This window comes from Emys orbicularis, chromosome 8, assembly GCF_028017835.1.
Source record: "Emys orbicularis isolate rEmyOrb1 chromosome 8, rEmyOrb1.hap1, whole genome shotgun sequence".
Lineage (NCBI taxonomy): Eukaryota > Metazoa > Chordata > Testudines > Emydidae > Emys > Emys orbicularis.
The window spans coordinates 63,318,857-63,463,035 of record NC_088690.1 but is presented as its reverse complement, the minus strand read 5'-3'; positions in this window follow the sequence as shown (position 1 = coordinate 63,463,035).

Sequence of the window (144,179 nt, the reverse complement as noted above, 5' to 3'; positions counted from 1 at the left end):
TAATCAGTTCCGATCAGAGGCCTGTTCTGACCCTTTCACAGCAGCCTCTTGACTTAACTCTCAGCCTGTGGTATGCACTTGGGGGCATATCAAGAAATATGTTGAAATATGACTTTTTCCCCCCCTCTGTAAAGCCCTCAGTCTGTCATCGGAGCAAGGAGAACTTAATACATGAACCATGGAGTCAGGCAATCTGGGTACTCTTCCCAGCTCTTTAAGCAATTTGCTGTGCGACCATGGACATCTCGCTCTGGGTCTCAGTTTCCCCATCTGTAAAAGAAAAGGGGGATAGTAATATTTACTGGAACTGGGCCAAAACCGGGGCAACATTTTTGTGTGTGAAAAATTTACCATTTACCATTTTTTCAGACAAAACTTGATGAAAGTTTTCCAACATCCAAATAAAGGTGCTTCCCCAAGTCTAGTCATACAGATGCAAGGGCTAGCAGAAATGTAAGCATGCAACAATCCTAGGGTACAAAGTCTTACAGGCTCATTACACAACCAATATTATCCCCAAGCCATGCCCCATTTCGCTTGAGGTTGCTGAATTCAACTCCCTTTATCGAGTCCACTTGGGAAGAACATTGTAGGTAAAACTATAAACAGGCCACAGTTAGGAACCTTGCAGTTAAGGAACCTCCACCCATGAGCTTCCTAATGTTAATGGGGAACCTTGTTTAAAAGGCGGATGCTGTACTGGGTGGTGGAGGGGAGAGGCAGGCCTATCAGACATGGAGGGGCTGAGAATTATAGTCATACCTCTCCTTTCCGATGATGTCATGGAGGGTATCTGTGACTTCCACTCACTCCAGAAGTCCCAAGAGTGCCGGGGTATATTTCATGCTTATTTATAAAACAGGAGGAGGTTTGAAGGCCTCTGCTGGAGAATGTCGCTCTTCTTCAGTTAGGAGGGGGAAACATCCTTCTGCCTTCAGCTGGGAAATAAGGTCCTCTGGGCCGTGTACAGCATTATTAGGAATAGATCAGCAGCGGGGTGGGTGGGGGACGATTTTGCTGTATGACTGGATGATCCCACTTGAGACCATAAAAGAACCCAGGAAAAGCCAAATCCTGTTGCTGTGAAAACAACATCATTCCAGGTTTGGGTTTTGGAGTCTCCCAGGTTATTCTCTCATCACATGGAACCAAGTGAGCACTCAGTTTGTCTTCCTTAAATTCTAATGAAGCAGAGACCATGTCAAAGCTCTGAACAAATCAGGATGCTTTTAAGTTGAACTTTTTGCTAAACATCAATCTGCTTCCTTGGAAAGCACCGACTTGCCTCATTGCACCTTGCACTCAGTTTGGAATTAGGGCCATGGCATTGAGCAGTTAGCTAGGAGAGGGAGAGCTGTCTAGTGGCTAAGCCAGTGGATGGGAAGTCGGGAAACCTGGGTTCTATTCTTAGGTCTACCATTGACTGACCTGTGACCTTGGACAGGTCATCTCCCCTCCTGATGCCTTTGCATCCCCTCCCTCTCATTGTCTAGTTAGATTTAAGCTCTTTGGGTCAGGGACAGTCTCTCACTGTGTACAGCTCCCAGTACAAGGAGACTGATGTCAGATGGGGCCTCGTAGGTGCAATATAAATAATGAAGACAGAGAGCTGACTTTCCCGGGGAAGCACAAATCTACTTGACTCCTTTACATTATAAAGTAACAGTTAATTTGGCATATTATTTCCAGCAAACGAGGGCAAGATAAAGATATTGGCTTTTTTCTAACCTCCACTGGCAAATTGATGATTCTTGAATTCCAACCCACCCCCATAAAATGAAGGCCCAGAGATCAATCTTTCCTCATCTGCTTTCCGGTTATTGCCTGGCAAGTAATTGTGAGGCGTTATCTAATCTGCCACTAACAGAAGCTGGTCTTTCCATTCAAGGCCAAGACTTGAAGCTGCCCCTAAAGGCAATCGCCAGCCTGCTTAGAGAGAGATCCTTCTAATCACTACCTCTAACTACACAAACAGGTAAATCACTGAGCCTAATGCCTACATAGAATGAGAAGAATCTGTGATTGTCAAACAGGGAGCTGCTGTTCTGAGGGGTGGCGTGACAGAAGACATTGAGGAGGCAGTTATGCATTCACTGCAGGAGGAAGAGGAGGCAGCAGAAGTAATTCTATGATAAACTCTATTAAAACATTGTCTGGTCTGAAATTAAACCAACTGCTCTTCCAAATCTTTGAGACTCTCTTCCTTTCTCAGACACTCAGATGCCTACCCAAAGCCTCATTTTTAAGCTTACAGACCTGATGGCCCATCTTCCTTACATTCTCAAGCCAAGAGGCACAATTACAAGCTGTCCAAGTCTTTCACCTGATCATGGAACACAGTTAAGAGCCAATCTACACTACAAAATGAAACCATGCTGTAATCAGGTCACCATACATCACTGTAGTTACAGGTTTCCTGGTTTGGTTGCCATGGTAATGTTGACAGGCTGAGCGTTACAGTGTCCAATTCTGAAGCTGGATGCTCAAGTTAGCAGGTGCCCATTTTAGATGCCTAAATGCGGAGTTGAGCTGCCAAAGGTAGAATTCCGTGCTCTTAAGCACCTCAGGCAAACCCTCAGCTGGTGAAAACCACTAAGTCTGGCCCATCAACTTTAACGACGCCACTGCAATTGACACCAGCTGTGGGTCTGGCCTATTGACTTCAGTGGTGCTACATCAGGTTACAGTAGCTGAGAATCTGTCCCTTCCATGTCAACTTCTTTCTCAGCCTTTGGTCCTGCCTGACAAAGTGTCTGACAGTGGCAGCTCCCACTGACAGAGATACCAACACCAGTTGCAATTATGGAGCTAGTGAAACAGAGACAGGTGTAGCTGGTATCACTTAATAGGGAAGGTCTCCTGGAACACACAGCTGGGGAATTATATCCTGCAATATATTTAATAGGTTTTAAAATCCATTTTATGGGGACACTTCTGAGTCCTGGTGCCAGAGGACAGGGAATCTCAGAAGCCTATTTTTGGAAGTTTCTAGATGCAAATGCGGTGGAACTAAAGTGCCAGTCTGGATCATAAAGTGCCTGATGTAACAGAAGACTATGAATGAAAAGGCATTGGAGGAAAAAATGCCTGCAACTTGTCTACATTACTGCTACCCGTGGTGAATTACACTACTGCGCTAAGTGTTTCAAAAGCAACCTATGACTTGTAGATGCCTCCATTTTGGGGCACCCAACTTGAGCCTCATTAGAGGCGCTAGATTTTCAGAAGGTGCTGAACACCTATCCTGTGAAAATCAGGTCCCTGGGAAGTGCCTCAAGTTAGGTAATGAGGATCCTGAGTGACTTTGGAAAATCTGGGCCATGATCTAGAGGAGCTCAGCTGTAGGAGAGATGTGAAGCCTTCCCAATTCATCTCAGCAGAGGGCTAACTCTGAAGATTGCCTCTGGAGGGCAGCTGAAATGTCAATGTGGTTGGAGATGGTGGGGGGAAGGCACAAGCCTCTCTCCTCCAAACCCAAGAGAGCAGGAAACCCATGAGAGACTCTTTAAGTGCCTCCTATGGATGCAGAATGCCTGTGATCTCCCTGCTCATCTGAGCAATTAACTGCACCCCATGATGTCAAGAAACCTTAGGACGCACACTTCAAGTAAGTCACTCCGTTGTGGAGCAGAGTAAAAAGAAAGGGTCCAGGCAGGTGACAGGAGCAGAGAAGGACTGAAGGGTGGGCCAGACCTCAAGGATAAAGGGAAAACAGACCAATGGAGGCAAAAGGAGACAAGTACTGGAGGGTGGAGATAGGTTCAAGGGGAGAGAATACCTGAAAGAAGTAGCAAAGGGCTAAAGGAGTTGTAGGAAGATAGAGAGACCTGAGGAGGGCAGAGGGGGAAATGAAGAACCGGGGTTTCCAAACCCTGCTTTCCTTGGGCACTATGGGTGGGATGTTCAAAAGCACTGAGTGCTGGCCTAACTCAGCTCCCACTGGAATCCAGGATCAAACTCCCATTGGCATCTGTGGGTGCAGGGCGAGGTCAATGCTGAGCACTTCTGAGCAGCCCAGCCTATAACCATGAACCTCATGTCCATTCTGAAAAGCCAACAGGCTGTGCAAACAGATTCTCCGCCTGCTTTCCTGCTCCCCAAACCAACTGGAGTTTTCATATTCAAAGGGACATTGTCACAAGGTCACTCACATCCAACTTAGCTCAGCACACACCGAGTCCAAAATTCCCCTCCCCTCTCCTACCTTGGGGTTCCTCTTTCAGATGCAAATATAAGCTGGACAAACAATCCATGGCCTCAGCTAGCTTCCTTCCCTGCAAGAGTAAACAACTGGACAGGCTGCTAGGGTTCTTCTGGATGGACCTCCTGTCCATCTAATACTCTCCTCTCTAGAGACTCTTCTTTTGCTCCTCATGAGACCCACCTGATCTAATTTACATGGTGAGCAAGCAGAATAGCTCTGCACATCCATGCAGAGAATAGTGAAGTGCTCTTGAATGTCAGAATCAGTGGAGAAGACCATAAAGATGTTTTGCTGCACACATGGGTACCAGATCGCACTCAAGTTCTTCCTTGTTCTTTCAAAGACGTTAGAAGTGACAAAGAAACCATATCTTCATCATTTCTTAGTGTGTAAGCTCTTTGGGGCGGAGACCATGTATTTGTATGTGTTTGTGTAGCACCGAGAACAATAAAGCACAATGGGGCTTCATGTTGATGGGGCCCTCCTACAGGCTACTGAAATATATGTACTAAGTAGTAATAATAATGAGCACCTTCCTCCAAATATTATTGGACCATGTAAGGTGGACATGGCTCTCTCTTCGTCTGTCAGGGAGGGAGACCACGCCCCCTTGCAGCAATGGTCCTAGAGCGACTCCGTTCAGGGGGAATTAGCCAACAGTTAATAGACCCTAGTCTTCAGTCCAGGCTGGGTATCAATTGGATCTGGTAGCCCCGACATTCAGCCAGAGCGCGGCAGCACACAGTTAATGGGTCTGGCCCGCAGTTGGGCAGGGTGGCAGCAAGTCTATAGCCCAGAGCCTTCAATCAGGATGGGGACATAATCAATTAATGGCTCTAGCTTGCAGTTAGGCTGCACAGTAGTAAATCTATCTGCCTAGGGCCCTCAATCAGGGCAGGGCAGCAATCAGGTAAGAGGACTCTGGCCTGCTGTCAGGCAGAGCAGCCCAGCAGTCTAGGGGGAGATTAGCTATCTGATGGGAGAACCAGCTAAACCATCTGGTGTCCTAGCTCAGGCGGGCACCAGACCAATACAGGTCACCTGGCTGAAAGGTGGGGAGGCTGCCACCCCTGACGGTGGGGTAGGAGGAGGAGGTAGGACGCAGGCCCACCCGCTCCACTGCATCCCAGCCCAGGGCCCTAACAGTGGCAGAGTGGTCCACCACTGGGTCAGGGGGGAAATCCGGCCGCAACACGCTGGCCGGCTTGCAGTCAGTAACACAGTTGAACCTTATTCAGCTTCCCTGGGCTCCTTCCTACACTCCCAGTCTGGGGGTAACTGGGTTCTGGGGTTGTCATTGGTCTCGCTGGGGTAAATAGCTAGAGGCAGCCCCAACAGTTCCTCAGTGTTTCTGGTGTCAGGCAGCTCTGGCAGTTCCTCCTGGTCTCTGGCACCATAGTGGCCTCAGTCAGCTCCAAGCTCCAGCAGTGGGGGAGAGACGTCCTGCTCCTCTGGCAGCTCTCCTCTGACTGACCAGGAAGGCCTGCCTTTTATAGTTCCGGTTCCTGTCCCGCCCCTCTGCTTCCGGCAGAGACCACGCCCCCTCACTACAGACTATCTTCACTGCTATGAACAAGGGAGTATCTGCAAAGACCATTTGCTTTTTTGTGCAAGAGGAAGGTGGTCATACTTTACAAAAGAAGGGGATATTAGTGAAAACGCCCTTAAGGAGTTTCAGGAAAGGGCTGGATGTTCTCAGATACCAGCAAAACAGAGTACTGCAAAAAGGACACAGAGATGGGAGCAAGCTTCTTGGAAGGCACTAAAGCTGGTCACAAATTTTTTATTGCAACGTTTTTTGGATGTAAAATGCAGTTTCCACAGAAACTTTCCACAGGACAATTTCAATCTTGCTGAAAAAAGCAACAAAGAGTCCTGTGGCACCTTATAGACTAACAGATGTATTGGAGCATAAGCTTTGGTGGGTGAATACCCACTTCGTCAGATGCATCTTGCTGAAGTTTTTCTATTTTCTGTCAGGAAAATCTAAACAAAACATCTTGGTTTGGGGTGAGTCATCCCAAATCGAAACATTTTGGTTTGTCAAACTGAATTAAGACATTTCAGTTCAGTTCAGTTTGACATTAATCTGTGTCCACCTGTGCTGCAGTGGTGCTTCCTGGGAGTTATAGTTCTGATGCTTCATGTCCCCATTTTCCTTTATGGGTGGGCTCCCTGGCTGGACTACTTCTCCCATGATGCACCACAGTTGCTCCTCTGGTTGAACAGCTGTGACATAACCATAATGCATTACGGGAGATGTAGTCCAGTCAGATAGCCCAGCCCCATATAGGAGAATGGTTGTATGAGGTACTGGTACTTCAACACTCATGAGGCATGCTGGCAGCTCAAGAAGACATAGATAAGGGTCAACCAAGCTGAAGTGAAATGTTTCAGAACTTTACATTCCATGAAAAATTTCATCCAATTTGGGATGAAAACTAATTTCCAAATCTGGGAATTTCCCACAGGAGGGAGTTTCCAGTTATTGACCATTTCTAGTGGACACTAAAGGAGGATCTGGTAGCTGAAGTCAGCTGAGTTAAATCAATCATAGTGAGACGTCATATTTTCTCTTGTACGATGCAGAGAATCATGTTGTAGTTACAAAGGTCACAAATCTCTCTTACAGCTTGACCTCAGCTCAGAATGGCAAAATTCTATGTGAGATTTGGCATGTGTTTGTTACAAGGAGATGGAGAATAATCTCAAAACTGCAGAGCACACAAGCAAAAGTATTCAAAATGAGCTGGTCAGGAAGTAACACACACTTAAGAAATGCACTAAAAATCTGAAGTTTGTGCATGTGATGAAACAACAAAGTGGAGATAAAGGAAGAACGACCCTTTGCTTAAGGAACCTGCACAGTAAGGTCGTCAAAGAGGACTTCCTCCAGTTTGCTTAGATCAATTATGTGAATGGCAGAGGGAAAGCATGGAAGATGTGGATGAAACTGCGAAATACAGAAGCAGAGCTCAGAGGACTTGTAGGTTTGGGCTTTCATGGAGTTAGTACAGCAAGTGGATGCTCTATTGCAGCGCTGGCTCTTATTCTCATTGCCAACACAATGTTACATTGTACATCCATTGTGCAAGTGACTTTCTAAACATGGTGGTCAGCTAACCTAATGAGGCTCTGCCTTTAAGATTTATTATCTACAGGAACATTTTCATTTCCATCTTCTCCAGGCCAATAAAAAGCACCATCATTTTCCTTTCCACTAACTGCATTGTCACCAGCATCAGTTTCAGAACTTTTCCCAGTCTATGTGTGTGCAGTAAAACTCAAGCTCTAAGATGGTTTCTTTGAGCAAGCTTAAATCATTAAGCAGCTCAGAGGAGCCAGAGGCTCTCTGCCATAACAAGGACCCTGTAAGAACTATTAAGTTTCTTGGTTCCCCTTTACTCTCATTCTCCATTCCTGCTGAACAACATACATTTTTACATGGTGGCTTTGCTGATGGGAGATCAGTCATTAATAAAGAAAGTTTACTTGAGTGCCCACGTAGTTGTACATCTGTGCACATCTGGGACCTGACAAGTTTGACACTAGCTGCATTTCCCCAAAAGAGGTGGCCAAAACAATTATAGGACAAAAACACTTGTGAAAAAATGTGGTCATCGAACTTGCAAAGTATTTCGGCTGGAATTTTTAGAGAAGCCCTTAAGGGAGTTAGATGCTCAATTCCTGTTCAATGGAGCACCTAACTCCTCTTTGGTTCCTTCAAAAATTGAGGTCAATAGAGCCATGTCATTTTACACCAGCTGAGAATCTGGCTCCATTGTGTCTAAATTAGGGATTCTTTACAAACCCAGAACTCAGACCAGGGATGCTGAGTAGTTTGCCAATCACATGACTTTTTGGAACTGGGACTGGACCCTAATTAGAAGCAAGCTGACTGCTTTATGAGTGAGTGAAAACCATGAAAAACTCGCATAGCAGAGCAGTTTCAGCAAAGTTTTGCACTGGCTTTTAGGATCTGTCCATGTTCAAAAGCAACAGACAGACAGAGCAAAACTAGAAAAGGGAAGTAAATCTCTGTGAACTGAAGCTGCTAAGTTTTGCATACTTACCCACCTGTCCAGGCACATGGTTATTTGTTAAGAAAGTCCTTGGCTGGGTGGGAAGATCACACACTATGAGGAGATTTTTCCCATCCAATGCCAAAAGTCTACATCAAAAACCTACAAACCTGGATCCTTAAAGCTAGGCTCCTAAATCCATATTTTTTAGCACCTAAATGGAAGCTTTTGGCCTGATTTTCCAAGGTGCTAAATACCTGCAGCTCCCATTAATTTCTATGTCAGGTGGGTTTCTCAGCACCTCTGGAAGTCTGGCTCCTATTTAGGTGCCTAAATAAGAGTTTTGGAGCCTGACTTTAGGGACCCAGGTTGGGAAATGTTTGCCCTAGAGAATAGCGTGATCTGTTACATAAGTGAGGGGAAGGAAGAAATGTACTGTCAGAAAACGTCATCTCTTAAAAGTGCAGAAATCCAACTGTGGGAGGATTTACGGGAGTTCAAATTTAGGGGACGCCAGGAATGACAGCTAAATAAACGCATAGATCATGCATCTTGAAAGCTGATGTCAAGATAATAAAAAATCAACTCGATTATAGGAGCAGACAGGTGGTGATTGGTGTAATCCCTACACATTGTGTCCTGGAGCCTTTGGCTGGCCTTGTCCACTGGAAACACCACCCAGCAGATGTTTTCCTGATTATAAATGTTGCATAATTTATAATCCACAGTCTCGCACTTAAACAATCATAGAGCTTTTTTTTTTTTTTTTTTTTTGAAGGGGGGAGGCAATTTCTTCCAACTCATCAATGTAACCATTTGCCGCCTAACCCTTTCCTGGGCATGGAAACTGGTGTGTTAAAACTACACGTTTTAAGGTGGGTGCTCCAGAGAAGAGCATGGCGGCTTGCGGGTCTGGTTTGTTACATGGAGAGTTCTGTGTCCGTACCCTGCTCAAATCACACCACTGAAAATTAATTAGGTAGATTGAGCAGCAAACACTTTAGCACTGGGAAAAGACCATCCGAGCCCAACTCTCTGACCCTACTATGACTGATCCCAGACTTAACAACCGCTCTATTCTTACCCCTTCTCCTTCTTCAGAAGCCCATCAAGACTCCTCATGCCAGGGGTCTGAATTCCCAGCCAAGGGTATGTGACCATTCTCTACTCCATTTATGCCTGTCAACAGGTAGCTGCCGCCTCAGCACCCCCTCATTGCCTGGGATGGCCCTGCAGCTCCCTGCCTCAGTTTCCCTCTCTCGCAGAGCTCCTCAAAATCTCCACCCCATCCGTATCATTTTAAAACATTCCCCTTCTAGAAGAGGGTCCACTTTATTTAATCCATACAAACATTAATGCTTCCCACCAGCTTCGCCCTGATGACCACTGATCCCACTGTTCAAACTGTTCTCTCTCCTAGAATCAGGAGTCCTCTGCCCGCCTTCCCAGAGCTGGGTTATATGCCAAATCTTTACTCCTTGCAGGAGCAACTCTTGCTTCTGGCAGCACTCACCTGCAATTGCTTCCGTCCTACTTGCCACGCCCAGCTCTACCTTGCTCTGCCAAGCTCCCACTTAAGCTCCTCACTGTAACTCAGGCCTCTCCCTCATATCCCTAGGCCTGGCCTGAGTTAGTTGCAAATCCTCATTCATTATTACTCATCCTCTCCACCTTGTCACAGATGGGGCTGAGGCCCATCTCCCCTTAAAGGACCCAGCCACGCTTTAACCTGAGCAAAGCAGGACAGAGAGAGACAGAGGTCCTGTATCCCAGCCAGACTTCTCCTGAAGTGCTCTTTAGATCAGCATGGCTGGCTAGTTGAAGCTGTGGCACTCCCTACCTGAGCAGCTTGTTAGGAGAACTTTCCACAATTATTAAAGTTTTCATCACTTACAGTATTTTTAACTGGTGCTTTGTGATCTAAAATGTCTCTATCCCTCTCTCTTTTTTTTTAATCACCCTGGAAAAATTTTAAATGGAACAATTTAATGAAATCATTGCTTAGTTGGGCACGAAGTATTTATTTCACTTAGGCAGTCAATAGATTGCAGCACAAAAAAGCACAGCTTTTGGTACTGGAGATGTAAATTTCAGGTTGGTTTAAGACTAACTGCTATGATGCTGTTAGGGAATATATTAACAATAATAACTAGCATTTCTGTAGTGCCTTTTATTCTCAAGAGTTCCAAAGCTCTTTGCAAACTGCAGGCTGGCAAAAGCACACTGAAATCACACCACCCACCACAGAAATACAGCCACCTCGGGTGGTAGGTGGCAGCTGCTTACACTGTGTTGGTGTGCTCTGTTAAGTTCCAGTTTGGATTTTTGAGAGCAAGAATCAAAGAGCTAAGTTCACAAAATGAAACTCCAAGGGGGAAATTTCCTACACGGTGGAGTGTAGATGGGCAGCACATATTTTTCACCAATACTGAACTTCACACGGATCTTCAAGGAACTAAAGTTCATGCTAGAAAAGATCTTGAAAATAAGATAAGGGTTAGATGACACCATATTTGAAACACTGTGCTTGGGCCCGTCATTGTTGCTAATACCAGTCGAGTTGAACATGTTAGCAATGGTACAGACAAGGGCTGTGCATGTGTAAATGAGACTGGCATGGTCTATTTGTCTCTAACGACTAGGCCACACACCAAGGTTTATGAGTCTGCTACTGGCTCCAAGTCTTTTAACTCAAGCAACACAGTCTCGTATGCTCAGGTCCAGAGGTCCCGGGTTTAGCCCCCTCAGACAACACAAATAGCCACGTTGTTAGCTCCGTATCACTAGGGAGACATAGAACAGTGGAGAAGGGGGAAAACAGAGGCGACGGGAGACATTCTGACCTGCGCTGATTTCCCAACCCAATACATATTTCCATTCTGCAGCTCATCCACATGTCAGGTGAGCACATTTTTACAAAGAAAAGCCCCATGGGAGGATTTTGATAGAGGAAGGCAGGAGGATGCCACCTTTTCATTGCCAACCTACTTCCTTTATGAAACAATTTCAACCTCATTTCAGTAAAGGATGAGTTGCGGGAAAATCCATTATAAATCCTCAGCCATCCAGTTCCTAAGGAGGTAGGTGGAGATTGAGAGAGATTCTCAAAAAAAGGCAACTGAAATAAAAACATACCACAGGATCCTTCTCACTGAGAACACCTCTAACCACAGTACAAAGCTTCAGTTATGAGCACACTTCAGAGGGTGGGATCTGGCTCTGTGACCTTCAGGCCTAGAAGTGATTCTTCCGTAACAACTGCCTCCAGGCTCATGCAGAGACTGTAACCCCAAAACCAAAAAGACTGGGAATAAGGCGGAAATTTTTAATGCTGAGGGTAATTAACCACTGGAGCAATTTACCAAGGGTTGTGGTGGAGTCGCCGTCACGGACAACTTTTAAATCAAGATGGGATGTTCCTCTAGAAGATCTTTGCCCTAGGGTATTTTGGGGCAGGTCTCTGGCCTGTGTTGTACAAGAGGCCAGACTAGATGATCACAATGGTCCCTTCTGGCCTTGGAATCTATTAAGTTACTTGGTGCTATGAACCTTCGCGCGCTGGTTAAAACATGAAAGGCTAGTTTTGTAAAAAAACACCGAATTTTATTTTAATTTCCCAAGGTAGGAAATGGTCCCAGCGTTCTTTTTTTTTTCCAAAAATTGTCACCATTTTTTTTTGTTCTGCATTTTATGAAAACATTATCAAAAATTTCCCAAACATTTCAACTGCATTTTCGATAAAAATCTCAAAACCAAGGCATGACACTTCCCCCCCTCAAAAAAAACTTTAAAATGTCAATAATTTTTTTCACGAAAAAAAATATTTTTTTAAAAAAGGCTTTTTTTTTTAAACAAAAACTCATTTTTTCTGAAAATCTTTGACCAGCTGTAGACAATTTATACCTGCTGAGGATCTGGCCCTGTGAATTATAGAGAGATAGGTCCAGGCTGAAATATTAAAATTTCATTTTTAAAAGGGTTTTATAAAGTGTAATAGGAATGGGAATGTTTTCATTATATTCTTACAAAATTTCAATGAAACCAGTTCTTTGGGCTGTAACCATGCCTTTGCAGTACTTCTTACAGTGTAGGAGAACTGGGAAGTAGTTTCATTGTCCAAACTAAGTGCTGAATGCAGGAAGGAGTAGGAGACATGATGACAAATAAGGCTAAGGTCTGAGGTAATGTGGCCTAGTGGTTAGAACACCAGACCAAGGTTTAGGAGCTCTGGGTTCTATTCCTGACACTGCTACTAGGTGACCTTGGACAGGTTACTTTCATCTCTCTGTGTCTCCATTTCCCACCAATACAATGGGGATAATGATACTGACTTCTTTTGTAAAGCACTTCAAGATCTATGGATGAAAAGTGAACTAGCATTTTTATTATTGGGCTGGGGAGCAATATTGCAAAAGGAGAACATGTATTGTTGATGGGAAAACTCAGAATGAAACAAAAAACTTTCTAGGTCTTCATATTCCTGAGAAGCACAGGTCAGTTGTCAAAACCCAGCACTTTTTTATTTGGCCGTGGCTGTCAAGATGGAATTAATCTTGCTGGGCCAGATGAAATTTGGATTTACCAGTGCTAGCCACTAATGAAAAACACATAATAGCAAGCATTGGAAAATCCCTGACACTCAGCACCTGAGGATAAATTTAAATAATTCTATGAATATAGATCAATAAAACTAATGTACTTATAGCCTTTGTGTGAAGTATTCATATTAGAATAAGAGTCATTTGTATCACAAAGCCTTGTATTAATTCTTAGTATCTATTGTTTTACATATTATTCAATTACTCTTGGTCTTCAACTCGAACATCATATACAATATTAAAATATCAGACATGAGAATCTGTATTAGAGATGCTAGAATTTTCATAACTGAGTATGGTTTGTGGGTGGATGTCGCTATCAAAGTCTACTTGAGTCCCCTTGGATAACAGATATTGAGCAGTCCAGAGTAGAGGCGCCACATATTTAGACTCCTAAATCAATGGGAGTTAGGCACCTAAATACCTTTGAGGATCTGGGCCTTAGTGCCTAAATATGGAATTAAGAGCCTCAATTTAGGCCTCCCATTTTTAAAAATCTCAGCCATAGAAACTAGAGATGAGAAAGTCCCATTGAGTTTGAAGATGGGCCTAAAGCAAAGCCACACCACCCAGCACCTTGAGCGTTGAGGAAGCCATGCATTCTCAAAGATGTGATATGGACTCATCTGTGATTAATTCATATCTCATTCATTCCCTTGGAGCCAATGTAGGATGGTTCCCTACAATATATTTTCCAATTCTTTGTGCAGTCTAGTTTTATTAAATATCATTAGTGTGGTGCTTTCATGGAGTCTCATCAGTAGATATGGGCAAATATTTTGCAAAGACTAATTAATTTGACAAATTTAGCCCTGCTCCACTACTTCTGACCTTCAAATTACTCTCAAACAAGTTTGTTCAGAAACATACAGTGAATCCTAAGTGCAAACAAATTTAAGCCTCTGGACTCTTCACTAATGGTGCTCTGTGATGGGTCACCTAAGTCACATGGTATTTTTCCTGCAGTTCTATGATTGGGTGTCCTAAATCTTAGAAGCAGGAGGAATACTTAAAGAGGAGTTCAAAGGGGATTTGCCTTCATGAGTCACATAGTCTCTTTTGAACGAAGGCTCACAACTTCCATATAAAAGAGGAAAATATTACTATATTTTACAGAGACTAAGTGACTCACACAGGCTGTCCATGGCAGAGATAGGTACTGAGTCCTGATCTCCTTGCTTTCTGTCCTGTGCTTTAACCACAAGCCTGTCTTTTGCTCTGAGTACAAATTATATTGTTCTTTTGGATAGTTCATTGGAGACTTGGACGAGAAATCGCTTACACCTAATACAAAAATTATACTACTAGACCAGTCACCAAGCCGGTCTAGAAACTGTCAGTCCCTGACTGCCGGGGTCTACATTTTCAAAAAGGAGTAGTGATTTTAGGTACCCCAATGTTTGGGTGCCCAACTTGAGACATCTCAAAAGGGACCTGATTCTCAGAGGGTAGGTGCTCAGCAATTTCTGAAATTCGAGGCCTGTTAAGGTTATTCAAGTTGGGAACCTAAAATCACTAGTCCCTTTTGAACATAGACCCAACTGGCCAAGACCAGAGTTATGTCTTTAGGGACCCAAGTGGATTTCCAAAATCTGTCCAGGGAGCAGTGGAGACCTGGAGTTTGGAAGGTTGGACAAGACTTTGGGGAAGCACCTTGGGAGGTACAAATCAGCATCATTACATTGGAGTCAATGGAGCTACACTGATTTACACCTGCTGAGGTTCTGACTCTGGGTCCTTCACCTACATAACGTTCTCAATGTCCTCCTCCACATTAGGGGAGGAGGAGCAAGCATACATCAAGGCTTTCAGCTCATGCTACTGGCTGCCTCAAGGGATGGTCTGATTTTTCCATTGAGCGATTACATAAAGGGTGTTTGAGGCCCTTTCGCTGTGGAGCAGCACTGACATGTGGCTGCTGCAAGACATGTGTTAATCTGACAGAGGAACTGAACCCGGGCCAAACCTGATGATGGATTTGGCCTGTTCAGGACCGTTCTGCTATTAGTCTATGGGCAAGAGGGAGCCTTTTGCTAGCGGAGTGATCCATGGTCTTTGGCATCACAGCCCTCACCCTATCCATATTCGCAGGAACACACATCTTTTCTTTTTTTACCTACTCAGTGTTTCAGGTCCAGACACGTGATCGCAGCAGCTGTAGCAGCACACCATGTATCAGGAGCAAAACCTCTCCTGTACCTGCAAAGAAGTCCTATATAGCTATCTCAAAAAGACAAATGAACACTAAAAAATAAAAATAGGAAACCCCACCGAGATCTAGTGAACAGAGAAAGCCATTGATAGAGCCCTGTGTTAGCCCATTAATAATAAGGTGCTGTGCTTGCATTTGGAGCTATTTCAAGTTGTTCCTTGTATATTAATCATGTGCATTTTATATAATAAAGCCCTGTCTCTATCCCCAATCTAGGACACCCTTATTCCCATATGGCAGGTTTAATGACTTAGCAAGGCAAACAAAGCTCTGCATTCTAAAGGAGGCTAGAGTTGGGTTCATACCAAAGTAAGGTCCTCGGGAGGCAATAAAACACTGAGGAGATGCTATCTAGTGGATTTGGAGCATTTCATTCCCTTGAAAGTCAAGTAGACAGCTGATTTAAAGTTTCCAGCTAGGTCATACAAAAGTCAGCAGCAGCTGCATCCAGCCGGGTTCAGAGTTTGAATATTTATGGTGTCAATCTGAAATCCAGATAACCACAAATAATCTAAACCCATTAACTCCCTCTCCATGAGAGAAAGCTCTCTGGACATTAATGCCCACATTGCTAGGGTTACCGTGGGATTGTATGCAGCCTTTCTTTTTTAAAGGTCATTCTGCACTGATGATGTGGCAAGCAGTTCCCGCCAGATCACACGGTCTTCCAGGAAAGCTGGCATTGGTACCGTGTGATTAGCAATGTTTGGAACCACTGAGATACTGAAACATTCAGGTCTCATCTCATCCACCAGGGGATAGCCTGATAAATTGCAGTCATCAATGGGCTGCATTGCAGCCACGCAGGGTAATAATAATGATTCTGCCCACTTATCAAAGCTGCCCACGGCCCTGCAGCAGAATTCACCCACTTTGGGTGTATGGGTGAAAAGCACTGCACCAATGTACAGGTCATCAACTGTGATGGAAGTTGGACACCTAAGTTAAATGCTTCCTCATTAAGAAACAGGTTTTGCTCATCTTTTCTTCGTTTATTCCAACATTCTATGGCCCAATTGGCTAGTGCCTTTGCCCTTGAGACCTGGCTTAGTTCACAAGTAGCAATGAAGCTGGTGGGTTTCAGATTTGTTTGTTCATAGTACAAAACTATGATGTCATTTGGCACCATGAGCTGCTCAAAGGAGACCCAGAACTGAAATACTGGTAGTGCAGGATGCTGCGGGCATGACTGAGTTGTATTGGGGATGTCCCTCTCCACTTCTCCAACAGCTTCCTGACAGATGTAGACAGGGAATCTAAAGACCTAATCCAGTACCTGCAACCTCCCACTAAAGGGTGCTTAGCACTTCTCCAGATCAGGCTTTTACAGACCATCTGTCTGCACTATGCCAGTGCTATTTGATCCAGATTCAGGAAAGCAGTTAAGCATGAGAAATTAGGGACCTTTTCCTAGGCTATCTGAGCCCAAATAAAGACAATCTTTCAATGTGATTATCAACCAGAGGAGCTCACTGCTGAGGGATGTTTTCCCTGTCCACATAGCTTGAAATTAGCAGTCGAACCATGGTTCACTGCTACATTTTGGGGACACCCTGGCCCTCATGAGTACACCTGTCTGAAATGAGGTAGGTCCACCTCTACAGAGATCTTTCAGCATACAAAATGCTCCAGTAGCTTAGAACAAGGGTGCCATTAATAGATATCTATAACATACCAGCCTTGAAACTCTCCACAGCTGATCCTTAAACAATGCCTCTGGCTCTTCCGCAGAAGCTCTCTGAGAAACTAGCTTGGAGACTTTAGGGCAAGTTGCATATTTAATGGCAGTTCCAAGTAGGAGGACCACCAATTTAACCAGCATCAAGACTGGACCCAGGGATCTCCAGAGCTAACAGCACAGGCCTCTACAGCTTGTGCTAAAGAGCCAGCCTCTCAAGCAGCAAGCTATAACAGACCCATATCCACCAATGGAACAACCCAAGGAAGACCAGCATGGGAATGGGTAAAGAAAGTATATGACAGCAATTGCCAAAAACCATCTGGCATCTAGGGAGTTGAGACCCTGAAATGGGAACACGAGCCAGACTAGCCACCCAGTAGCATATGCAAGCAGGGCAGCATTGCTCTGCGGCAGAAGGAGGGGGTACGTGGTGTTCCTATATTCATGCATTAGGGAGGCTATTCCTGGTCACTTCACCTTCAGCCCTACAATAGTGCAGTCATTTACAGAACAGGCACTGACTACATGTCAGGTCATCCATCATGAGAAACTAACCCAACAAGGCGTGAAGAGATGGGTGCAGAGAGACAGAAGCCTGTCAGTTACATTACATTGCGGAAAGCCCTTACACTGGAAAGCCTCCTGCTTGCAACATGTGGTGACCGGATCCTGCAAAGAGTGTGCAAGGTAGCAAGCAGTATGCCACAGCTAAAGGCCTGCAAATGTGTGCCACTATAATTATGCCTTTGGGGTGATTACGGCAAGACTGTGCTGTCAGGTACTGGAAAGGTTAATGTGGCAGGTCTCACTACACCTGGAAGTAGTATTGACTTTCTGTATTGCTCCCGGGTTAGCATTATGAAAGCCCCTGCTTCCTCCACAGCACAACATAAGCCAAGATTTGGAGCAAACAGTGACTTGATCCAAAGAGAAAAATCCTTGTTCAACTCTTAGCTGTCTATACGCCTCTGAATTCTGATCTCCAGCCAATAGAGGGCAGTGGTTGACACGCACAAGAACCAGTTCATGGCAACACTTTATCAGAGTAGCACAATAACGGCACTAAGGGACACAGTCTCTCAATAGTTAAGATTGAAATGACCTTCAGAGCATACAGCCGTTTTCCATATTACCTCTAACTGCATAGAAATTAAACAAACTGGAGTGAAATTTCACATACGGCATCTCAAAGGATAGCAGTAGGCATTCTTCAGTCTCGAGAGACCATGGGTGTGCACCCCTGAGAGGTAACAAATTTACTCAGTTGGTTTTATAGCAGCCATGGCTGTGGCTGAAGAGACCCACTCGAGAGAGACAATCTCTGCCGCATCTGTCACATTTAAAGATGATGTCTCGACCCTTTGGGCTCTGCCTTCTGTGAGCTCGTTTCTCCTCTGCTAGGCTGGGCGCCTTCCTCTAGAAACTCCAGAGACCTTTGTTAAGCTCTTGTTTCCAGAGGCTGCAGTCCTGAGTGTGATCTTCCCAGTTGCCCACATCCATGTCCATTTCTTTGAGGTCTCGCTTGCACACACCCTTGAAACACAATGTTGGGCGTCCTTTAGGTCTTTTTCCAGATGCCAATTCGCCATAGAGGATGCCTTTTGGGATGCGCCCATCATTCACTCTGCACACATGCCCATGCCAGTGGAGGGGTCGCTGTTTGAGGAGTGTTTGCAAAGGGTAGGACTCATTGAAAATGTGTGGCAGGTTACAACACACCAGATCCTGATCCCCTTTCTGCTGTGGAGGTCACTGGGTGCTATATGAGCAGTAAGGTGCTACCCAGTCTGAGCAGGGGGATCAAAATCTGGCCCAAGTGGTACTACTGGAGTATGGGATCAGAAAAATCAGCTAGCGTAAACTGGCCTCAGTGGGGCTCGGATGATTCATACAAGCTGAGGATTTTCCCAATGGGGTTTTCAAAGATGCCCCTTTTTCTGAGATTTTCTTCTTTTTTACTTATTTATTGGCTCCTTAAATCTCAGAAACAGAATATCCTTCAGTCCAGTTTGAAACAAATCAACAGACTCACTCTCTACTGCTTGAGAACTCCCAGTGCTTATTAGTAAGTTTTAGTGGGTTATTGCAGAAATTAAGGCAATAATTACAGCTGACTTCATGTATATACAGAAATCTGTCCAATTATAAAGTCAACTTCCAGACATTATAAATATTGACATTTAATAAAACGAATGATTAAAATAATGAAATAGAGTTTTCCCACTGGCTTCAATGGGAGCATGATCAACCCCATATTGCACAATTATATGCTCATTTCCTTGTACCCTGGTCCCCAAATCTTTAAGGAGCTGAATAGGATCAGTCCCTAATCCCTAGCTCTCAGTGCCCTGGCAGCTCAGACAGTTTAGAGGCATAACAGGAAAGCTACTCATAGCTAAGTGAGCAAAGCACTCAAGGGTTTAAAATTTTAAGCTCTTGAAATTTAACCATAAGTGGCTCAGTCATATGCTTCTTTCATTGTACTGCACCAAAATTTGGTTGACTCTGAAGGTGGATTTCCTAGATTTCAGACATTTAAAAATCAAGTGTCTATGGTCTCCTGGCTAGAGCACTGGCTTAGGACTCTAAGGAACCAAAAGACTAGGTTAAATTCCAGTCACAGGCTTCCTGTGTGACCTTGCACACATGGCTTAATCTATACTGTTCCCCATCTGTAAAATGGGCTTAACACATCCCTCAATTCCAAGGGTGTTGGAAGAATAAAATCCATTATTGAGTCTGAGGTGCTCAGATGCTGCAGGGAGGAGAGCCATATAAATACCTAGATTGGCTGCAATGGATCTTGCCAAGCTAAAAGTTTTCTAGGTGAACTATTAGAAAACGTTACTTAAGAAGGTCCGGAATGAACAATAGAGGGAGTCAGGGAGATTCCCATTGCTGTATAATTACTGATCATTTGTTATCCCCCCAGCTGACTTACACTGCCCATTCAAAATACACTTCAATAGAATTGTTCCACTGAAATATGGCGCCAATTTTTCTGCTGGTATAAATTGGTGCACCTGCATGGAAAGCAATGGCACTCTACCAATTTGTAGTCACTTGGAATTTGGCCCATTTCTTGGAATAGATACCAGTGAATATTGAAGCTGACTGAATAATTACATTTGTTTTGGTTTGGTTTCATTTGGTTTAGTGGCCCACCCAAAACAAAATTCCTTTTGGATTGACTCAAAACAGATTTATTTATTTTTTGGTTTCTCGCAACAACAAAAACAAAAAATACTACACACACAACTTGGTTTCAGATTCAATTAAATATTTAGTTGATCCAAAATGTAACTTTCTGTATCATTTTGGGTAGGTTTTATCCTTTATAAAAAACATTTTAAAGTAAATCTAGCTACATTTTGAAACAAAAAGTCAAAATATTTCATTTCAAAAATTACTAAATGAAACATTTAAACTTTGAAAAAAACCATTTTTTTAAAGATGAAACTTTTTGCTGAATTCAACCCAAATTCACAAATAGTTTTGGTCAATTCAAAACTCCCCCCCCCCTTTTTTTTTTTTTGACAATGAGCATTTGAGAGAAAATTTCACTCAGCTATATTGAATATCTACGTTTATAAAATGCATAACATAGATTTCAAAACAATGGGGTCTAATAATGCCTGTATGTGCTTTACAAGGACATATTGATGGAAGAGATGATTAGTGTATGGCCAGAAGTGAAATGATTGATATGCTGTTTGGTATTATGAAATGTGCAGGTTGCATGATGTTTCAGGTGCATGAGATAAAGTATGAGAATTGTACGTTTGAACATGTAATGATCTTGTGTAGTAAATAATGCACACATTGGTGAGCAGTAAATCATTCTAGCTAATGCACGATTGTTAAATTATGTTGAAAATGGATTCGTTTGAGGAAATGTGTTCTTGTATTTTAATAGCAGTTTGCAGTGTTGATATGAGTGTATATTTTGACAGATTTGAGGGGCAAAGTTAAGGTTGAGTGGGTGGTATAAGTCATTTGGGGTGATAATGAATGATCAGTAATTATATGGCAATCGGGAATTGGCTGGATACCTTAATTATGCGATTCCAGATTTTCTAATATTACAGGGTGTTTTTTTTAAAAAGGTGTAAAGTTTTTGTAAAGAAAGTCTAATTATTTTGGGGCAGGAGTTGTCAGCCGGATTCCTCTGAAACATACTTTCAATTATGAATTTTTTTATTTTATTTTATTTTATTTTTTGCAGGGGGAGATGGGAGAATTAGTTCTTAGACTCCAATGCTTTCTGTGTTAGCAACATTTAAAATAGGAATCACCTCCCCCCCACCCCCACCCCGCAACCCTGATAGCATCACAGTAAAAACAAAACCAACTAGGCTTTGTGCTTATCATTAACCAAGTGCCTTGGGTTAAAAGCAGAGTTAAGCAAATGCAGGAAAACAGTGCAGACAAACATTTGGCCTGAGCTTCCAACAGCTGCTTGGTCTGACCATGTCCATAGCGCTTTGTTGTTTGTTTTTCCTGAACATTAGCATGGACTGGTTTGTGTTGGTATCAATGTTTCAGGAATGGCTGTATTTTGATGAATACCCATTGTACCTCATGGGCAAAATAGGGGTTAAAAGCAACCCTAAGGAGGCTGTGCCGGAGGCAGCCAATTAGAAAGGGACTGAGAGGAGTAGCCAATCATGGCCAGCAGGCTCATATAAGAAGGGCTGCAGGGCAGAGAAGAGTTCAGTAGCTGACTGGAGTTCCAGGGGAGAAGACCAGGCTCCTAGCAGGAGGAAGGCGCGCCAGCACCTGGGATAGAGCAATGCTGCAAGCAGGGACTGGGGGAGCTAGAGAAAGCTTCTGATTGGCTGCTAGGGACTGAGGTAAGGGCAGAAGAGGGTGCTGGAACTGCATGGGAAGCTGCCCTGGGACAATGGACTGCAGTTACCACTGAGGGAAGTGGTTGGACAGAGATTGCAGGTCTCCCGGAAGGGGGAAACGCAGAGTGTGGCACAGCCAGAGGGTAGTGTCACTGAAGAGGACGCTGCAGTCCTGGGAGTGGCACGGGTCCTGGAACAAAAGTGATGGTGGCGAGGCAGTGCCAGAGGAGGGTGCACAGAGCTAATCCCCAGGACAGCCAGCAGGAGGCGCCGCAGTGGTGAGTCGCACCCCGTCGCACCCATATTCATGTGTCATGTGCATTTGCTAGTCTTCCCTGTGGATAAAATTTCAGTCATCCAGTCAGGGAGAAGAAACAATATCATGTGACTTAGGTGATCAATCATGAGCCCTGAATAGAGAGAGGGGATGGATCTCGGGGTTAGGCAACGGACTGGGATTCAGGCAATCTGGGGTCAGGTTCTGGCTCTGCCATTGATGCCCGGTATGACCTTGGATGACTCATGTCATTTCTCTGGACCTCAACTCTTCACCTATAAAATAAAGCTTCCAACCCTTGTTCTGTTTAGATTCTAAGCTCTTCAGGGACTTATAATGTGTTTACAGGGCCCAGAACAATGGGACACCATTTTACAGTCGGGGCCTTTAGATGCTATAATAATAGATGATGATGAATAGCAAAGAGCCAAAGTGAATGGTCTGCAAACAGCCCATCAGTGGAATAGGATCCTCGAACAGCAGCAAATACATGCGTACAAATCAAAATAACTCACCAAAAGGCCTAAATTCATTAGAGAAATTATTTGCAATAAATAACGTAACAAGCCAAGTGTTAATTAGAAGATGGATGTGATATCTTGGTAGATTGTGAAGTCTCTACCTAGTGGGCAAAAGCACCTAGCAGGGAAGAGGAAATGAGATGTGACATTTTTTTTATTCTATCTAGATAAAGAGCCAGGGCACAGACTGCCAAGAGACATTGAGATCAACATGCATATCTAGAAAACAGCCAGCTTCACTATTGGTTACATTCGTCCAGCCGCAGATACTCTAGTGCTGTTGTCCTGCCCCCACCGATTCACAGCCCAACCCCGGGGAACGACTCTAGAAGTAGGAGCTGATGAAAGAGAAAGAGGGTGTTGCAGGTCAGGTTTGAGATTCACTGGCAAAGCTGCACGTAGGAGCACAGACTGAATTAGCGAGGGAGTGGTGTAGGTGAGGACTGGGGGCCCCTACAGCATCTGAGTAGAGACCCAGGACTGGAATGAAAGGTTAGGATTAAGGTACATTTGCAAAGCTGGGGGCAGAGAGGGATCTTGCAGAATTCTTGTCTGCATTGATCAAGGCTCAAACTATCACTATCAATCACCAGCCTTCAGAAGCCCTAAATTCACTAGTCAAGTTTTAAAAATCCACTACCATCTAATGACTAAATATATTCATTATCGTCAAATTCTACTCTCAGTCGCCCCGCAGTAAGTCTAGAGAACTCCGCTGACTTCAGTGCATAATTCCCTTTCTGATAGAGTAGCTAAGAACAGAATTCAGGCATGTTTCTTATTAGGCATTTTCCCCTGCTTTGCATTGCATCCCATTATTGTAATTGTCCAGCAAACAAAGTAAATCAGTTTTCCCCCAAAGTTAACACAATGAATGCACTTGCAGTACAGATGTAAGCACAGCTGCAGCTTATCCAGCATACATGTGTGGGTGCCAGGGGAGGGGGCGCAGATCTTGGCAGTGCCAGCATTCGGAAGTAACGAACAAAACCACACATAACCATTGTGCAGTAATCACTGTCCTTGGAGGCTTTAGCACAATAGACAGCATGGCTGCCTATAAAGACATGATAATAGGAGGGATGGTGCTTGTGCAGCTGGAATGACAATGGAATGGAATGCTGCACAGACAACTGGCAGATCTGGTGCCAACGTCTCTTTCCAAGGTGGAGCTAGATAGAATGAAAGCCTCTGTTTCCATCCAGGCCCACATGAAAACAGACCCTTTATCTTCATCTCTAGCATCAAGGGTAACAAATCAGAGAACCTCAATTTTTTCTTTACCGATTGGCCTGGTTGAAGGAAAACTGGCTCCCCATGAGAAGCCAATTGAGTAAATCACTCCTGTGGCAAGACTCTGGATTGAGTGTGACACCACTTGGGAGGTTCTGTTCAACAGTGGGGAAAGCAGGAGCCACCAGGGGCCAGGTAGGTAGGTAGATAGGGAAATTGCTTCCTCTCTCTGCCTCACTTTCCCCAAGTCTGCACAGAGAGTCAGTGGCAGGATCAGTGCTCACAGACTTGTGATGCCTATTAAGAGCTGCCATTTGCAGTAAACAACAGCAGCAGCTTTGATTGGTCCAGAAAAAAAAATCTGGGAACAGGAACTACCCATGAGCATCACCTACAGGCAAAGTTGTCTACTAATTAACTAACTACATGCATAGAGAATTCTCTTGGGTAGAGAACTCCCATTAACTCCCTTTCCAGTGCAGAAAATGTAAGCAGAGGATAAGGAGTGAAGACTTGAATGGATGAGAGGTCTATTTAAAAAAAAAAAAAAAAAAAAAAGACAGGCTGAAAATGTCAAAATGTTACAGACCTGATTCTCCTCTTGCATATGCTGGTATAACTCCTCCCGATATGTACAGCTGTAGCTGAAAAGAGAAGCAGGCCCTACATGTTTTATTTAGGGGACATAATAGCTATAGTTATCACCTATATGGGGGGTCAGATTGTGGTGGTCCTCTCCCAACCTCCACTTACTACCCATGTTCCACCCACTTGTGAAGCCAAACTGAGAAGCTGTTCACAGCAGAGAAGGAGGGTCCAGTGTCTGGGACGTGGAATCCTGAGCAAAATTCCCTGTTGCAAAAGTCTCCCTGTATGATCACTGTATAATCACCTGTCTCCCTGTATGTTGCAACAGTCTCCCTATATGATCACTTAATCTCTGTGCTCCAGTTTCCCATCTGTAAAATAATTCCCTGTCTCACAGGGGTGAGGATAAATTCATTAAAGCATGGGAGGTGATGGGGTGTCATTAAAGTGTCTGGGCAGTTGATCATACAGATCTCTACACCATGATTGTCCCATTTCTGTGCATTGACCACAAAATTGTTAACAGTATAGACACTTGGCATTGTCATAATTAGGCTTACTAGGTAACTCCCTCTTGATATGAATGGGGGCAGCTCACAGCTCCCTCGGGGCTACTGTTGCATACTCAGGGGGATACCACGGCATCGGTTACATTCAAAAGGTTTCCTTTGCAATCATAAAGGCTAGCAACAATATTTCTGATTCTAAATGGAAGTTTAGATTCTGGAGCATAGAATGGCAGCCAAGGAAAAGTAACAGGTTGCTGACCTGGCCCAACCTGATCCCTACTCAGACATCTTTAATTAAAGTGTTTGTTACCAGTAACCTGACAAGAAGTAAATGAAGAGTGCCAGAAAGTAGGTAAAATAAGAGACTGTGTTTGTTTGTTTGTTTTTTGCCAGCAGTAGAAATCAGATCTGTCACCATTCCTCTGTTCCACAAGACACCAGGATTTTTCGACCCCACAACTTACAATTAGAACTGGTCAAAAAACAAACAAAGAAAAAAAAGTTCACGAAAAAGCTGGAAATTTAAAAGTTGTTTCCATTTCACAAGGTGCGTTGTTTAAAAAATTATCTTGATTTTCTTTTGTGCAAAAACAGGTCCTTGGTGTTTTTCTTTTGGTTTGGTTTTGCCTTTTTTTGTTTGTTTGTTTGTTTGTTTGTTTGTTTGTTTGTTTGTTCTGTTTCGGTAGTTTCAATAAAAATCTTGTGAAAAATGAAGTTTCATTTTTTTAAAAAGGCCACTTTGCAGAGGTAAAGCTCTAGAGAGGAAGGAGCTCTCTACTCCCATCTGTTGATGCACAGGGGGAAGAAGAGCTACAGAGAATTTCATTTGCATAAACTTTCTACCCAGAATTCTTCTAGTGACACTTTAGTAGTCTCCATAACTGTACACAAACCCAATAATTGGTTGCATAGTGGGACTGAACTGAAAGAGGACTCCTACTTTCTGGCAAGGTGTGCATCCCCTAGATGCTACTGGTTCTTCTCCACTGAGAATCTTGCACTAGGGGGAAGGACTTTTCAAAGTGAGATGATGCAAAGGTCCTCTCCTAGCTGGCCATTAAATAAAGCTGAAATCACTCTAGCTGCGTTGGTGGCAGAGCCGCAGAACAGGACCAGGCAGCATGCGACTGGCCTGCCCAGTTGCACCTGAGGACTATGAGGGAGTGTTTTATTTATACTGTTGCTGTATGAATTGTTGCAGTGTTTTCCCAAGTTGATACTGTGTTCCCTTCATCCCTAATAAATTCTCCTTGTTTCACATACAGACTTAGTGCTTGTTAGTGGGGCAGTATTGCCTATGAAGGGCTCTCAGGAAATGGACTTAGTGATCCCAGAATTTCTGGGTGGCATTTTGGTTTTAAGAGGGACCCCTCACTGCTTGAACCTGGCCCTTATTGCTGCAGACAACACCTGGCAGAAAGATTTTTCATTGTGTAAACCTTTTTGTTAGAAACACGGCATTGCAATTACCAAGGCTGTTAATAAAGCCAGTCAAAATTCTTCACTGTTTATATCAGGCACTGATCAGCCATTTGCATTTTGGTGGCTCGGGATGGAACACAATACTTTAAGTGATTCCATGTGTTGTATATTGCCACTGCAGTCTGCATCTGCTTTCAGCGGATCAGGAGAAGCCCCGGCAAAGGAATATGGTCAAATATCAGGGATAACAACTGAGAAAGGAGGGAGAGAGAAAGAGTAATTAAAATTAAACAGAAGTTTGAGGAGACAGAGTAAGCTGAATACAAAGGCCTAGATTATGGGGAGCAAAGCAGTTGGCTGACAATGCAAGCAAGAGCAACGTTCAGAGTAGCACTACAAGACTGGCTAATGGATGGACTCCCAAAAGGGATGTTCTTAAGGCAACGGATGTCAAAGTGGGGGCAGCTCAAGCAAACATTAATACTGGAGAGCACCATGGAAAGATGTCTGACGCGGTGATAAAGGCTCCAGGTTTTTGCCAAGAGCTGTGCAGAACTCTTGCCATTGCATGGGAGAAAACAATGAGAACTTGAGACATGCCCTGATGTTGTAACAAGATAATGTGGATCATCTCTCCTAATAATGCCAAAGGAATTTCAGCAGACTGACTGTGAGCTCTTAGTCAGGGAGATTGGAAGGCATGAGCAATGCATGTGTCTAGATGAATTTGGTAGAGTTCACACACAGTCTTTGCCTTTAGAACCCAGAAAGAGGGGCCATCAGCCTGGACAACAGGGGTTATTACCTGCACATCTGTCAGGGCTTCATGAACTTGATTTCACAGTTTTAGTAGTGCAGCAATTCTCCTAACAGTCCTGCACTGGACGCAAAGTCAGGCACAGGATGGGCCCGGATGCAAGAGTGCTGCTAAGAAAAGGAGACAGATTAGCAGTCAGAACCTGCCTGGGGCAAATGATTTCTGCAAACAAGGTTCTGGCCTTCCAAAAATAGTCAATTAAAAACGATTAAAATTAGACCTACTTTTTCCCAGCAGGCCTCTCTCTAATAGATAGTGTGACAGACCCAGACCAGTGGGGTACAGGAATCTGGTAGAGGGCAAATATACTGGTCACTGGATGAGTAGTTTTCTGTTCCCTGAGTGACCAGAGCAGGGGCTGCACTAGAGTAATCAGGAACCTGCTAGAACCAGTTAAGGCAGGCTAATTAGGACACCTGGAGCCAATTAAGAAGAAGCTGCTAGAATCAATTAAGGCAGGCTAATCAAGGCACCTGGGTTTTAAAAGGAGCTCACTTCAGTTTGTGGTGCGAGTGTGAGGAGCTGGGAGCAAGAGGCGCAAGAAGCTAAGAGTGAGAGGGTGTGCTGCTGGAGGACTGAGGAGCACAAGCGTTATCAGACACCAGGAGGAAGGACCTGTGGTGAGAATAAGGAAGGTGTTTGGAGGAGGCCATGGGGAAGTAGCCCAGGGAGTTGTAGCTGTCATGCAGCAGTTACAGGAAGCACTATATACAGCTGCAGTCCACAGGGCCCTGGGCTGGAACCCGGAGTAGAGGGCGGGCCCGGGTTCCCCCCAAACCTCCCTATTGACCTGGACTGTGGGTTCTTCCAGAGGGGAAGGTCTCTGAGCTGTTCCCCAACCCACATGGTGAATCTCTGAGGCAGGAAAATCCGCCAATAAGCGCAGGACCCACCAAGATAGAGGAGGAACTTTGTCACAACTCGTGTCAAGAGTGGGATCTTGGTGTGCACAGCGCGGCGGAAGAAAGAGGGTGATTTAAAAAAAAAAAAAAAGTTTTTTTTTTTTTTTTCCCATCACAATGGATGACGTAGTGCGGGCACTGATACAAGCCACAGTGGCCCAGCAGGAGGCTACCCGTGTCCAGGCAGCTGCCCAACAGGAGGCAGTGCGGCTGCAGCAAGAGACTAATCGCCTGCTGATGGACCAGGCTGCCCAAGACCGAGTTATGTTGCAGGAACTGGTAAACCAGGTAAAGACCCTTACAGAGCTGAACTGCAGCCATGATGGGACGCGGCTTATACGGGCCAGCCATTGGCTGCAGAAAATGACGCGGGAGGATAACATAGAGGCATACCTTCTGGCCTTTGAGAGGACAGCCCTACGGGAGGCCTGGCCTCGAGATCAGTGGTCTGGCATCCTTGCCCCATTCCTGTGTGGGGAGGCCCAGAAGGCCTACCATGATCTGCCTGAAGAGGCTGCAGCAGACTACCCCCAGCTGAAAGCAGAGATCCTGGCCAGATCTGGGGTAACGACCGCAGTGCAGGCCCAGCGGTATCACGGTTGGAGGTACCAGGAAGACAAAACCCCGTAGTCCCAATTGTATAACCTCATCCATCTCGCACGAAAGTGGTTGCAAACAGAGTCCCGGAGTCCGGAAGAGATACTAGAGGTTCTGGTCATCGACCGATACATGAGGGGACTACCGCCAGACCTTCGTGCCTGGGTAAGCCAGAACGAACCCGCCACCTATGACGAGGTTGTTGCCCTGGTAGAGAGGCGAAGGACAGCGAGGGAGCTGACCCAACCAGTTAAGGAAGAGGCACCCCGGGTTAAACTAGCAGCACCAAGCCCTAAAGTTCGGGTGACTGGGCCACCAGGAGGGCCCAGGTGGAAAAAGAGAGAGGCTGAAGGCCCATCAGAGGCCACAAAGAGTCGGAGCACTGAGGGAGAAGAGGATCGTGATGTTAGACTGTCCAAACCAAGAGACCGGGGAACGCCTAGGGCTCCATACAGATGTTATGCCTGCGGGGAGTGGGGACACATAGCTGCACAGTGTCCCAATGCTGAGGAACCTATGCAGTGTAACCTGGGGAACTGGGCAGATCCATGCTCCCTAATCCACCTTGTGGGGGTCTCACTAACCCCACATATTATACCAGACCAGTGAAACTAAATGGGGTAGGGACCACGGCACTGGTTGATTCGGGGAGTGCTATCACGCTTATCTCAGGGAAGCTCGGGAAGCGTAGTCAGCTGCTACAGGCTAAACATATAGGGATAACATGTGTCCATGGGACAGTTAGTTACTACCCCACCATCCCAGTAAAAATCGAGATCCAAGGGAACACTACTGAGGTAGCAGCAGGTGTAGTCCCTAAACTCCCATACCTGGTGCTCATAGGGAGGGACTTCCCAGGGTTTGGAAACTTACTCCCAGTAAGGTGATTGGAGAAAGATGGGGACCCTAAAATTGGTGAGGCATCCACAGCAGACTGTCAACCCCCAATCTTCTCTGAAATATCCCCAGATTTGTTCTCCACTCCCAGACGGGGTAGAAAGACAAAAAGGGAAAGAAGAGCAGCTAAGGCCTTGGGAACCCGAATACTGACCCAAAGCCAGAGTGTCGCTCTTGTAGGTAGGTGGACCCGCGCAGCTGAAAAGGAGGCCACGCAGGAGGGAGAAGCACCTGAGTCTGACCCCCACCCTAATGCTTCTGAACCAGTAGAGGCAACAGAGACTGGGCCCCTAGATCTTGGGCAGATTAGCCCCGGGAGAGGAAATTTTGGACGGGACCAGGCAGAAAACCCAAGGTATGACAACATTAGGAAGGAGGTGACTGAAATAGATGGGGTCCCCGTGGAAGGGAAAACCCAGGGACCAGGACCCTACTTCATAATGAAGAAGGATCTCTTATTCCGGGTTGCACCAGTACAGGGGCAGAAGGTACAGCAGATCCTAGTACCTTAAAAACACCAGAACGCTGTATTAAGTCTTGCTCATAGTCATCTTTTTGGGGGGCATTTGGGGGTAGAGAAGACCCTGGCACGAGTCCTACGACGGTTCTTCTGGCCCGGAGTACATGAAGAAGTGTGGAGGTACTGTGTCTCCTGCCCGGAGTGTCAGCTGCACAGTCCCCGTCCTCACTTGAGGGCACCTTTAGTACCCCTTCCCATCATAGAGGTCCCCTTCGAGCGAATAGCCATGGACCTAGTGGGACCCCTGGAGAAGACAGCTCGGGGCCACCAATATATACTTGTTGTTTTGGACTATGCTACTCGCTACCCAGAAGCCGTCCCCCCGTGGAACACGGCCTCTAAAACTATAGCCAAAGAGCTGGTGGGGATCTTTGCCCGAATGGGGCTACCGAAGGAGATATTAACAGACCAAGGAACCCCATTTATGTCGAAGCTAATGAAGGACCTCTGTACGCTGCTCCATATACATACCTTGAGAACTTCGGTCTACCATCCGCAGACTGATGGGTTGGTAGAAAGGTTTAACCGAACCCTCAAGGCTATGATAAGGAAGGTGGTAAGTCGGGACGGGAAGGATTGGGACACCCTACTACCCTACCTTATGTTCGCTATCCGGGAGGTACCTCAGGCCTCAACTGGGTTTTCCCCCTTCGAGTTATTATACGGGCGTCACCCCCGTGGCATACTAGATATCGCCAAAGAGATCTGGGAAGAGGAACCCAATGAGGGGAGAAATATAATAGAGCATGTAATGCAGATGCGAGACCGGATAGCCCGGGTTACCCCTATTGTACGGGAACATTTGGAGAAGGCATAGGAGGCCCAGCGAACCCATTACAATCGCCAGGCAAAAGTGCGACAGTTCCAACCAGGGGATCGGGTTATGGTGTTGGTACCCACGGCAGAAAGCAAGCTTCTGGCCCAATGGCAGGGGCCCTATGAGGTGGTTGAACCCATGGGGGAAGTAACCTACAAGGTGCAGCAGCCAGGACGCAGAAAACAAGAACAGATTTATCACATTAACCTTCTGAAACCCTGGCATGCACAAGAGGCATGCACAACGGTCCAAAAAGACCTAACCCAGGAAAACAAGCCTTCCAAACGGGTGAGTGTGTCTCCTGATTTAACACCAGACCAGAAGAATGAGGTATCTGAGATGATCTTCCGGAACCAAGATGTGTTCTCGACAAAACCGGGTCGAACAACCGAGACATATCACCACATCGTCACGAACCCTGGGGCCAGAGTAACAATGAGGCCCTAACAGGTGCCAGCGGCAAAAAGGGAGGAAATAAAAGCAGAAGTAAAAAAAATGCTGGAGTTGGGGATCATCGAAGAATCCCACAGTCAGTGGTCCAGCCCAATCGTGCTGGTGCCCAAACCTGATGGCACCACAAGATTTTGCAACGACTTCCGGCAACTAAACGAAGTATCCCAGTTCGACGCGTACCCCATACCTCGCATAGATGAGCTAGTGGACCGTCTGGGTAATGCCCGGTACTTGACTACCCTAGACTTGACAAAGGGGTACTGGCAGATTCCCCTTGCAGAAGACGCAAAGGAAAAGACTGCGTTCTCTACACCAGAGGGTCTTTTTCAATATACTGTCCTCCCTTTTGGACTACATGGGGCCCCAGCTACCTTCCAGCGCCTCATGGACAAGCTATTACGCCCGCATAACAGTTATGCTGCTGCCTACTTGGACGATGTGGTCATTCATACCCCAGACTGGGAAACCCACCTGGAGAAGGTGGAGGCAGTCCTCGATACCTTCAGGCGAGCTGGCCTTACAGCAAACCCTGCCAAGTGCGTTGTAGGGTTTACAGAGGCCAAATATCTTGGCTACTTTGTGGGACAAGGTCTGGTAAAACCCCAAGTGAACAAGTTAGAGGCCCTCCAAAATTGGCCCCGACCAAGTCGCAAGAAACCAGTCCGGGCGTTCCTAGGTGTGGTGGGGTATTACCGACAATTTATCCCCCACTTTGCCACAAGGGCAAGCCCCCTGACAGACCTAGTGAAAGCCTGTGGACCTGATCTGGTGAGATGGTCTGACGCAGCAGAGGAAGCATTCACAGACCTACGGACTGCCCTCTGCAGTAACCCTGTACTGATAGCTCCTGATTTCACCAAGGAGTTTATCCTGCAGACGGATGCATCGGAAGTAGGGTTGGGGGCCGTTCTATCACAGATGGTTGGGGAGGAGGAACACCCAATTCTAGACCTCAGTCGGAAACTCCTTCCAAGGGAACAAAAATATGCAGTGGTGGAGAAAGAATGCCTCGCTGTAAAATGGGCCATGGAAACATTGCGCTACTACCTGCTCGGGCGCAGATTTGTCCTCGTGACCGACCATGCCCCTCTTCAGTGGATGCAGCAGAACAAGGAGAAGAACACAAGGGTGACCAGATGGTTCTTATCCCTCCAAACCTTTCCAGTTCCGTGTGCAACACAGAGCAGGGAGCCGTCATGGCAACGCCGATGGCTTGTCACGTGTGCACTGTCTGGCGTCCCAAGCTGCCCAACCCCTTGGCGTTGAGCAGGGGGGAGGGATATGTGACAGACCCAGACCAGTGGGGTACAGGAGTCTGGTAGAGGGCAAATATACTGGTCACTGGATGAGTAGTTTTCTGTTCCCTGAGTGACCAGAGCAGGGGCTGCACTAGAGTAATCAGGAACCTGCTAGAACCAGTTAAGGCAGGCAGGCTAATTAGGACACCTGGAGCCAATTAAGAAGAAGCTGCTAGAATCAATTAAGGCAGGCTAATCAGGGCACGTGGGTTTTAAAAAGGAGCTCACTTCAGTTTGTGGTGCGAGTGTGAGGAGCTGGGAGTAAGAGGCGCAAGAAGCTGAGAGTGAGAGGGTGTGCTGCTGGAGGACTGAGGAGCACAAGCGTTATCAGACACCAGGAGGAAGGTCCTGTGGTAAGAATAAGGAAGGTGTTTGGAGGAGGCCATGGGGAAGTAGCCCACGGAGTTGTAGCTGTCATGCAGCAGTTACAGGAGGCACTATAGACAGCTGCAGTCCACAGGGCCCTGGGCTGGAACCCGGAGTAGAGGGTGGGCCCGGGTTCCCCCCAAACCTCCCAATTGACCTGGACTGTGGGTTCTTCCAGAGGGGAAGGTCTCTGGGCTGTTCCCCAACCCACATGGTGAATCTCTGAGGCAGGAAAATCCGCCAATAAGCGCAGGATCCACCAAGATAGAGGAGGAACTTTGTCACAATAGTTTCATCTCAATCTCTATGTAATCTGAGTCCAGTTCCCAGTGAACAATCACCTACATTACATAAACCACAACCAAGCTTGGCATAGGCTAGCCCTCTGGAGAGAGGCTGAGAACGGAAGTAATGAGGCCTAACAGTCAGAAATGAATCATAGAATATCAGGGTTGGAAGGGACCTCAGGAGGTCATCTAGTCCAACCCCCTGCTCAAAGCAGGACCAATCCCCAACTAAATCATCCCAGCCAGGGCTTTGTCAAGCCTGACCTTAAAAACCTCTAAGGAAGGAGATTCCACCACCTCCCTAGGTAACCCATTCCAGTGTTTCACCACCCTCCTAGTGAAACAGTGTTTCCTAATATCCAACCTAAACCTCCCCCACTGCAACTTGAGACCATTACTCCTTGCTCTGTCAGGATGGTTACAAGTCAAATAAAGACAAGGCATCACTAATGCCTAACTTAACAAACTATATTAGATTCAAACAACGTTTTGCACCCCATGCTCCAGCAGATTACTGACCAAACTCTCAGGTCAGGACCCCTCCCCCAGAATCCAATGGCTGCTTCCTTTTTCTCTTCAGGGGCAGTGAATGCAATGGGCAGGGGAGAGAGAAGGGGGGTTGTCCCTCCCTTTTATAGTTTCAGTCCCTCTCTTGACAAACATTTCCAGCTGGGCATTAGGAGACAAAGCATCTGTGTGGAAGGATGTTCCCTGTCGGTTTTTTCTCATCTGTTTGAGCTTTCTTTGTTTCCCTCCCTGTTTGATGACTCTGTTTACTGCTTAAATGCAAATTAAGCAGTGCACATATTGCTTTGTCTAGGACAGACCTGTATGCTAACCTTTGTTTGGGCAGGGCTGTGGGGTTTGGAACATGTGCTAATAACATCATACAGGGATATCTTATAACTTTACATACAATGTTACCACACTTATTTTATCAGGACGATACTGACTGGCAAATCATGAGCTTTCAAATGATACCTTACAAGGCATATCTTATGCAAACGTTATTACAACAGAGTGTAGGGTGTGAACACAGAGGAATAGTCTGTCACATCTTCATACTCATCCTTTTTGGGGAACAAGGAGGTTTTTCCCTGGCTGGTATAGAAATGATGTTCCTTTGTGGGGCTGAGTGAAGAGTTATGGGGAAAATAAAGTACTTTGGTCAAAGCAGCCTTGCTTGTGCTCACTGCACTAAATCCCAGCAAGGTGAATTCAAGTTCAGGAGCTAGTCAAAAATATTCCACAGAAGCCATGGGGAAATGGACTTTTTTCTTTTTTTTAAAAAAAAATCTTTTGAACTGTTTTAGTTTTCCATCAGAAGCAAAAAGAGTGTACATTTATTTTAGTTTTCAAAAGCTAACTTTTTTCTCCTTTTCTCCATATCTCCCTCTTTTTCCATCTTGCCACTGGAAGAGAGGGGGTAGGAAAGAAGGAAGAGAAAGTGGGGGAACTGGAAAACTGAACGTGTTTTGATTTTTCATTGGAAAGCCAAAAAATTTTCGCTGCGATTTTTGGAAACCCCTCCCCCCAACACACACACACAATATTGCCAAATTTTGAGCAAAGAAAAATTCATGGCATTTTTCAATTAGCTCTAATGGCAGTCTGGAATGCCAGGACATTGACTTGTGGCAAGATGACGTTCAAGCAGCAAGATCGCTGTGTCCTCCGTCAGCTGTGCTTTCCAGGAAACCATGGCCACAAAAGTAGAAGGGGCCAATTGCTGGGGAGATGACCAGTCTGTTCTTTGTGCTGTTTCCCCTCTTCTTCCACCTCCCTCTGTGCCCAAGTCATGGTCTCACCTGGTCTAGCCGTAGAGCATGGAGACATCAAAGTTATTACATTGGGTCTGGGTCTACTAAACTCTGTAGTTAAATTCAGAATCTGAACCACTTCTGAATCACCTAACCCAGGGAATATCTTACTTCCTTTTTGGGATGAATGGCCCCTAATTCTTACTCCTCTTCTAGGGTATCCTCCATTGAGCAAAGACAAGATCCTCACTATTGACATGACATGATCCAATGGATTTCAGATGATTGCTATAGTAATTTATTCATACGACATCCTTGGTGTGCAAAGAGTTTTACACACATGAACAGACAATTTCCCTATGAGCTCACAGTCCAAGTAATCCTTTAGGACTGAGGAAATCTTTCTTATACTCTTGTAGCTCCCTGTATCAATAACAAAAGCACTTACTTTTCCATCCTAAATACTGCATTAAGGTTTGCACAGCCTGGGTTCTAAGATGCTCACATGGACCATGTCTATGAAGTCAGAGTTCAGACACTCTCCACCCTCTCTCTGATTCCCTTTGTGTAGCCAGCTCACAGATGCACCCATTGCTGGGCATACCAACTTGCACCAATATTGCACATTTCTCTATGGGACAAGTTCATAAAAAAAAATCTGGAGGAGGAAACACTTCTCCGGGTTTTGAATACCACTGGATTAACAGAATTGCTTATTCTAATATCTCTTTAACACATACTAGCAAAGGGTCCAGGTGCCAATTGCTGAATATCTGTGTCAGACCCAGTGCAGCACAACACAGATAAACTTCTGTAGGGCCATGAATGTAGCATTTAGATAATTTGCACTAGAACTGGAGGATTAGTTAACACCCAAATGTTGACTGACTGGAACTGGAGGTGTAGTTTCCACCTCGAGGAGATATACCCAGCCTAGCTCTGATCAAGGTAGTACACTAAACAAAGAAGTGTAGCCACAACAGCGCAGGCCATTTCCCCTCTGCCTGCCCAAGTGTGTACCTAGGTCCGTACTCGAGACAGCTAGTCCCTTCTGCCGCAATGGCTACACTGCTATTTTTAGCATGCTAGCTCAATCGGAGCTCATATGGGCATATCTCCTTGAGCTGGAATTACACCTCCCACTTCAATGTAGACATGTCCATTCATAAATCCAGCCTACAACATTGCTGCTTCCAGTTTCACATCGGTCTCCAGTTAACATCCATGTTAGTACTAAAACTTTGCCCTTCTTTAATGCCTGCCAGCTGTGGATTTCAAAGCACCTTTGCAAACGTGAATCTATTTATTTTCACAGTGTCTCCGAGAGGTAGACAAATATTATCCCTGTATGACGGGGAGGAAACTGAGGCACAGAGCGGTGCTATGACTTGCCCAAGGTCATATAGGAAACCGGGAACAGAAGCTCCAGGGGGGCTGTGCTGACTTACATCCATGAAAGAGCTAGCTGCATTTCCTTCTCAGCACAATGAACATCAGGAGCGCTCTCACTCTCTCTCATGTTTAGGAATTACTCTGATGCTCTTTGCCATCCAATGTTAATAATCGAGACCGCCTTCCTTTTGTGACACCATGGGGCCACTTAGGCAACTTGCCAGGGGCATGAAAGCTGTACCTAGTAGGCATGTGTATTTAGATCGTTTCTAATAAACACAGACAGCCACGAGCCCAGCTCGGATCTCTCCCTTCCTTATAGACTTCCCCTATTTGTTTGCATTCCCCACTCTGAATTCACTCTGGGACCCCCAACTGTACTTTGTTGGAGGCTAATAATGCTGCTTCCCTGAAATGAATACGTTAAGGGTGCTGGGATTCCCAGGTGTCCTCTTCAAACATACACCAGGGAGACCTCTGCTCAGGCAGCCCGGCCCCTGGAACCCACATTCCTATACCAGGGGAGGCTGGTGATGGGTATCGCCTGTGCTAATTTCACACCTTCCTCTCCACTCCCCACAAAATTCCAGGCAAACCTTGCACTTTGGCTGACATTCAAAACCGTCGCCTCTTCGCACACATTATCTTCCAGGGCTCTGTCATCCCTCACATTAAAATGTGATCACTGAGCATCACCACAGCTTGGTTCAACCAATGAAGGGGCTTGGCTCCTAGAATGGTGACTTGACCAAGCCACACTACGGGCGGTGGCTATCTGCTTGGAAAGGGTTGTCTATCTCTAGAAGATGATACCTGCCTGGAGGATGTTGCAGGCATTGGGGCTGTGTGCCTCTTTCACCCAACTGGGGTGCCAGGAAAGCCTCTGACCCTTCAGACCCCAGGCTCAGGTTTATGGGCCTATCTGCTGTCACCGATACATCTCCTGCGACTTTCATTATAGCCTATATTAAACTGAGGGGCTACCTTTGCCCACAGACAGGACTTACCACGGTGCTCTTCCCTTCCTGTCCGCTTGCTTTCTGTGAAGGAGATGGAGGAGCTATGCTAGTTAAAGTTCTCCCTCTCTGTTCGAAAGGGACATGCACACTTTCATTGCTCACCTGTGCTTCAGGCTGGAGCTCCTGGGAGTGACTGGTGCCTGTTGCTGTCATTACCACCATGCAAGTGAGAGCGGGAAAGTAAAACAAATGATCATATGGGGCAAACCTCAAAGTTTGGATGACCAGCAGCCCAACGTGAGAAGGCAAGCTGCCCTGGCCTGCACAATATGGAACCTCCATGTGGCTTCCACCCACTTTCAGTCCCAGATACAATGAATTATGGTAATCTGTGCCAGAGGTGGCAAGTGCATGGATCACCGAGACCAGATATAAGAACTCCCTTGAGGAGTCAGCTGTGGGGATTGAACCCAAGGTTCTGGATCTAAAAGCACCAGCCTCTCTCTATTGCTTGAGCCAAAGGACAGAGCCTGGAGGCAAAAGCGGAGTTATCAACCTTTGTGAGCTCATCTACATGCAAGGTTGCACCTGTTTACTTAAAAGTAAACCAATGTAGTCAAACTGATGTGTAAGGAACTCAGCTAGTCACCTACTGAAAACTCCTTCTAACCCTTTCATTGTTCTGAGAAGCGCACCCTCTGCCTTGTCCAGCAACCCTACCAATCAAACAGCTGCCTGCTGCAGCACTCCCAGTGAGTCACCAAACCTGGCCTGTCTTGGACCAAGTTCCAGTCAGAATCCAAGAGTCCTCACCACCGCCGCCTTGCCAACTGCCCCCTCTCCTTTGTAATGAGGGGGGTCCCACTCTTGAAGGCAGGGTTGGTGTAGCCGTGTTGGTCCCACGACATTAGACAGACAAGATGGGAGGCGGGGGTAATATCTTTTATTGGACCAACTTCTGTTGGTGAGAGAGACAGGCTTTCAGAGGAAGAGCTCTGGGTAAGCTGGAAAGAGTGTCTCTGTCACCAACAGAAACTGGAGCAGAGCTGTGGCAATCTGGCAGAGGGAGAGAGGTGGTTCCTCAGGGCAGCATTTTTGCCATTGATGGCACCTGTTTGTCTCGAATTAATGATGATGGCAGCAGGACCCAGAGGCTTCCCGCCACTTGGCAGATGCCCTGGATGGAAGGAGGGGTCAGAGTCTCAGCTATTTGCTTGACGATCTTTGCTGTTCTGATCAGCATCACTCCAGTCTTGCCCAGGCTGAGTATGAGCCAGTTGCTCTCCATGCAGGTGCCAATCTCCCAGAGGCATTGTGACATCCTTGTGCTGGCATCCTTGGAAAGGAGATGTCCAGAAGACAATGTTCTGCACTTCCTCTCTTAGCCCATCTCTGAAATGCAGCCAGCTGCAGGAGGGGGTAAGTGATACCCATACAATCTTTCTCCATCTCCTCATTGTGTGTTGGGGGGGGAGTGAATCTTGTTTGATGAATTGTTTTGAAAAAAATTCCTGTTCCTAGGATGAAAGGCTGCATAACAGGTGGTCAAAATATCACTACTTCTGTTATCCTCAGCTGGTGAGGATCTGGCCCTCTGATTCCAGTCCAGTTTGCACTCACTTCTTCAGATAGCTGAGGCTGATTGCTTGTTTTTTCCTTTTATGGGGAAGATAATGTGAGAGATCGGGGGTCTGTTAGAGCGCTCAGTTTTCTGGTAAAGGCTTCAGCAGAAAGAACGTGACCTGTGTGTTAGACCCTCTCTTAGTTATAGGGCTAGGGCATTTTTTTCCTCTCCTTTTTCATGGAGTAGAAGCAGCAGTGGAGCATGGGGTGAAAAGTCAAGGGAAGGACAAGTTGACTGATGGAGCTCGGGTTATGGGGTCAGCACAAGGCGTCGTGATCGGGGCTCAGACAGAGCCATTTCCTCTGCGATTTTTATCTTTCGTCTGTTCACACGTCACGCCACCTGGATATAATACAGAACTATCCAAGAGCATAGCAAAAAAAAACAACACGCTTAACCCATTCCCTTCTCCCAGTAAGGAAACCAGCAAACCCCAGCCCCAGGCAGACTGCAGAGCAATTCCATACTGTGAGTCCTGGCTTTGTCCGGCAACAAGGGACTTGTCTTTATGGGCATTGTAAATAACGTAAGTTGCACTTTTTATTACCTTAGACATGTGCAAGTGGCACTGTTAGCCTTCTGTGTTGACCCTGTGGCCCATCCTATGATTTACTCACAAAGTTCACATCACTGACTTTTTTTTTTTTTTAAGTTTTATTGGGTTTTAGGACTTTTTCTAGTTTTGTTCCCTCTCATTTCCTGGTTCTCCTTGAAAGCCCCCAGACTTTTGCTCATGATTCTAGCATCTCCGGGTAAGGGCTCCTCCTTGCGAAAGTAATGGCAGAGAGAAACAATTTCACCTTGCTAAATGAATATTCACTTATGGTCAGCCAACTCAGCAAGGTGGAAGACACAAAATCACCATGCACACTATATGGGCCCATAATAAATTAGGACCAAATTCCAATACTCATGGTGAATAACACCACTCCATGAATACTCCACTGAAGACAATGGGACCACTCATGAAATCAGGTGTCACTCAGACATGAGTAAAGGTCTCAGAATCTGGCCCTCAAACAGTCTACATCAGGAGTTAGGATGAAATCCTGGCCCCACTGAAGTGAATGACAAAAATCCTGTTTATGTCCATGGAGCCAGAATTTCACCCATATAGTGCCTTAGGATCTCCAAGCACTCTATAAACATTAGCAGACAAGAAGCGGCAGAGATAGGAACAAGGCTCAAGTCTCCTAATTCCCAGTGCCCTGCTCTAACCAGCAGATCATGATGCATCAATATTGGATTAATCAGTGTTAATTTCTTTCACCTCAATGGCTTGGCTGCCTGACTAAATATTTGCCTAGCAACTTCATTCTATACTGACTGACGATCATCTCAGATAGAGATAGTGCCAGAACTCACAAGCTAAACAGGATGTAACTTTGTAAGAAGCTGCACTGGAGACCATCCTGTTAGGAAAAAAAAATCTAGACTCCAGCAGGAAGCAACCCTGATGCATCAATGAATGACGTTCTTCCCGCTGAGATGTGAAACCAAAAGTTTGACTATTATTTCCTGGTTCTTCTCACAAGAGCAGGGTGTTAGCTCCAGCGTCATGATCACATCCCAGTATGGTTAATTACAACAGGACGCCTGTGGAAACAACTGTGAGGGTGCGGTACATTTTTTAGGGTGTTATCATTTAAGTAACCCTATTTGTTTCTTAACTCCACAACATTAGCAACAGAGCTGATCTGAAAATGGTAACAGTGAACAATTTAGAAAGAATGAAATAATTAGTTCCTACCCCCCAAAGGAATTATAGAAGTTTACTTGTTTTAAACAAAAACAGAACAGCAAATCAGTCCATGGTTTTCAAAAACAAATAATTTTTTGGTTGTCTGTAAAATTTCAGTTCTCAAAAACCAGAACTTTCTACCAAAAGTTGAACATTTTCAGTTTTAAAAAACCTGAATATTTCCTTGATTTTCAAAAAACTGATTTATTTATTTAGATGAAAAATTGGAAAATTTTAAATGAAATGAGAATTTGTTTAGAAATACAAGCTCTTATGTTTTTAAAAAGTTGAGAGAAGGTTTTCAACCCCTTCGAGTTAGCAATATTTTGGATTCAGGGACGTGGATTTTCTTGTTGTACACTCTCAACAAGAAATCCCAGGTATCGTTCATTAAATATACATTATTGTAAAAAACCATAGGGTGCAAACAGGAACATTTAAAATTCAAAAAACCTGCTCTTAACTTTAAGAGACTCCCTTATTTCATCTCTCATTATTTGCAGCGCCACAGCTGGTGTGAAACGGCACTGGCTCACTGACTTCAGTGGAGACATGCACAGTTTGGCACATCCATTTCTTCTGAAATGCAACATGGCAAAGTGGATGAAAATTAGACCTGGCAAACCAGAGTCCTATGTTCCACTCCCAGCTCCACCTGATTGACCTGGTGCAAATTCCCACCTGGAAGATGGTGAAAAACAGTTGCTTCTTCCTATAGTCTGTGGCTTTGTTAATAATAAGGGTTACTGTACATAAATACTAACACTAGTCAGTGGAAAAGCTAGCATTAGAACTCCATGTCTGCTAGTCTGTTGCTCGGTGCATCATCCTGTAAACTACAGAGCACGGTGCAAAAAAAAGGGAAGGTCTCTCTTGGTGGCTCAGGTCACCATGTAAACCCATACATATAACATACATGCCCAACACTTGAGTGTATATGCTGAGATGCATAACATTTGTTCTGTATTTCAACCACTCTAGCAGTTCCTCAGCTTCTTTGCAGGGCACTTTCACTTCCAATTCAGCACTTGCTCTGTCAGGCTGCAGTGTGCCAGATAGTCGCCTCAAAGACTCAGCTCCCTTCACTTTCTCTGACAACTGCGTGCAAGTGTTTCTGGGACAGATCTCTGGCCAGCAGAACAGAAGTGGCCCTGTACTGCTCCCACAGATGAAGCAGAGCTGGGGAGGGGGACAGATTACTGCTCTCAGCAGATAATTGGGAGGCACCCATAAAGCTCCAGGGGTGGAAGTAAACACCCCCAAAACTCCAACATTAGCAGCAATAGGGAGCAAAGACCACTGGGCTCACCTCTCTGAGGGCATCTCAAATAATTAGTAAGAGCAAATAGGGTGGTGCCAGGGTGGGAGAGGGACTGCTCACATCCGGCTATTGCATGCTGGGATATGGGGTTTCCATGGGGCACACCTGCTCTATGAAGAGGAGATGGCTATAACTTGTGCCGTTCTGTGGAGGTCAGGTGTGGCCTTTAGCCTCCTAGTTTGCTTAGGTATTTTATGGCCCTCCCCCCCACACACACACCTATGCTGCAGCACAGTAACTGAGCCCCTCCCAAAAACTGCTCCCCATGCCCCTTTGAGCTTGGGAAGTGTTATCCATTTTACAGACAGGAGCGCTGCCAGCTTTTCTGCCGCCTTAGGCGGCGGAAAGTCCTGCTCCAAAATGCCGCCCCCCACAGAGGCGGCGGAAGGTCCCGCCACCGAAATACCGCCGCGGTCGCCGCCCCCCAAATTGTAGCGCCCTAGGTGACCGCCTAGGTCACCTAATGGGTTGCGCCGGCCCTGTTTACAGAACACCAGCACAGTGCAATTAGGTCATTTGCAGTGTCTCCTAGCCCAGCCGTTCAAAACGCTGGAGCCAGACCTCTTAAAAAACAAAAACAAAAAAACACAAGCTTTTTTTTTTTTTAAATATTACATTCTTTGCCTTCTGGGTGTACTCAGGTCACACTTTCAAGCTTCTCTTTACAGCCACCAGGTCTAGAATTTTTTTTTTTTTAAATGAAAGCTGAGATTCTCATATAATCACCTGACTCCAGGAGCTGAGAAAAACACCAAATACCATGAGACTCAAGATAAAAAAAAAATCACAAGAGTTGGCAGCACTAGACTTACTCAAGATCTCACAGGAAGCGTGTGGCAAAGGCAAGAATTGAATCCAGACCTTCTAAGCCCCTTTCACCGTAAAGCCGTCATTCCTTCCAGCAACACAACCTGTGACAGCATCAATCTTGGGCGTCCTTGCTCTGTGGTCACCTCCAGACAAAGCCTTTTATTGCTGTCCATTTCCACTCACAGCCCAAATTGATGTCCATATAGTTAAAGCGACACATGGTTTATTTACTCATTAGCATATCCAGCTGTTAGCTTTCCTTCTTCCGATATTTCAGGCTAAGTAGTGATTTGACATGAATAACACCCATTCAGCGAGGGGCTGAAAGATATTGTAAATATAAGAAGTCTTAAGCTCCAATAGCTTTTTCAAGTGCTTAGTACAAGCCCTAGTTAGCAGGAGGAGGCGGGGGGGGGGGGGGAGAGAGACACGGAAGAGACCAGTGCCATTACTTAAATAGGCCCATTAAAATGAGCACTGAATGAAATACTGCTTTATTAAACAGATGACATTACATCAGGAATGATGAATCATAAAGTTTCCTTTTGGTATTACAATGGTATATGACCTTTTAAGCTTTAATCATTCACCTCATATTCTGAACAGCCATCAGGTGTACAAGCTTCTCTGCTGATCACATGAACATGAGGCCAGCTGGGGAGCTGTTGGCACCCGTTCCCCACAGGCTTTTCGGAAGTAGCTCAGCTTGTGGGGGAGAGAGAAATAGCAGATCTTGCACAGAGTAAGTCAGTGGGGAAACCTGCTCTTGCTAGAATGTTAAGGACACCTTAACCATTAGGATGGAGGAGAGATGGTTTCCCAAGGCGATCTTCTAAGGTACTTAGCTTTAACTCCCCAGCACAGTAGAAAAGTGCTTTTATCTCCCTTTTACAGATAGGGAATGGAGGCACAAACAGACCAAGTGACGTGCCCAGGGAGACATAGGAAGTCTGTAGCAGAGCAAGGATTTAAACCCAGGGCTCCCAACTGCTTGGTTCATGCCCTAACCACAAGACTATCTGTCCTCCTGTCTCACTAATGGCTTTAACCACTAATCTATTCCACTTCCCTTGTCTTCAGCATTCCAACTCTCCCCCCATCAACCAGCAGCAGTCCTGCCTTACCCACCTCCCCTAAAAATGCCTCCCTCCACTAATAGCCACACATTCCCTGCTGACCTTTGCTGGGCTGCCAGCCGCACCTCCCAGCATACCCACCACTGGTCACTGCTGCAGAAAAACATCACGACACTTAGGCCAGGATCCTCCACTGCCTGCCACTTTGCGCAGTCATTTCATAGCTGTGATGGTAGCTGACATCCACTTGGTACAGGTGCCAGGGAGTGGAGAATCAGGCCCACAGTTTCTTTGGCTGCATCTACACTAGCAGACTTTGTAGCTGTAATTCACCACTGATGGAAGCCATAGAGTAAACAGAGCTCATGTGGCTTAGTCACCATGTTACCTAATGAGATGGCAGTTTGATAGTGTAGACAAGGCCCTATTGAGGGTAGAATTTTCACACACTTTCCTCTGCAATAGATTTGTCAGAACACCGCTCCGCCTTGCATCCTGGATGTCTAAACACTATGCTAGAGGATGCTTAACAGATTTTTCCACTGCAATTTATCCAGCAGTTAAAATGTGGGATGAGATGAGGGGCAAAAGAGCAAGGCTGGCTCCAAACCATTGAAGTCTACCAACAAACAGTGATTCACTGCCAAAGCAGGGCAGCTGAGTCAAACAGCAGTGCTGCATGTAGATCCCATTTAGGATGGCTTTGAAAGCAATCCCATTTTGAACTTTGCTTTTCATCCCATTGCACAGAAAATAGCCTCCTAGTGGCTTGCTAGACCTGTGGGTCTGAGATGGAAAATGTATTTTCTCCCAGGGAGAGATTTCCACCCAAAATGAGAGAAGGTGTTTGTGCCCCACAAGGCCAATTCCTTCCATATTCACACCTTGGGGTATTTAAATAGGGTCCACTAATTTAAAAAAGCAGGTCACAGCTTCTAGGATTAGAGCCATCTAGCTGCATTGGCAACAGATGGACTGTTCAAGGACTAACCCTCCTCTTTGTCCCCTCTACTGCCTGGTCCACGAAAAGGATGAGTTTATTTGGTAGCACAGTTTCCAGGTTTTGCAGGAACAATTAAACCGCTACTTGTTATGCACAGCAAATGGCTTCCTTTGAGCAGTTCTTGTCATTGACTCTTAGCACATCCACCCCCTTTATTCCTGCCCCCTGCTCTCTTCCTCAGGAACATTCACATGGTCTCTGGGGCAGACTGTGTGTGGGAATTATAACGTGCGGGGATTGCAGAGATGTTCCACTATACAGTACTGAGAATTCTGAGTGTCTGAAAGTGACTAGAGCAGCTTCCAGATCCACATTAAAGTGTCCCACTGACCTCTCTGAAAGTCATGGGAAATCAGAGCTTGTCAGAGGCTAAATGTAAACCAGCTTCTTAGTCATTAACGCTAGCGCAACAATCTTAAAGAGAACTTCCAGTTGAGATTTTCAAAGCTGCCTAATGGATTTGGATGCTCAGTCTCCATTAAAGTTAATGGGAAGTGAGTGTCCAATTCCCCTTGGGTGGCTTTGAAAATCTCAGCCTTAATGTTCAGAATGTAAATGTTTTCTTTCATTTCTTTAAAGAGGGATGGAGACAAGTTCGGCAACACCAGGGCTCCTGCTCCCACTGCCTTCCCAAGGGGCAAGATAGCCCCCAGCAGCAGCAGCGCCACCAGATGTCGTTACGATATGTAGTTTCAAGCGGTGAGACGTGCCTCTGCCTTGAATTTTCAAGGCTCTAGGTTGAGCCCAGATGATCAACGTTTTCCTTTAAGAAAGAAACTGGGGTGCAAAGGGGGAAGTTCTGGCCCAGTTGATATCAAAAGTATAAGGAATCTTTGGGAGGAAATGTCTCATGACATTTATAGCCCAATGTCTGAACTAAAAGGGCTCATGTAACTTTAAGAAACTTATACAAACTGTGCTGAGTAGTCTTTGTCCCCCTCTAGTGGTTGATGCACATAACATGTTAAAGTCTTCTACTGCCCATAGTTAGTAGACTTAATCCTCTATCTCAGGAGTTCTCAATCAGGGGTATGTGTACTCCTGGGGGTACACAGAGGTCTTCCAGGGAGTATATCAACTCATCTAGATATTTGCCTAGTTTTACAACAGGCTACATAAAAAACACTAGCAAAGTCAGTACAAACTAAAATTTCATACAATGACTTGTTTATACTGCTCTATAGACTATACACCAAAATGTAAGTATACTATTTATATTCCAATTGATTTATTTTATAATTATATGGTAAAAATGAGAAAGTCAGCAATTTGTCAGTAATAGTGTGCTGTGACACTTTTGTATTTTTATGTCTCATTTTATAAGCAAGTCATTTTCAAGTGAGGTGAAACTTGAGGGTACACAAGACAAATCAGACTCTTGAAAGGGGCACAGTAGTCTGGAAAGGTGGTCTAGCTCGAGCATTTGTAGCTCATGCGTTTCGCACTGAAGGTAACGGGTTCATCCCAAGTGGGGTCAATTACAGTAACTATATTGAATTTACACTTGACAGCTCAGTAGAAGACACAATAACCATCGGAAAGGTGTAAGCCCTAAGGAGGGTGAAGCATTCACTTCGTCTAGATTAGAGTTCTAGGACACGAAGTTTCATAGGCTGAGTCGTAACAAACACTTGTGGAGCCACTAGTAGTGATACATCCCTGAGTGGGTAGATGGCAGAGTGGCTGTGTCTAGAGTAAGTTTGTAGTCCTGTGGTTCAGTGAAAAGCATGAGCCTTTGCTGCTTGAGTTAAAGACCCAAATCTGTTAGGAAAGGTTGTAGCAGGCTCATAAACCTCTCTCTGTGGCCCAGCCACCGCTAGAGGGGCACAGAGCATCACACTGAGTGGGTGTGGGTTACCATCTAGACTTGCATTTACAATCGGTGTTAGTTAACAGTGAACTACAGATAAAACAGGACTACAAACTCTACTCTAGATACAACAGAGGGTCCTGTGGCACCTTTAAGACTAACAGAAGTATTGGGAGCATAAGCTTTCGTGGGTAAGAACCTCACTTCTCTAGATACAGCCACTCTTGAGGGTCATCTAAAGGGGTTTAATTGGAGATAATAGAGTTAAAAGGAAATATAGTCTAAATATCAAGAAAAGTGTTCTGCTGGAGAGGTCCTTCTTTGACTGTGGAATAGTCTCCCGGGAGAAATGATGAAATCTCCATTATTCGGGACAACTTTAACACTCAGCACTGGAGAACATTGCACAAGGGACTGAGTTCTCCCGCAGTGGTCCACAGGAGAATGAGAAAGTTCACAGACATCCTGTATCAATAACTGCGTCTTTCTGAGGGAGCCACCACGCTTTGCACAGAATCCAAAATAGGTTCGTGAATCATTCCTGGTATTTAGTACCTCTTGGATTCTTTTCTCTCGGAATGTTATTGTGGGGCTTGTCTATAAATAACCATTTGTGGCATGGCATACTGACATCCAGATTTAAGCAGTGCTGCGCCACTATACAAGCAGGCTGACACGCAGCTTCTATTTTTATATGCTTAGTGATAGAGCCACGTGTCTGTCATCAACAAAAAAAAGCAGCAAATATGCAGATACTGTTCTCTCAGATCTCCAATACTCCTCCACTTTCTCATTCAGATCAATGACAAGTGCCAGTTGTCCCCATCTGCTCATCACCTGCCAGCATTTGGGTAACAAACACGTCAAATGCACAACTCAGATTTTCACCCGTGGGAGTTTGTTGTCTAATGAGGTCTTACATTTCTATCATGCCTTTGGATCCTTCTGGATGAAAGGAACTTTAAATTATAAATGCCATCAGGTTTTTCAAGTAAATCTCAAAGCACTGTACAAAAAAAAAAGAGGTCAGTATCATTATCCCATTTTACAGATGGGGAAACTGAGGCAAAGGACAGGACTTGCCCAAGGTCACCCAGCAGATTAGTTGCAGAGCCAGGAAGAGGACTCAGATGTGAGTCCCAATCTACTGCTCCATACGGCCGTCCCTAATAAACTAACCACTTCATACAGGCCATTCCGAAAACGCAGCCACTTCTGGGGCGGAAAGCATCAGCTGGCTGCTGTGGCCTGTTTTAGGGCAGGAATGTTTTAGGGCAGGAAGCAAAGACTGCCTTACCCAACTGAACATGTGTAGACATGTTAAACTCAGCATTCTTCACCTATCCTGGTAATAAGAGTTGTGATGTCTTCGCTTACACTACAGTAGCCCAGCCCACACTGTAGCACCCACAGCAGGGACTCGGAAAGGTGTAAGTTAATTATCCGTGCACACATTTGATCAAGACACTGGAGTTAATGGGCCTGATCCCCCGCCCCCACTCTGCACTTTGTGTAGAAAAGTTATTTACTCGTTCCCATAATATAAGAACTAGGGGCCACCAAATGAAATTAATGGGCAGCACGTTTAAAACAAATAAAAGGAAGTTCTTCTTCACACAGAGCACAGTCAACCTGTGGAACTCCTTGCCTGAAGAGGTTGTGAAGGCTAGGACTATAACAGGGTTTAAAAGAGAACTAGATAAATTCATGGAAGTTAAGTCCATTAATGGCTATTAGCCAGCATGGGTAAGGAATGGTGTCCCTAGCCTCTGTTTGTCAGAGGGTGGAGATGGATGGCAGGAGAGAGATCACTTGATCATTACCTGTTAGGTTCACTCCCTCTGGGGCACCTGGTATTGGTCACTGTCGGTAGACAGGATACTGGGCTGGATGGACTTTTGGTCTGACCCAGTATGGCCATTCTTATGTTCACCTGTGCGGAATGGGTGTAGAACACCCTCGAGAGTTAGAAGAATTCTGATTTGGTAGCATATCTGTGCAATGGCAATGTAAAAATGCCTGGCAGACATGGTAATGGAGAATAAGGCAAACATCCCTTGTCGGAGCACAAGAGCTGCAGGATTCAGTGACTTCAGTGATCAGGGACCTGGCTTTACATCTCATCTGGAAGATGGCACTTTCAAAAGCACAGGGCCCTCTCAGACTGGATACTGACCCTTGTCATATGACAAGGATATTAACCTTTTGTAAAGCCAGCCTGCTTCAGGTGACTTAGAACAGGAAATAAAAGTCCATCTCTATTCCCAGAACTCGTGTGTATCCCACCTTTATTAGTATAGCACCCAAACCCCAACCTGGGACTCGGCTCAGCACTGACTCAGAGGATGATCACCACCTACCCAAACGCAGCAGTGCAACACATTTATACTGGCGGTCTCTGCTTGGACTGTGAAACGTGACAAGGGCACAATCCAAGGTGTCGTGGCCTTCGGGGATGAATTTGCCTCCTCTGAAGTACACAATTACGAATACTTATCCAAACCCTTTTGCTCAGGACAGTTGGCCAGAGAATAGGTTCTCTTGAGATTTCCAAGGCTTCACATTTCATCTGGCCCAGAAATGCAGAATTTGCAGGATTTTGATTCCTGTGCTCCTAATCCTAGATGGAGCTGTAGTGCCTCAAGGGCGCTAAACACAAAAACCAAACTTTATAAAGTTTCATAAAAGAATCCGGTTAAGTTTGGAGCATAGGTTTGGGTTGTGTCTTATTTTATCTGAGCCTGACCACCACATCGCATCTTGTGTCTGTCTCTAAAAACTTTCCTTTTAAAAAGAATAGAGACCTGTTTGTCCATCACGCTGCCTCTTGGGCAGTCATTTACCCCAGTGCAAAGTAGGTGTGTAACCCACACCCACTCAGTGTGGCACTGTCGCCCTCTAGTGATGGCTGTGCCACCAAAAGAGGTTGATGAGCCTACTACAGCTTTGCCTAATAGACCTGGCTCAATCTGTAGTGAGATAGATTCATGTTTTAAGACCCAGAGGCGCTGGGGATGATCCATGGGTGGGGGAGAGTGGCAGAACAGGTGTAAATTGCTTCACAAGATCCAAGTTAATGGAGAATCAGGCCTGGTATTTTCAAACTAATCATGCCTATGGTACTTATGTGGCCACTTCTCAGGAATCTGTGACTAAGTGTTAAGAAAAAAAATTCATTAAATTTGAAGTGGGTAAAATGAAAGCTCTAGAGCTTTAACAATGGAAATAGCTGATGACGATTGTTGCAACTTAGATAGAAGTGGTTATGACTAATAGTGTTAACAAATCCAATATTAATGTTTCACTTAAAAATTAGCCTAGATTTTGCTACAATCTAGAAGTGAGTCACTTTTCAAGTATCAGAGAAATGTACTTGTTAGAAAGATCTGAAAAATGTTAGATTCACCACCCCCAAAAAAGCTATTTTAAAGTTACTACAACTTAAACTAATGAATAGATATCTTTTCTCCACCTCTATTTCATTCTGTACTCTAAAAGGAAGTGCTGTATAGTTTAGGTGACCACTATGCCATTCATATAAATGAAACCCCAGCTTTTATTCAGTGTCACCACCATCACATCTCCATAATAATTTACAAAATAGTTAATCCTAAAACATATTAAAAGCACATCTTTAAGGTTGCAAAGTCAAGGACTCAAAAGTTAGGAAATGCCAGAATTAAGGTTCCCTGTGCAACCTCAGTTTGGCTCCCTTGTACATACGCATTATAATTAAGGTCCTACTTGAATCGCAGGATGTTTGTCAAATAATTGCAGTTGAGTTGCGGACAAGGCATGGAAAATCGCGGAAAAGTAATAACGGACCTTTATTAATTGCGGCTGACAACCGGAGCCCCTCATATGCCGAGGCTGACAGCGGCGCTAATTAAAATCAAAATTGTGGTGGAAGCCTAATAGTGCAGGATCTGCAATATCGTGAATTAAATAGGGCCTTAATTGTAAGACAGCCTTTAATTACAGGATCACATACTTTTTTTTCTCTTTTTTTACAGCAACCTGCCTGACTCAGTGCAAAGGATGGATGATGAGCATGGAATGAGGCAGCTCTTTGTTCTCTTTTTATCCTCCTCATTCCAAGTGCAGGCCAATACTTTGTTTACTGTCTGCCTTCAAAACCTGTCATTGAATGCAGAATACACTATTTCCTCTTGGGCTTTTTTGTGGAGCTCATCACTGCAGTATGAATGAATTTATTATTGCAACGCACCTGCAAAGTAGGAAGGTATTGTTATCCCCATTTCACAGATGGGGAAAAGACAGTTACCTTTTCGTAACAGGTGTTCTTCGAGATGTGTTGCTCATGTCTATTCCACAATAGGTGTGCGTGCTCGCCACGTGCACCGGTGCCAAAAGGTTTTCCCCTAGCACTACCCCGCGTCCCCTGGAGTGGTGCCTGCCTGGCGCGGTATAAGGGGAGCTACGTGCTCCCCCCACCCTCAGTTCCTTCTTGCCAGACAACTCCGGCAGAGGGGAAGGAGGGCGGGATGTGGAATAGACATGAGCAACACATCTTGAAGAATGCCTGTTACGAAAAGGTAACTGTCTTTTCTTCTTCGAGTGATTGCTCCTGTGTATCCCACAATAGGTGATTCCAAGCTATACCTTCTGGAGGTGGGTAGGAGTTCACAAGTTCTCAGGACGGAGTACCGCCCTGCCGAACCCGGCGTCATCCCTGGTTTGGGAGACTATCGCATAGTGTGAGGTGAACATGTGAACCGAAGACCACATGGCGGCCCTACAAATGTCCTGTATAGGGATGTGGGACACGAAGGCAGCCAACGAGACCTGCGCCTGAGTCGAGTGCGCCCTCACAATGGGCGGCGGCCGGCGGGGGGACACCTGCTTGCTCATAACAGGAGCAGATGCACGAAGTGATCCAGTTGGAAAGCTGCTGAGTGGAAATCGGCTGGCCTCTCGTGCACTCAGCCGTGGCGACAAACAGTTGCAAGGACCTTCTGAAAGGCTTGGTCCGCTCGAGGTAGAAATTAATACGTGTAATGAACAATATTTATATATACTTTCGCTTTGGATAAAAATAGTCCCTCGAGTTTCTAGTTGTTGTAAACATTAAATTGGAAGTTTTCAATGTCATTTTATTGTAATTAATTCAAATGAATGAAGCCTCTGCTGCAGGGCTCTACTCTGAAGGCAGTACCACCACCACCACCAGCAGCAGCACAGAAGTAAGGGTGGCAATGGGGGCTCTCCCTGCCTGGGCCTGAGGATGGCGAGGCGTGGGGGCTTCCCATCCCCTTTGCATGACGATGCAGGGGCTCTCCAGCCATTTGCATGGAGGGTTAGAGGTTTATAATCCCTTTACGTGGAGAAGGGGAGATGTAGGGGCTGCTCATCCCCTTGTAGGGATGCATAAGTACTCTGATCCCTCTGCATGGGTGATTTGGGAGGATTGGGGGGGGGTTCCCATCCATTGCACGGGGGTGCAGGGAGTGGGTGGGCACTGGTGGGGAGACATCTGCTGAGAACAGCACGTCCAGCCATTACTGGGACAATTTTAGAGCCCTGCAGTGGGACTGGGATCCCACAAGACCCACTGCCATCATAGTGGGAGCACGATAAAAATTCAAGAAACAATGCGGGAGCAGGTGGGAGTGGGTATTGCAGGGCGGGATGGGAGCAGGATTTTAAAAAATAGTTCTCCCACGCTGAAGAAAACATGAACACCCTGGTGGCCAGCAGCTGCCACTCTCTGGCCACCCAGCTCTTTAGTTCTGCGCTGCTGCTGGAGGCAGCACTGCCTTCAGAGCTGGGTGGCCAAAGATCAGTGGCTGATGGCCCGGGGCCCTGCCCCCGCAAATATAGAAGTCAAACTATGCCTATGGTTGTCTGCCATTGCAGCATTTTTCCTGTGTACCCCCAATGACAGCTTACATGCCCCTGCTTGAAAACCACTGTGCTAGATCCCTACATTCTGGAACCCTAGCCCCTAGACCCATACCCTTTGGAACCCTAAACATATCCCATGGAGCCCTACACTTTACAATGCTAACCCTAGGTCTTAGAGCCCTACCCTTTGGAACCCTAATAGAGGGAGCCCTACTCTATGGAACACTAACCTCCACCCGGAGCACCCAACCCTTCAGAACCCCAACTCTAGCCTGGACCCCCCTGCCCTTCATAAACCTACAAGCAGCCTGAGGAACTTCAGTGACTTTGTGGGGGAGGCTGCCCCTGTGCTGTCTGAGTGGGATTGCTGTTCGGGGGTCATTGGCAGATGGGGTCATTGGCAGGGACAGGGCTAGTGTCCTCCTGAGTTTCAGGGGCACTCGGTGTCCCTCCAAGCTAGGCCAAGGGGCAGTCTCTCTGGACATGCCCTGCATCTCGGCAGAGGACACACCAAGCCTCACCCACAGAGTAACGGACCTGGTACAGGGCACTCTGATAGGGCACCAGGAAGAACCCCTACAAGCTATCCCCACCTCACACTGCTGGTGGTAGCTGAATTGTGACCTGATGGTGTAACAAGAGGATGGGGTCCTTGTAGCCCAGCAGGAGAGGGTTGATGATGGAAATCAGCTTCCCCAGATCACAGAGGGGAAGCACAAGGGCAGCATTGGGGAGGGAGGGTGGGACAGAGGTGAGTATCACACAGACACCCACGGCCTCCAGGGGGACATAGAGGCCCCCTACCCAGAGGCCTCTCTCTACTGCCTCCTGGGTGGTGGCCTTTGATGCCAGGAAGAAGATGACCTTCCCGTGCATCCTTGAGGCTGCGGGTCCACCACCCGGGCCAACACCCACATGTGGGTCTTGACATGGGGCAAGGCAGCCAACATGAGGCAACAGAGGTCTGCTTCCTGGACAGGGTAGGGAAGGAGTCTTGGCCACCAGGGATGTTAGGAGAGAGGCAGTGGGGGTAGCAGCGGTGGGCAGAGGGGCCAGGGCCACCTGGCTATATGTTCTAGGGGTTAAGGAGCAAACGCCCCCATAGATGTTTGAGGGGATGGCAGGGGGAGAGGGAGCTGCGGCCAACGGTGGGGCTGCTTTGGCAGTAGTGGCCGCCATGGTGGCAGGCTTCACCTACCAGCAGGGGGCCAGGGGGCTCATGCCCTTTTTCTTCCCTGGGCCCTTTCTGCTGGCTCCCTCGCTGATGATGGAGGCGGGAGGAGGTTTGGCAGCATTGGAGTCCCCACCTGTGCCTTTAATGTCCTTATTTTGTCTGGAATTTCCTAGGTTTTTAAAACTAACACTGTGCTCCTCAATTTCTGTCTTGGGCAACCATAAAGGGCCCCTCTTGAATTCTCAGCAGGGTTTGAACCAAGGATTTTTAGTATTACAGCACAGACCAGAGGACTCCTGCAGGAGCCTTCCTATTCCCTGCTGCTCTCCCTAGCAACTGAGCTCTTGCTGGCTTTTATGAAGACCAAGCTATCACCTGGTCCCTGGCCTCAAATGGGAGGCAGCTGATTAGTCACAGGTGGGGTTGTCCCAACTCCCCTTAAAGGACAGCCATTCTGTGACAGTGACCTTGTGCTTAAAGATGTTATGAAGTGCACAGAAATATTCAGGCTAATTCTGAGGTTTGCTTTCCTGCATCCCAGGCAAGTACACCTTCCTCTAGTCTAGGCTACAGGATATACTGAGGGAGAGCAAGCAGACTGGTTGGTACAGAGAACTCAGTGAGGCTTGCAAGCATTTGCAGTGCAGCTGGAATATTCAGAAAACAAAGGGGGAAGAGTTGAACATGCTCTTGAGCACATGTGCTTATAACTTAGCCCAATGGGGGCAGCAAATGACTGACAAACTTCAAGTCCCTTCTTCAAAGCCTGGAGGCACCAGAGCTCTTCCAAGAAGTGCTTGGAAAAAATGGTTAATATTGGCAAAACTACCTATTTTTCCTTAACCCCATTCTGTAAAACAGCTAAACCATTTCTGACTGAACTTTTCAAAAATATTCCTTTGTAGGCAGAGATCCAGCCAGAAATTCAGTCCAAATGGTTAAAAGTTTGGCAATACTATAAGGAACTGAAAACAGAGGCTCATCAGGAGAGGCGTTAAGATATTGCAGGCTGCATGGAACTTGGAGGGAGGCGCACAGGTTGTAGGAGGGAAGAGCATGGAGGAGGCACCCAGAAGTCAGTCTGTCTGCACATGGCTTTAATGCTAGCTGCAGTTGCAGCATCTCTAAATAGTTCTCTTAATAAAGCACCATTTTTCTAAAATTAAACTGAGTACTCTCATGTTATTACCCAATATGCAGCACATGAAACAACAGGAGGTGTTACCAGCTCTGCTTATAATGAATGATATAAAAATGTCAAAACCTGTTTTTTTTTAAAAACCCAGAAATTTTGAAATAATTCCTCAAAAGTTTACTGGTATTTTGAAACTGAAAATTTTTGAATAATTCTATTGCTGGTTGAAGAACTGAAAAATCCAATGGAGATTTTCACTGAAAAATCAGCATCTTCCCTCCTGTTCCCCCAATTAAAATTTGATTTTGACCCCCAAAAAAGTTAAGCTACAGCTAAGCAAAAAGTCAGAAGTTCTGTCCCAAGGGAAGTGGATCTTTGGCTTGCAACACAGGAACGGCTCACCAACTCTTGCTTTACAGGTCGCATTGTCGCTGGGAGCTCAGAGTGGACTGAACTCAGCACAAAACCAGCAGAACTGCCACAGATCTTACGGACAATGGCAGGAACAGTCTGCACTTGCACTACCAGATCTAAATAATGTGGTTCAGGTCCACCTCTAGCATGGGCTAGCAGGAAACCCTTAGCAGATCCACTGCTGGGAGCAACCTGCCTCCCCAAAACTAAGTAAGAATAAAGGAGAAGTTCACATGAGAAAACTCAAAAACAGGTTCCTAGCTTGTGACACAGGGCCTGCTCCCCTCTCATGCACACCCAACGCAATGCCCATTGATTTGGGGGTAACTATCTCAGAACCACAAGATGACTGATTAAAAGAATGTGCAGCCCATTTCTCTTCTAGATATGGTTCCTGAGTTGTCTCAGGTCCTGCAGCCTCAGCAAAACTAAGATGAACAGCTGAGTATAAATCCGACAGCAAAGCACATCCGCTCTGCTAGATTCATAGGAGCAGGAACTAGGTGGGCAGGGGTCCTGCAGCATCCCCAGGTTTTAAGCATGGCTCTGCTTCTGGCCCTGCACCCGGGTTCCCGGCTGCTGGCCCCATGCCCAGGGCTCTGCACCTGCCCCCAGCTGTGGCCCCAGCCTTGGCCCCCTTAGCCCTATCCACATCCCCCCTTCCCGGAGCCACAATCCTGCTCCCGGCCCCAGCTCTAGGGACAAGAGGGGGCACAGCACCCCCACTCTAAAAGGCATCCCAGCACCACTGGCTAGATTATCTCAGCCTGTTTATGATTTTCGATAGGCAACTTAGAAACACTTAACTGTCCCCAGAGAAAATCTACCACCTCAGTTATATAATGTGTGTGTTGAGGGGAACCTGAAGAGACTTAGAACTTTGGTTCTGTGAGCAGCTATGGAGCTTTCCTGGTTCACACCAGCTGAGGATCTGGCTCTAAAGGTTTAGGTGCATTTCTGAATCTTGGATTTACAAAACTGAGCTTTGTAACTTGCAAGAAGAGGTCCTCTTACAAGATTTCTGGTGCTTTCTGCTAGAGATACTGCAAAAGTAACTGTCTTTGCGGGATTTTGTTACTCCCATATTGGGGCCTCCTAGCCAGAACCTCAGCAGTGCAGACATAACAGCGTGAACTTGAAAAATAGAATCAAACTTCTCCAAACCTCAAAAGTGGCTCAGGTTTCAATGATGGCTTTTTTATCCAAACTAACTCATCCCTACTCTTTATAAGACTCTCACTGTAGGGCCTGAAGAGCATCGATGGTAGTAGAGTTAACATGAATATGGGCCAGGTCATCCTCTAGCAGCTCAAAACAGACCTAAGCCTGGTGGATCCAGCCATGTGAAGGTTTCTCCAGCATCGGGGAATCAAGGTGCAGCATGAAGCCAATGTAGCGACAGCTCCTCTGCCACCCGTCTCCAGCCACCAACCCAGGGAGCATGACTGGGGACAAGGGACATGGACTCTAGCTTTGAAGCGGACCACTTGGAAGTGGATTTGCTGGAGCTAGGGCGCGGTATGGGGGGACTGCACATCTAAGGGCTGAGCTTCCTACATGACCCCCTACTGGCATGACCTCATCCCCGCCAGCGTGACCGCGCATGCACTCATTCTGGCGGGGACATTCCCATACGGTGCCTTAACCATAAAATCCATCCTGCCTTTCAAATCATGCAGCAAAACAGTGCCCATGAGCTTTATCTGGCAGTTATTCAGCAGCCCCCTGCGGATAACTTCCTGTGTTCCCTCACTCATGGCACAGCAGCCTCCACCTTTGAGAGTACCAATGTCCATGCTTCAGCCCCAATCTGCTCCGTTACACTTATATCAAGTCTGGAGGAATTGCACTGAAGTGAATGAAGACACTCCAGATATTTCAGTGTAACTGGGTTCCACATTAGCCTTTGGTCACTGCCTAAAAGGCAGGCCTTTATAGAAAGTTTCAGCAAAACCTATGTAACTGCTTTGGAATGGTGAGAGAGTGGAGGGGAAATAACTTCCACATCCTTCAGTCTAGCCATGCTAGTTTCTGTAGCAGGAAGTTGGAAAACGTGATGCGGAGCTAGGGCTTTGCTGGGGACTAGCTGCTTTGAAAACAAAATTTCTTTAATTTAATAAAGTTAGAAGCAACTGAACCTTGCCTGATGAGCAGACATGGTGGATTTTATTCCGCTTAAAGATAAATATGATTATCCTATTCTCAGAAATGATTAAAAGGCAACAGTTAGGCAAAACCCAGTTGCTGCTTCTTACCCTGCCTCTCAAGTTTGCCATTGCCTTCTACAGTCATAGCCTGCCCTTTGAGGACTTTCCTCCTGGCTTATTTTAACACTATGGCTTAAAATCTTATATTTTGAGCATTGTACCCTGCAGCCACATATGTCTAGACTTAAAACACTACAGCAGCACAGTTGGGAGGGGTTCTCCCATTGGTGTAGGTAATCCACCTCTCCAGGAGGCGGTAGCTAGGCCAACGGAAGGATTCTTCTGTCGACCTACCGCAGGGTGGGCAAACTTTTTGGCCCGAGGGCCACATCTGGGTATGGAAATTGTATGGTGGGCCATGAATGCTCATGAAATTGGGGGTTGGGGTATGGGAGGGGGTGTGGGCTCTGGCTGGGGGTGCAGGCTCTGGTGTGGAGCCAGAAATGAGGAGTTCAGGGTGCGGGATGGGGATCCAGGCTGGGGCAGGGGGTTGGAGTGCAGGCTCCAGGCAGCACTTACCTCAAGTAGCTCCCAGAAGCAGCAGCATGTCCCCCCTCTGGCTCCTACATGGAGACGCAGCCAGGTGGCTCGGCGCGCTGCCACGTCTGCAGGCACCACCCCTGCAGCTCCCATTGGCCAGGGTTCCCGGCCAATGGGAACTGCGGGGGTGGCGCTTGGGGCAAGGACAGTGTGCGGAGCCCACTGGCTGCCCCTATGCATAGGAGCCAGGGGGGACATGCCGCTGCTTCCAGGAGCTGCACGGAGCCACAGCACGCATGGAGCGGGGCAAGCTCCCGGCTGGAGTGCCGGAGCAGGGCAAGCCCCAGACCCCGCTTCCCAGCAGGAAGCTTGAGGGCTGGATTAAAATGTCTGAAGGGCCGGATGTGGCCCCCAGGCCATAGTTTGCCCACCTCGACCTAGCGCTGCCTACACCAGCAGTTAGGTCGGTACAGCTGCAACTCTCAGATGGGTGAGATGTAGCTATACTAAGGTAAATTCCTAGTGTAGACCAGGCCTTAGGCGTGCTACAACTTCTGCTGGGAGTTCTTTGGCAGCCCCTCTTGTACTGGTGTGTATGGCGCCAGGCACGTCTATAACGATACAGAATTAGCAGAAGCATGAGAGGTAAGTTTACAGTGCTGCTACTGCACTGCCTCCGTTTGGTACGTCAAGACTAAAAGGTTAAGAATGGGGAGGGTACAGAAATTTAGGGTCCCTCAGTTGATCCAGCCCTACAGGTTATCACAGGAAGGCACAGCAGCATGAGTCAATCATCTCGCAGAGTCAGGAAGTAACAGCAAATAAACGCAGGTAACAGACATCCCAGCAGCAGTGGTAAGTAATAGGCAGAGACAGAATGTTACAGAGTACAAGTATTTTATGGGGCAGAACCAAAAGTTCCCTAATGCAAATGTGCCCCAGTGCCAGTCATGGGAGCAGCTGATTTCATTTTCAAGGAGCTGGCATGCTGTAGCAAGTGTAAAGGAAGAAAGCTGAGGACTCAGATAGCTGGTGGCTGGAAGCTGTGTGTCCACTTAATGCTTTCACTAGATTAAAAATGTAAATTCCCTGTATAATAGTCTAGCTTTGAAATGCCTAGAGTAACAGGCAATTAGGGGAAGCGAGGCAGCAGTGACAGCAGCAGCTAGCACGGCATCTTTGGAAAAGAAAATGATTTTAGTGAAAGTTATGACGTCCGCCTGCTCCTGCCCCCTTTCCCCCCTCCCCGTCTCAGGAATGACGACTGTTTGGGCCAGCTGTTAGTATATATACCTCTACCCCGATATAACGCGACCCGATATAACACGAATTCGGATAGAACGCGTAAAGCAGCGCTCCGGGAGGGGCGGGGCTGCACACTCCGGAGGATCAAAGCAAGTTCGATATAAGGCGGTTTCACCTATAACGCGGTAAGATTTTTTGGCTCCTGAGGACAGCGTTATATCGGGGTAGAGGTGTACCAGGCGTGGCTAAACTTACTGACCCGCCAAGCCACATATGACAAACTTCAGAAGTTTGAGAGCCGGGCGCACCTGCCGGGAGTCAGGGCTTCAGCAACTCGGGAGGTGCCTGCAGGGGCTCGGAGTTTCAGCCCTGCTCCTGCTGAAGCCCCAAGCCCTGACAGGAGCACCCTGTGAGGCTTCACAACTGAAGCCCTGGGAACCCCCTCCCCGCCGGGTAGAAGCCTCTACCTCACCATCCCGCTGCAAGGCAGAGGTCCTGAGCTCCCCCCCACCCCAGCCTGGTAGGTGGAGAATGGAGGGGAGCGTGGGGGGCTGCAACAGCTGCATTTTAATGGTAAAAGAGCCGCATGTGGTTTGCAAGCCACAGTTTGGCCACCCCTGGTACATACTTTGTGTATCTAATGCCTCCCATCCAAGGAGCTCAGATCCAATTAGAAACCTGGGTTAGTTACTTAGTTTGGCAGGCTGCTGGGAGGTATTATTCCCATTTTACAGGAATGGTAAACTGAGGCACAGATTTTAAGGCACTTGCCCAAGTCCAACACATATGAGTGGCAGAAGCAGGGGTAGATTCCAGGAGTCATCACATCGCACTGTGCTAGTCAATAGATGACTCATCTTTTAGGTCTGGATCCAAAGCGCATTGCAGTCATAGGAGTCTTTCCATTGATTTGAGTGGACTTTGATCAGACCTTCAGTGTATAGCTTCTCAAGGTGACGAAGTTTTCCTAACTGCTGTGGCAGGGGAGCAAGCATTTAAATGCAGAATTATTGACTTTCCCACCAGACAGTGTTGCTAACTCTTATGATTTTATTGTGAGTCTTACGAGATTTGCTGCTTTTCTTAAAGCCCCAGCTCCTGGAGTCATGTGGTTAGGCAAGAATCTCCACTATCATTTTTAAAAAGTACATATTCTAGCCCTCATGGTTGCACAGAAAAGCTTTAAAGTGTGATCCAAATGCACTCTAAAAAGCTCAAAATGTGGAAGAAAAATAAACTCAAAGCATTTTTAGATCTCATGAATATTTTGGACCCAACCCATGATTTTTGAGTGCTTGAGGATGGGAATCCTACTCTAACCACAGCTTGGGAAGTAGAATTAGTATCAATAAAGCCATGTGGGAAATCCACATCAACATCCTGGTATTAGTGCATGAGAACCAAGAGCTGAAGCTGCCTGGAAACAGAGAATGGGGAAATTCTAATACTGAACCGAAGAGAGGAATCCAGAAGCAGATGTGAGGGAATGGGAGATCAACAGAGAGATCCAGAGGTGGGGAATATCAGAGAGAAAGCCAGGGGCAAAGGATAGTGGGGAAAGCTAGAAAAAGTAACAGGATTGGGCAGAATCAAGAGACAGGAATACAGAGGTCTACTTGGTTATAGGCAGCCTTACGTTAATTTATGAAAATACTTCATTAATCTTCATTGCAACAATCTTAATTGCAAGACCTTTCACCAGCCTTGTTATTTGTGCACCTGTCACTGGAGACACTTGGTTTTTTGTTGTCATTTCTCACACTAATTAGAGGGGCTTGGGGTTGCTGGAAAGGTTTTTTTTTTGTTGTGATGGTGGTGGTGGTTTGTAATTCTCCTCAAGCACAGATCAACCTAATGGTAGCCCTGCCAATTAGAGTACTGCTCTCTAAGCAGGCTTTGTGGGGCCTTCCAGGCAGATTTCAAAGGATTGGGGGGGCTGTTAATTAAATACCCCTGGAATATTAAGGAAATATTTAGAGCAATTTAACAATCTGCTGCCGAGTTGTTAAGCTTCCGATATATCTGCTTAATGTTCATTTGGGCATTTAATGGCCTCCCTACCTTATCTAATCCTATTAAATTTAAAGAGAGGCATCTAAGTTGAAGTAGTTATTGCTTATTAATTATTTAATAGCTGCTGGTTATTAAAGCATGTTTGGGGAGTCCCTGCCACAGAGCATCCCTCGCCATTTTATTTTGTTTTTAACCAAGGCTGTCAAACAATGCCGAGATCCTGTAGCTGGCTTGCTGTCCATCTCCAGACTAACTAAACGCAGTGGGTGTTACCCCACAGGAGGGAGATCTCTAACCCCTGGCCTGGCCTGAACTGCCACACAAGGGATGGCGGACCGCATTACAACACTAAGGCTGGTTGAAAATTTTCCCTTGAAAAGTCTGATTAAAAATGGCCATTTTGTCCAAGTGGCCATTTCTGTGGGAAGTGATCCTGTTTGATGAAGTTTTAGGGACATCCAGTTGACAAAAACTGAATGTTTTTGGTCTTGGTTTTGATGAAAACCTGTACATTTTCACAGAAAATTTTTGATGGGAAAAAAAGTGTTTTTCATAGAAACACTTTTTTCAAGAGGAAAAAAAAAAGTTTCCCAACCAGCTCTTTACAACATCTATGAAAGGGCCATCCAAACAGTGGGGTAACTTACCAGGCCAGTGGGAGACCACTATCCTGTGATGATGTTCTAGTCCATTGCTGTAACTCCTTATATATACACCATTGTGATTACATATTTCTATATTGTGCCTAGGCAGGAAGCCCTGTCTCTGTCCTCCTTCCTGTCCCAAGATGTTCTCCCAAGTGACCCCATGGAGAATATTCTAAGCATGCCTTCCCACAATAGTGTTTCTAGTTTGATTTTGGTTCCCTCTCAACAAACATTCTGTAGTCCAAAATGCTCCCTCTACAGTAGTGAAAACAGGAGTTCCAGGCTATTACTGTCATGGAATCTCTTGGTACATGTGTCTGGCATGCATGTTATGGTTTGAGAGGCAAGGGAGAGCAGGATCAAGGGTTAACCCTCGATTCAAATCCAGAGAGATTGCCTTCACGCAGCAAGGAGAGTTTTCCACCCAGCTTCGATACACAGAAGCAGTAGATACAATAAAGTCTTATTTTCTCTAAAGCACTGTAGCCCAAAGCATCCCAGAGTGCTTTGCAAAGGGACATTTGCGAGAATTACTCCATCTCCCATTAAAGTGCAGCCACCTCTGAGCCTGAAGGTAGCAGCTGTTTAACAGCTCATGCTATGCAACAGTTTAAGAACAAGGAGTGAAAAAATTCTTGTCCAATTTGATGCTACAAGGGGCCTTTAGAGAGAAAGAACAGAGTTACCCATATATGGGCCACACATTTGAGTTACCACCCCTGTTCCTGTGAAAAGTTAGGCCAGAGGATCTTGAAGGTGGGCAAAATTCTCATTTCTGTCATGGGGAGTTTAGGCTTATGACTAAGAAGTGCAGGGGGGCCTTAATGTAAGTAAAATAGAGGCAAAGGTGCTGATTTTCCATTGCCATATGCACCACCATAAAGTGTAGTGTACTAAGGGTACGTCTAAACTGCAGTCACTGGGTATGACTGCAGCTCAAGCAGACATACCTGAGCTAGCTAGCTCAGGTCCCCGAGCAATGAAGCCGCTGCATCACAAACGTCAGTGTGGGCTAGCGCTGCAAATAATTAGCCAGGTTCCAGGCAGGCTTGGACAGCCCAGGCTGAGTTAGCACAGCTGCAGGTTCATTGCTCCCGGACCCAAGCTAGCTAAATTAAACCTAGTTCTGGTACGTCAACACAAGCTGCCTTCAGTGTAGACATAACCTAAGAATGGCAGTGCTTCGCTCTCAGGCTACACAAGGTGCCAGATAATGGAGAATCAGGCTCTAAATGTGTCATTTCTATAGACACAAGAGTTGAGCGTGAAGGGGGACAGAGACAGCTTGTGATGCTCCGGGAACAATGTGGTCGCCACAAGGATCCAGGCCATCAAAGAATCAAGGGTTATTGAAACAACATAAGCCAATTTCAAATCCCCTGCAGAACATCCTTAACCCAACTGCACAAACAATGCTAAGTGGGCCTCTCTCGCCCAACCTTTAGGAACAAACATCAAAGTGACCAAGAGAGGGGCAGCCAGTGAAACGTGTGGATTGACTCTTTGCTTCCCTGAGACGCTTGTGTCATTTGGGATGTTTTGGGGGGAGACACGTAAGTGCCGTGACGGATCCTGTCTCATCCCATCAGCACCAAGGCTTTGCGTCCCCTTCGTAACACAAAGGGACTGCTGTGCCGCAGGGGATGCGCCTCAGCAGGAGGGGTCACAGGACGCCTGTTTCTCTCATGTCACTCCCGCAGCACACTGAGTCTTGCAGGGGTATAGGAAGGTTTAGAGTAGAAACGCAGCATGAGGGGATTGGCAATTCCTGCTGCTGTCTGGCACAGTGCTCACCACACCCAATGACTGGTCCTGGTACCTGGCCTCAGAGTGGCCAGTATCTGACATTTCAAAGGCAGGAGGAAAAACCCATGATGTACCTGCCCCCTTATGTAGTGCTCCACAGGGTGGGGAGGGGATTTTCTCTCGCTCCCTATGCCCGTCAGCTAACATTGCAAAGACTGATCTTGGATTACATTTCTCTCAGTGTGCACAACTACGGGGGCAGTCCTGGGTCATAAGTTTATCCAGCTCTTTGAAAAAGCCAGACAGAGTGTTTACATTGGAACTTCTTTAATTCCCAATACAGGCATTATTTTTGGCTTGCTCCTCCATAAGCCACCTCTGGTTTAGGGTTGCTATCACAGAGTGAGAGGTAAGATAGTTAAATGGCACTAGAGTGTAACCATATTAATGTAGATCTAAGGTACTGACCTAACTCACATTACTGTAGTATCTGTGCACCTCACAATCTTTAATGTATTTATCCTCACAGCAGCCCTGGGAGGCAGGGCAGTGCTATTATCCCCATTGTACAGATGGGAAACTGAGGCACAGAGAGAGTAAGTGACTTGCCCACGGTCACACATGGAAATTGTGAATTGGAATTGGACCCAAGTCTCAGAGTCATGAGTATGTGCCTGGACAGCTGGACCATCCTTCCTCTCAAAAGTCCAATCCCTGTTATTGGGTAAGTTCCTGGAATTAAAGAATCAGCTGCAGAATACTGTTGTTCTTACAGTATGAAACAAATGGTTCCTGAATCTCCACCTACAGAAAGGGTGAATCTCTTTGGATAGCTGTTTTATCAGCACCCCTGTGCACCCAGCACCTTCCCACTGACTGCGATATCTCCATCCGGAAAGGTGAACCAAGAGACCCCGAAAAGTCCCCACTGAAAAGTTTGATGAAAAGTGGCTTCTTAATAAGACAAAAGCCTTCCACAAAGATGTTGGTATGGTTGCAATGGAGGATGGAGAAGGGGGGCAAAGCACTGGGGGAATTTTATATGGAATTTTGCATTTTGAATAGTTTTGTCAAAATAAAACCTGAAGACTCCAAGAGGGAAATTCCCATGTTTTCAGCCACTCTTGGGCCCAATACCTTCCCTTGTACTGAGAACTTCACTCCCCATTTCCTGTTCTTATTTATTAGGTGTATTATGGTAGAACCTAGGAGTCCCAAGTGAGATCAGGACCACGTTGTGCTAGATTCTTACCCTCTGTGTGCGCCGTGATAGCCCCTGTCCTAAAAAGCTTCCAGTCTAAATGGACACGGGTGGGAGGAAGGACTCTGGTACAGTTGAGAGGTGCCCTGACAGGAAGCAAATCACAGCTACCCGATTCTTCTACTGGATGGGTGAGGTAAGCTTCACCCTACACTACAGAGCCTCTATCATTGTAGGGTCTTGACTATATTTGAGTCTCCCGCTCTCTCTTGAAGCTCATGGTGAACTTTGTTCATGCCACCTGCCTTTTAGGAGATCCCACCCTTGCAAGTCCAGGCCCTGGTCCTGCAAACCCTTAGATGCACATTTTACTATGGAGTTCTACTGACGGGAGTAGAACTAGGAGTATGCATCACATTAAATACTGGAAGGATATGGGTACAAGTCAGTCGGAAACCCACTCCCCCCATCATCTCAGTCCATCTCTCCTCACTTTTATGCCAAAGGAAGTATTGAAGGACATTTATTGCTGGCTCCATAAGCATTACTGTCCACCCCCTCCTGTAGCCCTGCCCATGGCTGCTACTGATCTTCTTGAGTGAGTCTGGAATGGCTGATGGGTTAGTGTCTGAGTGTACTCTTCTAACCTGCTTTTGTGATATTGTACCACTTCCTGCATGCCTTGGCAGGGACTAGTTTGTAAGTTAGTCTTATTACCCTAAACTCAAAGCTGAACAAGAGAACAGAATGCTGTTAACTAAAGCCAAAAAATGGTTCTTCTAAACTCTAGTAACCAAAATCAATTGAGTGTTACATATTCTAGCCCTATGGAATCTTTCAATGGACTACGTGGATCTTCAATCCTTGTTAGTGGAGCATAGGGAGGTTATCCTTTAATTCAGGTCGGAGCCTGGTTTTCTGGAGCAAAAGGCCCTGTGTGCCGTGCCACATGCAGTTTAACCAGAAGCTGGACAGACCCTATCTGGATCGACTGTATACACACAGACTTGTGACACAGGGGTTATGTGCAAGCCCCCACAGTGTGCTTGGGACTGCATACGGCAAAAGCATGTGGTCCCTTACCCAAAGGAGCTTGCTGTCAAAGAGAAGGACAAAGATTAGATGGTGGATTGATGCATGGCATACTAAGAGAGGATGGGGTGGATGAAGGCATGGAGATGAGAATATGAGACGCAGACAGAGGGATGAGCTGCCATCATTGGCCAAATGAAGGGACTGGGGAAGAGCACAGAGATATAGATGGGGAGGAGTGGTGCAGGGTGCTACCGGCAAGTGGGAGACAACAAAGGGATGTGACGTGAGACCACAGTGGGCAAGGAAGAGGTTAGCGGCTGTGTCTATCCTGAATGTGGGCAGGCTGTGATAGGGGATGTGGAGATTCCTGAAGGCAGAGGTTCAGCCTGACCTCCAAGCGTGCCCTCGACTCTGATTTCACACTCAAATCGGATTCTTCCTGCCCAGCTGGAGGATTTCCCTTACCTGCTCCTCCAGCTGGGATGGGGTGTGGCCTGAGAACCGAGCCACCGTGGTAGTACCGGAAGGCAGCTCTAGGAAGCTAAGATGGCATAGAGCAGTCAACAAACAGCCCAGTAGGGAAAAGCTATGGCGACTCTCCTCCCTCAATAACCAGTGCCTGGTCCATCAGCTCTCTAGGGCAGGCCTGTCTATATTACTTGTTAGCATAGAACCTGGCCCAATGGGGCTTTGATTGGGATTCCCAGGCACTAACCCAACACACATAAACAATGAGCATGTGTTGACTTTCTTTTAGATTCCATTTCTCCTCTCGCTCCTGTTGTCTTGGGTGCTGTTTAATTGCTACCCAGTGCATTGCCTTCGCCAGCATGATGTGCCACGACACCGCTGCATACAATATAGGAAGTGCTTCAAGGGGACTGACAAGTCCAGCTCCCAAACCACAGGCTCAAAAGGAGAAACCAGTGAAGCCAATCGCACAGCAAACGATAATTTCTGTGCTGTGCAATTATAGCCTGGAAGGAGTAAACCTCTGGTGCACAATCCTGCCAAGAGTTTACTGCCGACAAGGAAACAAAACCGACAGTTGACATTGGAACAGCTACAGATACCCTGTAATTAGCTTAAAAATAGACTCCGATAGCAAACCTGTTTGTTAGAAATGAGGGTGTATTGCTCTGTTTTGAGGCGGGGGAGGGGAGACCCTCAACAACTCCAAATATCTGTTTGATTCAGACACTTCAGTTAGGATATTCCAAAGTCTGTTTACTGGGTCTGCCTCCCATTTTCCCCTGGTGGAACCCCAGGCCCCTGTCCAAGCGCACCTCTCCGGGGTGAAGAAAATAGATTCTGATGCACAAAACACAGATGCTTAACTTTAAGCACCTAATTATTGTGCCACTGTCTTCAATGGAAATACTCTTACCGCTCTGTTACCCTATGCATCATTACAGAACCAAATGCTCGGTGCGTCTGTTCTAGCTAACCATTACCATCTCAGTCTTTGATGTATTTATCTTCACAGTGCCCCCGTGAGGTAAGGAAGAGCCATAATCTCTATTTTTCTGAATCTTCATCTGAATCCTTCTCATGCTGTCAGATGTTGCTTAGGGCACAGACAAAGCTCCCCCACCCGTCTATCCTGGGCTATTCTATGCATGTGACCTATGTCGTTAAGTCCCCCAAGTTATCCCTCTAAATACTGTTTGCAGGGATTCGTCTGGTCAGCCCCTTTTAATTAATTGTTCCTCAGGTCGCCCAGCGGTATGTCTGCCATTGCAGATGCTCTGGCTTCATTAACATAGATGGGGAAGAGAGGCACAGAAAGGATAGATGATTCGCCCAAGGTCACACAGGCAATCTGTGGCAGGGGTGGGTCTCCCAAGTGCAAGGCTAGCACCCTAACAACCAGAGCATCTTTCTTCCCTTCTATATTAAGCATGTGCTTGAGTCCCTTGCTAGATCAGGACCTCAGCACTAAGCAGATGGAGAGAACAGCAAAACGCAAACGAGAGTATTTTGATTAAGGTTGTGCAGGTAAGCACTGGGATAGTCAGGAAATGCTGAAGTCAAGGTGGAATGAGCAAACTCCCCTTGTACATGTGCATACGATACAGTTACACACTCATGTATCGTTTCTAGTACAGTATCCTTTTTTCTAGTCGTTTGAATTGTATATACAGCATTTTGTAACACACTTCTCCAATAGGTATGCTCCTAAGGTATAGCATATACGTAGAGGGAATTTTCAGAGACATAAATGGCAGTTGGGCATTTAACTCCCTCTTGACTCAGGAGAAAAGACTGCACCTAGAGCAGGTAAATTAATATTTTTGCAAGGTGGAACAATTTGGTTTGATGCCTCCTGAATGCCATCTTTAATTGAGACTATCAGAAACCCAGCACCCTTGATCCAGGCCTCCAGAACCTCAGCACACTAAAACAAGGGCTCCTTGGCACTTTTCCAATGTGACATGTCATGATTTCACTGTGCACAACACAGTCTGTTTGATGGTTACTGCTGGGGTGACTTTAATATTCTTACAATCCACTCTTCAGGTTGCCATGGGTGCAGAGTTGACTCCAGTTGACACTGGATCAGGCACTATGCATAGTGCACTCATGGCAAACATCACAGTTTAGGGCCTGATCCAGTGTCAACTGGAGGCAACGGAAAGACTTTCCTTGACCTCAGTAGACATTGATTAGGCTCTTCCAACTCTGTCTTTTTCCGGACCCTTTCTACTTCTCATGTATTCTTTCAGAGAGGAAGTGACAACAGCCCATAACTCAGCTGAAGGAGACAAAGATATGCGAAAACATTTATGATGCAATTGCAGGGGGATTTCAGTTTAGTAATTACATCCATTGCAGTTTTGCCAGGAAACCAAGGTTAACATCTCTGCCCTTGCAGACAGTGCTAGGGGATTTTTAATGACCACAGACACCCGTGACCTCAATTTTGCATCCAGTTTGAAAGACAACAGGTCCTATGCTGTGCTGTGCTGCAGGGGGACAGGGACAAAAATGGCTTTAAGCCCAGATTCTTGGCTGCAGTGGGCCAATGTGGTTGCTCTAATTTATGGCAATTTCCAGAGGCCTCCTAAACATGTCCCTGGCCACACTACTCCACACTGATAAGACCTCAACTGGAGTATTGTGTCCAGTTCTGGGCACCATATTTCAGGAGAGATGTTGATAAAGTCCAGAGGAGAGCAATAAAAATGATTAAAGGTCTAGAAAACATGACCTAAGAGTGAAGATTGAAAAAATTGGGTTTGTTTAGTCTGGAGAAGAGAAGACTGAGAGGGGACATGATAACAGTTTTCAAGTACATAAAAGGTTGTTACAAGGAGGAGGAAGGTAAATTGTTCTCCTTAACCTCTGAGGATAGGACAAGAAGCAACAGGCTTAATTAAATTGCAGCAAGGGAGGTTTAGGTTGGACATTAGGAAAAACTTCCTGTCAGGGTGGTTAAACACTGAAATAAATTGCCAAGGGAGGTTGTAGAATCTCCGTCACTGGAGATTTTTTTTTAGAGCAGGTTAGACAAACACCTGTCTGGAATGGTCTAGATAATACACAGTCCTCCCTTGAGTGCAGGGGACTGGACTAGAAGACCTCTCAAGGTCCCTCCCAGTTCTATGATTCAATATTAGTATGATACCTGATGGGACTACGTGCTGAAGGCATATAGCTCCAGAGATCATTCTTCAGCAAAATGACTACTTGTGTCATGTATCAAAGGGGTAGCCGTGTTAGTCTGGATCTGTAAAAGCAGCATAGAGTCCTGTGGCACCTTATAGACTAACAGACGTATTGGAGCATGAGCTTTCGTGGGTGAATACCATGCATCTGAAGAAGTGGGTATTCACCCACGAAAGCTCATGCTCCAATACGTCTGTTAGTCTATAAGGTGCCACAGGACTCTTTGCTGCTTTTACCTGTGTCATGAGTCCCTCCGATACCTTAGGAACATGAGAGCCAGTAAGTTACAAACTACAGTAAGAATTGCTGTTCTTTAACCTCTTCCTAACTCCCCAGCCATCTAAAGGTGTCCCATAAAACAGGAGAAAGAGGAGTAGGATCTTCATCCTTCAAACAGTTCTTATTTACAGCACCATGTATCATGGACCAAATTCTCTGTTGGTGTAAATTGCCAGTTTAGATCAGCAGAGGATTGGGCCCAATAACACACCTGTGGGTGTTACCTTTACTGCATTACATTGGAATCCTGGATATTTTCACCCCACGGGCCAACAGGCTAGCAGAATTTTCATGGAGGCATTGTCTAGTTAGTTCCAGCTGATATTTCCAGCACGAATTATGAAATTCAGTGCACTCAGTTTCATATATACGCAAATACCAAGAAACACATTCTGCCCACCCAAAACCTTGAAAGCAAAAATTTAACAGCAAAGTTTCCAGCATGCCTTTCCACCTTCTCGTTGCCTGCAAACACCGTTGCTAGCACAACTCCAACACTCCATAAGGCTGTTGCTTCCAAAAGCCATATGGACTCCAGCTTTATCAAGCTCACAGTCTAAGGCAAAACCTCAACAGCAACTTCTTGCACTCCTGTATCCACAGATCGGCATCTGACCATCATACCATCCATTCATTTGGAAAATTATTCTGCCTGAGCATTGCTGAGGAGACCCTAACAGCAAAATATCAGACAACATCAGACTTTATTTGCTTGTTCCAGTGCAGCTACTATGCATGTGCTGTCAGTTGTACTTTGTAGCACCTTTTTAAAGTTACATTACATCAATAAAACTGAAACAATTATGAAAGGATTAGTTTGTAATCAGTTAATGTTGCTGCATGATTCCCAGTTTGCCATATGACTCATTGCCATATCAATTGGAGAGGAAGCTATGGAGGGGCTTCTTATGTTATTCAGCTCTAATCTGCCATAAGTACATGGGGAAACTAAAAGATAGCCTAGGCTTGCTAGACCTCAGACTTGTTCCATTCTCCTCTTGTGCTGTTCTCCATAAGCCAGTTCTGGAGTCAGCTAACCAAGATGGGAAGTGGAGTCTAGTATGGATGGGCCACTATATTACTATGGCACCAGCACCAGCCTTAGTATTTCCAGTGTTCTCTGAAATAAAAGGCCTGGGCTAACCTTGCTAATAGCCTTTCACTCAGCACTTCATGGGCCCTGGTTTTATGATTGAAGAAATTTGGTATTACAGCCTTGATAGTCTTGGAAGTACACATGAGAGAGAGAGCGGGTGCACTAGACCACATGGGCGGACTCCATCTAATCAGAACCCACCTTTTCATGAAGGCAGCTTCAGATCAATAGTATTTTTACAGACCCTTCTCCTGGGGCCTGAGCCAAAGCCCACTGATGGTCAATGGAAAGAGACTCTGGATTTCAATGGACTTTGGAAAGTTTTGATCCCATCAGGCTTTCTGGCTTGGTTGAGTCTAATATTTTACTAGACTCTGCAACTGGACACCAGAAATCTGAATTCCAGGCCAGGTGATGCTTGTCAATGCAATGTTTTTTATCTTATTCAGTTAACAAAAACATGGAAATCAATTCCTCCCAGTCTCAGTTATGGCTGGAAATCCATTCCTCTTAGGCCAGCTACAGGATTAATCTGTTGAACGGTTTTCAGGAGTTTTGCTGACATAGGAACATTTTAAGAATATATTACTTTTTTTCCTTCCCAATATACCACTACTTTTTAGAACAAAACACGTCTGTCTTTGTTCTGGCAGCCAAGAGAAAGGGTACAGCAATGCATCTCCTTTCTGCCAACACAAGCAGATTTATTTTTCAGTTTTGCAGCATACACTTAAATCCTTGGTGACTTCTTCCAAAAATGAACCCTAGAAGGCACCATTTTGCCTCTCTCAGATGCTGTTATGAAGAGATACTGATAACCAGTGCAGGATGGATTGACATCTTTCACACTACCATCATACTGGGCAGAATCCTCACCTGGTGTACGTCTACATAGCTCTGTTCATTTAAATGGAACTACACTGATTTATCCCAGCTGAGGATCTCAAGCACCTGCTAGGCTAATGGTATGAGCACAGGCAGGCTAAAGGACCTGTTCCTGGCAGTTCCACCTTGTCATGCAAGCAGACCTAGGGATGCGAATGCTAAGAAGCTTCATGTGACTTGGATCCTCTTGTGGTCTGGTGCTTCTTAGCCCAATGTAACCCCATTACCAATGAGCATCACAGGCATAACTGGCTATATCTATCCCTCTCCTTCAAGGACCTGACACCTGTGGTGATTAGATACCTTGCAGTTTTCTAGCACCATCTATTTCAGAGTCCAAGGTACATTCATGGATTAAGCATCACAAACTGGCTATAAGATAAACAAATGTTATCTTCCCTTTATAGACAGAGAAATTGAGTTTGGTTCAGTCCCTTGCCCAAGGTCATACTGGCATTGTATGGCAGAGACCAGAAACTTGACCTTTTTATGATCAGTGCTGAGCCTTAATCACAAGAACATTTTGCCAGGCATGAAGTCTATTCCCAGATGTTTCATGCCTTCATGTCCAGCTTGAGTGATGCATCGTCCTGAGTTTTAGTATTGGCAATTATGGGTGTGATTTAGAAACAGAATTTCAATTTGCTATTTTCATAACCCTTTTCCCATACCCACTTTTCATGAACATTTTCGGAAGCCAAGTATTATTTGTACAAAATGTTCATGGAAAATGAAATTTCAGGCCAGCCGTCAATTTTTCCCTCTATTTACACAAAATTTATTCTGGGCACAAGTAGCAGATTGGCCATGTAAAGACTGGGGCTGATAAATTATATCCCATGTGATAGCACAACAGACAGCAGCAGCCTCCTTCTCTCGCATGCACACACTACATCATGTCTCTTTTCCGCAGACCTCTTTTTCCTCTTTGCAGGTGACCTGACCTAGTAGCCTACACAAATCCCCACCCTTTCCTCCAGCTGCATACAGATGTTCAAGGAAATGGGGAGGGATTTCCAACTGTAGAACATGCTCACCAGGCTGAACTGTATTATAAGAAACTAAGGATGATACATATTTACATATGAAAACAAGGCAGCTCCCTTCCCGTATCCCCCTAGAAGTTAGGACATTCCACAGTGCAGAAGATAATTGGTACAGTCTCATGTTTGAAACCAAAGTGAACGAACACATGCCTTGGATTCTCCTAGTTGAGACCAAACTTTTCTCCAAGAGGTTGGACTATGTGCTGGGAGTTTCTTTCATGCTAAGGGTGAAGGAATCTGGACCACAAGGTCCGAGAGGGAGCAGAGCTGCTCCACAAACACTCCAGGCTGGAGTCACCTCCTTGCTCCTTCTCTACCAGGAGTGGAAGGAAAGTAGGAGTAGGTGGAACTGTGCAGTGGTGGTCCATCAGCCCCTCCCCTTTCTCCATCCAACCCCAGCTGTGCACTAGCATGCAGGGAACCAGTGGAGAGCTCTCCAAATCCCACTCCCAGCCTTTGTGCATAAGAGCCAGGCCAGCGCTGCTCAAAGAGGCTGATCCACATGTGCCCCTTGATGTGACCAAATGCTTTCTTCATGTCAGTAGAGGCCAGAGCAGCGTAGTTCAGGGTGTGGGCATAGGCAAGGAAGCACCTAGAATTGAGGAAAGTGGTGCCATTCAGTTCTCCTATCAAATAGAAATATTTCCAATGGCTGGCTATTCAGGCACTGGAGGCCAGTATCAGCCATAGGTATGACTGGAGTGCCCAAGCAGGGACCCATTTAACTCCAGACCATGGGCAAGATTCTCAGCTGCCTATTTGCTTGAAGAGAGTCAACAGGCTTGTTTGTGTTCCCCCACATTGTGGCTTCAAGTCGGAGTCTCATTCCTGGTTCCTTTGTGAACATAGTGGCACCTATGGGGCTCAGATCCTCCATTGCCCTGCACTTCACCTGGTCAACTATATCAATGTAAAATGAGAACAAAATGCTACTCAGAGCAGAATGGTAACAGTGTGCACTCACTTTGCAGTCAGGAGCGAGGCTTTACAAGCCTTGAACCCACAGCGTGGGGACACCAATAAGCCTGGTAATTATTTTCTCTTCTCTACCTTTCATTTCTTTTGCACAGGCTTTGAAACATACTGTGCATTGTGTTGGAGGGGCTGGGGGAAGGATGGGGTTTCCTTTTTGCTACCATCTTGTCACTGGAGCACCTTGATAAGATAAGGTTCTCTCCTCTCACCAAGATATGAGACAGATCCATAGTAACTGAATAATCAATTAATTCTCCTGCAGAGCTCCATTTACATACTGAAAACGCAGCTTCTGGATATTTTATACCGCTAGTTTTCAGTTGTGTAGGCTGATAATATATTGCATGCTGAGTGGGGTGGATGGGCGGGGGGCTAATGGAGCCTTTGTCGTGGAGATGCAGAATTCCAATTCAAGTAACATGACAGCAACAAATATCTATTGATTCCATTTATAGATATTTAACCCTAATGTAGGCCTGTATCTATACAGCCCACTTGAGACCTTGTTTTCATGTAAAAGCATAAGGTACGTGCAGAGATTAAATGGTCAGAAGGGACCAGTAGGATGACCTAGTCTCACCTCCCACATAACACCGGCTGTAGACTTTTAACAGGGGACTCCTGCAAAGGAGGGTGAGGTGCATTAGCCCCATTTTACAGATGGGGAAAAGCGAGTTCAAGGCCCAAGATCACACAGCAGGTCACTGGCAGAGGACACAGGTCTCCTGAATCCAAGTGCAGATCCCTATCTACTGGATCACACTGCCTCTCTAGCTACATGTGAGGTGTCAGACTCATATCTTAGACATTAGGTACCAAAGACCTAGGATCTCTCTAACCAACCCCATCGGCCAAACTCCCCAGTCAGTGCACAAGGGCAGTTTTAAATACCCCAGTGATGGGGCTTTGGCCACTTGGGGAGAATATTCCATGCGCGGATATGTCTCAGAGGACCCTGCTTTGCCCCCGCCCCGCCATCTGTGTGGTAGAGAGAAATCTGCCTGAGGAAGAGCGGTGCTGGGGCTCTGCAGGGTTTGGTCTCCGTAGCAATGGAGGTGAGGGGATGGGGGAGGGGGAAAAAGAAGGACCTGAAGCCATGTGAACTCAGGCTGGAGAACTCTTCCTTTGGGGTGGTGGGTTAAAGAGTGGTAACTGTGATGAGAGGAGACCCTAGAAACATAGGGCCAGATTTTGAGTGGTATTCAGGTGCTTAGTGGGATTTTTGAGTTCCTATCTGCATCTTTAGGCCCTAGAGCCCTTCAAAAATCTAGCCCCTAGAGATGCTGTACTCGCCTTTGTATTTGCAGAAAACCGAACCCCCTTGTCCCACCTCCTGCCCCACCCCTTCTCCGAGGCCATGTCCCCTGCTCCCTCCATCCCCCCTCCTTCCATCACTTGCTCTCCCCCACCCTCTCTCACTCATTTTCACCAGGCTGGGGGATGACAGGGGATGAGGGCTCTGGCTGTGGGCTCTGGGGTGGGGCCAGAAATGAGGAGTTTGGGGTGCAGGAGAGGGCTCCAGGCTGGGGCAGAAGGTTGGTATGTGGGATGGGGCTCCGGGCTGAGGCAGGGGGTCCAGGCTCTGGGTACGGGCTCTGGGATGGGGCCAGAAATGAGAATTCAGGGTGCAGGAGGGGCTTCCGGGCTGAGGCAGGGTGGTGGGGTGCAGGGGTGGTGAGGGCTCCAACTGGGGGTGTGGGCTCTGGGATGGGGACAGGGTTTGGGGTACAGGATGGGGCTCAGGGCTAGGGCAGGGGTTGGGGTGCAAGAGGGATTTCAGGGTGCAGGCTCCAGCTGGCGCTTACCTCAGGTGGCTCCTGGGAAGCAGCAACATCTCCCTTGGGCTCCTAAGCGGAGGCACAACCACGTGGCTCCGCGCGCTGCCTGTACCTACAGGCACCACCTCCTCAGCTCCCATTGGCTAAGGTTCCTGGCTAATGGGAGCTGCTGAGCTGGCACTAGGGGCAAGGGCAGCGTGCAAAGCCCCTGTGACTGTGTGTCTGCCTAGAAGCCAGAAGGAGATGCCAACAGCTTCCCAGGAGTCGCACAGAGCTGGGTAGGGAGCCTGCCTGCACCACCAATCAGACTTTTAACAGCCTGGTCAATGGTGCTGACCGGAACTGGGCATTCCAGTCAAAAAATGGACACCTGGCAACCTAACCAGTACCATGTCAGGATAGACATAGGCAAAAGGTAACCCCAGGCAGGGACTCGTAGCCCAGGAGTTATTTACACCAAACGGGCTTCCATTGGTGTCGCATAACAGTCCTAGTGACGTCTGTGCCAACATCTAGAGGTGCCTGTGACTGATCCTGTCAAGTGACTGAGGTGCCGAGTGATAGCAGCAAATGCCCACCCAATTAGATGGGGCAGAGCAGGGTGGAGGTCAAAGTCTGCCAGGTACCCTCTGTGGGGCTTCCGCACAATCTGACAGAGGAGCAGGAGTTTCCTCCCAGGAAACAGGGTGTCTGTCCCCTATGCCTTACGGATGGGGGAGGGGGGACATCATCTAAAGAAACAGGACATCTGTGCAGACACGTTCCTCAGCACTAACTCCAGGGTCCCCCCCAACAGCTTTCCTCAGATCCCTCCAAGCATGGCTTTATTGTAACCTCACTGCCAGGCCTACCCACACTTGGGGAAGCACCTAGACCCAGGGCCAGATTAACCCATAGGCTAGTAAGGGTATGTCTACACTACGAGAGTAGTTCGATTTTACTTAAAGCGAATTTGTGGAACCGATATTACAAAGTCGAACGTGTGTATCCACACTAAGGACAGTAATTCGACTTTGTGAGTCCACACTAATGGGGCAAGCATCGACATTGGAAGCGGTGCACTGTGGGTAGCTATACCACAGTTCCCGCAGTCCCCGCTGCCCATTGGAATTCTGGGTCGAGCCCCCAGTGCCTGCTGGGGCAAAAAATGTGTCGAGGGTGGTTTTGGGTAACTGTCGTCATTCAACCCTCACTCCCACCCCTCCCTCCGTGAAAGCGCCGGCGGGCAATCAGTTCGCGCACTTTTCTGGTGATTGACAGCGCGGACACCACAGCACCACGAGCATGGAGCCTGCTGCGATCATAGCTGCAGTTATGGCCTTTGTCAACACCTCACGTCTTTTTCAGAGGAAGATGCTGAGAAATCGGGCGAGGAGGCTACGGCAGCGCGGTGAGGACATTAAGTCTGAGAGGGGCACAGACCTCTCACAAAGCATGGGACCCCGCGCCGTGGACATCATGGTGGCAATGGGTCATGTTGATGCTGTGGAACAGCGATTCTGGGCCCAGGAAACAAGCACGGACTGGTGGGACCGCATAGTGGTGCAGGTCTGGGATGAATCACTGTGGCTGCGAAACTTTCGCATGCGGAAGGGAACTTTCCTGGAACTTTGTGAGTTGCTGTCCCCTGCCCTGAAGCGCAAGGACACCCGGATGCGAGCAGCCCTGACCAGAAGCGAGTGGCCATAGCCCTCTGGAAGCTTGCAACGCCAGACAGCTACCAGTCAGTCGCGAATCAATTTGGAGTGGGCAAATCTACCGTGGGGGTTGCTGTGATGCAAGTAGCCAACGCAATCGTTGAGCTACTGCTCTCAAAGGTAGTGACCCTGGGAAACATGCAGGTGATCATAGATGGCTTCGCTGCGATGGGATTCCCAAACTGCGGTGGGGCTATAGATGGAACTCACATCCCTATCCTGGGACCGGACCACCAGGCCAGCCAGTATATTAACCGAAAGGGCTACTTTTCAATGGTGGACCATAGGGGACGTTTTATCAACATCAACGTCGGATGGCCGGGCAAGGTTCATGACGCTCGCGTTTTCAGGAACTCTGGTCTGTTTAGACGGCTGCAGGAAGGTATTTACTTCCCGGACCACAAAATAACGGTTGGGGATGTGGAGATGCCTATAGTCATCCTCGGGGACCCAGCCTACCCGCTAATGCCCTGGCTCATGAAGCCCTATACTGGCGCCCTGGACACTGAAAAAGAACTCTTCAACTACCGGCTGAGCAAGTGCAGAATGGTGGTGGAGTGTGCTTTCGGCCGTCTCAAGGGGAGATGGAGAACCTTACTGACTCGCTGTGATCTCAGTGAAACCAATATCCCCATTGTTATTGCAGCTTGCTGTGTGCTCCACAATCTCTGTGAGAGCAAGGGGGAGACGTTTATGGCGGGGTGGGAGGTTGAGGCAAATCGCCTGGCTGCTGATTACGCCCAGCCAGACACCCGGGCGATTAGAAGAGCCCAGCGGGACGCACTGTGCATACGGGAAGCTTTGAAAGCTAGGTTCCAGAGTGACCAGGGTAACCTGTGACTATTACGTTTTTTTAAACAGAAGCTGAACCTGCCCCCGTTTCTTTACCCAGTTAATGTTGACTATCCTCTCCAGTTACCAACCCCCCTTCCCCCACTTCCAACACACCTTTAAAAATAAAATAAATGAAACTTTGTTCATTAACACTGTTTTCTTTATTAAGGATTTCGCGGTAAAGGGTTGAAACTGGGACGCAGACTGTGGTGGGGAGCGAGTGTAATGATAGAAAGGACGCTTCTAAACTCGAGGAATGACAGGCTCCTGCTCCTAGAGCGGTCCACAGTGGTGGACTGGTTGTTTCAACGGATCCTGCCACCCCTCCTTTTCGGGACTCTGTGTGTGGGGGCTATGTGACTTTGTGGCGGGGGAGGGCGGTTACAGATCCCCTGCTGCGTGGCTCTGTCATCCAGGCTAAGGACCGCTGCATAAGATCTGTAACCGCCCTCCCCCGCCACAAACACACATAGCCCCCCCACACAGAACATGAAAACCACCTCCCAGACTGACCAGTGTGCCTAGTGACTGCAATGTGTGTGTGACCTCCTGCTGAACCTGCCCTCGTGTCTGTACCCTGGTAAAGGTGACTGTCCTCTCCAATTACCAACCACCTTCCCCCCCTTCAAACACACTGTCCTCTAAAAGAACATGACGGAAACAGTAATTAACAGAAACTTCTATCTGCATCCGAAGAAGTGGGTTGTAGCCCACGAAAGCTTATGCTCTAATAAATTTGTTAGTCTCTAAGGTGCCACAAGTACTCCTGTTATTTTTGCGGATACAGACTAACACGGCTGCTACTCTGAAACTTATTTTTTATTAAGAACTACACAGTTAGGGGATGAAACTGGGACGGGGGCTTGGGTGAGGTGCATTTGGAGGGAAGGAAAGGACGTATCAAATCTTTGGGAATGAGAGCCTTCTGCAATTTGAGCAGTCTGCAGGGGTGGAGTGACTGTTTTCACGGCCCCTGCCGCCCCTCCTTCTTGGGACTTTGGGTGAGGGGGGGATGGGACTTTGTGGCGGGGGAGGGCGGTTAGAGATAGAATGCAGCGGGGCTCTGTCCTCCTGCCTCCGGTCCTGCAGAACATCTACAAGGCGCCGGAGCGTGTCCGTTTGCTCCCTCATTAGTCCAAGCAGCGTTTGAGTCGCCTGCTGGTCTTCCTGCCGCCACCTGTCCTCCCGTTCGCTGTGTGATCGCTGGTATTGCAACATGTTCTCCCTCCACTGGGTCTGCTGTGCCGCCTCGGCTCGGGAACAGACCATAAATTCTGAGAACATCTCGTCCCATGTCCTTTTCTTTCGCCGCCTGATCTGCGCCAGCCTCTGGGAGGGGGATGCCAGGGTAGCTCGGGAGACACTCACAGCTGTGGGATGGGAAAAAGGGAGTGAATTCCTCAAAAAGATACATTTTTGCAAACAATGAATATAGTCTTTCTCTGTGAACAAGACCATGCACAGTACCTATCACATGTGCACTCAGTACAAGGTCGAATTTTCTGTCTTCACATTGAGTGCCTGGGGTCTTGCTGTACAGATCACACCAGCGGGGCCGGACAACGGAATTCTGCTAGCAGGCGGCCATGGTAAGCCGTAGACTTTTGGCTGCTTAAAGCTTAATTTACAGCAGTGCCCTCCTTTCACATTCCAAGCAATGCTCCTAGTGTTGGCCAGTTCCTGCTGCCGGCGATCCGGTCAGCATGAACTCTGCCCCGTCCCACCCCCGTCGCGGCTGTCCCCGGGAAAGATCCCTGCATGCTGCTGGCAAACCGCTCAGCAGGAACGGTTCGCTTCCCCGCCCCCACCGCGTGGCTGTCCCCGGGAAAGATCCCTGCACGCTGCCGGCGAACCGCTCAGCATGAACGGTTCGCCTCCCCGCCCCCACCGCGTGGCTGTAAACCGCCGGTTACAGTTATTTAAAGGAACAGGCAATCCGTCCCCATAATAAAATTCCCCTAATTCAAAGCAGGTCACCATGAGTGATATCACTCTGATGAAGATTACGGAGACAGAGAAAGACCGCATGCTGCGTGAATGCCAGCAAACACCAGGGCCGTATGCTGCCATGCTTTGCCAGGCAATGATACCGGAGTACCTGCTGCTAGCCTGGTGCGGAAAAGTTTCCTACCATGGAGGAGGCAATAAGGCCGCTCTCCCCAGGAACCTGATGCAAGGGTTACCGCCTTGGGAGGGTTGGTAGGGGATCTCCGTGAGGGTGATGAAGAGATCCTGGCTGTCGGGGAAATCAGCGTTGAAAGCGCTGTCGACTGCCTCGTCCTCCTCATCTCCTTCCTCATCTTCCCTGTCTGCGAACAGCTCCGAGGAAGCGGCCGTCGACAATACCCCATCGTCAGAGTCCACGGACAGTGGTGGGGTAGTGGTGGCGGCCGCACCTAGAATGGAATGCAGTGCCTCGTAGAAACGGCATGTCTGGGGTTGGGATCCGGAGCGTCCGTTTGACTCTTTGGTCTTCTGGTACGCTTGTCTCAGCTCCTTGATTTTCACACGGCACTGCGTTACATCCCGACTGTATCCTCTCTCCGTCATGGCTTTTGAGATCTTCTCGTAGATCTTCGCATTCCGTCTTTTCGATTGCAGCTCGGAAAGCACGGACTCATCACCCCACACAGCGATCAGATCCAAGACTTCCCGATCAGTCCATGCTGGGGCCCTCTTTCTATTCTGCGATTGCATGGTCACCTCTGCTGGAGAGCTCTGCATCGTTGCCAGTGCTGCTGAGCTCGCCACGATGTCCAAACAGGAAATGAGATTCAAACTGGCCAGACAGGAAAAGGAATTCAAATTTTCCGGGGCTTTTCCTGTGTGGCTGGTCAGAGCATCCGAGCTCGGACTGCCGTCCAGAGCGTCAACAGAGTGGTGCACTGTGGGATAGCTCCCGGAGCTATTAGCGTCAAATTCCGTCCACACTAACCCTAATTAGACATGGCCATGTCGAATTTAGCGCTACTCCCCTCGTCGGGGAGGAGTACAGAAATCGATTTAAAGAGACCTCTATGTCGAAATAAATAGCTTCGTTGTGTGGACGGGTGCAGGGTTAATTCGAATTAACGCTGCTAAATTCGACATAACCTCCTAGTGTAGACCAGGCCTAAGGCTATAGTCTTAGGCCCTCCTATTTTTAGGCCCTCCATTCCATATTGAAGTAACAGCTGAGTGACAGTAGCGGGGCCATCGGAAATTTTTTTGTCTCATGAGATATTGCTTTGTACAAATTAATCCATCAAGACTGTGAATTCAATTTAGTGTGGTTGTGGGCCCAAGCAATACTGAACTTTGTACACAGTAGGCCTACACTGGACAATAGAAACTATGTTGAAGAAAGGAGGATGGCAGAAATTGAAGGAAGCCAAAGAAAGATGGCAAAGACAAGATGTACTGCTGAAAATTAATCCTTCTCTCCTAATGTTTTTTCCTCCTACTTAGGCTGGTGATGAGGAAGTCCAGGCAAATACCAACCCAAGTGAACCCGCTGCGCCTGATGAAAAGTAGCAGCCTCCTGTGACTTCTGTAGCTGCAGTCTCACCCCACTCCTCTGAAGACTTTCCCAGTGATAGTAATACAAAAATATCCTTCTCCAGCAATCCAGGCGAGTGGGACACGACTTCTCAAGATCTCATTGCATATTGGACTGAGAAGGGCCCAGAGAAATGCCAGAACCTAGATGCTGACTTTTCATTGACAAAGCAAGAGTACACCGACCAGAATCATCTGACCAAATCAATGTTTGAATATATGAAGCCTAACAAACAGACTGGCAAGCGAGAATGGCTCATCTATTCGCCTTCTAAGAAGAAAGTGTACTGTTTTTATTGCCGCCTGTTTTCTGATTCCAAAAAGTGGGGAATGTTCTGCGAAGGCTTCAGTGATTGGAAGAATACTGCATACATTACTAATCATGCAATGAGTGAGCACCATACATTGTCAGTTAGCAGCTACCATGCCTAAAAGAAAGTTAGTGGCAGAATTGATACCCAAATGGAAAACCAGTTTTTGGAAGCTTGCGCTTATTAGAAGAACGTTCACAGACGCATAGTTGAAACCATAATTTTTCTTGCTGAGTGTGGTCTGCCATTCTGTGGCTCAGATGAGACTGTTGGATTGAAACACAATGGCAATTACCTTGGCGTTCTAGAGCTAATCACTAAGTTTGACCCTTTCTTAGCTCAGCACATCAATGAACAAGCAAATCGTGGAGAAGGTCATACATCATATTTATCAAAGACTCTTTGTGATGAATTCATTGCAGGCAAAGAAGACGCTATCAGCCAGTGTAGAGGAGATCAAAGATGTGGGATATTTTTCAGTGTCCGTCGATTCGGATGTGGCACATGTAGATCAACTGACTATCATCTTGCATGATGTGCTACCCAGCGAACCTGTTGAGCATTTCATGACCTTCATAAACATCATCAGCCACACAGGGGAGAAACTTGCCTCAGACCTACTCTATTTCCTCACTGAAAATGGGATTGACATCAGCTTTTATCATGGCCAAAGCTATGACAATGCCAATAATACGAGTGGCAAATATTCAGGGATGCAGTCTAAGATAAAAGAGTGCAATGCTTTGGTTGATTCCATACCATGTGCTGTACACTCACTCAAGCTTGTTGGCCAGTCTGCCGTGGATTGTTGTGTTGAAGCATTTCTTTTTTTTGGATTTGTCCAAGAATTGTACAATTTTTTCTCTGCATCAACCAGTCGTTGGATGATTCTTAGAGATTCACTACCAAAGGGATGCCCAGGGCCCAAATCACCCTCAGGGACACAGTGGAATGCCAACGCTGAAGCTGTGAATACAGCTGTTCTGTATCTTTGAAGCACTAGAGAGCATCAAGGATTATGAATCTCAAAAATCAGCAACAAGGAAAGATGCGACAATCCTGAGTGATGCAATGTGCACTTTGGAAACTGGTATTTTGTGAGAGGTCTGGAATGATATACTTCAGCCATTCAGCAGGTGCAGTCTAAGCTTGCAAAGTGCTCCAATTGACCTTTCCACTGCTGTAAACCTAATGAGGAGTCTTGGAACTGTTCTTCAACAAATGCAGGATAGTTTTGATGAGTATGAAATTCAGGGGGCTGCAAGGACTGCTAACCATGAGTATAAGTCAGACAAATGCCGCAAAAGACAGAAAACATGCAACGATGCAACTGTCCACTCATTCAGTGACAAGGAGACCTTCAGAGATAATACCTTCATCACAATCATCGACAAACTGAAGAGTTCATCAGAACATCGGAGCAAGTCTTACGAAAATATTGACAAAACCTTTAGTGTACTGACAAATTTTTCACCTAACATTTCAAGTTCCAAAGTCAGTGAAGGTATCAAACATCTGTGTCAGAAGTACCCAGACGATCTCCCAGTAGATTTTACTAATGAATTTCTTCAATTTGTTGAATTCACATCACTCTCGGATATAGAGAAAAGATGACAAAAGGAAATCTATTTGGATGTGCTGAGTTATCACTGAATCCAATGTGATAGAATGTTTCCCAAATGTTGAAACTGCATTACGGCTGTATTTGTCACTAATGGTCACTAACTAGGGGAGAAAGTTCCGTCTCTCTTCTAACAAGGGTCAAAAATGTCCTCCGATCCACCATGACTCAAGAGCATCTCAGTGCTTTGTCCCTCTTAAGCACTGAGAATGAAATCGTCAGGTTTTTGAATTACGATGACATCATTCATGACTTTGCCACAGCTAAAGCTGGGGGGGGGAATCATTTGTTTGAAGAATTGAGTGTCGTGAGAGTAGAATAAACTTGTTAATTTTACATTAAATAAATAAATAAATGTGTATGTAGATAAATGTTTGATGACTTCATACATGTTTTTTGCAATATGTAATTCATACTCAGGCCCTTCCCTCCCATTAGCCTTAGGCCCCACATAACCTTAATCTGGCCCTGCCTGGACTCCTCTGCCCCTTTCAGTTTCAGGGCCCAGAGGGCTCCTAGAACAGTTAGTGAAACCTCAGGCAGTGGCGTGTATGAATGCAGGGCAGCTGTGGGGTTGACAACATGGGAAGCTTAAGGGTGTCTGTGCTGGAGGGTTTCTAGCCCAGACATGTATCATAGGGCAAGACAGTGACTCAAACTATGCACCCCAAGCAGAGGAATAAGAGGGATTCAAGCCCCGCCCTGATACGTCTACATGGCCCTTCAGTCTGGGTGTACAGGGTGAGCAGGGCTTCTCCCCCAAGCTAGTTGGTTGTGAGTCAGCAGGGAGGGGTGAGGAATGGGGAAAACTTGGCTCCATTCCCTACTACTCACTGCCAACAGGAGTTGAACCAGAATGGCGGGGGGTAGTGATCTGCTGTCAATTAATAACCCCCCACCTCAGAGCCAGGGGCAAGCAGGAAGGGAATTGAGCCCCAGAGCTGAGAGAGTTACAATGCCTGCGAGGAAGTTAACACCATCCCCTGCTCACAATTATGGCTAAAGACACAGCCTAGCCCTAAGGGAGGAAGGGTCAGAAGTGGGGTATGAGTGAAGCATCTGTGCCTCCCTTAGCTGTTCACTCCCAGGTCTGTACACCTGAGAGCTTGTCTACACTGGCACTTTACAGCACTGCAACTTTCTCGTTCAGGGGTGTGAAAAAACACACACACCCCTTGAGCGCTGCAAGTTTCAGCTCTGTAACATGCCAGTATAGACAGTGCTCCCAGCGCTGGTAGCTGCACCCCTCGTGGAGGTGGCTTTCTTAGAGCGCTGGGAGCGCTGTGCTATGACTACACAAGCCATGTTAAAGCACTGCCACGGCAGCACTTTAGCGTTGCCAGTGTAGACAACCCCTCAGCGTGTTTCTGGAGCAAAAGAATAAATTAAAGGCATTTTCTGAGTGTTCGACTTTGCCCCATTCTCCAGTAGAGCGTTGTGGTTAATTTATTTTCAATGCCTAAGCAGATTTGAATTTGGGAGTTGTTAAAAGACAATCATCTCAGGTACTTGCCGGGTTCCCATTGCTATAGTATCTAAGCACCTCCCAATCTTTAAATGTCATTATCCTTGCCGTGCCCCTGAGCCAGGGCAGTACTGTTAGCTGCATTGTGCAGAACTGAGGCACAGGAAGGCTGGCCTGTCCCAGCTAAGTGACTTGCCCAAGGTCAAACAGGCAGTCTGTGGCAGAGAAGGAACTCCACTAGAATTCAATAAATAATCAATCCTAACATCAGATTAACATTAGGTCTCCGTGACACTCTTGCAGCTCTGCCTGCAGATGGCTGCTGGTACTGGCCATATTGAAGGGGTAATAGTGATACCTGGTGTCCTTGGGAACCTTTAGATATGTGAATAAGGGAGAGAGTGAGGAGGCCCTAAAGAAATTCAATACCCCTCTTCCCGTCAGAGGGGATCAGGTGCTTGATCCATCAGCTCCTGTAACCTGTCTCCTACAATGGCAGATCAGACCACGCTCCCATCTCATGCAATTTCCTGCCTAGGAGTTCGATCATACCAGATCAGGCCGCTATCCCAACTCCTGCCATATAAAGGTGGCCCATCTAGTCCAATGCCCCTAACAGTGGCCAATAATACCCAAGGCCGACTGGGTAACACACTATGCTGGAGGAAGGATTCCTTCCTTATCCTCAGGCCAGGCCTTGAAGCAGGAGGACAGTTGAATTTTTTAGCCCATTTTATTTTCATGGACTAGAAATCTGAGTAAATTTTATTTCTTTTCATTTTGTTTCTTTTTAAACAAAAATAGGACATTTCCGATTTCCTAATCATAGCTACTATCCTTGTTTTCCTTCAATTTGCCTTCAGAAGTCCTCAGTTTCCTCTGTAACCCTTTAATTATAGGGGAAAGGCAGATCTAATTAATCTAACATGGATAAGCAAGTGAGGTCTAATCAATTATGGTTTACTTTTGCTTTCATCACTCTTGCCAAAGTCAGCAAATTCACTGACAGTTCAAATGCGACATTTGTAGAAGTCAGAGTAAATCAATAAAGTAACAGTAATTTAGATGCACATTTCATGCTGCCTCTCTGTGGAGTGGCACATGAGGTGCATTCACACACACACACACACACACACACACACACACACACACACACGCTTTGACATCAGCAGCCTTATTAGCCCTTCCATAGCAGCAGCAGCAGACTGTTCCAGCTTTTGCAGCACTAGGGTTGACTGTCACTGGTGGTTGGGGTCCCATAGTGCTAGGGGCTGTACAGAGACCTGGTGAAATACACCTCCTGCCCCAAAGAGCATACAATCTAAATCGACAAAAAGGGTGAGTGGTGGGGAAAAGAGATAAGAGCATAAGAACGGCTATACTGGGTCAGACCAAAGGTCCATCTAGCCCAGTATCCTGTCTGCCGACAGTGGCCAATGCCAAGTGCTTCAGAGGGAATGAACAGAACAGGAAAATTGTCGAGTGATCCATCCCCTGTTGTTCAGTCCCAGCATCTGGCAGCCAGAGACTTAGGACACCCAGAGCATGGGATTGCATCCCTGACCACTGATGGCGCTATAAAAGGCCTAGAAAAAAGGAAGTGACTTGCCTTAAAAAAAAAAAAAGTTACACAGCTAGTCAGTGGTGGAGCTGGGAATGGCACCCAACTCTCTCTCAAGAGCTAATTTACTACCCTATCCGCTAGACAGCACTGCCTTCTAAGGTGATGGGCCTCTCTGCTGTGTGGTAGGTCACGGGTTTGACTATAGCTTGGGTTGGCAACAACCAAAAGTTGTTACAGCAACTGATGTCTGTCCTGTGCCCTATGCGAGAGGAGTTGGGGGGCGGGGTTTCTTTTCACAGCCTAGAGGACAGATGCTTGGATCACAAAACCACCAAAGCTCCCCTTTGCGAGCTATCACAGCAGAGCAATCAAGGAGCGAACGGGCCAGAGACAGTTCCCCTCCTGCCTCATGCTCCTTCCCAGTGGGGGCTGAAGCACATCAGGGAGGCAGATGTAATTACTCAAGGTGCAAAGCAGTGGAGAATCAGGTCAAACTTCTATGCAACTCTGGATAGCTTTTCCATAGTCTTTAGTTTGCATCCAGAGCCAATGGAACAATTTGAAACCAGTGATTTGACAAAATTAACCTTTTTCCAGTTTGGGAATTCTGTGAACAGATCACAAGAGTTTCTAAAACTGTCAGGTGAAGCTATTCCAAGAGGTCTTCAGCAGTTCATTCTCATCCTGTGGATCTATTTATTGCAAATATCTGCCATCCTCACTTGGTGCTGCCGGTTTATCACACGACATTGTTTCTGCTCCCCAGATTGGCTGCAAAAATCAGTCCAGCTAAGAGCAGAAATTGAGCACACGTGGTCTGAGATTTGCTTTCAGCAAAGATTTGGCCTCATGCAGCAGGCCAGTACAGGCCTAGGTTCCAGAAGTGTCTCATTTAAGCCTTCAAAGCAAGGTTGTAAGGGTGCCTAGACTTTGTGCTGGCTCTCTGCACAGAAGTGAATGCCCCTCTCCAGAGGTGTGTATGCCAACAGATGGCCTCACAGATAGAGAGTCTAAAATATGGTTAAATTAAAATTCTCTTGTCCTAATTTTTTCTCCGTTGGAGAAACACTAGCAGCATCCCAGGGAGAAACTGAGGAAGCTTTTACCTCCAGCAGTGGGATACCGGGTACAAGAGAGGACAGGCCCTTTCAAAACCCACTCAGTCAGTCTCTAAACTACTGCTGTTGAAGGATGAGCTTGTAGCCCAGGCCCTAGGCTCAGCCTCGACAGCTCTGGGTTCAGATCTTGGCTCTGCCACAAACTCATTGTGCCTCCTTGGGCAAATCACTCGAACTAGTTCTGTTCTGTTGTTTGTTGGCATCCTTTCATCTACGAGAGACAGTGGGACTTGCAGCCTATCAGGGCCGGCTCCAGGCACCAGCGCAGGAAGCAGGTGCTTGGGGCGGCCAATGGAAAGGGGAGGCACGTCCGGGTCTTCGGCGGCGGGTCCCTCAGTCCCTCTTGGAGCGAAGGACCCGCCACCGAATTGCCACTGAAGAATGAAGCGGCGCGGCTGAGCTGCCACCGAAGTGCCGCCGATCGCGCCTTTATCTTTTTCTTTTCTTTTTTTTTTCTCCCCGCTTCACTGCTTGGGGTGGCAAAAAAGCTGGAGCCGGCCCTGCAGCCTATGATGTAGATGGTTTGCAATGTCTCATGTGACTGAATAGTCCAATCCAAGATTTTCATGATCTTTGGCAGTTATTGCAAATGTATGGATCTGGGTAGGGAACTGCTCACTTCCTACGGGCTCTTTTCTCTTCAAGCTGTAGGAGCCAACTTCTGTCATGGACTTTGATACAGTTCTGTGTCCTGTAAAGTCAATATAAAGGCTCCCATTAACTACAATGGGCTTTGGAACAGCCCCATGATCTGTGCAGCAGCTGTAGAAAAGGGATAATAATGCTTCCTCTGCCCATGTAGATTATAAGCTTTTCAGGGCAAGGACTTCTCTTATATGACCAGTGCCTAGCAGATAAGCATGGCCAGACTGTGTCAGACCAATGGTCCGTCTTGCTCAGGATCTTGTCTTCTGACAGTGGCCAGTGCCAGATGCTTCAGAGGGAATGAACAGAGTCCCAGTCTGTGGCAGTCAGAGGTTTAAGGATACCCAGAGCACAAGATTGTGTCCCTGCCCATCTTGGCTAATAGCCATTGATGGACCTATCCTCCATGAACTTCTTTAGTTCTTTTTTGCACCCAGTTATACTTTTGGCCTTCACAACATCATCTGGCAACAAGTTCCACAGGTTGACTGTACATTGTGTGAAGAAATACTTCCTTTTGTTTGTTTTAAACCTGCTGCCTATTAATTTCATCAGCTGACCCCCTGGGTCTTGTGTAATGTGAAGGGGTAAATAACATTTCCTTATTCACTTTCTCCACACCAGTCATGATTTTATAGACCTCTATCATGTCCTCCCCTTAGGCTTCTCTTCTCTACGCCAGCCAGTCCCAGTCTTTTTAATCTCTCCTCATATGGAAGCAGTTCCATACCCCTAATCTTTTATTTTGCCCTTTCTCTGTACTGTTTCCAATTCTAATAGACCTTTTATGAGACGGGGCGACTAGCACTGGACACAGTATTCAAGGTCTGGGCGCACCATGGATTTATAGTATGGCATTATGATGTCTTCACCTAGTTCCTGACCCAAAGGTCTAAGGGCCTCTCATTGTCTAGAATACAGCACCCAGCACAGTGAGGCCTCCATCTTGGGGGAGGTCGCTCAATGCTGCTGCAGTACTTTAAAGGTACTTCTGACTCCCCCCCCCCCATTACTGTAATATCAGTGCACACCACAATCTTCAATGTATTCACTGTCGGAACACCCCTGTGAGGCAGGGAGTCTGTGGCAGAGCAGGGAATTAAGCCTTGCCCCCCACCCTCCTCGAGTCCCCGATGCACACTCTAGCCACCACCCCACCCTTCCTCAGATAAGAAGTGGGTTACAAAAGTACTAAGAAGCTTTGAGAAAGCCTGCTCAGATGAGAGCTCAGCCCAATTTTGCAGACCCTAGAAGCATAGATAAGCTTCTAATATATGGGGTTCATAGTCAAGAGATTCCGAGAGTCAGTCTGAAGAGTTCCCCTCACTAGGCAAAGACAGGCCCAGAGTTAGAACCTTCAATTCAGACCCCTGTATTGTACAATAGTTGGGGCAGCACCAGGAGCCGACAGCACTCCTGAAATCTCACCAAGGCCACATGCAGCCTAGATTTGCACAGCCTTGCTCTGGAGGTGTCCAAAACCCAGGCCCTTCTGCCGCCTTGCTAGGTAAAAGTTGGGTCTCCTCCCATTGGTTTCTAGGGAGACCTTCCATGCAATTTCTAGCTCTCCTGGTCTTTGTAACAAGAATGTCTTCACAGCTTCTTCTGGTACCCTGCTTTGCGGAAAGCTGCCCCCACACAACAAGTTTCTTCTTCATCTATCTCTTGCCTGTTTACATTATGCAAGCTTGGATATGTGGACAGCTTCACATCTGGTGTAATACCATTGAATTTGATGGAGCTATTCCTGATTTACACTGGGGTAAAAGGAGAATCAGAATGAAGCCTGTTGTGCCTAAAACCTCAGCCTGGCTTTCGGCAGTGGGAGCAGAAGCTCTTTCCTCCTTTCCAAACACCATGGCACCCTTACATTGGCCTCCTCATTGACCTTTCCTGCAGTCAGAAAGTCCATTGATTCTGCATAGGTACGTCAGGGACCAGCCACGCAGCTCATCTCCATAAGCAAGAGAAAAACAACCTGCCTGCCATTCTGAAGGAGGATTGATCCTGGATTTCCCCCCACTCTACCCCCCATGGATTTTGACCACTGCATGCTGTATTGAAGGCCGTTCCATAGTGTGCTACGGCGCCATCTTCTGGCTGAAACGAAAAACAGTTCCCTAGGCAGAGCAGAGCTGTTTGATTGGTTACGGTGGTGGTGTTCCCATCTCCCGAACTAGGACACAACAAACTGGACTAGAAGCAGACAGGGTCTGTTGCTCCTGCCTGTCCCTCCCAAATGGGCTCCAGAAACCTTGGTGCTGGCTGCAGTGAGGATCATGCTATGGAATGCAAAGCAGCCATATTTGAATAAATAATGGATTTGATTCAGTACTGTGTTAGTTACTGCAACGGTTTAACACCATTAACTTCAATGGAGTTAAACTAGAGCAATACAGTGCTGGATTTAGGGTGACCAGATGTCACAATTTTATAGAGACAGTCCCAATATTCAGGGCTTTTTCTTACATAGGCGCCTATTACCCCCCCAATTTTTCACACTTGCTAGCTGCTCATCCTAGCTGGATTGGGCCCCAGATTTACATTTATATGGAGCCTTTCATCCCAATACTTCCAACCACACAGTCCCACTTCCAGAGTGGCGAGCATTCAGTGCGGCAAATCCACAGTGCTGCACATCGCAGTAAGAGGCGAGGCAACTGGAAATTGGCTAAGCGACTGAGGCAGACCCCTTCTCTTCTAGACGGCATCATGGAATCCCTCATGCCCATGCAGAGCAGGTAGCACCTTGGTGGGCAAGGCCTCATCTGCCTACAATTTTGTTTATAAAAACGTAGAGAGCTTTATCCTTAGAGCTGTCAAAGGCACTAGAATTCTCCCTGCCTCACTTCCCAAGCTCCCCCAGACTCCATTCTCATAGGGCACTGCTTTCTTCTCCTCCGGTTGCATTCCAATAAGCAGCTTTCAGCGCCCCTCCCCCGCCCCAGTCACCTGCTGGTGGGTAGATCTGGGCCAGTGCTTGCCGGGGTGGGGTGGGGTGGGGGGCAGGGAAGAGCTCTCCACAAGTCACTGACATGTAAAGATTAACTCCGGTCAGGTGTATGTGTCCCCATTTGCATTCTCTTGCTGTAAACATCCAACCAATCCAGGTCAGTGACAAACGCTCACAGAAAGCAAAGACGCTTGCCAGCTCAAGTGTCCATGCAGAGTGGAATTACCCATTTGGGACAACAAAGTAAAGCTAAGGAGGATGTTAAACCCGATCCCTTGCATCTGCCTGGGGCCTAAATGTTCTTGTTGCAGCCCCACTGCAGCCAACACAAAGGATTCTGCAGCCCACATGGGAAAGAAGCTCCAGGCCCTGTCTTTGTCTATGGTGCCGAGGCAGCCCACTACGACCATTTCTCAGTAGTGTGCGCCGATGAGCAGAAAAGGCAATATAGGGTTTAATATAGGGATGCTGCTTAGCTCAGCAAGGGATAAGGCTCCCCAAACCACTCCCTGACACAGAATTGAATAAGCCCTGCAAATATTTAACTACACCTACTGCAGCCAGGACTGCATCTACACCAAACATTTGTGCATGAATGTGAATAGAGAAAGTGAAATGTGAGGTTATTGGCTGGATTCAGAGTTTACAGTAGCTTAATTTTACTAGCATCTTTGCTTAAGAGAAGGTCTGTGCAGCCCAGGAAAGAAAAGGCTCGTAACATTTTCTAAAGATCCCCAGCTGTGCTACCTCCTGTCTTTTCCTAAATGGCCTTTATGTCAATATCATCTGGTTATTTTATCCAATCAGCCACAAATAGCATGTGATTTGTGACCAATCACAGCTCAAATAGTTACGATTTCAAATAGAGCTTTCAATATTCAATAAAATGTTTATGGTCAAGTAAAAAGTGTTGGGTAAGTTTAGATAGCAAGGAAATGGGCATCTCCTGGAATGTCCCTGAGCAGGAGGAGGCTAAATTTGTCAGCAGAATTATTGCTCTTTTTTGCTGAGGCCCAGTCCTGCAGTAGTTAAGTCAATGATAGTTTTCCCCACTGAACTCAGTGGGAGCAGGACTGGTCTTTGATGAGTGAGCAGGGTAAATCCAGTACAATCTCAGCATCCTAGACAGCCACCTATATCACCTCGCCTGTCAGCCAGTCACATATTCAAATGATCATCTCTCAATGAAAGAGGTTTGAGATGCGCTAGAACACTAGAATATGTCCCCCTGCTCTTTTGGAAACTGTCACAGAGCCTTCATCTCCCACCGGGATGGCCACCAGAGACACGGCAGAGTGGCTGAAACATTTCGAGGCGAAAGGACAGATACTGCACACATCTGCAGGGGGAACTGGGTCTCTGGAGCAGAGTGACAGATCAGAGATTGAACTGTCAGTCAAGACGTTTCCAGACCCTGCATGTGAGACTTTCATAAGGAAATAAAGAGCAGAGAGATGTTTTATGAGTAATGTTTGGGTTTTCTTTTTTTCCTAAAGCTCTTTTGCAAGACAGAGAGACTGATCCCCAAGTAAGGGCAGCACTAGAGATCTCCCAGGTTGGAGGCAAGACATACAGATGACCAAGGAAGATTGGCCTTTCTTCTCCTAGTTAAACCACCAGAATAGTGCAGGCACCTGTAAGAGGCATTGAGAGTAGGGATGGGGAGGGAATGACAGGAGATGGAGGAGTTGCATAATTCAATAGATCTTTAAGGGTCAGACTTCACTGCTAGGCTCCAGCTCCTTGATGCTGCAAACCTGGAGTATACTCGCCAACTCTATGCACGCATTACATATTTTAGAAATGTTTTTGTCAACTTCTATCTGTGGAACAATATAGTAATAAGTGACCAAGAGTGGTCACCTTATGAGGGTTTGTTCTTTGATCCCTCTTAAGTTCCAGCATCAGTCCAGACCCCACAGCATCTTTAGCACCACTGTAACTGGTGCTCAGTGACCCCCTTGCTTGAACTCTCTGCTGAGACTGAAGAGGCTGCATTATCCTCTTCCCCCTTGGAATGTGCCTTTCCGTGGCAATGGATAAGAGAGTTGAGAGAATAAGAGACAGTTGAGCAAATATCAACAAGGACAAATTTTTGAACTTGCTTTAGCTGTATGCACCACTGTGCCTTGGCTTTCTGCATATACCCCAGTGAACGCATTCGTTCGCATAAAATGGGCATGAGCCAAAGCGTATTGAAGTCAATGGGAGTCTGACTTCAGATCAGCCTAGTGTTTAACCCAAAATCTCACTTTAAGCAGAAATTAGTCAACATTCACAGCAAGTCACAACATTTATGCCAAAAAACGTAGTTCTTAGAGTTCCACTCATCAGTCAAGGGACAGAACCACCACCATGTGACCTATGAGTCTAGTCAAAAAACAAAAAACTCAGATATTGAGTATATGAAAAAAACTGCAGCCCTACTGAACCCATTTTCTTCAAACTTGGCTTGTTTTGTTGATCTTGTGAGTTTTAGCAATCAAGACAGACTAAATTATATGTAACGTAAGCCATATCTACATTAGATTGCTATCAGTGATGGCTCAATCAGCAACAACTGGCTTCTGAACTGGTGCTGAAAATGATTTAACTACTCATGTAGATGGACTTCTTGATCCTTCTTTTTGTAATGTTGCTGACAATAGTTTGGGCTCTTCTTTACTGGCAGTTTTACCACTGGTTCAGACGTACCTATTGACGATAGCTAGTGTCAGTAGTGGGCCTATTTCCTAGAGTAGTTAGGGATCATTACCCTGCCCACACTTTTCAAACTCTCTCATTATTACTAACACTGGATAACCAGTCAGAGCAGAGCTAGAACTAGAACTAGGGAGAGCAATGCAGTGGTTGGGGTTAGCTTGGGTCTCTGTAGACCTAGTTTGCTTCCTTGCTTTGCCACAGATTGCCTGTGTGACCTTGGGCAAGACACTTTAGGCACCAAAATACCTTTAAAAATCTGGCCCCAGTAATGCAGTTGGCACCAGGGGGATTTTCAGAACTCTCGAGATAGGAACAGCCACAGTACTCACTATGCTGCCAGTATTTTAGTCCTGATCCACAGCCCCTGGTAAGCCAGCTCTGTCCTTGTGCCTCAGCCTTGAGCCTACACAATCTGGGGTATTCCTGAGGGGAAACAAAGACCGTAGATGGTGCCAGATTCCTAGTGTGATGTTATCAATTCACCTGTGTAAATGGAGACCAGGATGACTCCCAACTCCTTTACCCATGATAACCTGTGTCAGGATTTAGACTTTTATCACCAGTGCTGAAGCCCACTCAAATTACAAGTCACCATGGAATAAACACGCTAAGAAGGGAGACTGAAAACAAAAAATCTCCCATTTCTGCATTAGAACAAGCACAAGAGGTTTTGGTATTTTCCACAAGAGACCATCCCCAGAGTAGCCAATAACCCAGTAGGTCAGCCACTCATCTGGGATGTGAAAGACCCAGGTTCAACTCTCTGCTTTACCAGAGATGGAGCAGGGACCTGAACCCAGGTGCGTGCCCTACCTGCCTGGATACCCTGGAGTTGGGGGGCAGGAAGGGTGCCCCCCTCTAGTTTTGAGCAGAAATTCCACCCTGAACCAAAGATGACCATCCAACAAACATTCCACCACCAACCCCTTCCCAGAAAAAGCTTCAGGTTTGACAGTTAGGTATTTTCCATGGTCAGAGAATTCCTGACCAGCTCTTCTCCCATCTGAAAGGCAGCTGTGACTCTGTGTATTTGTCAGGGCCACCAGGTCAGGGACCACCAGCACTAGATGCATGAGCTGCTACAGACTGAGCTAGAGAGCCAGGTCTCCCTACCTGGCTGTAACAGGCTCATCCTTTGGGGCATGGGCAACCTGCAATCCACTCCCCTGTGGATTACACATTCACACCACTATCCTTACGAGGCTCTCTTATAGTGCAATCTCTGGGCACCGGGCCATTGGCTTTTAGCATCAAAAGAGTCCATTGCTGCTCCCCACTGGATATGCTGCCATGAGCCCTGACTTTCCCCACAGGGAGGTCCAAGTGTGTTTCTGCCTCTCACCAAGTTATTCCTTGGTGGGCCAGAATGTAGTAGTTCTTAAAACATAGGCATCTCGGTATTTATTTTTCTACTGTTTTACACCCATTTTACTTTTATACCCAAATCCTGTAAGTTCTGCCTGCTCTGTGTATGCCAAGTACAAACAAAGTTTTCTCCTTTCAGGAGACACATAAACTCCCAGGCTTTAAACGGAGGCAGGCCCAGCCTATGCGTGAACTCTCCCTGGTTCAGTACCTTCCTTTCCAAGGATAGGTCTTCCAAGCCACAGCCCTTCCCAGAGTTGACCTCAACTACCCCAGAGTGGAGCGAGGCTGACTAAAATAGACTCCAAGCCACTCCCACTCCCAACAGCCTCTGCAAGATTAGTGGTTAATTAGAGCCAGCCACATGTGAGTGCTAATTTCTGGAGAGTGGTCTACTACCTACAGCGGTTTCTTTGAGGACTTGGGTCTTGTTTCTTGGGGCTTTCCAGACAGTGACAGTTCACGGTCATATTCCGTCACCATACCCCTAATGGACACAAGTTAACGTCCTACCCACCATTTTTTTCCTCATGGGGGAGAGGGAGAAGTTGGATCCAATTTTCCCCACTTTACATACACCTACTTCCAGGGCCGCTCTTCTTCTGAATGACTTACCCCTTCTTTGACTATTATTGTCAACTTAATATCCAGACGTTGTCTTTTAACCCATTGTCACCCAGATCTCCTCCCCATCCTTTGGGCTATGGTTGACATCAGTCCAAGTATTTCAAGGATCATACTAATTTTCTTGGTATTATTCCAAATATTTGCAGGACTTTTAAAGAACCTGAAGACATTCCAAGTCTATCACCGACCATGCTGCCATGCCACATGAAGACATTTGAGCATCAGGACATTGGGTAATAATTATGTTTTGATGCAGCATAAAGATGTTGTGCTAAAAGCTATCAACACTGCATTTTAGAGTCCAGATGCTGTCACGACAATATCATTATGCTGTTCTCAAAGTGCACACATCACAATATATATTGAATTGTGGTGGGTCCATATGGATCTTCCAGATACAGTGCACCATATGTCATAGCTGGAAGGCAACCTTCTGACACATGTGCACTAAAATTGGGTTGCCCTTTTGTGTGTGTGTCTCCTGCAGAACAATGTGCTTCGTCGTGACGGAGCAACACTTGTGTCTTCCCGTGACTTTGCACACTTATGTCATATGATGCAACATCCAGGGCATATGGATGCAGTGTCCTCATGTCATAACTCTTTAAATAAATTCAAGCATCCCGACAGCTTACAGTCACAAGTAACAATATCCCCAGGATGACTGGGGATAAGTGGTGATCCCTAGCTAAAACCCAGTTGCTCAGAAACTCATATCAGCACCTTTCAGAGGGATGAATGTGCTAGAGGAGCAATTTCCCTTCCTTACAATACACAGAATGACATCAGAGTTCTTATGATGTAAAGCCCCTTCTCATGTTGCAGCATGTTGACCTGACAGCATGCCACCGGAATTTCAGAAAAGTCTATCTACAAACCCTTCTCCCTGTCAACAAATATTTGAACCTGAAGTGAAATCGGTAGCGGAGAAGAGCAGAAGGAAGAGGTAATTACCCATGGTATCCTCTCTGATCTGACAGAAAGCAAGCTCCACTCTGCAGTTCCCGGGCCAAGCTCAGCTTATTACTGGTGCTACCAGAGGGAGAGGCAGCTCATCTCTGCAGTACCTTCTGAATTGCAACATTTCTGATCAACATCATCAGCAAAAATACAAAGTGCCTGTATGCTTTTAAAAAAGTCCAGGAGCCTACAGCAATGACCACAAAGAGTCGTAACATCATTCAGAGCTGCATACAAAGGGGATATGATTGTTCTCCATAAATACATCAAGGGGGAAAACACCAAGGAGACAGAACAGCTATTTAAATGAAAGGACAATGCTGGCACAAAAAACAAAGGGGAATAGATGGGCCAAGAGTAAGTTTAGGCTGGAAATTAGAAGGTTTCTAACCATCAGAGGAGTGAGGTTCTAGGACAGCCTTCCAGTGGGAGTATGGGGGCAAGAAACCCAAGTAGTTTTAAGGTGCAGCTTAATAAATTTAACAACAGGAATATATGACGGGGTTGTGTGGGATAGCAGGGACTTGACTCGATGACCAGGAGGTCCCTTCCAGTCCTATGTTATATCCTAGAGCTGAAGGGCCAAATCTTTGCTGAAACTCCGTGGACTTGAATGAAACCACAGCACAGCCCAGTAATGAACTAGGCCTGGATCAATGCTGCACTAGGGTTTTATGAAGGAAGGTGGGAATCAGCCTGAATCAAGTATGTGTTTGCCCTACTGGTCTTTTTAATCCTGAAACAAAGTCCTGCTCCACCCATTGTCTGGCTGGTGGCAGTGCTACTCCTTGTAAGTAAGAATGAAACAGTCAAGATGCTACCCAGAAGTAGTCCAAAGTTGGTCTACATACTAAACTTCTATGGAATAGTATCCATCTCCAGTATTGCACTAAAGGATAACTGAAATGGAAAAATCCCTCTGGAACGTCTCCCAATATGCCACTGCATTCCCAGTGGTCTGCTACTGACAAACCCCTCTGTTTTCCCTGGGAGCCTGTGCCAAGGCGTATGAGCCCTGCATCACACACGAAGGGGTTAAAGAGCAGCTATGGGCTCAAGCAGCCCCACCACAGCTAGAAGATATGCCGATCATGGAGGAATCTTCCTAAGCAGAAAAACCCAGCTCTGAAAGGGCCAGCCAGCCCTGGGAGGCTGGCAGACCCTCTCCATGAGTTACCAGGAGGGAGACACCACTAAGAGGGCTGGTTTGCACAACCCTCTGAATCTGGAGAGTAATTGGGGGAAAGCAGCCAGTGAAAGGAGAAGTTGACGGAGGCTGAGGCTACACATCCAGTTCCATGAAGGAGAGCTGGGGGACTTCTGTCTTGAAGAGAGAGACCGAGGGACTGCCTGAATCACAGCCCCCGCTCCGGGAGGAGCATTGGAGGGAACCAGAAAGGCTGTTTGAAATACACCCCAGTTACTGCTGGAAAGGCCACGAGTGCCTTTCCAGAACCTCCTTGGTAGTCAGCTGGGAAGAAGCTATGAGGAGTCAAACTCCTGGCAGGAACAGCAGTGTTCACAAAGCCGGGGAAGATGCTGACAAGCAGGGAAAGGTAGGAGCAGGTGAGGGAAGTAGCCAGAGACTGAAGGAACAATTTTTTTGCTGCCAAAAACAGGATCCCAGGGCTGGAAACCAGAAGAGAGGGCATGCCTGGATTCCCCTATCTCTCCTCCACACCAAGGGCAAGGTTCCAACTGCAAGACAAAGAACGAGTCCGAGTTGGGGGCTGAGGGCCTGGCATAGAGGCTACCAGACACTGGGTTTTTCCTGACTTTTGGACTGCACTCTGAAAGGGGTGAGACTCAAGTGACCTGGCCAGAGGTCATTTGAGTCTCGCCAGAGGGCAAATCACAAGGCAAAGGAGACCACAGGCAAACCTGAATGACTGGTCAGCAGCACTATAGCAGAGAAAAACCCTGCAGTGCTGCACCTAGCCAGGTAGTGCTGCAGAGCTACCGTCACAAGTCCAAGAGAGGTAATGGCAATGGGTTTGTTTCAATCCCATTGTCAATATTAAAGTACTAAGTGCTAGTGTAACCCCCAGGGGAGTTGGTGTTACACGTCCTCTTCTGTGCCGGACCCACAGGGGAGTCTCTCTAAGGCGTTAGCTCTAAACTGTTGTAGAGACTTCTGCTTTTAGCTGTAGTGACCCCAGTTCAAGCCCTGTTTTGGCCAAGATGGCAGCTGTCACACTAGGTCAGAGTATTTGACAGTCATACTGGGTCAGACCCATGGTCCTTCTAGCCCAGTGTCCTGACTCTGAGAGAGGCCAATGCCAGATGCTTCAGAGGGAATTAACAAACAGGGCAATTAGCGAGTGATCCATCCCCTGTTGTCCAGTCCCAGCTTCAATCAGACAGAGGTTTAGGGATAAGTGGAGCATGGGGCCGTGTCCCTGACCATCTTGGTTAATAACCATTGATGGACCCATCCTCCAGGAACTTATCTAGTTCTTTTTTGAACGCAGCTATACTTTTGCCTTTGACAAAATCCCTTAGCAAAGAGTTCCACAGGTTGACTGTGCGTTGTGTGAAGAAATACTTCCTTTTGTTTGTTTTAAACCTGCTGCCTATTCATTTCATTGGGTAACCCCTGGTTCTTGTGTTATGAGAAGGGGTAAATATCACTTCCCTATTCACTTTCTCCACCCCATTCATGATTTTATAGTCCTCCATCACACACACCCTAACATGAGGATAGCACCGAAGTTCATATAAATAGTTACCTATCTCCCCCAGCCTCCTCTCCTGTGGCCTGCCCCACAGATTTGCTAGTTTATCCCAAATAACCTGCTTCCCCACCCCACCCCACCCCACCCCCATCATCCTGGCCTCCCTTTCTCCCAAGCTATGCAAGTGCACCTCAGCACTTGAGCAGAGTGAAAATCCCAAGGTGGCTTGGGTGCAGGTTTCCAGTGGTGACTCCTATCCAACTCCCATTTGAGTCAATGGTGGAGCTGAACTGAGATAAGCAGCAAGTTCATGAGCCTATTGCACCACTGAACGCTCCCACACTGTCTCTGAAGTTTACAGATTTAGGCAATGTCAGCTATTCAAGTTCCTTCTTCCGACTGGGGCTCTATCTGGTGTGTGTCTGAACATCCGAATGGTGCTTCAGTAACAGCCTTTCCCCTTTGCAGACCTGAGAGTCCCTGGGGGCAGAACAGTAACACACTTTCATTCCATTCCACCCAGAGCCTCTCCTGCCAATCTGGCTGAGCTGTGCCTACGTGAAGAGGTTTCAAAAACCCCAGCAATGGATGAGGCTGTCCACTGAGGCTGAGCCACCAAGCTGATTTGACAGTGAAGCTGTGTGATGGACTTGAACTACTGACCTGGCGAGTAAAATTCCAGCCACCCCAACCCCTCCTAGCGTGGGATGCGGCAGGGAAATAAATGCCTTGAACAACAAAGGAATGGGGAAAAGGGAAAACTAAGGGCCAGATCCTAAGCTGGTGTAAAACTAGTGCCAATTTACACCAGCAGAAGATCTGGCCTTAAGTGTATAAAGCCAGTTTACTGAAAAGCACTCAAATGATACACTAATGCAGATCACAACAACTGCTTGGTACTAATAGTCCTCCTAGCCGGCAGTGTCAGTAGAGGAAAAAAAGGATCAAGTGGCATATGGATGGGATATAAAACCTCAAACTTTAGGGCTTAAGACGCTCTCTATTAGGGATTAGGATGAGACCTAATGGGGGAAGATCACCCCACAGCTGCCCACTGCACCATTTATTATACCAGGCATCTGGCACTGGCCACTGTCACACTGTATTGATGGACCCCAGATCTGATCCAGTGTGGGATCCTTTGTTCCTATATAGTTGATGATTTCACTCTAATAGGCCTTTTTCAGCTCATCACTTTTGCAAACTTTTACCTCTTGAGCTGACATTTCCCATGTTTGTTCTCAGCAAACCTGGGCAGGAAGTGGTTTTCCCTTACTCTCACATTTTCAAGAGTTCAAATATTTTCCCAATCTCAAATTGGGATGAAAAGTTGAAATCTCAAATATTTACAAAGCAAAAAAACCACCCCAATTTTCTTCTCATGTCAGATCAATGTTGTTAAAAAATATTGTAAGCGTTTCATTTCAATAACTTCAACAAATTTAATTTCAGTTTTGACCTTTTATTCTTTAAACCTTTTTTCCAGTCTAATTAGTTTAAATTTTTAGACAGAAAGTAGTAGGGAACCAGAAAACCAAAAATTTTTATTTTTAAAGTATCCACAGAAAAAGCTTCAACAATTTCAAGGTGTTTTTTCCCCCCAGTTGGGAAATTCATTGACTCCAACCCTGATTCACTAACAGTTTGGGCTTTGAGAATTGATATTTTTTGACGGGGAAAAAAAAGGATGCTTATTCAAAAATTTCCAACCACCTCTAGTTCTCACACAGGGCATGAACAAAATGTTTCAGTCATTTTCAAGTACAAAAAGAGCATACACACACACTTTTGAATGGTAAATAAAGAAATGTGGCCAATTTGGGAGCTGGCAAGGAATTGAAATGTGGCAGGAAGAATATTTTTATTTCTTTTGGTGGGCTAGTGAAAACTGTTTTTGATTTGTCCAAGTTCAAGGATTCAAGAACTATACTTCACACGGACACAGCGGTGTGTGTTATAGGAAAACAGCTTTATGCCAGTGTTCCACTGCATGTGTATTTAAATTGAGCAGAATGTCTCATTCCAGATATGCTCTCTCAACATGCCACTGGCTCTTCAAGGTCTGATTTGTCACTATTGACATTAAGTGGGAGATTTGCCATTGATCTCGTTGTTATTAGGATCAAACCTCAAAGGCATGCCTGAGAAAACCCAGTGGCATTTCACTCAATGCATAGGGGCACAAAAGATGGTCTGTGAAGATGCATTACATAGGTGCCTTGTAGTGATTCTAGAGTTTGTGTCTAAAATCATCTTAAAATGAAACAAATTCCTGTTTTTCCTCCAAGAGTGGGTGAAATTACACACAGGGATAGTTTTTGCCTCTGAATTTTCTTTGCGGGTGTTGTTCAGTTTCTTGCGATGGAGAATCTTTGTTGATATCACAAACCTGATTTATTGATACAAAATCATCTATCAGATAAAACCTTCTCCACCAGGCTCTATGATTTTTCCCCCTCAGATTTTATCCTACAAGGGGAAGAACTCATGTGTACCTACTGGCTTGTCTCACGCCCAGCCAGAGCTACTGGTGGATACAATTTTCTCCCTCAAACACTCCCCTCCCCCACCGTCTTACTCAGCTCACCCCCCTCCTCCTCCAACACATTTTAATGCTTAAACATTAAAAGACCTAGGAAAATACGATTCAAAAAGAAATATTGTTGCAAAGCAGGGAGAGTTGCTACTCATGTTTAAATAGCTGACACAAACCCACAAAAGCTAAGCCACCTAGTGTTACATACCTTCTACTCCTCCACCCACAGATATATACCTTACCATTATCACAGTGGGAAGAGCCATTGCAGGCTGATTATAAAGAGGTCTCTTGTTGACTTATCTTTAAATAATACATCACAAGTCAGGATGGAATTCTGACATTAAATACACCCTCTAAACAGTCACCATTTTGACAAAAGAAATTTTTCAGGAAAAAAATTAAAAACTTGGCTTTTTGATGTATTGATCCGCCACAATGTTGAAATTATGCCAGAGAATGATTTGTACGCCTCAATAAATTGTGTGAACTATCAAACTGCAGTTACTACTAATCTGACAGTGTTTCAGAGACAGGATGCTGCATCTCCCAGATTTGGAGCCTTCCAATTACAAATGTATTTGTCTAACAAATATAACATGCCTAGGACACACGTTCAGTGAAGTCCATTCTCAAGCCCTAGTTGCTATTATCAAGTTTGTTTTCCATGCAGAGGTATATTTTTGTTAACCTGGGTGAATCTAATTGCCCGGCACCTTGCACAGTCATTTCAACCAGTGTAAACTGGGTTTTAAACATGACTATTCTGATTGTACAAATACAATACATCTGTTAGTCTTAAAGGTGCCACAGGACTCTCTGTTGCTTTTTACAGAACCAGACTAACACGGTTACCCTTCTGATACCTGATTGTACAAAGTGGATGTCAAATGCTGGCCAAAGTGCAGGGCAAAGGGGAGTCAAACCCTGCAATAGTTACAGTCAAATATTTCTTGGTCATATAAAAATACTTCAGACAGTATTGTAGAGGAGTGGATTTACTGATGGCATGCCCCCTTATGGCTGGCTATGGAATAGCAGGCTGTCATCATACAGGGTCCTCGCTGACAGCTGCTCTTGCCTTGCCTTGGGGTCTGCCTCTTTTCAGGGCTTGGTAACAGAGTCCAACAAACAGAAGTCCAGTCAGGTCTTCGGCCCCTGATGCAGTGTCCCATGGGCCATACAAGCCCTTGCCTCAGGGTTTTCAAGAGTCCTTATCCCCATATATCAAGGAGCTTCACAGTACCTTTTCTGGAGGCAGAGAAGGGAACCCAGGCCTTCCCTCTCCTCTGGGTTCCAGCCCAGGGACCCTGCAGTGAGCAGCTAGGGTGTGTGTACTCAGACCCACCCCTGCTTCCTCCATGCACGTCTTCCTACCTCAGCCTGTCAGCTGGCCTTTGCCACAGACCCCTCTGGGGCCCACCGTGCAGCCATATTCTTCCCAGGCTCTGCAACCTCTCTAGGTTCTCCCTTCTTTCAGGGCCCAGGCACACAGGGTTTCCCCTAGAGCTCCCCACCCCACCCCCAACCGAAAATAGAAACGCACCAACTTCTGCCCTCCTGAGACAGGCCCTTTCACCCTCTCCAGTTACCCCCGCTCTATCCCTCAACTGAATACCTCCCAGAGAGCTCCCCCGAGGAGTCCAGATCCTCCCCTTCGATCAGGGCACAACACCACAGCTTGCTCCACCCCAGGGGCTGCCCCATGTCTCTCCTGACCCTTCACCGCTACTTCTTCTCAGGAGATGATCACAAAACCAATTCTCTTCCTCTTTGGCCCCACTGGCCTCCCCACACCCTACTACTAAGGGCAGGGCAGTAGAACTCCTTTCCTATCTTCCCACAGCCCCTTCTATCCTGGGCTTCCTCTCTTCATAGTAACCACCCTGCTCCTACCCCCAGCTGGGACTAAGCTTTGATTGAGCCTGGCTCACCTTCCAGGTGCAACTAGGTGCCCTAATTGAGCTCGCCAGCTCCAGTTAACTCTTTCAGAGCCAAGATGGGGTAAACATCCCATTACAAGTGTGTGTGTGTACACATACAAACACAGGACTCCTGAGTCATCAATCCAGTCCCCTGCTATCACTGGCATCCCCTTCATAAACTTATCAACCTCCCCCCTAGAACTAGGTAGGCTGTTTGCCCCCACGCCTTCTATTGCCAGACTGTTCCAGAATCTCCCTCCTAATTACTTCTAGAAGCTTCTCCTCCTTTCAAGCACCCACAAGTGTATTGATTTATTTAATCTATTTCTATGGCATCTATCAGAAGTGCCATTTAAAAACCACACTACAAAACATTAAAATACCTAAAAGAAATCATACTTCCACATGTCAGAATAAGCAGAGTATTGTGTGTGTATATATAGATATAGATATATATAAAAATCTTGAGATGACTAGAGCTGCTTGGAAAACATTTTGGGCCCCCCTCCCCGCAAAAGATTTCAACTTTATGATAAAAACGGCTGAAAAACTGAGAAAATTTCAGGTTTGGGTCAAAATGTTTTAAATTGGGGGGGGGGGTCAGTTTTCTGGTGAAAAATCACAACTCACCCAGGAAAGCAGACACTTTCTGCAAACATTTGTGTTTGGCCCAAACCCCAATTTACACCAAAAATGGCTCAGACAATTTTCAACCAGCCTTAATGATGCCCTTCACATGACTGACATGTGGTTGGGTGGCATGGAGAGGAGGTAGGGGGCAGAGAGCTGGCTGCAGCTGACTGAGAACCACGCTGTCCTGGCACCCAGCCCTAACTTACACCACCGGCACAAGAGCCTTTTCTCATAGCACATCAGGTGCAGCGGAGACTCATTCTACCACACTCCCTGATCTCCCCTGACATGCCCCTCCCCATTCCCAATATGCCCCCTCTCACACCTTTACCAGGTGGCATTGCTCCATCACAGGTGGTGGCAGCAGCAGAGCAGGCATGGGAGACAGCAGAGCTACCTTTTAGAACATAAGAACGGCCATACTGGGTCAGACCAATGGTCCCTCTAGTCCAGTATCCTGTCTTCCGATAGTGGCTGGGGCCAGCTGCTTCAGAGGGAATGAACAGAACCGGGACAATTATCAAGTGTTCCATCCCCTATCATTCAGTCCCAGCTTCTAGCAGTCACAGGCTTAGAGATACCTACAGCATGGGGTTGTGTCCCTGATCATTCGGACTAATAACCATTGATGGACCTATCCTGCAGGAACTTATCTAATTATTTTTTGAACCCAGCTATATTTTTATCCTTCACAACATCTCCTGGCAATGAGTTCCACAGATTAACTATGCATTGTGTGAAGAAGTTGACTTATGTTTGTTTTAGACCCGCTGCCTATTAATTTCATTGGGTGACTCCCTGGTTCTTGTGTAATATGAAGGGGTAAATAACACTTCCTTATTCATGTTCTCCACACCATTCTTGATTTTACAGACCTCTATCCTAAACTGAACAGTCCCAGTCTTTTTAATCTGTCCTCATATGGAACCTGTTCCATACCCCTAATAATTTTTGTTGACCTTTGCTGTACTTTTTCCAATTCTAATATATCATTTTTGAGATGGGGTGACCAGAACTGCATGCAGTATTCAAGGTGTGGGAGTAACATGGATTTATATACTGTCATTATGATATTTATTGCCTTATTTTCAATCCCTTTCCTAAGGTTCCTTTTAGCTTTTTAGCAGGTGTTTTCCATGAACTATCCATAATGACTCCAAGATCACTTTTTTGAATGGGTAATAGCTAATTTAGATCCCATCATTTTATATGTATATTGGGATTATGTTTTCCAATGTGCATTACGTTGCGTTTATCAACCTTCAATTTCATCTGCCATTATGTTGCCCAGTCACCCAGTTTTGTAAGATCCCTTCGTAACTCTTTGCAGTCTGTTTTGAACTTAACTATCTTGAGTAATTTTGTATCATCTGAAAACTTTGCGACCTCACTGTTCACCCTTTTTTCCAGATAATTTATTAATATGTTGAACAGCACTGGTCCCCATACAGATCCTTGGGGGATTTACCTCTCTTCACTGTGAAAACCAACCATTTATTCCTACTCTTTATTTCCAATCTTTTAACCAGTTACTGGGCCATGAGAGGACCTTCCCTCTTATCCCATGACAGCTTACTTTGCTTAAGAGCCTTTGGCAAAGGACCTTGTCAAAGACTTTCTGATAATCCAAGTACACTATATCCACTGAATCACCCTTATCCACATGCTTGCTGACACCCTCAAAAAATTCTAGTTGATTGGTGAGGCTGATTTAAGTGATAGTTTACATACCACAATTAGTAGTTCTGCAATTTCATATTTGAGTTCCTTCAGAACTCTTGGGTGAATACCATCTGGTCCTGGTAACTTGTTACTGTTTAATTTATCAATTTGTTCCAAAACCTCCTTTGTCAACTTCTGTCCTCTCCTTTTTACTAGGATATAGAGTGTGCCCTTAAATAAATCCTCCCAAGGGATGTCTCTGTCCGAACCCTGTGCTCCTCTGCATCTGTCAGCTTCCCCCAGCCCTTAGTTTGAAAACTACTCTGCAACCTTTTTACTTTTATATGCCAGCAATCCAGTTCCATTTTGGTTTAGGGGGAGCCCATCCTTCGTGTATAGGCTCCTTCTTTCGCAGAAGGTTCTCCAGTTCCTAAATCCCTCCTCTGAATGCCATCATCTTTTGACCACACATTGAGACCCTGCAGTGTTGTCAGTCCAACTGGCCTTGTGAGTGGAACTGGAGGCATTTCAGAGAATGCTCCCAGGAGCTGGCTTTTTAACCCCCTGTTCCCCCTGAGTTAGCCCGCTCCCTTATCAAGAGATCCTGACCAGCTTAGGAATCAAAAGATGGCAAGCTACTCTAGAGCCTCCTTAGGAAGCTCTCAGCCTTGCCTAGCAGGCCACTGGGCTCAGCACACAGCCCCCAAAGAGACCAGGCTGTAAACTTCAAACAAGCAAGCAAGCACATGGGAGCTTTATGCTGTTCAGCACTCCCCTCCCCCCCCCCCCCCCCACACACACACTCCCCTCTGCCCCTGGCTGAAGGGATGCCCCGGGGGAAATCTCTGACCAGTCTATGTTCTCTTTGCACTGCATAGAGCCACACTACAAACTCCACATGGGTTTTGTTTTGCTAGTCTTGCAGGTGAGAAGTGTCTTGGGGGTAGGGGTCAGTTGAGGAATTGCACAGATCCAGAATGTACGGAGCTTTGGGTGGGCAGTTCACATCCTGCACTAAGATAGGCAGCGAAGGGGTTACGTAGGGACTCATTAGAAGAGAGGTATAAAAAGGAGGAACAGGAGCGTCTCACTCTTCCAAGACCAGCAGAGTAAGCAAACTGGGCCCAGGCTGCACCACAGGACTGGGAAACTATCTGGCTTATACAGACAAAAGGCATTACGGAGTGCAAGCAAGTAAGGGTGACTGTGTGGTTAAAGCACTGGGACGCAGGGGGCTTGGGTTCAATCCCAGCTCTGAGACAAGCGACCAGTGTGACTACGGGCAAGTCACGTAACCTCTCTGTGTCTCAGTCCCCCTGTACAACAAGGATAACACTCCCTTATCTCACAGGGGGCTGTGTTTGTAAGGATCACATAAAGCTGAGGGCTCTCTTGGGTCCTGATTCTGCAGTGAGTGCTGTAGCCAGTGGGGCTCCATAGAGATGTAGGGTTGTGCCCTGATGGAGCTAGTTGCAGGAGCTGTGTCTAAAAATGTAATCTGTATACGCCCATGCACCCAAGAGGTCCATTCCTAGCACCTCAGTGTGTTTAAGAGGAGACCTGCATGCCTCCCTGCTGCTTCCATTTCTTTACCGGGAATACTTTATGCAAATACAATCTCTTCTTTTGCCATCTCCTGCTGAGCTGCACAGTACTGGGGGAGGGAGGGAGAAAGGATGCGGGCGGGGGGGGGAGAAATGGAGCTTTTTCACTATCAGCTGCTCAGAAGAGCAGAGCCGGGACAAGATTGATGATGCTCTCTCGATGTAAGATCTCCTCCTTGTGAAAGGCTGCTTATGAGGCCTGATAGACTTGTCATCTCTTAATAAACATCACTGATATGTCAGGGAGGAGAAAGCATGAGTGAGGGGAGGACACACAGAAAGGCGGCTGACAATTTACTTAGAGCAACACTCCTTTCTCAACCCAGGCCTTACGTGAAATTCAGACCGGCTGGTTCAGGGGCTGTCTCTCCTAACCAGTAATCGGGGCCCTGTGGCTCCTAACCAGCAATCAGACCTGTAGGTGGCTCTTTTTATGCCATCAGTTTCCAAATTCCTGCTTGGGGGACTCTTCAAATTAATTCACTAACATCTATTCTCTAAGAGCCCAATCCTGGAAGGCCTTAACTGAGACTAAGACCAATTAACTCAATAGGACTCTTGCCTGAGTTATGGATGCATAAAGGCTCCTAAATGAATTTAGTGTAGGTGAAAGGCACTGCATCAGCAGCACATGGGGAATGAAACAGCATTTTAGCAGTATGCTTCCTCTCTAAATAGCTCTAATAGTGTTTGGGAGCCATGGGGGCAAATTCTGCTCTTAGTTACATTGGTGTAAATTTGAAGTAACTTGGCCGAAATCAGGGGCCATGTTTCTTGCATTTGTTTCATCTCTGTACAGCACCAGGGAAAGGTATAGTGCTCAATACATTTTAACTACACAAATTAATCATCATTATAATGCATTAAAACTGACAGCAAAGTGTGACCTTGTATGTGTCACTTGTGTGGGTACAAACTAACCAGGTTACATCTGCAATAGTTACTATAAAGAAATGATCGTACAGTTTAAACACAAAAGATTTCCCTCAGGGGAGAGTATCACAAAATGCACACACACATAGATGTCTGCACATATATACACACATGCATTGTGATTTCACGTGAATAGAGCTATACTTTCAGTACATACACATATCTGTGTCCAAAGTTGGTTTGGATTTGACCAAACTACGAGTACTTCAACATCACCCTATTGATGTAACCTTGATTTGTGTTCCCAATTAACAGCTTAAAAATAAGGAACAGAACCAAACTAAACTCTTTAAGGTTCAAGCCTCCAGGGTGGTTACAGATCATTTAATTCAGTGGAGGACTGCGAATGACATGAGTGATAGAATTAAAGACTTTATTTAAAATAATTAGTTAAAACAAACAGGCATTACAGCTATGACCATACACTGTATTTATACTCACAGTCCAAGATTAAATGTGCGTGGAGGGGTGATCAGTCCCTGGGTGAGAAGAATGGGTATATAGTTCTCTCTCTGACGGTATCTTGATGGTGAATGAACAGCGCACTACTTTTTCATAATCAATTATAACACCACCCCTCAGCATTAAGCCTACCTTTTGCCATATCTATATTTCTGCTACTATATTTAATCTTCTGTACCCCAAAACCCAAACATCTTCTACTTTGTTATTGGCTATTAAGAGGAAACACCATTCTAATTATCATTTGTGTTAATGCAAATTCCAGAAATTCCCCTGCAATGCTTGCTAAAACCAGTTAAAACCAAAACACATTCACCACGTGAGCTGGGGTTCTGTCCTAACTTATCTCTAACCTGCCTCTGAATGGTCTCAATTCACTTCACTCATGTTTTATAAGGCCTTATTATTATCATCAAACCCAAATTTAGGCCCCAAACCTATTCTCTATTTACATTTCAGCACATATCCATTTAACATAAGCAAGCATTACCTCCATAGGGTGACACTGAGCATGTGCAGCAGATTGTTTTGCTACACTCAGGCCTGGTCTACACTAGGAGTTTATGTCGAATTTAGCGCCGTTACATCGAATTAACTCTGCACCCGTCCACACCACGAAGCTATTTAGTTCGACATAGAGGTCTCTTAAATTCGACTTCTGTACTCCTCCCCAACGAGGGGAGTAGCGCTAAATTCGACATGGCCATGTCGAACTAGGCTAGGTGTGGATGGAAATCGACGGTAATAGCTCCGGGAGTTATCCCACAGTGCACCACTCTGTTGACGCTCTGGACAGCAGTCCGAGCTCGGATGCTCTGACCAGCCACACAGGAAAAGCCCCGGGAAAATTTGAATTCCTTTTCCTGTCTGGGCAGTTTGAATCTCATTCCCTGTTTGGACATCGTGGCGAGCTCAGCAGCACTGGCAACGATGCAGAGCTCTCCAGCAGAGATGGCCATGCAATCTCTGAATAGAAAGAGGGCCCCAGCATGGACTGATCGGGAAGTCTTGGATCTGATCGCTGTGTGGGGCGATGAGTCCGTGCTTTCTGAGCTGCGATCGAAAAGACTGAATGCAAAGATCTACGAGAAGATCTCTAAAGCCATAGCAGAGAGAGGATACAGCCGGGATGCAACGCAGTGCCGCGTGAAAATCAAGGAGCTGAGACAAGGCTACCAGAAGACCAAAGAGGCAAACGGATGCTCCGGATCCCAGCCCCAGACATCCCGTTTCTACGAGGCACTGCATTCCATCCTTGGTGCGGCCGCCACCACTACCCCACCACTGACCGTGGACTCTGAGGATGGGATATTGTCGACGGCCGCTTCCTCGGACATGTTAGCGGACGGGGAAGATGAGGAAGGAGATGAGGAGGACGAGGCAGTCGACAGCGCTTACAACGCTGATTTCCCCGACAGCCAGGATCTCTTCATCACCCTCACAGAGATCCCCTACCAACCGTCCCCAGGCGTTAACCCGGACCCTGAATCAGGGGAAGGATCAGTCGGTAAGTGTTTTAAACATGTAAACATTTATTTTGAACAGAACAGGAATATTAACAATGGATTTTTCATGATTAGTTTGCCCTAGGCACTCTACTTTTTAGTCCTTGCCAGTGCAGCTACTGGAAAATAAGGTCTATATGTCCGGGGATAGAGCTGAAATCCTCATGGGACATCTCCACGAAGCTCTCCTGGAGGTAATTGGAAAGCCTTTGCATCAGGTTCCTGGGGAGAGCGGCCTTATTGGGTCCTCCGTAGTAGGAAACGCTTCCGCGCCAGGAGACAAGCAAGTACTCCGGGATCATTGCCTTGCAGAGCATGGCGGCATACGGCCCTGGTCTTTGCAGGCTTTCCCGAAGCATCCTTTCTTTCTCCGTCTCTGAAATCCTCATCAGAGTGATGTCGCTCATGGTGACCTGCTTTGAATTAGGTAGGGGAATGTTAGTATTGGGACTGCTTGCCTGTTCCTTTACAGAACTGTAACCGGCGGTTTACAGCCACGCGGTGGAGGCGGGAGAGGGGCAGCATACAGACATTTTTCCCTGGGACAGCCGCGAGGGGGTGGGACAGGGGCAGAGTTCATGTTTGCCGGATTGCTGGCAGCAGGGACTGGCAGTGCTTTCAACATGAAAGGAGGCCAGTGCTATTATTAAAGTTTTAAGCAGCCACAAGTCTACGGCTTACCATGTCGGCCTGCTACACAAATTCCGCTGTCCTGCCCCGCTTCTCTGATCTGCACTGCAAGACCCCAGGTACTGAATGCGAAGGCCGAAAATTCGACCTTGTCCTGAGTGCGCATGTGATAGGTGCTGTGCATGGTCTTGTTCACAGAGAAAGACTATGTTCTTTGTTCACAACGAAATGTATCTTTCTGAGGAACTCACTCCCTTTTTCCCATCCCACAGCTGCGACTGTCTCCCGACCTAGCCTGGCATCACACTCCCAGAGGCTAGCGCAGATTAGGCGTAGGAAGAAGAGGACACGGGAGGACATGTTCTCGGAACTTATGGGCTGCTCCCGAGCCCAGGCAGCCCAGCAGACCCAGTGGAGGGAGAATTTGTCCCAAATGCACCGATCACACATGGAACGGGAGGAGAGGTGGCGGCAGGAAGACCAGCAAGCGACTCAAACGCTGCTTGGACTAATGAGGGAGCAAACGGACACGCTCCGGCGCCTTGTGGATGTTCTGCAGGACCGGAGGCAGGAGGACAGAGCCCCGCTGCAGTCTGTTACCGCCCTCCCCCACCACCAAGTCCCATACCCCCCTCACCCAAAGTCCAAAGAAGGAGGGGCGGCAGAGTCCGTGAAAACTCTCACTCCACCCCTGCAGACTGCTCAAGTACCAGAAGGCTCTCATTCCCCAAAATTTGATAAGTCCTTTCCTTCCCGCCTCACCCAAGCCCCCGTCCAAGTTTCATCCCCCAGTTTCATGTGTAGTTGCTAATAAAAAATACGTTTCTGTTAATTACTGTTTCCATCATGTTCTTTTAGAGGAGAGTCTGTCTGAAGGGGGGGAAGGGGGTTGGTAATTGGACAGGACAGTCACCTTTACCAGGGTACAGAGGCGGGGGCAGGTTCAGCAGCAGGGCACACACACATTGCAGTCACTATTTACCCTGATCAGTCTGGGAGGTGGTTTTCATGTTCTGTGTGGGGGGGCGCCTCTGTGACTTTGTGGCGGGGGAGGGCAGTTAGAGATCTTATGCAGCGGTCCTTATCCTTATCTTACGCAGCAGGGGATCTGTAACCGTCGTCCCCCTGCCACAAAGTCACATAGCCCCCACACACAGAGTCCCCGAACAGGAGGGGTGGCAGGCTCCGTTGAAACAACCAGTCCACCAGTGCGGAGCCTGTCATTCCTGGAGTTTAGAAGCGTCCTTTGCATCACTACACTACACCCGTTCCCCACCACAGTCTGCGTCCCAGGTTCAACACTTTACCGAGAAAACAGTAATAAAGAAAACGGTGTTCATTAACAAAATTCAAGTGATTTTATTTTTAAACGTGTGTTGGAAGGGGGGGAACGGGGTATGTAACTGGAGAGGATAGTGAACATTTGCTGGGTAAAGAAACGGGGGCAGGTTCAGCTTCTCTGTAAAACTTAAAAGTCACAGGTTACCCTGCTCACTCAGGAACCTAGCTTTCAAAGCCTCCCGAATGCACAGCGCGTCCCACTGGGCTCTTCTAATCGCACGGCTGTCTGGCTGGGCGTAATCAGCAGCCAGGCGATTTGCCTCAACCTCCCACCCCGCCATAAAGGTCTCCCCCTTGCTCTCACAGAGATTGTGGAGCACACAGCAAGCTGCAATAACAATGGGGATATTGGTTTCGCTGAGATCACAGCGAGTCAGTAAGCTTCTCCATCTCCCCTTGAGACGGCCAAAAGCACACTCCACCACCATTCTGCACTTGCTCAGCCGGTAGTTGAAGAGTTCTTTTTCAGTGTCCAGGGCGCCAGTATAGGGCTTCATGAGCCAGGGCATTAGCGGGTAGGCTGGGTCCCCGAGGATGACTATAGGCATCTCCACATCCCCAACAGTTATTTTGTGGTCCGGGAAGTAAATACCTTCCTGCAGCCGTCTAAACAGACCAGAGTTCCTGAAAACACGAGCGTCATGAACCTTGCCCGGCCATCCGACGTTGATGTTTGTAAAACGTCCCCTATGGTCCACCAGTGCTTGCAGCACAATTGAAAAGTAGCCCTTTCGGTTGATGTACTGGCTAGCCTGGTGGTCCGGTCCCAGGATAGGGATGTGAGTTCCATCTATAGCCCCACCGCAGTTTGGGAATCCCATTGCGGCGAAGCCATCTATGATGACCTGCGCGTTTCCCAGGGTCACTACCTTTGAGAGCAGTAGCTCAACGATTGCGTTGGCTACTTGCATGATAACAACCCCCACGGTAGATTTGCCCACGCCAAAGTGGTTCGCGACTGACCGGTAGCTGTCTGGCGTTGCAAGCTTCCAGAGGGCTATGGCCACTCACTTCTGGACACTCAGGGCTGCTCGCATCCGGGTGTCATTGCGCTTCAGGGCAGGGGACAGCAACTCACAAAGTTCCATGAAAGTCCCCTTCCGCATGTGAAAGTTTCGCAGCCACTGTGATTCATCCCAGACCTGCAGCACTATGCGGTCCCACCAGTCCGTGCTTGTTTCCTGGGCCCAGAATCGCCGTTCCACAACATCAACATGACCCATTGCCACCATGATGTCCACGGCGCGGGGTCCCGTGCTTTGTGACAGGTCTGTGCCACTCTCAGACTTCAGGTCCTCACCGCGCTGCCGTAGCCTCCTCGCCCGATTTCTCAGCATCTGCCTCTGGGAAAGGTGGATGATAAGCTGCGAGGTGTTGACAACGGTCATAACTGCAGCGATGGTCTCAGCGGGCTCCATGCTCGCAGTGCTGTGGCGTCCGCGCTGTCACTGACCAGAAAAGTGCGCGAACTGATTTCCCGCCGGCGCTTTCAGGGAAGGAGGGCGGGAGTGACGGTCGGATGACGACAGTTACCCAAAAGCACCCTCGACACATTTTTTTACCCAGAAGGCATTGGCGGCTCGACCCAGAATTCCAATGGGCAGCGGGGACTGCGGGAACTGTGGGATAGCTGCCCACAGTGCACCGCTTCCAATGTCGACGCTTGCCCCGTTAGCGTGGACTCACAAAGTCGAATTACTGTCCTTAGTGTGGACACACACGTTCGACTTTGTAATATCGATTCCACATATTCGATTTAAGTAAAATCGAACTACTCTCGTAGTGTAGACATACCCTCAGTAAGCACATGCCTAAGGAACAATGTGTAGGCCTAGCTAACTTAGCTCCACGGGGAGCAACCCATGCCCCAGCATGGCCGGCAAACCCAAGATAACATACACAGAGGGAAGCTCTTGCAGACTTCCTAAAGACCGCAAGAGCAGAGCTCTGCTCCTAGAGTTTTAGGAACAATGCCAGGCATTAGCTTCAGCGGCGTGGAGACCATAAGCTGTACAGAAATAAAGCATGACAGAAAGCTCCACCCCAGTGCTCCCCACCATCCATTCCAGCTTCATTCTGGCTCCCCTCCCATGCTGCATGGAAGGGAGCCCAGCTCCTTGCACATTAGCGCCTCCTGTGCTGGAGGAGGCATCAGAGTGGCTGAGCTCCTAAGCTTCCCCAGAACAAGTAGCTCTGCTCCTGAAGTAGCTTAACTGGGCCAGCTCCTTTTCCTGCCAAATCCCCTCCACATGGATCCCTGTAGAATCTTTGGCCCAGATCCACAAAGGTATTTAGGCCCCTCATTTCCATTGAAATTAACCTTAACCCTGCCTCTAGGGGCAGATGTTTCATAGGAGAATCTTTCATTACTCGGTCCCGTACTATTTCTCAAATAATATAATATAACAGCATTACTTTAATTTCCTATAGACTGTGTAGCATTTTCTTCCATTCTTACTTACACTAATTTCATGCTCACCTCAATTTAATGTATCTTTATTGATTTAGATCTAGTCCTCAGATTAATCCATTGAGTTACGGGTGCACTAGCATTGATACTTAGACTTTTTAACATTCTCTTTTCTCTAAGGTGTTGCATTAGTATTTTTCTTAGTATCCACATACTATACATTGAACAGGATTTTTGTTTCCTTTGAAGACAAATACAGCACTGGACAATAATGTATTGGTGCAATAGGTTATCAGAGAAACACATTTACAGGGCTAGATTCACTCTTATGGACACGCAAACAGCCTAGAGACAGATATAATGCAGTCAATAGATTCAATTGCTTTCAAATATTTTCTTACTAATATCTGATAGGTAAAATTAGTGACCTCAGATGATGTTACCTTCTCAGCTGGGAGGCCTCGCACCCTACATGACTGCCTTACAGAAGAAATTATCTTAACTCTCCCTAACTGTTCAACTGATAACCTCTCTTGATAAAAATGTCAAAATCTGGGGCTTCTCCCCCATAATTAGAATCCATAATGAACGAGTTTTCCAAAGCTCAAGGCTGTAGCTCAAACGTGCACTTGAATGGTTCCAGTTGGATAAGAACAACGGATGACCTTTTGTTGACTTCTGATTGAAAGGTCAAAGTTTAGCCCTAGTATTTCCTGTTCACAGCAGCCCATAACAAACATGTGTACCAAATGTCAAGATTCTACATCAAAAGGGCACTTGAACAGTTGAAATCCCGGAGGACAAATTGATGGACTTTGAGTGACCTCTAATCAGGGGCGGCTCTATGTATTTTGCCGCCCCAAGCACGACAGTCAGGCTGTCTTCGGCAGCATGCCTGCGGGAGCTCCGCCAGTCCCGCACCTTCGGCATACCCACCGCCGAATTGCCACTGAAACCACGGGACCGGCAGACCTCCTGCAGGCATGCCACCGAAGGCAGCCTGACTGCTGCCCTCAGGGCGACCAGCAGGCCGTCCCCCGCGGCTTGCCGCCCCAGGCACGCGCTTGGTGCACTGGTGCCTGGAGCCTCCCCTGCCTCTAATTGTAAAGTCAAACTTCAATATTTAAATTCAGGATTACTTTCTGCTGTACTCAACAGCCCATAAAGTAGAAGAGTACTCAGTTTAAAGATTCTAGCTCAATAGCAACATGATGGCTAGGGTCATCACAAGCTTCCATGCTTACTAGATTTTTCTTGGAATAACATTGCATTGCAGTGCTATACTGAAGGATATTATTGTCATTAACATTTAGACATCCTTACCTATTTGAAGCTGTTTGTTTTGCAGTCACCATATCTACGAGTCCTACAGCAGTGCCTTTCTGTTTGCCAGGTCCACAGACATTCCTGGAGCAAATCAAAGGGAACTGATGAGTGCTTAGCAGTTTTGAAAATCAGACCAGATATTTAGGGGCCTAATGCAATTATTGCCAACTCTCGCAATGTTTATAGTGCTTTTCTTGAAGTCCCAGCTCCTGGAGTCATGTGATTATGAGAATCTCAGTTGTTTTTTTAAAGTAAGTTTCTAGCACTCATGATTTTAAAGAAAAGCTTGAGACAGAAGGCAAATAAAAAAGAGCCCCAAATGGATTATTTTTAAAAGCTTATGAATATAAGCCAATCTCATGATTTGGGGGGCCTGACTCATGATTTTTGAACACTTAGGGCTGGCAATGCTGCTTTTAGGCACTAAAACTTGTTGAAACTTTGTTCAAACCCTTTTTTTTCCCCATTAGAAAAATGGCGTATTTAGTTAAAATAGAAATTTCCACAGGAAATGTCCAAACACTGAAAACCCCAAAACAGAAAATTTTTGGTTTTTAGCAACAACCACAACAAACAGCAACAACAAAAAGGCTGTTCGCTGAAACTTTGGGCAATTTAAGAATGGGCTGAATGTGATGACCTGCCTGTCTGGAGAAATGAAACTGGCTTTTAACAAAATATATTTCTATTCAGAACTGGATATTGTGATTGGACACCTAAGTCTTATGACATGGTTTTTGTTTTCAGACTAGATAACCCAACCTTTATGAAGAGAAGTGGCAGAAGAAATATTTAGTCACAGGATCATTTGAGACAGACACAGAAGGACTTAAGTTCAATTAGGAAACTTTAGGACATTTAAAATCTTTTCCCCAACCTTTTTCAAAGTTATCTTTTTATTGATGCTTTAACATGTAATGAATGCAAGGAAGCACCAAGGTTTAACAAAGAAAAAGTTAGATAAGAAACAGAATAGACAAGTCCCCGAGAGCACTATAAATGCAATTTTTAAAAAAAAGAGAAAAAATACACTTTCACAGCAGCAACGAGTACGGGTGGAAAGCACAAACTATTGCATTTGGCAGATAAACACACATAATTTGCACATAATCAATCTGACCCCAAAAAATCATTCATGTTCAAGAAGCAGCAAAACACCAAAATCATCATCATCTAAAGTCACCTCCTAACTTTAAGTGTCTTATTGCTGAAGGCCCTAATTCTGTGATTGGCTGCAAGCAGCTAAATCCTTGCTCTCCTGCAGAGTTCCATTAACTTCAATGGGATTCCATAGAGGGGTTCACTGGCAGGATTGGGACATTGCTGTGTTAACAAGGACAAAATCTTTCAAAGCATCTAAGGCCAAGATCCTCAAAGGCCTAATTAGGCATCTTAATACCTTTGAGGATCTGGACCTAAGTGACTTACGTCCCCTTGAAATTAATGCCAACACTCTCACTGACTTAATGGTGCAGGATCCCTTTTGAAAATTGTACCTAAAACTCTCAGCATCAAAGTTGAAAAAAACCAAAAACATTCCTGATCTGTAATTAACCTTCATTTGCCTGGGAACACAATAGATGTCTGAAAAGAAAGAACCAAACTAAAGATGTTGAGTCAAATTTTTTCTATATCTGGGATGAGTTTCATAGAAAAATCTCTGAAATACATCCTCCAAATTACATTAATACTCAGCTCTCTATCAAAATTTGATGCCAAGATAACTAAAGCTGTCCCACTAAATATTTTCAAATGTAGAACATTTAGAATTAGAAAAAATGTAAGAAGAAATTTAAAATATATTAAAATATTGAGTGGAGGATGGAATTAAGCTAATGAACTTAACAAGAAGACATTGAATAAGTAGTCCCTCACCCTCTAAGAAATCTAGAATGCTGAACATTTTTGTATTTGCTTTCATATAACGTCCATCATCTCAGGTTTTCCATGTACTAATATGTTATCCTTTCGTAGATCCCCTGACAAAGATATAGTGCTGTCATTTTGTATCTGTGTCTCCTTGATCTTCTTACCAAAAAATTTTTTCCTGATCAGATACAGCATATTTCTCCTAAAATGCTGTTTTAACAGACATTGAATCTAATTTAGACTCAAAGGAATCAGGTTCTGTATAGCAGTAAGGATAGTTTCATGTGAAACATTAGACGTTAACTTAGACAAAGAATTGTTCATCTGCAAGCTTAATGACCTCTAAAACTGTAACAGTCAAAAAAGAGTTTCTGAGCTTTACTGTATTAGTATAATCAATAATAAGAACAACACTATTGCAGCAAGAGAAGAGGGAGGGAGCAGAGATTCCCATGGTTCTGTTTTTGGTGCTCCCCAAAGGAAACTAGCACTGCTATCTGCAACACAGGCTCAGAACCTGGGAAGCAGACAAAGCTAAAATTCTGGATGTGGGGCCATTTTTCCCATCGACAGTAATGACTGATCCTGTGCAACTTGTCTGATGTGTCATTGGATAGTTAAGTGCAGAATCAGCAATAACTGGAGGGAACTTTCTTCCATGGAAAATTATATTAAGCAAAATCACAGCGTCAGGCTAAAATTTTCCCCCAGCAAAGTCAATGAGAGTTTTACCCATTGACTTCGATGGGAGCAGAGCTGCACAGCTCCACTCAGGCCCAAAAAGACAACAGCCTGCCCTTTGCACCATGTGACTGGCCACTGATAAGGCTCTGTGTGACATCCTGAGACCTTATGGTGATGCCACAAGGTTCATCCCTGGGGACGATGCTCACATTAACTCAGTCACTCCATCCATCTGTTTGTTAGGGGGGAAAGCGACTAAGGCTGAGCAAAACAACAGGGAAAACACAACACAAGTCTAGGATGACACCCTAACAACTGGCCCATCCTTCCTCTCACTGGGCCATGCTTCCTCTCAGCACTGTTAGCAATTTCATAGTTAGGCTTGTGTCGAGATTTGCACTTAAAGCTCTATTTCACGGGTTAATTCCTGAATTTAGCTTTCACCTTTGGCACAACAACTCTCGCAAGGACAATTGAGTTTTCTAGGTCATTTCCTGGATGAAATACTTTTCCCTTTTCCTACATAAATATTTAAAAGTCACCATTTCTGTTTTAATTTAGCATTTGTTGTCCCACTTTTTTGGCTCCAGAGAATACCACAGACTCTTCAAACCTTCCAAGTAGTTATATGTTACTGACAACTTGACAGCATGCTACAGCTGAAAAAAGTAGGCTGGAATTAGGCTAAATTAGGAATTATTGTTGCATCTAATTGTTCTGCTTGCAGTTAGGAACAGGTCAAAAGTTCAGGTCATTTTTAAATGATGTCATTGTGGCAGAGGTAGCCAATCATCATACAGCCTCTCCAGCTAATTTGCATACTACAATCCTGTTGGTTGAGATGAGCCAACAGAACAAAGGGGACTGTATCCAGGTCAGGGGTTCTCAGTGGTAGATCATCTGTCCATACAGAACACTGGATTGGCCCTTTCACTGCTGTTAAATATCCCATGGCTGTGTGCATAGGCTTGTGACTCCTGCAGTGTGGGCAATTACCGTTGGAGAATAAGAGTCATAGGAGGTCAGCAACCCCCTTTCATAACAGCAAGAGGGAGGATGGGATCTATTCTGTGGCTTTCTTATCTTAGTTGGCACCTGGCTTTCAAATATTATATAGCGGCCTAAGAACAGCAAACCCTTAGTTATCAGCTGCCATAATAATGCAGAGAGGGAGATTTGCCAGTGAAGGTGCCATAGGAGCAAATCCACCCTTTTCTTTCCATCCCCAAAGCCAAACTGTCCTCCGTATAGCCCACTCCCACTCCTGCAACCTCCTCCTCCCCTCTGGCCTCCCAAACACACGGGTCGCCCTCCCCACTTCGCTCCATCTACTAACCTACCTCATCATCCTTGCCTATCAATTGCATCACGTCACTCCCCTCTTTGAATACCAGCACAGGCTCCTCACCTGCCATCACATCAGATTTCAGCTGTTTCTCACTACCTGCAGCACTCTACAGATATGTTGGTCCCTTCCTACCCTTCCCTGTCATGCTTCACTTTCTACCTCCATCTCCTCCACTCTGTTCCCAGCCTCACCCACCTGGTTATGACCTCTCTGCCTTCTTCCACACGGCCCCCTAGGCACAGAACGGCCTCCCCAAACTCATCCACAAGTCCCCTGACATGGCCACATTTAAGCCCTCCTTAAAGATCCCACTTCTGCTGTGCTGCCTACAAATAATTGAGTTTGTCAGCCATCTATTGTTCCCCTTTCTCAGACTTCTGTCTCCTTTTCTGTCTCTCCTTAAGTTGTGGGCCCATCAAGAGCAAGGACCCAACTTTTGGGAATGTTTGGAAAGTGCCTAGCACGTGATGGGCCCTACAATAAGCAAATTATTATTAATAATATTAATATTGTTGGCCCTCTGCTGAATGGTGGCAGGCACCTGGGGCCTCACAGATCAGCTCCCCATTGGCAAGGAAATGAGTGATGTGGAGCCTGGGTATGTTCTGAGTATTTATTTTACACTATATACGAGGTCCTGGAACAGAGATGGTCACAAACAGCATGCAGACCAGCCTACCTACTAACATCTGATTTCCAGAGAGCAACTGTACCCTAAGAATTGACTCTAGTTAGGCTGCATCTACACTACAAGCTAGGGGTGTGATTCTCAGCTCATACAGACATCCTTGCACTAGCACGATGAGAGCTAGCGTGAGTATAAATAGGTAGTGTAGCCGCAGTAGCATGGGCAGCAGCAGCATGGGAGTACAAACCGGACTGAACTCCATGGCTAAACTATGCTGCCCCTGCTGCTACCACTGATACAGTTCTATTTATACCAGTGCTAGCTCTCATTGAGCTAGCATGAGTACATGTACAGCAGCTGGGAATCACACCGCTAACTCTTAGTGCAGACGTAACCTTAGAGAGATTAAGGCAGAGTGAACTCCTTTGCTGCTTGCAACTCCTCCCCCACATACACACCCAAAAAATAATCATATCAAAAAACTAACAATACAGCATTTCTTCAAAGACTGAACAGTGTTTTCATGTGATTAAAAAAAAGAACTTCTAAAACTATGTGTCACTCTTCCATCTGGTGAGTCTTACTATAACCATATCCTCTCGGGATTCTGAATAGAGCAGGTGAAAATTTTGGGACCCAACACTGTTTTTTGGCAAAAAAATGTGGACTTGGCAACACCACCAAAACATTTTGGAATTCGTGTCAGTTTCCCCAAATTGTTTTGGTCAAAAGAAAATTTGTTTTAATTCCAAAAAATTAAACATGTTTTGTTTCAACATCTTGAAAACTAAACCTTAATTTTTCAGTTGAAAACAACTTTGCATTTCTAAATTTCCTTTAAAAAGATTTTTAGCTATCAAAAATGATCAGCATTGAAATGAAACATTTTGATTTTGTCAAAACTAAATGTTTAGTTCAACCCAAAACTTTGTATTGTTTTTTCACTTTTCAATTCACCAAAAATTTGGAGATTTTTCATTTCTGGTTTGCCCAAAATGATTTTTCCCCAATTTTTCTGAATTGCCAGTGAACCAAAATAAAATCCATTATTCACACAGCTCTAGATCTGAATGTATAAATGATCAGACATCAGACTCCTCCTAGCACTCTGATTCTCCCTTCATTTTATTCTGTGGTTCATTTCATCACAAAGGTTCTCTCAAGGACCCCCTTCCCTCTGGAACACCAATCCTTGCTTCTCCAAAGATTTCATTCAATGAACCATCAGGAAAGGCTCCATGAATCACAATCTGAGTGCCACTGTCATGCCATTTGTCATTAGAAAGATATATTTTCCTGAGATGTGCAGTAAAGACATGGATTGGGCCTGTGATTCCCATGTCACTATAATTCAGCCAACCTTAATAATAGACCTATTATGAGTGGGTTTCTCCATTACATTCATATACAGTTTTGTTGTCATGGCCGGGGAGGGACAGGGGGGCGTTATCTGGGAGTGTGTATCTAGTGAGTCCTGCCTGCAAGGGTCAGCCCTGGGTCTGGCACTATTAAATATTTTCATTAATGACTCAGATAATGAAGTGGAAATTATGCTTAAAAATTTGCAGATGACAACAAGCAGAGAAGGGTTGCAAGATTAGAGGACAAGATTAGAATTCAAAATGACCTTGACAAATTGGAGAATTGTTCTGAATTCAACATCGTGAAATGTAATAAAGACAAGTGCAAAGTACTGCACTTAGGAAGGAAAAAAAACAAATGCACAATTACAACATAGGGAACAACTGGCTAGGTGGTCATACTGCTGTAAAGGATCTGTGGGTTATAGTGGATCACAAATTGAATATGAGTCAATAGTGTGATGCAGCTGTGAAAAAGGCGATAACTGTCCAGATCTACTCAGCACTGGTAAGGCCTCAGCTGGAGTCCTGTGTCCAGTTCTGGGCACCACACTTTAGGAATGATGTGGATAAACTGGGGAGAGTCCAGAGGAGAGCAACAAAAATGGCAAAAGGTTTAGAAAATCCAATCTATGAGGAAAGATTGAAAAGACTGGTCATGTTTAGCCTTGAGAAAAAAGAACTGGGGGGGAAACTTATCTTCAAATACATTAAGGGCGGTTAGACAGAGGATGGGGATCAACGTTCTCCATGTCCACAGAAGGTCAGACAAGAAGGGTTAATCTGCAGCAGGGAGATTTAGATTAAATATTAGGGGGAAAAAACTTTATAACTATAAGGGTAGTTAAGATCTGGAACAGGCTTCCAAAGGAAGTTGTGGAATCCCCATCATTGGAGGACTGTAAGAACAGATTGGACAAACACCTGTCAGGGATGGTCTAGGTTTACTTGGTCTTGCTTCAGAACAGGGTTCTGGACTTGTGGGGCTGGAAGGAACCTCCAAGAGTCATTTCTTTGATTCCATGAGCTGCCATTAAGTAACTGACTGATTCTTTTCAATAAGTTTGTTTTTAATATGGAACTGAATTACAGATCTCTCTGGGGATCACATTTGCAGCTGAAATGCAGGTAATACTACAGTTCAGTGTGGCTCCCCCACCTTTTCTGTGAACAGCCATCACCCAAGGGTAGCACTGTTGGACTGATGTCATTCGTTACCTCTTAATGTTTTGCTACAATATGCAAACTCTCTGGCACAGGATGGCACTGAGAAAAGGGGAAGAGGGAACAATAACATTCTTTGGAAATACTGCGGTAGGGGTCACAGCATTTGTAAGTGGCTTCAGCATTTCCCATAACTAAGGCTAATTACCATCCGTATCATCCTGCTCATGCATTAAGAACTCAATAAGGTGCTGGCTGAAGGTACATTAATTACTTCAGATAGACCATACAAGCATGTCGTTATCATTCACTTACACACTCATGCACAAGAAACACAGCAGAGGGATTTTAGCTGGGAAACAGTCAGAAAGCTATTTTCTGCATTGATTTCACTACAGTGAATTAGATCATAGATCAAGTACATTTATGCAAAACTTCTGTAAGTAGTTTCTGTGAAAAATTTCAAACAAAACAAAAATGTTTCATTTTGTTTGAAATTTTTCATTGAATTTTTCAATTTTCTGATTAAGCAAACTGGAACAAACATTTTCATTTGAAGCAGGAAATTTTCAGGTTTGTCCTCTCTCTCCCCTTTTTTCTTCCCTCTTCCAGTGGTAAAAAAGGAAGGAGAAAAAAATAACCCAACACACTGACTGCCAAAATGAAACGAAAAATTTGTAACCAAAACACTGAAAAACATTGAAGGAAATCAACATTTTTCGTGAGAATGTGTTTCCTTTCATGAAAAATGTTCTGTCAGCTCTGGTATAAAGGTTATCGGCACTCATTTGAGATGGTCTGCAGTGTTTGCTCATGGTTTCACCACTTGTTGGTAATAGATCTATCCCAAACACATGGTGGTAAAATCATAAATATACCATCACGTGTACCTGGTCCATCACATCATCCTAATAATCCATCAAACCTTATAAGATAGGAGACACATTGGTCTAGTAGTTAAAGCAAATCAGACGGCATTCCTGAGCTGTACTCCTACCTTAGTTGCTAATTCACTGTGTGGCCTTGGGCAAATCGCTTAACCATCCTGCGGTCTCAGATTACCCTGGTGTTAGATGGGGATAATATGTCTCTGCACACATCCTTGTCCTCAGAGAAAAGGCCATGTTATTGTTATTCGGCAGTGATCTCAGCAGCATTAAGGCAAGCTACCTTCCCAAATGCATTGCCTGTGTCCCAGTCAGACAAGCGCATCTCAGGTTGCTGCTGAGGTTCTGCACTCGAGTGCGAGGTTGACGAAGTTGAGGTATGTATCGCTTTTCAGTATCTGTCGGAGTGTGTCATTGACAGTGTTGTAGGCAATGGGAGATTGGCAAGGAATGCAGGAGACTTTGCCCGTCACTTTTCATTTCCACGCTTTGGAGGTTTGGAGTTGGTGTCCTGATGCAGCCTTAGCTATCACTAAACGTGTGATTAGAGAAACATGGCTCCAGCAGCAGGGGACATGAACCCTATATCTTGCTCAATGGGATGATCCCACAGGATTCCAGCAGCATCCTCAACAGCCCATGCGGCTGGTGGCACACTGGGGACTTGGGGTCAACGGGATGCTTTGGATAATAGTGTGACAAATCTGGAGAAAAGAACATCAGTTCCCAAAGGAGATCACTGAACACCCCCCACCTGCGTTGCTACACTAAGGATTCAGAGGGCGAGTCAAGAAATCAATACAAATCTCGAGTTTAGGAATAAGACCCCGCGCAGGGTGCATAAGACTCTTTCCCCTGTCTGAATATATAGGGCACATTACTCCTCTTTAAACGCCTACGAGCTGGGATCTTAGCTGACATTGCAAGCAATGCACTGAGAAAAATCCAGCCAGGCTCGGGAAGCAGTGGTGACGATTCAGTGCAGCAGATGGCACCCTGCTCTCTGTCGTTACTGAACCCAGTGCCCCAGCACGACACTAGAGGGCGCCGTCTTTCAAATAGGATGTAAACCAGAGGTGCTGACCACTTCTGGTCATCAAAGATCCCCCTAGCACTTTTTGTAAGTGTAGGTGCCTCAGGTCCTGGCCAAAATCACACAGATCTTGGGAGCTCCGGGGGCATTGCAGACTGAAATCTCTGCCCGGTGAACTGTAATAAAGGCAGCAGTGCTGGTAAGAGACTGATAGTTATTTCCTGGCCTTGGTCATATGGCATGAGTCAGGGCTGAGGATACCCTGATTCTTCATGACCAATATGGCTTCTGACAGTTTCTACCAGGTCAGGGGTTCTCAAAGTGGGGGTCGGGACCCCTCAAGGGGTCACAAGGTTATTACATGGGGGTCGCGAGCGGTCAGCCTCCACCCCAAACCCCGCTTTGCCTCCAGCATTTATAATGGTGTTAAATATATAAAAAAGTGTTTTTAATGTATAAGGGGGGGGTCGCACTCAGAGGCTTGCTATGTGAAAGGGGTCACCAGTACAAAAGTCTGAGAACCCCTGTACTAGGTCAAAGGAGGTGTTCCCAATGCCTATGTCATGCATCTGGGAAAACCCCTTCTCCACCTCACCAGCATCCCCCCAACCTGCATCCAACCTGCAGAGCAGTCACCAATTTAACATGGTGGGAGCTGGACTGAATCAAACAGCATGATCTTAAGTCACACACAGAGGCCTAGGAAACTAAAACAAATGTCCCCAACTACAAATATTGTCTTGCCTCTCAGAACCTTTAAAGCCATCACACCTTTGGATGTCTCTGGAAAGATGGGAATCACAAGGAAGCCAAGGAGAGAGAGAAAATTATTTCACTGAGTGGAAGTTCTATACACTGATGGCTAGTGCTGGTTCTTCCCTCACAGGTTCTTGGCTTGGGTTGCAATTTTCCCCCCCCTGATCCTGGGCAAGGAAGAACACAATCAATGCACGAGGACTGTGGAGCAGAGCTTCTGCCAAATGTGCAGTGCAGCAAGCAGCAAGAGCTGAATTGCCATTTAAATAAAATGCCAAAAGGCAGTCAGTGAAAGTGACATTTATGGTGTTACTACAAATGCATTCAGTGGGAAAGCTGAGTAGCAGAAGCGGGGCGTGTGGGGGGGGAAACAAGCTGTAGTGAAAACTGCCATCTGTATATTGTGCCCCGTTTTTAATATTCTGTATTCTCATAAAAAGTGTTGTTTCTGTCACTATTCAATCTCACAAACTCACACGGAACACTGTTAAAAGTCAGCAGTGTGTGAAATGGTATTTTAAAATAAATGAAACCCGCTCGCAGAGCTGCGGAGGAATATTGCAATGCCGGGGCGCTGACAGACAGGCACTGAAAAGTAACAACCGTTATCATCTTAAAGCAAAGCGGATTAAATAAAAACCCACAGCTAGTGGTGCATTACCAAGTCTGATATTGACACAGCTGCTGTGGTGGTTATTTTTCATTGTCTCATCAAGACAAAGCATCATGGGATATCAATCTTCCCTCTGTCAGTCCATGCCTGGTATAAAGTTTTTCGTTTACATTTTCATTATATCCCTTTTATCTCAGCTGCCAGCCATTTTTTTCCCCCCAACACGGAGACTCGATGACTTTAGGGTCAGTGGTGAGCTCTGGCCTTCTGACCACCAGGGCTCCCCCTGGGGTAGAGGATATTTGTCTCCCACTCTCTAGCTCCCCACCAATCGCTTGCCTGGAATGGACTGAGCAGGCCATTATCCTTGCACACAGGAGTGAGATGAGAACCTGTGGTAGGACAGGAGGGGGAGATGACTCTTTTTTGTCTCCTTCCACTGGAGAAGTGGTTGGGTAGTAAGTTGGAAACAGTGTGATTCCTTGAGGGCAGTACAGCCAAGGAACCCAATTAACCACCATCCTCACTGCACTGCCAACCATCCCCAGGCAGGCCTCTTCTCATTGCCAGCTTTCATTGCAGACAAGCTTGGCTGGCCTATGAAACATATTTCAGTTTGGTGCATGGAAAAGGTTCTCCACGCAGTGGATTGGTTCCTCTGATCAGTTCTGCTCGCTGCCGCATTTTCTCCTTTTTACTGCACAGGATGTTCTATGCCTCCAATTGTCCTTAGCCCTTATAGCACTTTACATAGCAGAGATCTTGCTAGACACATTGATGAACTGCCCCTCACAACAATGTAAGAAAGGCAAGGATCATTAGCCCCTATTTTACACACATGCAAACTAAAGCACCATGCAGAGAGGCTGAAAATGCCTTGCACAGAGTCACACAGAAAGTCTGTCTGGAAACAGAGCAATAGGTTTTATGGCCCAAAGGGACCATTAAAGGCTCACTGGAGAGAAGGGATGGCCCAGTGGTTAGAGCGCTGCGCTCAAGTCTCTATTCCACCACATATTTCCTGGGTGACCTTGGGCAAGTTACTTAGACCCAACTCCTCAAAGGTATTTAGGTACCCAACTCCCATTGAAATCAGATCAGATGCCCAGATGTGAAGTCAATGGGAGTTAGGCATTTAAATGCCTTTGAGGATCTGGGTCTTAGTGTCTCATGCCTCAGTTCCCCATCTGTACAATAGGGATAACAGCATTGCCTGCCTCCCAGGGGTGTTGTGAGGATAAATACGTAAAAGATTATGAGGCACTCAGATACTGGGGTAATGGGGCCATAGAAGTACCTAAAGCAGATAGATTATGATCGCCTGCCTAACACAGGCCATAGAATTTCACCCAATAATACCAGCATCAAGACTTCTGGAAGAGCTAGAGCATGTCTTTTAAAATGGCATCCAACCTTGAGTCAAAGACGTCAAGTGATGGAGAATCTGCCCCTAAGTAAGTTGGTCCAATAACGTTCAGTTAGAACAGGTCAACAACTGAAGTAACAGCAGCTCTGATGGGGTAAGGGTGAAGAGTTTAAATCCTGAAATAAGTCACATCTATTTCTGTCCTTATATGTATTGTGCATTGTACACAGCACCTAGATGATATGGTGATGAGTGCATTAGGAATGCCCATCGATAGGCTGGGTAGACAGACAGTGTTCCTGATGCCCAGATCTGTATTCAGACCATTAGACCACATCTCTCTCTGCCTTTAACAGGTCTGGTCATTTCTCAGGGGTTCAAAGAGGATGGAGCTAGGCTGTTCGCAGTGGTGGCAGATGACAGAACAAGGAGAAATGGTCTCAAGTTGCAGTGGGGGAGGTCTAGGATGGATATTAGGAAAAACTATTTCACTAGGAGGGTGGTGAAGCACTGGAAAGAGTTACCTAGGGAGGTGGTGGAATCTCTATCCTTAGAAGTTTTTAAGGTCAGGCTTGACAAAGCCCTGGCTGGGATGATTTAGTTGGGGTTGGTCCTGCTTTGACCAAGGGGGTTGGACTAGATGACCTCCTGAGGTCTCTTCCAACCCTAATCTTCTAGGATTCTATTTTAAAGGGACACTGTCAGTTCAACTATCACACTGAATTTTTTTACCTGCTACTTTTACCCCTACCAGAGTAACATTCTTCCCTGGAGTCTTGGGAGGTCTGTTCTCTGAGACTTCTCCAGAGACAGCGGGTGATCCTTGCCAGGCCAGGCTTCCAGCCAGTGTCTGGGGGACCCCTGGCTGAAACCAGACCTTCTTGATGCTGCAATCTTCTGTCTAGGAGGTTCCCCTCTCCAGGAGCTCCTATTATAGGCTTCCTATCCTGGCAGGCTCCCTAGAGAGCTCACTTTCTAGGCACCCTGTTCAGCCCCCTGGCTCAGGCTTATCTAGAGATCTCCCCTCCTCAGGAACCTCCTGTCTTCCTTTGGAGTTCCCTCTAACTGATCTCCAGTAACCTTTATTAGATCCAGGTGCACATTTACTAATCAGCCATCTGGGGCAGTCAATTACCCTCACATGGGGCCTTCATCAGGCAGTCATGGGCAGACTGGGCCCTAACTCCCCGAAAAAGCAGCTGCCCCATGGCATACCCATAAAGGAAGGATTAGAGAAAAAAACTTCAGTTTTTTTCCAGATGTTTAACTTTGTGCATTTGACAGAACTTTGCATACAGTCAGAGCCTCTGATTTTTGGAGCACATGGATCTCAAAGCCTTCAAAGAGGCTCTCCTCAAAGCAAAGCAAGCTCATATGGAATCCAGCAGCCGCTCCTCTGCAGGGAGCTCCCTTCATTCAACAAGGCTTTTTCAGACATTCCCAGCAATTAACTTCCTCTTCTTTTTATCTGCTCCAGGCCGGTTTCCGGAGAGGCTAACAGGTTCCAGCTGCTTCTGGCCCCTCTGTTCATTTTTGCCTCCCTCCATAGAATCCTAACCTGGATCTCTGAGGCCTTCTGACCCAGCCCCAGATGGGTAGTACCAAACCGCTCCAGTGCAGAAAGCAAGCTTAGTCATCTCCATGGCACCATGGGCTCTCCCAGGAACCAGGGTTCACACTGGACAAAGGTCAGCAGACTGGGCAGGCCACGGGTGGGGCCTACAGCCCCACAAGGTTCTCCAGAGTTAATGATACATCATGGAGCTGTCCCTCAGGTGTCCAGGCGGGAGCTGAGCTGCCAGGGAGCTGGGGGCATCACTGGGAACCAGAGACAGAGCACAAGTGGCAATTCAAGTTGCATAAGCAACTTTATCTTTGTCAGCACTGTCTTTGGAACCCTCAACTGGGAAAACTTGTTTTCTGAACGGTGTTTTTGATATGAAATTATTATTTATTTCAAAGCACTGAGCTGAGGCTTAGGCCCTTCACAGAAGCCATGGAACAGAACACACATTCCTTGCTCCAAGGGGCTTCCAGTCTCAGGTCCTGAGCAGTACATGGGTACAGGACTCTGCTTGCATGGAGCTCACTGCAGGATCAGGGCCCAGGTGTTAGTCATGAGACAAGCAGTGTTGTTACTGTTACCCCTTTGGTCCGAGCCATTAGTCAATAGTTGAGGCCTTGCTGGGTTGTCTCCATTAGAAGGAGAAATTGATACGGGTCAGGGTTTTTTTGGTGCAATCCTGATTATTTATTACAAAGAATGTACACAAAGTCTTGTTTCCCTGGACACACTAGCAACAAACAACAGCAAGCAGTTCCTTGCTCACAATCACCAAGCCTGCCTCTCCAGTCAGTCCTGTGCCCCAAGGAGCTCTGTCTCTGCTCCTTCTCAAGGTGACTCAGCAAGAGAAGCATTTTTCAGTCTCTCACTCACACTCACATACACACACACCTTGCCAAACCATCCTGTAGCCCCTTCATTTGCAGTCAGTCCCAGGAAACCCCTCATTCTCCTGGAGTTAGTTCTTGCTCAGGCCTTGCCATGCAGCCCACTGCCTTGGGTGCTGGCTTCTATTATTTCCAGGTACCACTAGGTAAAAGGGGTTTAATTGCTCCTTCCATTTAGCCTGAATGAAGAGCTCTTAGCACAACCAGGTCTGTGGTTGGTGGCAGCTCACAACACCTTCCAGCATAACAAAACAATTATTTATTTGCATTACAGTAACACCTAAACAACAAGGAGTCCAGTGGCACCTTAAAGAGCCACGTGGAAGTTTTTGTGGAAGGCTGGTTTTTGTGGATAGAGGCCAACTGTGCACTCTGGGGGAAGGGGAATTCCGCACAGCCTCCCTGAGCCACCCTGCCTCTCTCCCAGCTTCCAAACAGACTCTCTTTGTGTAAAGTCACCCCTCCCCAGTTAACTTCTTGTTTTTGTGAATACACACTAAGATGGATAACCCTCAGAGTAGCACCTAGAGATCCCAACTGAGATCAGGGCTCCATGGTGCTAGGCTCTGTACAGATGCATAGAAAGACAGGCCCTGCCCCAAAGAGCTTGCAGTCTAAACAGATGTAGCCACTACCCCAAGGTGTGACTTAAGTCTCTTCCCTTTTCTCTCCCTGGCACTTGCTATCACTAACACTGACAGCGACTCCCTCCTCCCCTTGCATGGGTTGGATCCTGGGTTCTTTTCCTGGCACCTGGTGCCTCCACTCCAAGTGACTCCTCACTGTGCCATGTACACAGAGGAGCCACCCCTTGAGCAAATCAATGATAATGCCACAAGCTGGCAAGGAGCGTGCTTTCCAGTGCACAGGAGACAATAAGGTAAATAAAACAAATCCTGGCAAAGGAATCCAACAACAACAGCATAACAGATGGGGGAGCTTTACTGGGAGCAGGAAATGAGGATCTGGGAAGGAAATAAACAGCCAATTCCCCACTTCTTAACATTCACAAACTTCTCCAGTCTCAGCTCCTTCCCTGACACCCTCTCCCAAGGCGGATGGTATGGCCAAGGTCGTGGGTCCTGAGATGGAATGTTGCAGTGCCGTGGCGCTGGCCAGCTTAAAACAAAAGGCACCTTACCTGTTCTTCATCCAGGGGAAGAGTGGAGGTCTCTCTGATTCCCTCGCTGGTTCCCTGGACTGAAATCCTCCAGGGATCTTGGCTGGCTCACAGTAGCCAGTGCCAGGTGGAATCTCTCTGTCTCTCTCTGGATGCTGGTCACTGCACTGCTGGAGCCAACTGATCCCTGCAGCTAGCATCTCAGAGCAGTGGTGCATCAATCCCGCTCAAAACTGATTGTGTTAATTAGCTGAGGCAGATGAAAAGAGGGTGGCATTTTAGAAATAAAAGCATTTCTTGTTATTTACTACTTTGTGTATTAAGGCCCCAACTGAGAGCACTGTACAGACACATAATAAGAGACAGTCGCTGCCCCAAAGATCTTACAGTCTCAATAGACAAGGCAGTCAAAGGGTGGGGAGGGAAACTGAGGCACAGACCACAAAGAGGCCAGGAACAGAACTCAGATCTGACTCTCAGCCCTTTCCCCTGGACCATGCTGTCTCACCATATTATTAGTGATCATTAATATTAAAACATGCCTGTTTTGACTCAGTAAAGTCCCACAGCTGGAATAGTATGGATGCTGCAAGTGTCCTAGCATAGAACAGGGGTGGCAGGTGTTGGGAGAATTGAGGAAGATGCTGCAGCATGGTAGAGCTGGGGAAGGAGCCAAAACTGTCACGAGTAGAGGACGCTGCCGTTTGGGACTGAGATAAACCTGTAAAAGCCACTAGCCCACGTCAAGAACACCTCACTGATGTGGCCTTAAACACATGCCTACCTTTACACTCGTGAGTAGTTCCACCGAAGGCCATGGCATCCCACCTGCTTCCCTAGCTCTGAATTTGATCCATAGGCCACATTATGCCTCCTCCCCAGAGTTCCCCATGGGGAAGGGTTACACAGAATCCTCCAGCAGCGTTTCGCTCTCGCCTTGAGCGGCAGAAATTGCCACTCCGCATCCCTAATAGCAGCGTAATCAAAAGTTATGATGCATTTTTCAGTAATCAGAAGAAATGATCCCCACTTAGTGTTAAGTAAAGCAAATTCGCCGCTGGAAGAAAAAAAAAAGAGTCAAAAGCATTTCAATTTTCATTTGAAATGAATGAGTCAGTGTCAATTTGGTAAAGCAGTTAACAGCGGCGGTGCGCCCCTTTCCCAGCCCTTAACAGGTACAATTTGCTTTTAACAAACAACCTCACGGAGGTCTCCTGCGCTATATTAACACGGTGGCATTCAAACCTTCTCTCTGTTGTGTGTTTAAATTGGGTAATAGAGTCAGTCGGAGGAGTGCTACCATGAATCTTAAGAGGCAGTGCAATTTGCCAGCATCTAAAAAACCTTTTATAAAAAAAATAATAACTGAATCTGCTTGCTGTTTGTGTGGTGTTATTTCATGGCCAAATAATAATAATTATAAAAAAAAGGCCCAATAAGATCAAAAGCAGCTCGGCGTGAGATGGTAGTGGCCGCACCCAGCTCTGAGTGAGGAACAGTCTTTATTTTGCAAAGAGCATCTGTGCATTAAGGCTCCCCCCAAACCCAGGTGTCAGTGAAAAGAGACAAGTGCTACATTTTAATTGGCTTTAGGAAGCAGATATTCCTCCCTTCTGCATGAGCTCACACTTTGCCACTATCCGCGGAGGCTCTGGACAAAACGTGTTCGGCTCTTGCAATGCTGTGTCCACACAAAACAGATTTGTAATAATGCTAAGAGAAATTCATTAGACCCTTAAATAATCACCACAGGGGTTTGTAGGGTATAGAAATGGGGTAGCATCCCTTTAAATAGTTTGTGAGCCCTCTAGCGGCGCTCACCATGTTCTGTGGTTTAGTGCCAAGAGGTTGCGGCTATCCCTTGTGTGTTGTATATAGTTAGTAAACACAGTTATTTGAAACCCAGCTGTGCCCATGTTTCCTTTGTTCCTATTGTTATTCGTGTGTTAAGAGCAAAAGACACATGACATTTTCTCTTGGTCTCTGGGCCAGATTGGCCTTCTTGAAGTTCCCTTCAGAGAGATTTCCTGGCATAGGCGCCAACTCCGTGGGTGCTCAGCACCCACCGGCAGCTCCCAGTGGCCCCACCCCACGCCCCCTGCTCCAGCTTACCTCCGCCTCCTCCACGATCGCGCCGACGCCTCCTGCTTCTCCCCCCTCCCTCCCAGTGCTTGCACCACGAAACAGCTGATTTGCGGGGCAGGGAGGGAGGGGGGAGAATGGGGAACACGGCGCGCTGGGGGAAGAGGCAGTGCCGGGGCGGGGATTTGGGGAAGGGATCCAATAGCGGCAGGGAGGGGGCGGAGTTAGGGCAGGGACTTTGGGGATGGGGTTGGAATGGGGGCGGGGCCAGGGGTGGGGATGGGGTGGAGTCGGGGCAGGGCCAGGGGCAGGGAAAGGGGCGGGGGGGCGCAGGCACCCACCGGCGCCGGAGAAAGTTGGCGCCTATGTTTCCTGGCATTCTTCCCGTGGAGGGGAATGTCAGGAGGTAGGCGGTTGCCCCTGCAGAACAAACCGAGCAGTTCATATCCCAAACCAGAGCACCTCCCGAGCCCTGAAGGGACTGGCAGAAACCCTCAGTGCAAAACCACACTGAGGCTATGTCTATACCGCAAAAACACCAAACCCAAGGTGGTGAGAGTCAGAGCCTGGGTTCACAGATTTCGACTTGGAGGGCTCAGACTCCGACACTAAAACTAGCAGTGTAGACGGTCCACCTCGGACTGGAGCTTGGGCTCTGACATACCTCCACCAGGTCTCAGAGCCCAAACTCCAGCCAGAGCAGGAATGTCTACACAGTTATTTTAGCACTGGAACGCAAGTCCCACATGCCCCAGCTGTAGACATGGCTTATGAGACTCACTGCCACGAGGGCTTTTTTTGCAGTGTAGATGTACCCAGAGAGACCTCATCCTCAGCTATGCTCAAGCCTATTTACCCCATTCTGGGAGCACCACGGGGTCTTAAAGGGGGCAGACTGTAAATCAGAAGACCTGTAGGCTGCTCACCCTTACCCTGGGCTGAGGGAGCCCCCAGCTGCCCCAGAATACAGGAAGCACAAAGGTAGCTTAAAGCCACTGAGGAACTCCCGGCATAGGCACAAGGGTCTAGCTCTCCATGCCTCAAGGCACTCTCCTAAGCCCCTCAGAGCAGGGACTCCCCCACTGGCCAGTTGCCCTGGAATTCCCTCCAAAGGGTGGTGACCCAGCAGGCTGAGCACTCTCCCTACGATAACTCTGCTGTATGCTGTGTTAATTCAGGACTGGTGGGCATGAAATGGGTGCATGGGCAGCAGCCAGCCCCACAGCCTTGCTCCTCCCAGCCCCTCCGCACCCCAGAGAGCACCTGAGGAATGGCTTCTATGGGGAAGGTGGGAACCATGCTACAAAACACACTCACATCTCCACGAGCTCTCAGCTGCAGAGCATCCTCCTCTCCCTCTCTCATTCCTTTATTCTCTCATTTCATTATTTCACAGACTCCTCGGCTTTCTGGAGAATTACAGGAGGTCAATAAAAAATTCATGTTCTGTCAGTAATTGGCATTTTTGTTTAACATCTGAGGATTTGAATGGGGCGGGAGCCGTCACACAGTTGTTAAGATAAGGTCTCTACCCATGCTCCCACCCCGAGCATCCGGGGGCTTGCGCTGAAGGAAGTACAGCGTCCTACCTATTGAAATTTGAAAGCATGCCTAGTATTTTTATTAGAGCTACAAGTAATGAAAGCAGCCTGGACATACACAATTTTTAGAGTATAATCCGCTGGAAATGATGTCAATCCAATAATGCAATGTTCTACTTTCTCCTCATTTTTTTCGACTTCAAATAAGTGCTTCCCAAATTTCAGCCGAAGTTACTGTTCCAATCAATAGCGCCAAGGCTCTAAGCATAAGACTCAATTAATAGGTTGCCGGCAAAGGCTCGCTATTGATCTCTGGCTGATCTGAAACACAGCCCAGTAGTGGCAGAGAAGTACCTGGAGCAGAGGGGGGATATGCTAAATAAGAATACCTGTACAACAAGGACCAGAGCCGAACAGTTTCTGAAATTACAGCTACCTGGGGTAAAAAGAAGTACCTGTACTGAAAACATATTGTATTCAATTAAGAAGATAACGACCAGAATCTGCCTCTCAGAACTCCTTAACCACTGGATTCAATGGAAGCTTTGCCATAGGCTTCAAATGGGCCAGGATTTCTCCCCTTGTGTTTGAAATCCAGCACGTTTCATTCACTTTAAAGATTCAGCCCAGAAAACGTGGGAAGGAGACATGCCTTCCCCTACGGCTCCCGCTAACAGCAATCACACTGTCAGCTGCGAAATAGATCACTACGTAAGTAGGTCCAAGGCTTACAGTGATTAGATGTATTAATACAGTGCATCTGATTCACCTCCAGGGCCCCGATGCACTGTGACGAATAGGGATGGGCTCGGCTTTGCTGAGCCAGGGCCTAAAATGACAACCTTCTTTCCGATGGCTGCTTGGTGGCCTGTGTGTAATGAATCTGTGGGTCTCAGGCAAGTTCCTACTAGGCAGATGTCCACATTAAAAAAACTCACCATCACCAGTGGAACTAGTGGGCCCCCTTGTTAACAGTCTCAGCAGAGCGACAACCCCACCTCAGCTCTAGAGGTGCTAAGGCAGGGGGAAGTGAGATGACTAGAGGATTTCAGCCTCTAGGGCAGTCAGTTCTGGGTTCAGTGGCCCCACCCTCATCTATATGAAAGGGTGGGGCTTTTGTCCTGATAGGCTCCGCCCACCCCTCACTAGGATTCAAATAGGCCTGGTTCTGTGGCCCCTCCCTCAACCGAGGAAGTGGGCATTTTGTCCTGGTAGACTCCGCCCACCCTTCCTGGAAGTCAAATAGGCTTTGGCCCTGCAGTCCCTCCTTTATTTTTCTTTTGCTTTAGTGGGCTCCACCTGCCCATGCCAAGATCTAAATAGGCTGGTGCCTTTCACACCCCCTGGAATCATCAGTAGGTGGCTGGTTTTGAGCCTTTGACCTCACTCCCAGCCCATTTCCTCAATTTTTGTCCCCATATTTATTTGCCATTTGTGTTTCTATGGTCCCACCTTCTGTTGAGGGGATTCCATTGTTATTCCTCTGGGTGGGCTCCTTCCAGTCCTCAGGGATCAAATAAGCTGGTGTCCTCCAGGGACATGAGTGATGGCTCCTACATGGAGTCATGATCACACATGTTGGTAGCATAGTTTACAGAGTGCCCAGGACACTAGCACACACCTACCTGCAGTGTCCACGTTGCAGCCCTTCTTCCACCTCCTCCAGAATCTGTAGTTGAGATTCTAGCTGCACTACTCCCCACTTCTCTTGCCTTTTTCTCTCCCCATCCATAGTGCCCCAAGGACAGTCAACGTTCTCCTGCCATTGGCCAGAATGGTGGTCCATTAATGCAGGGGGAGGAAGTGGGCTAGGAAGATTCTCTGTGACTCCTTCCTTGCACACCTAAGAACATGTATCTGAGGTGAGTTCCTTAGGCGCCATCCACTGACTCGCTGGACATCTTATCGGAGCAGTGGGCACTGTCTGTGGTTCTCTGCTCAGTGCCCCCTCGTAGATCGTCTCACTCCCGTCCATGTTATGGGTTTAGTTGTCCATCGTATTTAGTACAAATGTTGGAAAGAAATATTTCTACCTATCATGTTCCCTTCTTACCCATCCTAAAAAAAATCTGTGAAACAGCTTATACAAATCTGACTCCTGATCATTTATTTTCTCTGGGCCAGATCCTCAGCTGGTGCAAATCAGTGTTGGCCCATTGGGTTCAGTGCTGATTGACACCTGCTGAGAATCTAGCCCTTTTTTCCATTTTTTCTTGCATTTTCCTGCTGCAGCCACTTTAGGCACCTTCTCCTGCCATGGACACGTCTGGAGAGAACGAGAGAGGAAAGGCAGACAGTTAGCTTTCCAAGATGTTTGACACCACCTGCTTATCAGTGCCGATGCATCTTCCCATCACCTGCTGCCTGCTTACATGTGTGTGCACACACGAAGACTAGGGAAGTTAAAGGTGTTCAGTTAGCCCATTTATTACATGCTTATTAGATAACAGGCACACGGCATGATAAATTGGCTGCACAATTGCTCCACTGCTGCTCTCAGTGCTCTGCAGGTTCTGCTAATTTTGTTTTGCACAGGCTCAGCCGAGGCAGAGTTGTTTTAGAGACAGACAGGCTTTTAATGGCTCCAAAAAACCCAGACCCTTCAAACATCACCCTCGACAGGACCTGCGGGGCATGTTTGGGGGGGGGTAGTTTTGCTTTTCCATTGCAAGTGTGTGTCTGCAAATCTCATGCAAGTGACAGGTAGCAGATTGGCAGCTCTAGGGTATGTCTACACTGCAGTGTAAGCCTTGGGTCAGTAGAACTCGAGTTAGCAGATCCTGGGGATGTTAACCTAGGGCTTGAGTGCCTACACTCATTTGTAACCCCAGGTTAGGAATTGTAGAGCCCTGGGTCCCAACCTGGGGCTCCTGCATCTACACGGCCTTATGTAGGCCCAAGTCCAACCACCCACATCCCAGATTTCCTAGCACCCACCCAAAATGTGGTCACTCTAGCCCTTTGTTCATGGTGCAATGTGGGAAAACTTGCCTGTCCACCAAACTTGCCTGTCCAGAGGACAAAAATGTTGGCCTGTGGGTTGTGGGATACTTTTGGTGAACTCCCAGAGCACAAGTCCAGTGGGGCAGCATCTACACTGCAAAGTAATAGGGCTGGAATCCTCCACCCCCATGGGGTGCTGGGACCCTGGGTGAGCTCCATTTGTGCCAAAACTCCTATGGCATGTCTACACATACAGCCTCCCTTACAATCGTCGTATCAGTGCATTGGAGCGCCTATCCCATAGTGCTTGCCACTGGGAGCAGGTTTTGAGTTAACTTCCAGCTACAAGGCACATCACTGTAGAGTTTGGAGGTTCAGCTGAGCCAATGAATCTGCAGCATGCTGTCCACACTGGGAGAGTTCATTGCAGACTGTGCAGATTTCAACCGGAAATGAAGACTTCATTCCAAGCTTTGCAACCCAACAATACAAGCAGCCCTTGTAAAACATGGCAGACACACTGTGCGTGTGGACAGAAAGCATCCCATCGAAGCTGCAACCTCAAGATATTTCTAACAACTGTTTCCAATGCCTTTCCAAGTAGCATGGTGAGGCTGTTCTGCTCTCTCAGCCCTTTATAGGAATCACCTGACCACTTCCCAGCTGGGTCTAATAATAGAACAGGGCTGGCTGCCCCAGGGCCCCTTGTTACAAACTGGGTTGGAAGAAGCAACCGATAGGTAAATGACTCCATGTCCCACCCCACAGGTTTGATTCTCTTGGAAGGCTTGGCTCTTTCATGATGACTTCTCCCCCGATCATTCTGAATTGTCACTCGTTGGTAGGACGCTGACACCTTATTATTTTTACCTTATTATTTTTTCCTTCTCTCCTTTAAGTTCTGATTCAAACACCAGGAAGGAGGGAAGAGTTTGGAGGCTGGATTTTACACAGATTGTTCTGTACTGGCCTGCACTGTAACATGCCTTAGATCTCTCCCCTTCCATGTCAGGCCAAAGGCACTGCATGGTGCTTGTAAAAGCATGTGTGTGAGAGAGTGCGAGTGTGAGAGTGAGAGATGCAAAATAAAAATCTACTTCCCTATTAGAGTTATTTGTCTGTCAATCAACTGTTTTCCCTCCTTTAATCTTTCTCTTTTCACTCCCTTGGATTATTTGTCCTTGTTTGGATCAGTGAAGGAGAACGGCAGAGGATGATGCCAGCAGGGGGACCCACACTTTTCCTGTCTTGTCTTTATTGGCATTGCTAGGGCATATTCTCAGCTTTCATGTACAGGCGTGGGCAAGGGGGATTGTCGAGTCCACTGTGCAACATTCGGCCTTGATCCGCGTGACCATGCGTCAGGCTGAGGGCTCCAGTGGGATTTGGTCTTTCACCTCAAGCTCAGAATGCCAGTGGCCTGAAGCCCGCTAGTAACTGATAGCCATTTGGTGACCTCTGTGCAATGAGTTGGTGGGCCTCGATCCAGTTCTTGGTGCTCAGGTGTCCATGTCACAAGTGGCACAAATGGCCTCGCTGCTTGAGAAGGGCAAAGGAGTGAAAGAGTCATGGAGATTGAAATGCCTCTATGAATGGTCCCACAAAGTCAGGGATAGGCATGCAGTCAGGTCCCACAAAGTGGGAGGGGTACCCTGCCCCGCTGCTGCTCTGTGCTATAATTGGAAACATCAGTCTCCCCAGGGCTTCCACCAGGGCTAACATCATCTCACAGCAGAACCATTCACCGCCCTTTGGCAAATTTCACCTTCTAGCAGCTGTGCGTGAGAGTTTATCCAACCCTTGCGTTGGGGCCCAGCTTCATCTGTCTTGATATGGCCTCTATCGCTGTGGGACCTGAGCGCCTCCCAAGCTTTAACGCACTACTTCTCACTACTGCCCTGGGAAGTTGGGAAGCATTAGCCAGTTTTACAAAGGGGGAACTCAGGCATAGATCTGCGAAGGTATTTAAGCACCTAATTCCCACGGAAGTCATGGAAACCAATGGGCACTAGAATACCTTTGAGGATTAAGGCCAGAGAGGTGACGTAATTTGTTGAACATCACTCAGAAGGTGATGTCTGGAGCAGGGAATTGAAGCCCAGAGTCCTAGGACAAGAAAGCACCCTAACTACAGGACCATCCTACTGCAGCTGAAGGTAGCTGAATCCTTTCTGTCCTCCGGGAAGCTGACTACGGCATCTCAGACAAGTTAAATCTTCCCAATCCATTATGGGAAGTTTTTCCCCCTTCCTCTATCATTGGAGAATCCTACCTCCCAGCAGGGGTAGGAGTGTGTATTACATACATCCCTGCTGAATTGTTACATGTTTCTGCCTCGTTCCTTAGACAGAGGACTTCGCTACCAGCGAACAGGAGAGAAACAGCCATCTGGGACCGCATGTGCTTTGTAGACAGATGGTTGACTATTCTAGTCGTATCTTATTTCTAGCAATGGATCGTACAGCAGCAGCACTAGTGTGAAAATGGGATGTGACAAGATATGTATTGTTGACACCTTCTGTAAAGTTCAGATGAAACCAAAATGTCAAATTCCATCTAATTAGGTAATTAAGAAAAGAGGAAAAAACATGATTTTATATATATGAAGTATTGTGTATGTATACACACACACACACACACACACATTATATGCATGCTGTAATATAAATAAAGAATAATCAACACAGACGTATAGACACTAATATATGTATTCAGACATACCTAGTAATCAGGAGCCTTTGATTATTTTTTAGTTGTTGTCTATCTATTTGAGTTTGTCTGTCTTGTCTTTCAGGCAGTAAGCGCTTCAGGGCATCTTCCATTCTATGTTTATACAGCCTGATACAATAGGGCCCCATTCCTGGCCAAGGCTGCTTGGCATAGTAGTAACAACAACAACAGCAGCAGCATACATCATAATATTATAATTTGTCTAATGATAGCACCTGGGAGCCCCGGGAATGGCCCAGGAGACCACTGTGCTGGAGGCTGTACAAACAGAACAGAAAGATGTTCCCTGCCCCAAAAAACTTATTACCTACATGCGTGGTGTGTTAAAGGGAGGGACCGATCCTCAGCCGATGCCCATGAGTGCTGCTATAATGTCTTCAGAAGAGCTAACCATTTGCTGAAGATCTGGCCCTATTGACAGACAGACAAAGAGGGAGAGGTGCACCCCCACACAATAGACTCACTCTATTGAAATATGCAGTTGTACATGAAAAGAAGGGATAAGTGAGTGCTGTGAAGTTTGGATACGTATCCGTTTCCAAACCTCCCTCTCATTTGGGGTGCTTAGATCTAGTGTTTTGGGTTGGTCCATTATGCAGACAGCCCTAAAGCACCAAAGTTTGGATCCAGATCTGAACCTCCTCAAAGTCCTGACTTGGTCAGAGACGGGGTGTTGATTTGGGCCCAGGGATTTCCTTAGACCCCCCCAGGGGAGGAATGTACACCCACCCACCCCCGAATTTCCCCAACACCCCCCACCCCAGTTACATGCAATGTTGCCAATTTAGTCGTTGGTTGGAAATTTGAGCTGAAATTGAAACATTAATACCCACTTTAAAAGCATATACGGTATATGAGAAAATACTTGTACCTGAGAAAGCATAATGGGTTAGAAAAGTATGAACAAAGACTAGCTTCCTCATACAGATGTTATTTAGGACAATGTCAGCACATCTGTTTTGGCTATATTGGCCTACCTAATAATTTCAAATTATTATTTATAAGCAAGGTCTGAATGAGCTCTCCCCTCACAGCTAGTGATGAGCCAGTGGTGGGTGAAAAGGCTTCAGGACCAAACTGTATTTACATGAACACACCTACTCTGGTTAGGTATCCAGCAGACAGAGATGCATTACCCAAGTGATCGATTTTGGCTGGTGTTGGGTTACAAATCACTTAAGTATTAAATGTGGGGGGAGTAATGGAATGTTGTTCTTATTGTATGAGTAAAGGGCAGCAGAACTGTGCTTAGCCTGACTGAATGAGGGGGTCTCCCTCAGTGCTTAATTTGTGCCAGGGCTGAGCCCCAGCACCTCTAGGCTTGGCAGTTCATAGCCCCGGGACCTCTGGGCTTGTCACATCAGTTATGAAAGTAACTAACTTGCTTGAGCCCCAGCACCTCTTTCATTACAAATTAAGCACTGGTCACCCTCAACTGAACTGCACTCGCTAAGCAGGAGGTTTGGATGCCATATCCTAGTGAAGAGAGAGAGGGTGGGGGGCAGGTGTTTTGCTTGGTGGTGTGGGCTCTGCCTAAGAGTCACAGACACTATTTGACCTGCCCCTCTCTCCTGTTTAGAGAGAGAGAGCTGATTAGGATTCATAGAAAGTCTTTTGGTTTGTTAAGTGACCACTAGAGCTGAAATCAGTGATAATCAGGTCTAAGTGCTTAGAACTGCTGCAGGACAGCATTTCTGTGGAAGAGACAACCCAGCCTGCACTAGCAGTGAGGTTCCTCCACTGAGAGCTGAAATCCCTGAGAGCTGGGTGGAACCTCAAGAGACTGACTCGCAGAGGTCACAGCAGAAGGTGACAGTGCAGGGCCATTGGGGATGGAGCGGTAGAGTGAACGGTGGCACGACAAACAACAGCGGCCAGGGCTTTGGACTATGTTTTAGTGACTTTGCTCCAGAATGCTAGATTTGTGACTGGGAAACTTATATAAATATACATTTCCTAGTAGGCCAAGATTTTTAAAATGCATTATTTGCCAAGGTCATTATCTCATCATCGCTATCTCAAGAGGTCATTATCTTGGGGAGTTTCTGTACTACACTTTTTTATTATTATGGAAGAACGGCCATATTGGGTCAGATCAATGGTCCATCTATCCCAGTATCCTGTCTTCCAACAGTGACTATTCCAGGTGCTTCAGAGGGAATGAACAGAACAGGGAATCATCAAGTGATCCATCCCCTGTCATCCACTCCCAGCTTCTGGCGAACAGAGGCTAGGGACACTCGGAGCATGATTTTGCATCCATGCCCATCCTGGCTAACAGCCATTGATGAACCTAACCTCCATGAACTTATCTAGTTCTTTTTTGAACCCTGTTATAGTCTTGGCCTTCACAACATCCCTGGCAAAAAGTTCCACCGGAGACTGCACTGTGTGAAGAAATACTTCCTTTTGTTTGTTTTAAACTTGCTGCCTATTCATTTCATTGGGTGACCCCTGGTTCTTGTGTTAAGTGAAGAGGTAAATAACACTTCCTTATTCATTTTCTCCACACCAGTCAAGATTTTATAAGCCTCTATCATATCCCCTCTTAGTCGTCTCTTTTCCAAGCTGAAAAGTCCCAGTCTTTTTACTCTCTCCTCATATGGAATCTGTTCCATACCCCTAATCATTTTTGTTGGCCTTCTCTGTACCTTTTCCAGTTCCAATGTATCTTTTTTGAGATGGGGTGACCAGAACTGCACATAGTATTCAAGATGTGGGCATATCATGGATTTATATAGTAAAAGTGGAGGAGCTTGGTTTGCCAGACTGATCAGCTAAGTCAATACTGACAACCTATATGAAAAGGCTGCAAAACACCATCCCTCACTACATCAACATGCAGAAAGCCTTATAAGCCAGTCACTGTCAAGGCCAATTTTAGAAGAACTTAATGAGGCTGTTAAGAATGCTGGAGACACAACTCAGTTTATGTGAACCAACACAGCTCTTTCATCATACTTTCTATTTAAGCAAGAGATACCACACACTATAAACTGGAGGCCAATGTTAAGTTCATTGTCACTTGTTAATCCTGAAGTTGGACACTGGTTTCGAATAAGACTGGCAAATGCTTGCTATCTTTCTGAAAAAGCTCAGCTGAC